At 33.9% G+C, this 144,179-nt stretch overlaps 5 protein-coding genes across 5 annotated transcripts in view; 3 read left to right on the plus strand and 2 right to left on the minus strand.

Moving 5' to 3' along the window:
* The first annotated feature begins 226 nt into the window (after positions 1-226).
* Positions 227-29,175, plus strand: LOC140445380 (dual oxidase maturation factor 1-like). Its single transcript, XM_072537360.1, has 7 exons — positions 227-447; positions 7,847-7,904; positions 12,070-12,306; positions 12,535-12,735; positions 17,575-17,739; positions 23,217-23,336; positions 28,799-29,175. Exons 1-7 carry the CDS (start codon positions 286-288, stop codon positions 29,056-29,058), a joined length of 1,203 nt encoding a protein of 400 aa, XP_072393461.1. The 5' UTR covers positions 227-285; the 3' UTR covers positions 29,059-29,175.
* Positions 29,176-36,421: 7,246 nt separating this feature from the next.
* On the plus strand, positions 36,422-51,852 carry LOC140446772 (uncharacterized). Its single transcript, XM_072539361.1, has 3 exons — positions 36,422-37,349; positions 45,451-45,658; positions 51,490-51,852. Exons 1-3 carry the CDS (start codon positions 36,521-36,523, stop codon positions 51,773-51,775), a joined length of 1,323 nt encoding a protein of 440 aa, XP_072395462.1. The 5' UTR covers positions 36,422-36,520; the 3' UTR covers positions 51,776-51,852.
* Positions 51,853-53,169: 1,317 nt separating this feature from the next.
* Positions 53,170-89,519, minus strand: LOC140446773 (uncharacterized). Its single transcript, XM_072539362.1, has 4 exons — positions 89,031-89,519; positions 63,617-63,989; positions 59,883-60,107; positions 53,170-53,571 (listed from the first exon to the last, which is right to left on the minus strand). The coding sequence occupies exons 1-4, from the start codon at positions 89,345-89,347 to the stop codon at positions 53,281-53,283; spliced, it is 1,206 nt and encodes a 401-aa protein (XP_072395463.1). The 5' UTR covers positions 89,348-89,519; the 3' UTR covers positions 53,170-53,280.
* Positions 89,520-97,927: 8,408 nt separating this feature from the next.
* Positions 97,928-120,092, plus strand: LOC140445381 (TBC1 domain family member 13). The gene is made up of 8 exons (XM_072537361.1): positions 97,928-98,201; positions 98,256-98,329; positions 98,386-98,511; positions 99,220-99,521; positions 107,847-108,045; positions 118,622-118,823; positions 119,529-119,651; positions 119,860-120,092. Exons 1-8 carry the CDS (start codon positions 98,185-98,187, stop codon positions 120,005-120,007), a joined length of 1,191 nt encoding a protein of 396 aa, XP_072393462.1. The 5' UTR covers positions 97,928-98,184; the 3' UTR covers positions 120,008-120,092.
* A 4,361-nt stretch (positions 120,093-124,453) lies between these two features.
* Dhps (Deoxyhypusine synthase) overlaps positions 124,454-144,179 on the minus strand; it is a 19,752-nt gene continuing 26 nt past the window's right edge. The window contains exons 1-4 of the mRNA XM_072539363.1: positions 143,677-144,179; positions 142,921-143,329; positions 129,041-129,144; positions 124,454-124,681 (exon numbers count right to left, since the gene is read on the minus strand). The exon at positions 143,677-144,179 is cut by the window's right edge and continues 26 nt beyond it. Coding sequence (XP_072395464.1) covers positions 124,469-124,681; positions 129,041-129,144; positions 142,921-143,329; positions 143,677-144,033 — 1,083 coding nt within the window. The 5' untranslated portion in view covers positions 144,034-144,179 and the 3' untranslated portion in view covers positions 124,454-124,468. The remainder of the gene's footprint in view (positions 124,682-129,040; positions 129,145-142,920; positions 143,330-143,676) is intronic.

Here is a 144,179-nt window from a genome sequence, read left to right on the forward strand (position 1 = left end):
AAAAATGTACAAAATGCAATTGGTTAGGCGAATGGATCTAGTAATCAGCAGTCATATTTCCAATAACATACACACAAAAAGTCTACCAATTGCTTTTCACAAAAAATCAAAAACTGGTAAATAGGTGTCAGTGTAATTCGAGAAAAACACAAACATCATTGGCTAGTTATTACATTTGGCAACAGCGCACAAATTCTGGCATTAAGAATATAATTATTATTTTATCTAGTAAATTATAACCCAGTGTTTGCTTGTTGTCTCAGTGGTTAGGTGTAATTTGTTAAAATGGGATTTTTTGAGTTTGGGAGAGACGAGAGATTTCCCACTCAATATGACGCAAAACGAACTGCCGTTACTGTGGATCTGGTAGACGCTGGACTCGCTACTGCCTGCATTATCTTAGGAATCTCGTTTTTCATTTCCTTACTGACAAGGAAGCTTAAAACAGTAAGTACAATGTTTTCAAATTAGTCTAATTTTAAATACATCCCAAAACAAATCATCAGCAAAGACATATTTTTTTATTACAATTTTACATGTAGATCATGTTATGGTACAGTCATCACAGATTTGACTTCTAAAAATCATACAAACAATTTGAATTTTACTGAGAATGTTCATTTTGGGACTTTAAAAAAGATGAAAGGAAATTTGCCACTCCCTGCTTCACCCTTAAATTCCCGTACGCCCTATAAAGAAGTGTTTCAAATAAGAAATGTAACTAAGAATGTTTAAAATGTTTATTAGCACCTTTTGTGTAGAATGAACCGTTCTCTCAGAAACAACGCTTGAAGCGACCGGCGATTGAAATGTCAGTTACCGGCGCGAAATCAATTTTTTAAATAAAATTTGTATCAACTCGGCGATAAAAATTCGATATCTTTTGATCAAAGTGTCCTATCGATAAAAATCAAAATGAGTTTTAAAGGTAAGAGTGCAGATTTAGTATGCAATTTTTTTATTTTGTCAAAAATGAAGTTTCTATAATTATATTAAATAAATAAACGTTTTGCGATTTTTGCCATTTTTTAGGATTCTCATGAGATCAATAAAATTTATTACTACCATTGACAATCTCTGTAGAACTTAAAAAATGTAACCATTGCAAACCTAGCGCAATGTTTATTCATTTAACAACTGACATTTATTTATTAACAACAACAACACAAAAGCTGACTTCATTTTCGACAAAAAGCTGCACTCTTCACCTTTAATACGCATTTTGATCTATGTCGATAGGACACTCTAATTAAAAGATTTCGGATTTTTACCGTCGAGTTAGTAAAAATTTTATTTAAATCATTTATTTTAGACGTGTAACACATTCAAAATCGCCGGTCGCTTCAAGCATTGGTTTCTGAAAGAACTGTGTGAGAGCAATCTACCGCAAAAGTGATAATAAACGTTTTTGTTCAAAATTATTTCAGTTACATTTCTTGTTAAAACACTTTTTGTATGCCGTACATTTTCCCCCCTGCAAGAGGGAACTTAGAGGGAAGCTGGGAGTAGGAGTGGAAAACTTTTTGCGTCTTTTTGGAGGCCCAAAACTGACATTCTCAGCAATAATCAGCTTGTTTTGTGGTAAAAATTGTGGTTATTTTAATATTCCACACAAAATTCATATCAATTATCTGAAACTAAAATATATAGAATCTATCATCTTGATTTCTTACAACAAAGAAATTGTAACACATTCATATTGTTTTCTTTCTGTTTTTCTTTTTTCCTAAATGGATTTGAATCACTGTTGCTGATATCTGATTTATATTCATAATGCACCATCGACATCCTAGCAATATGGAAAGTAAGTCTTATCTAAATATTGTAACATTGTGGTTATAATAAGTTATTTTGGTTACAATTAGTGACACACCTTGGTACGAGTTTCAGGATGAGAAACCGACAGGGCAACAGCAAAGATAAATGGGAAAATGTTTAATTATTCCTGTTTCTGTTTTTCTTTTCATTCTGCTTCAGTGTTTGGCAACTTTTTATATTATTCTTTCTTTCTTCTTCCTTATTTTTCTTAATAAGCAAAGTCTGTTGAATCATCCGGATCTTCTTAACAGTTACCCACCATTTTTTAAGGCTCCCAATGCTTCTTCGCCTTCTTGGAGATTTGTTTCGAGTTTTCTCTGTTTTCGCTGTTCTATTAATATGTTTATTCCATTTCATTTTTCCTATTATAAAGCTACCTATCTTGTTATAGACCAGAGAAATTAACAAATAAAAGTATTTTTTGTGACACTCTTTGATACAGGTATCGAACTAACCACTGCTTTTGATAAATTTGGGGCTCTCCATCTTTTAAGAGGTCTCTCTTGTGGTCTTTTACCTTCTGGTTTTCCATATCTTACTATTCGGGCAAGTTTCTCTCTTCCCATTCTGTCAATGTGTTGGTTCCATTCTCGTCTTCTTTGGCATCCCCATCTGACGATATTATGTACTTTACATGATATTACATGATTATGTCTCTCTCTGATTTGTGTATTGGGGGTTCTGTCTCTTAAAGTTTTACCTCCTATCGCCTCAGAGTAATAAAACAATCAGAATGCCCACTCTGCTTGTCGCGATAAGTACGCGCATCTCGTTCGCGCAGACAAAAATCAGCCATGTTTTAAACGGAACCAGTGTTGTTTAATGAAATTTTATCTGGTGGGCATTAAAAAGTTCAGTGGTAGAGTGTGTTAGGGTGTTCACTCTTTGGGATTAGTGTTATATATAATATAAATGTAAATATATTATTGATAATATATATAAATTATATATAAATATTATATATATATATATATATATATATATATATATACTCAGATTAAAAAAAAAACGCAACGGGAAGTGGCAGGAAGCGCAAAACTACCGCCTTAGATGATCGTTTTATATGGGTAAACGCTTTGCGGGATCGTCAGTTAATAGCGGTGCGAACAAGAAATCAACTTCAAGAGGTTCGAGGCAATAATGTACGTATATTTACAGTTCGTAGAAGATTACATGAATTTGGTTTGCAAAGTTGCAAATCTTCAACTGGACCAAATTACTTCCACGGCACAGAGTGGCTAAACTACAATTATCCAGGGAACATTTAAATTGTAAATTGGGACAATGGAGTAATGTTCTTTTTACGGATGAGTCGAGATACTGTCTTCACTCATCAGATGGGGGAGAACGAGTATGGCGTCGAACTGGAGAGAGATTTGTGGAGTGCGCTTTCAGTCCCCGCGTTAGTCATGAAAGGGGTTCAGTGATGGTATGGGCAGGAATATCCCGAGAGGCGCACACTGAATTGGAATTTATTGAGGGTTCGTTGACTGCACACCTGTATATTAAGGAAATTTTATCGAATCATGTAGTACCCTTTTCTCAATATATCGGCGATTATTTTCTATTAATGCAAGATATTGCGCGACCCCACTCCATGTGTGTCACGCAATATTTAGAGGAAGTTGGTATTAATAAAATGAACTGGCCAGCGTGTTCGCCAGATCTGAAGCCAAACAGCACGTTTGGGACATACTTGGTAGAAATATTAGAGGTCGCGAAGCCTCACTAGCCTCAATTAACGAACTTCGCTTGGCTCTAGAAGAGGGATGGCAAAACATCCAGCAAGATGATATTCGCAACCTCATAGACAGCATAAGCCGACGTGTACAGGCAGTTATAGAGGCTAGGGGAGGCAATACAAAGTGTTAAGTTATTTTTTGTTATTTGCGTACTTAGGTCAAATTACATTTTTTTATGTTTTGTTATTGTTATCACTGTTCATTAAAACCAAGATCATGTTGCTTTTAATTATTGTTTAAATACGGTGCTTCTGGGATGTCGATATGACATTCCTTCTATATCAGTCACCAAAGCCCCCATCGTCGTAATACAAATCAATACGAAAGATAATGGTAATAATAGGAAAAGTCGTAAATTGTGGGTGGCAAAGTCATTTCGCTCCTACAAATGAACCAATTCATATTTTTACATGAAACAAAAAACATAATACTTAGAAGACATGGTTGCAACCGAAAAATAAGGGTTTACGAAAATCCGCTAACGGAATTATTCTATAGGTTGTTTCAAAGTTAGGATAAAGAACCACCTTAACCCCTTATAAATTTCTGATTGTTTAAGTGTTTTAACTTTGTTACCAAATACAACTCTAGTTAAATAGGTTTGTTTGGTTGATAAATGTTGTTTAAGTGTTTTAACTTTGTTACCAAATACAAGTCTATTTTTACTTTGATCTGTTACACCGAAACCTTTGTTGCTCTTTGCACATTTGATACTTTTCAATTATTTTCTCAGCAAGTATCTTAGTCAATAATTTCAAACTGGTGTCAAGCAACGTAATAATTCGATAGTTAGATGGGTCATTTTCTCCCTTTTTTTTGTGTATAGGGATCATTATACTTGATTTCTATTCCTGTGGTATGCATTTAATTTCAAGAATCTTTTGGAATAGTTTCGTAATATTTCTTCCTATATTCTTTATCACTTCTTCTTTCGTTATTGTTACCAGCTCGTCTTCTGCTACTCCATCTTCTTCATATATTTCTCTATCTTCGTCCTTGTAAAGCTGTTCTATATATTTTCATCGTTCTCCTTGTATAGTGTTTATGTTGTTATACTCGTTAATAGCTTTTCCTTTCCTTCACCATCTTCCACCCGTTTCGTTGTGCACCGTATAAATCACGTTCCATTTCTTTTGTGAATTTAAATCAGTATCCCTCTTTAGATTTCTTATTTGCGATTTGACATTATTCCATGTGGTTATATAGTGCTGGTAATTTGTGGGTGTCTTTTTACTTTTATAGTGGATATACGCTTTTCGTTTTTCATAGGCTAAAGTTTTAATTTCGTTGGTGAACCATGGTTTGATCTTCCTGTCACCATTTGCATTAACCTTCCGTGTTCCCAAGCTTTCTTTAGCAGCGGTTATTATGTTCTTTTTTATTGATTCTACTACATTTTCTTCTAATTTTTCTTTCAATCGTCTTTGATATAGCCATCGGGCTGTTTTGTCTTCTAAGGTCTCGATATTTATTTTTTCCATATATTTTTTTTCTTCAGTGGTATTTTTATAAAGATTTTTTCTAAAACCATAATGTGGTCTGATCCTACGTTAGGTGATGTTAATGTTCTGATGTCTAATACCTGTTTAGGATGTAAAATGAAATCGTAGGCTTCCACGGCCAGAGTCAGAATTATAGTTTATTCGTCTTCCGGGTTTAGGATGTATTTGCTTGCTCGTTATTATATAATCTATAGTTGATTGCAATGCAATGCAATGCAAATGCAATGAACACCGCTTAATCAGTTTAATGAGTCACTTGCTGAAACTCTTCCTTAGGATATTACACTCAAGAATGTACAAGATACTAGAAGAACTTAGCGGGTCAGGTCAACACAATTCGGTTTTAAGGGAGGACTAGGAACAAGAGAGGCAATTTTATGTTTGAACACCTTAATACAAAACTGTTTAGATCAACGAAAAGATGTCTACCTCACCTTCATCGACTACGAGAAGGCATTTGACAATGTTAAACATGATATCATGATGGAACTACTACATAGGGCCAACATGGACCAGAAGGAGATCAGAATTATTCAGAATCTATACTGGAACCAAATGGCAAAGGTGAGGATTGATCAAGAGCAATATACGGATGAATTTGAAATCCGGAAAGGTGTCCGCCAAGGCTGCATACTCTCTCCGATGCTTTTTAATTTATATGTTGAAAATATATTTGCGGAAGCATTAGAAGACACGGAATTAGGCATTAAGGTGAACGGCATACCAATTAGCAACCTACGCTATGCGGACGACACAGTGATTATAACTGATAATTTGGAAGATCAGCAGTTATTACTTGATAGGGTGAATAGCATAGGTAAAAAATATGGCCTCAAAATCAACATTTTGAAAACGAAATATATGGTCATTAGCAGAAACCCTCCAGAAAACCCGATAATATGCATAGGTGACGATCGCATAAAACGCGTGAAAACTTTTAAATACCTTGGCACCACAATCAATGACCAATCGGATCCACAACAAGAGATAAAAACCCGAATACAAATGGCAAGACAAGCTTTTGTGAAATTCAGACCGCTCCTATGTAATCAAAACCTAAATTTCGAAATACGCTACAGAATGGTCAAGTGCTACATATGGTCAATCTTGCTTTATGGCATGGAAACGTGGACTTTGAAAAAAACATCTATCAACAAACTTGAAGCATTTGAAATGTGGTCATTGAGAAGAATGATGCGCATACCTTGGGTGGATAGAGTTCGAAACGATGACGTCCTTAAGAGAGCCGGCGTGGAAAGAGAACTCTTTGAATTAATTAAAAAACGCAAGATTGGTTACCTTGGGCACATATTGAGAGGAGCAAAATATGAAATACCACAGTTAATCCTACAAGGGAAGATCGAAGGTAGGAGAGGAGCCGGCCGCAAACAATTATCCTGGTTAAGGAATATTAAAGAATGGACAGGAATACACAATACAGGCGAGCTGTGTCACGCCGCCAAGAACAGAATTCTAGTAATGAGATAGTCGCCTACGCACTTTGGTGTATGGCATGTTAAGAAGAAGAAGTTGATTTATGTCCTTGGGTATTTGTAAACGTATATTTGTGTTGTGGTTTATGTGGAAAAAATGTGTTATTCATTCTCAAGGTGTTCTGGGCGCAGAAATAATTTAGTACTTCTCCATTTCGATTTATTGTCACTTCGTTGAAACGTTGTTTTATTCCTTCTGATACTTCGTTCTCTATTCTTGCATTTAAGTCGCCTAATATTATGACTCTTTCATGTATACTAATTGTATTCATCTGGTCTTGTAAAGTATTTTAGAAGGCTTCAGTTTCTTCTTTGGCTTCTTCTACTTATATGTATCTGGAGCATATCTTCTTCGTCTTCTAATGGCGCTACAACCCTTTGTGAGTCTTGGCCTGCTTAACAATGTTCTTCCATTCTGCCCTGTCGGATACTTTCCTTCGCCACTGCCTGATGTTCATAGTTTTAAGATTCCTCTCTACGTCGTCTATCCATCTTTTACGGGGCCTTCCTCTTATTCTGTTTCCTTGGAGCTTCCATCTCTGGACTACTTTTACAGCTCGATTATCTGGCATTCTTTCTAGGTGACCAAGCAAGTTTAGTCTTTGTGACTTTACAAATCTAACAATATCTGCGCTCTGCATTAGTTCATCCAGCTCGTGGTTCATTTTCATTCTCCGCGAAACATCGCTGCATTGGGTTAGTCCAAATATCTTCCTTAGTATTTTGCACTCAAATATTCTTAGTTGATTTTCATCAGTGGTTGAGATGGTCCACATTTCACATCCATATGTGACCACTGGTCTAATTACTGTTTTGTAGCATCTGGAGCATATACTAATATTAAATCATCACTTTCGTAAATATAACCATGATTGTCATCTAATTTAAAGGTTAAACCTATTTCAGTAGATAGTTTCAAGTACTTTTTAAAATGTTTCACTGATGATGGTCGTACTGGACCGAAAACGTTTTGGAATAATTGTAATCCTTTTGGATAAATTTTAGTTATTTTTTAATAAAATAATATACCGTTATACAGTAGAAGTTTTCACTTCTCCGTAAGTTTTTTTATACAATGGTATACAGCCAACTACTGTGATTTTCCCCTTTTACTTTTTAATTATCTAATAAACAAATCTGCTGTCGAATAGTGTTATTATTCTCAGTGCAGTAAAAAAGATTACAATATTTCTAATATAGCACTAATCTGTGTCCTGATAGTTATATTTCACCCTTATTTACATTAACTGTATATGTTTATTATAAAAAAAATACATTACGTATTTTACAGAATGTGGTTATTTTTACACGAGTCTACACAACTATCTTGATAGGAACCCTGCTACTAAGTAAGTATTGATTTAAATAAGAAATGATTTTTTCTTCTTTTTATATATTTTTTATCGAAAATGTAAGCCATCTATAATTTATATTTTTTGTGATAATGTCCATATCTTCTTCTTCAAGTGACATATCAGAATTATCCGACGTTGGCGATGACCATTGTGAAAACTTCTCGATCTTCTGCCATATCGAATAAGAGTCCTGTATGTGATATCTCGATCCATTCACGAATGTTTATTAACCAAGAAACCTGTTTTCTTCTTACACCTCTACGGCCTTCTATTTTGCCTTTAAGGATCAGCTGTATTATTTTTTTTATCCAGATTTAGCCATACGGCTGACACTCCCTCTAAGAGGAAAATTCACTCATCTGAGATACCTACGGTATCGAAAATATTGAGCTCTGGTGGGACTCTTTTTGAGTTATCGAGTCCTAGGTGACTTGATATGTCAGTGTATCTCCCAAATATTTTCGTACGCATCTGGACGTCGAAAGTAGCACAGCTTTCTGCATGGTCTTATACAGATGTTTATTTAGACGCAGCTTTTTTATGTTTTCTAGGAGGTCCTTCGGTCCTTCCAGTAGTAGAAAGAATAATAGGTATCGTCTGGGTACTTTTCATTCTCCATTGTCTCCTTATTTGTATTTCCAGATCTCTCTATTTTGCGATCTCTTCGCTGTATTTAACGCACAGATTATTGTTGTTAGGTATCGCCACATCGATTAGTGTTGTTTGTCTTGTTAGTTTATTAACTAATACCAGATCTGGTCTATTATGTGCTACTGTTTGGTCTGTGAGCACAGTGCGATCCCAGTGTAGCTTTTAGTTGTCATTCTCAAGCATACTCTCAGAAACGTATTGGTAATATGGGAGAAGGTTTGTTTGGAGAAGTTCCAGTTTAAAAGCTATCTCTTGATGAAGGATCTTCCCTACTGAGTCATGCCGTTCCTTATATTCAGATGAAGCAAATTCCTGGCAGCCCCCGGTAAGATGTTGTATGGTTTCTTGGGCTTGGCATCGATATCAGCATCTGTCTTTTTGGGCCTGAGGGTCTTTGACGATATATTTCAGCTAATTTTTGGTTGGTATAACCTGATCCTAAATGGCAAGTAATATTGTCGACATAGTTTTGACTGACTTCATTGGGATGTCGCCCGTGCAGAGGTTTACCCATTTAAGCGCGCAATTTTTCGTTCTTAGTAAGATGATTTATGCTCATTTCTGGTTCCCTCAGTTTGATCGGTGTTGTGTCATCTACTGCAAAAATCGCGCGATGTAGAGTAGATATCTTCGCCTGCATCTGAAAATAAGTTCTTAAATTGGTAATCTGTTTTTCTAATTACTCACTTATATCCAAAAGTCCTCGTCTTCCAAAATACCGCAGTAATGTCGTTCTTTCTACTACACTTCGAGGATGGTGTTTTTGTGCCTTTGTGAGGTGTGTTCGTATTTTTCGCGGAAGAGTTTCTATATCCGTTTTAGTCCAGTTAATAATGCCAAATAACGGGCACGGAATAGGCACGGAAAATGTGTAGGTAAATTTTTACTATTTATGTCACTTTTACTCATAGCCTTGATGTTTTGGCCATTTTGTATATCGAATCTTCCGGGCTGAACCTTTCTCTTAACTATATTTAGTACACGGCATTTTTCTAGTCCAAAGGGCATACTGATATCATTTGAGAAAGTTTCTACAGTTTTTAGCATCTGATCTAAGTGGTTTCCATTGTGGAAGCCATTAGTTTCAAATCCTCCATATACAACAGATCATTAAGCTTCGCCACTATAGTATTGTTGTTTTTAATGCTAAAACCTGAGTTAGTGGAGTTCAATAACTGAGATAGTGGGTTCATCGCTAGTCAGAACCACAATGGACTCATGGAGTCTCCTTGGAATAGGCCACGGTGAAATAGGCTTAATTGCGATATTTTCCGTTTCGATATTGTTTTCACCAGGTACTTAGAGGTGAATTTTAGTCTTCCAATCTGTCATTATATACCTTAAGAAGGCCACTATATTATCATCGACTTTATAAAATATATTTTTAATATATCTACAAGCCATTGATGTGGCATTGAGTCAAAGGCTTTCATGTAGTCAATAAAGGCAGTGAAAAGGTTCCTTTTGTTTGTGTATGCTTGGTTAGAAATGACTGAATCGATAATAGGTTGTTCTTTGCAGCCCATGGAACCCTTAGCGCATCTTTTCTGTTGAGATTCAAAAATATTGCTTAGAGCGTTTATTCTTATTACTACTATAATGTTATTTAACAGTCTAGGTAGCTTGTAGTTGAGTATGTCTGCTTGTGGTACCAATAAGTGGGATTGATTGCCACTACAAATAGAAAACTAAAGTATTCCAGATCGTCTCTCAGAAGGAGAAAAACTATGGAGTAATCAAGTAGTAATTTGCCTAGTACTGCTTCTTTACACTTAATGATACACAACACAATCGAGGTATGGCAGGAAATTCTTTCTTGATCTTAGTCGTGTTTTTGGTGGCTGGTGCGTGTATAGTAGATGCGCCTCATTAGTTTTCATCTTATTTCTTTCGATGTTGGTTGCAGTGGTACATCTGAATGAAACAAATATTGAAATTTATCTATTGGGGTTGGTCTTAAGCATCCCATAATCATTCTGCAGGTCTCGTTTAATGCTGAATCTACTTGTTTAGCGGGTGAAGTTTTTTGCCAGACCGGGCATACATATTCTTCGGTAGAGTAACATAAGGCCTTCTTAGCACCGTCTAGTTCGCATTTACTACCTTCTTCTTCTTATAGTGCCGTGCACCTATAGCGCGTTGGCGAATTATCTTAAGGCCAGACGTCTGTCTTTTGCGGCATGCAAAAAATCGCCAGTGTTATTTATGCCTGTCCAGTTCTTTATATTCCGTAGCCACAACATTTGTTTGCAACCTACTCCTGTCTTGCCTTCAATCTTTCCCTGGATGATTAGTTGAGGGATTGCGTATTTTGTTCCTCTCAGAATATGGCCGAGGTATCCAATTTTTCGTACCTTGATCAAATTGAGTAGTTCTCTCTCAGTATTTGCCTTTCTTAAGACTTCCTCGTTTCTCACCCTATCTGTCCATGGTATGCGGAGCATTCTTCGCAATGTCCACATTTCGAAGGCCTCCAACTTATTAATGGAAGGTACTCTTAACGTCCATGTTTCCATGCCGTATAACAATATGGACCATACATAGCATTTAACCATCCTATAGCGGAGATTGAAGGAAAGATTGCGGTTACATAGTAGCGGTTTAAATTTGATAAAAGCTTGTCTTGCTTGTTCGGTACGGCATTTTATTTCTTGTTGAGGATCCCATTGGTCATTCATCATCATTCCCAAGTATTTAAATGTTTTCACTTGATCGATTGGAGCATTATCTACTTGCAGTTGTATTTTTAAAAGTGCATTTTTTCTTATTGCCATGCATTTAGTTTTTCCAGCATTTATCTTCTAGCCGTATATTTTTCCTACGGTGTTTATTTTATTTAACATCAACTGCATATCATGTTTGTTGTCTGTTATTATCGCGGTGTCGTCGGCGTAACGAATGTTATTTATCGGGAACCCGTTTACCTTTATTCCACACTCAGAGCCTTCAAGTGCCTCTGCAAAAATGTTCTCCACGTAGAGATTGAAGAGCATAGAAGACAAAATACACCCCTGTCGCACCCCTCTTAAAATTTCAAATTCTTCTGTGTTGGTTGATTTGTTCAGTCTCACTTGTGCTTTTTGATTCCAATCGAGATTCTGGATAACTCTTATGTATTTCTCGTCAATGTTAGCGTTGTGTAGCATTTTTATCATTGCGTCATGTTTTACGGTGTCAACCGCTTTTTCATAATCGAGGAATGTTATGACTATATCCTTTCGTTGATCCATGTAGTTCCATGCAGTTGCATCCATCCATTTACTTCCATTAACATAAAACGTGCTTGTTATGTTATTAATATTAGTGCAACTGTGATACGCAAATAACTTAATAAAAAGTAGACTTAACAAATCTTCACTTCTATCATCCTTTTTTATAGGAATACCATCGGTTAGTTTAATAATACTCTTTCTGATTATATATTTTAGATTATTTATATAATATTATATATATTTGTATTGCCAAGAGATGAATTATAATATTAATTCGATCAAATGACATATTTTAGTAAACAATTTCGGCCAAGAATGGGAAGTAGGCCACATAAATTCGGTAATGGCTTATAAAGCAGGAAGCGTACAAGAAATCAACGGGTCGGTGTCATTAAAAATAGCGTTGAGAGGAATTAACGTTACTCTAAAAGCTACACCTGATCCGAATGGCCCCTTAAAAGATGAAACAATAGATTATAACGAAAGATTTGAATGGGTATGGGATCAAGGAAGATTTGGATTTGGACCATATGGTAAGACATTTTTTATATTATTGATCAACAATTTTTTTCTTATATCTTTGAGAGTTGTGATTTTTGAATTTGATTTTTATCAAATTTTGATTACGAGAAGTTTCTCGTAATTTTGTAATTGAAATTATTAAATAATATCTATTACTTTGTTGTGAGAGAGTATTCAATCTTTTAGTATCGTTTGTTTTTCTTTGTTTAGTAAATAACTTAAAATAATTTTGTTTTTAGCCGGTTTATTGCAAAGAGAGTTCAGAGAGGCTCAATACAGAGGAGCACCACTACCTATCATTTGGGTTGTGGATTATTTTGTAATCGATGGAGAAGGCCAGCGTTATGGACGATTTTATAGAACGGCAGGATGGTATACGCATATTTTGATGTGGACAACGTTTCCTTGTTGGGTCTTATCCACAATATTGTTCAGATCAGGTATGTATAGCTATGTTCGTATTCGAGAAAACAAGGAATATGGGTAATTTTTTTCTCACTTTATTAATATTTACAGAGAAATATTTAACAAATCCGTCATGTCAAATTCTGTTCGACTGCTTGTAATCTACTTTTGTGACACTCCCAAGAAATTAAATTCTAAGACGTGCAGTTAATATCGCCTTATAAGTTTATTGAGCCACACCCTTAATGTTTTTTTGCGTAGTATCCATTCCAGAATACGAACAAAATTAAAACAAAGTATAGGTAAAACACAGTTTGGTTTTAGATACGGTTTTGGAGCGCGATAGTCCTTCTTTGTAATGCAAGTCTTGGTTCAAAAATGCCTGGATCAACAAAAAGAAGTTTACACTTGCTTTGTCGACTATGAGAAAGCGTTCGGCACCATCAAACATGACAAACTTATAGGACTGTAACATCTTTCAGGACTTGACAGTAAGGACATCCAGATTAATAAACACCAGTATTTCAACCAAACAGCCCACATCAAGTTTGGGCATATGGTGAATTAAACATGACCATTTATAAAGGGGTTAGACAGGGTTGCATTCTTTTGCCACAGTTATTCAACCTATACTCGGGGCAAATATTTATAGAGGCATTGGAAGAGAAGCGCTGGTATCAACATTAATGGCGAACCAATAAGTAATCTTCTATATGCAGCTGCTACTGTTATACTGGCTGATAACATAAACATTTGGACTTCAGCTTTCAAGATCATTATACAATGATAAAACTATAACCAAACGCGCATCCTACGCAACTTATCCGTGAACAAACAAACATATAGCAAATCTGTGCACATTTAAGTATATTAGCGCATTCCGAGAAAGTAATAGATGACAATACACACCAAGAGTTAATGTAATTAATTAAATTTGGTTGTTGTGAACTTGTTTCCTTTCTACAACATAAGTAGAGAGCCAAACGTTGGAAGTGGCTACGTATGAAGACTTGGATTAAAGAATCCTTCGTCTAAACAATTTCTAAGTCAAATTGGTAATTAAAAAATGTTTGATGAGTTTAAAAGCACTTTATTTTATGTTGCACTATTACAAAAAATACTTTGTTACAAAACGTATTTAATTAAAATTAACTTTGTTCTTATTTTTCCACAATATAGGGGAGACCGGGGTTAGTTGTTACACGGGACAGGTTGTTACATTTAATTTTAATAAACTTAAAGAGATGGCAGCACCTTTAAATCGACGTAGCCAATGCGGTGCATACCTTACTACATCTTAACGAACTTTGGTTAGTGTGGTTTAAGGCTCTGACGTAGACCGACCATTTTTGTGTTTTTAGTAGCACTCAGTAGTTTTTCCGACATTGTTTAAATTTTTGCTGGTTCCATTTTTACAGGGTAAGGTAACTTATTGTTTGCACAGCATGTTTTATTGACTGTTAGCTTTATTATTGTCTATACGTACAAGATTAAATATTTGGGATTTATGAGTAATTACAATTTATTTTTAATATGGCGTCCTAGGGCAGGTTGTTACTATTTTCAAGGGAGAAGTTGTTACTGTAAAAACCTGCAACCATCTCAAGAAATGTGTGTGTAGGTTTATTAGTAACCTAGATTTTGTTGTAAATAAAATTGTAAATTTTTAATAGATCAAAATGGGAACCTACAAAAAAAATCTAAGCGTGGTGAAACGCCACAGAAAATCATTATTGCTGCAGCAAAAAAGGTGATAGAAAGTGAAAGACCTCTTTGACCAGTAGTGGATGAATACGGTATAAATTTTATGACTCTTCAGAGATACGTTAAAAAGATCCAGAAAATTGGGCTTGATAGTGAGTGTAGTAAAATCGTAAATTTTTTTCTATGAACACATGTATAGCACATGCCTCGTTAAAATTTGTTTTTTTTTTCAGATGCTAATACCATGCCAACAGGATATTTAAGAAAGAACACGGTAACATAAGAAGCTAATTCATTTTCTACAAGAAAATGAATTAGCTTCTTATGTTACAGAATGTTCAAAGATATATCATGGTCTTTCCCCAAAAGATCTTAAACAGCTTGCTTTTCAGTTTGCTTTAAAAAATAACGTAACTGTTCCTGATAACTGGACCAAATTTGAGACTGTATCTGCTGATTGGCTAACAAATTTTTTAAAACGCCACAATGAGTTATCCATCCTACCCCTCAGGCTATGAGCTTAGGGCGAGCCACAAGTTTTAATAGGCACAATGTAAATTTATTCTTTGACAAACTCTCCAATGTATTAAATAGGCACAATCTTGAAGCAAACGATATTTACAACTTAGATGAAACCTTGGTAACTACAATTCAAAAACCTGCAAAAGTAATAACATCAAAAGGTGTGAAGCAAGTGAGGGTGGTCACTTCGGGGGAACGAGGAACATTGGTGACAGTGTGTCTGGCAGTGAATGCCAGTGGAAACTCAGTGCCACCAATGTTTTTTTTTCAGCGGAAAAATTATCGATAACATTTTGCTTCCAGTGGACCACCAGGATGTATAGAAACGACCAATCCTTCTGGATGGATGACGAAAGTTGAATTCTTAGTTTATGTGAAACATTCTCATAAGAATATTAAATGTTCTAAGGAAAGTCCAGTATTATTAATACTGGACAACCACTATTCCCATTTTTTGGTTGAGATAATAGATTATTGCAAGGAAAATATCATTGTTCTCTTGACCTTGCCTTCCGCATTGCTCTCATCGATCACAACCTTAGGACAGATCGGTGTTTGGATCATTAAAAAAATTTACTAGCTGTCAGATGGATGGCTAGATGAAAACTCATCCAGGAAATACAATGACAATTTATAACATTCCATTAATTGTTGTAAATACTTTGCCGTTAGCTGTAACTCCAAAAAATATACAGTCTAGTTTTCGTGTAACTGCCATTTTCCCGTTTAATAGGGACGTTTTTACTGATGAAGATTTTCTGCCATCATCCATTACAGATAAACCTGAGCCGCAAGAAAATATACGAACACCGCCAAGTACGCCACCACAAGTTATTAACAAGGAACCAGACCAAGATCCACAACCCTCAACTTCTCGTGCTTTAGTTACAGGATTTATTAGTCCTAAAGATATTAGTCCTAAACCTAAAGCTCAACTCAGAAAAAATACTGCACAAAATAGGAAACGAAGACATACGGCTATTTTGAGGGACACGCCTGAAAAGAAATCATTATTACAGCAAGAGCAACTGAGAAACTTAAAAGCTAATAAAAAAGGAAAACAAAAAGTCAAAAAGATAATTGTTTCAATAGAAAGCGATGAAGAAAATGAAGAATGCTTCTGCATTATATGTTGTGATTCGTACACTAACTCAAAATCAAAAGAGAAATGGGTGCAATGTGTAGACTGTATGGGGTGAGCACATGAACTTTGCAGTGACAGTTCTCCAATGTTTGTATGCATCCATTGCCAGTCTTATTAGTCTAATAACTGATTTAAATAATTTTTTAAAATGTCGCACAATAGTTTATAGTTTAATAAAAAATAAATAAAAAAGTTTATTTAAAGTTTTTTCATTAAGAAAATTAAAATATTATTTGAAAAGTATGAAAGTTACTAGTGTAAAAATTTGCCTCTGCCATGTAACAACTTACCCAATTGTGGGGTAATTTGATACAATTTGCAAGACTAAACAAATATATATTTTTTTCCTAAAAGTGACAAGTTTCTTGTAAATCTAATATTTAAAATAATTATATCGAAATGAGTGCTTCTTACACCAATTTTTATGAGGTGTCTATTTTACATATTGAATGCACAAAAAAATAAAATGTAAAAATTGTAACAACTAACCCTGGTCTCCCCTATGAAGAGAATTCACATATAAATTGCGAAATAGTTGAGGTTACACTTTCTTGGCGAAAGAGTGCTCCTCGAGTTGAGATGCGATTATACAATGCCTTTTGGATCGTATTTTCCGTGACGAGTTGCTGTTATAAAATACTGAAATGCCGAGATGACTGTCCCACACGGAATATGAGAACAGAATGAAGAAATGTCGCTACAATCCAATAATTTATAAGAAAGCAAAACCTCCAAAATTGACATTTTATCGATTGTAACGTAAAACAAATAATAAGCTATTTTGGACATGTGCATCGAAGAAATGGTCTTGAAAAACTTACCATCCAGGAAAAAGTAGAAGGCAAAAGAAATAGAGGTAGATCTCCCACACGATACACGGACCATATTGTTGCTACCATTGGCGCTCCATTGTCAGAATGTGCTAGAACGGCAGAAGATAGAAAAACGTGGAGGAACATTGGGAAATTTAGCTAATAGCTTCATGATATCACGATACCTGCATCAGGTTAACGACTAAGAAGAGGAAGAAGAACGTATTTTCATAAAGTGGGTTATTTATAACTTCAGAAATTAGCCATTTTGGCATATATTTACGAAGCAAATACATAATATAAAACAATAAAACTGAAAGATTCATTACCCTTTAAATAATAGTTCCGAAAAACAATAAACCTTACTGACCCACTTCTTAGTTTGTCTACCTGATTTTCTAACGAATTTGCAAAGTGGATCAGATACTAGGAGGAAACATTTTTATGACCAGGTGCTTGTAAAACACTTGTTTTGGTTTTTAAATTGAGACGAGCAATATTGGTGGCAAACACGATATCGAACCGTGTTTTAAAACTTTAGGACTGGTGGTAGATTTCATTATCTTTCATAAAATTCTTCTGAGAGGTTGAATTAAATTTGTTCGTAATCATATTACTTTTAATTGAAATTTTCTGTGTTAACAATCCCTGTATTAATATTTATTTTATTTTAAAACATAATTTATTTTTAGTCATTCGATATGGAGCATATTTTCTTGGAATATGCGGTGGCTTGCAGTTGCTGGCAAACCTTGTTTATTTAGTTGTACGTAATCCTTTCCCGCTGACGATACCGTTTGAAGAAGAAACTTTAACTACTCATTTTGGATTTAATTATTGGTGTACCTTTGTTCTAGGTAAGTCCTAAGTGAATTCATAGTTTTTAATAAAGAATAACTTTATATTTGTAATATATTTAATACTAATACGGTATCTGTCAAAATAAGCACTGCTGGAAGCTAGATTGAGGAGAAATTGCTAACACAAAATTAATTAAATTAATGATTAACTAAATGTTAACCTGATTGTTATATTACCTACTTAACAAATATTTATTTTATATGATTAACCTGTTGTAACTGACTGAATAGCTAAAGCCTAAGAAAAAAAAACAAAGAATTGTTTTTATCCTAGTTAGTTTTTTTGTCAAATTTTCTATAATTTTAGGATGCTTCTTTTGTTGTTTTAAACTCAACAACAAAAGCCAGCAACTTGCTTACGCAGCTCCAGTTTCGCATTTTTTTACCAGAGTTCAGTCACCTTTCGCCTTCAAGGCTATACGATTTTTTTTACTTTGTTAAATGTCTAAAGTCTATTTTCGTGCCTAGTAAAGTTCCTTAGCATGGGCAGCATTCGGAAGATTACAAACAGTATTAACATCAAACGTACCAGTTAGGTACTTTAAAAGCAAAAACTTTCGATTAGTATGTGCTGCTGGTACTAACATATGGAACTAACACATGGGCTTTTAACAACAACATAGTCACAAAGTGACTAAGAGAGCTATGGAACGGAGAATGCTCAACATTAAGTTGGCCGATCGCAAGTCAAATGAAGACATAAGAAGACGAACCAAAGTTACAGATGGAATCCAAAAGATTGCATGTTAAAATGAAACTGGGCAGGACACATAGGAAGAATGAAAGACAACCGTTGAACGAAGCGAATTATTGAGTGGCTACCAAGAGCAAACAAGAGAAGTAGAGGCATACCTCAAACCAGATGAACTGATGACGTCAAGAGAATGGCTGGTCAACAAACAGAAATGAATGGATACACCTAAGGGAGGCTTACATCCGACGATTGATGGAGTAGCTGTTGATGATTATGATGACGATGATGAAAGTACCGTTTCGGTAAAAATAAATGCTGGTGACACCTTAGCTGACTTCCTTTGAAATATAGGTTCCTTAACAGGTTGCCTGTCATGCGCACCAATATGGTGCACAATACCATATCCATAAGCTTGTTTGGGAAAATCAATATATCGGTCCCGGGGGCCAGACCGTATTGTTTGTTAAATCGGCTTTTTATTTAAATATTTGATTATCGAAATATTATTTTGAGTCTTCTATAGTATGTTTTTGCAATATACAACAAAAATATAGTATATGCACCAACGTGGTACTCATGGCTTTACAGACCTGACTAATTTAATATTACCTTGTCCATCCCGATTCGGCACGAAGTTGATGCGACCGGCTCTTGGCAGTGTTGAACTATTTATAGGAATAGTAGCTCTTGTTAGTTGACTGACGATTCAGCAAGATGGATGACCGAGCAAGATAGTTGACTAACGGTTCAGCAACATGGATGACCGAGAAACAGAACGTGTGTTACGATTATACAGACAGATTCCTACGCCTTCTATAGGAAGTGAAAGCGAGTTTGATGATAGTAATTTAGACCCCAATTTTATAGCGAACAATGACGAGGCGTTGAGTAATATATTGAGTGATGTGTGACAGTACACTGCTCTTGCCAGGTAATTTTTATGAAATCATTATAAGTAGAATATTATATTAACTTTTTGAAGTTATACTTCTATACGCGAGTTCGACGTTAGAAATTTGTACGGGAGTGAATCGGTAGAATCATTACATATGTAAGATATTGGTAAGAGAGAGAGAAGATATATTTTCTCTCTCTTTCTCTTTTGAGAATAAAAATGTTCCTTTTGTAAATATATTTAATATTTATTAATATTATTATTATTTTTCCATTCTGTTCAGATTTGTCTTGAGCCTCGTTAGGCATGTTAAATTATAAATTAAAACTTGTAAATATATAAAGAAAGTTCAAATGTGTACTTATATACACAACAAACAACAATTAAATTTTGTATGACAGTTGTATCATGAAATTATTTTATTAATATTACTGTCATGGTAAATTAAATATATGCGTAAGTAAGTTATGTATATTGTCATTTTTAAATACTTATGAATATTGCATTTTAATTTGTATTGTATTATTATATTGAATTATGTTAGGCAGTGGTGCTCAGACTTATACTGCATGAGATCTACCACATAAACTGCAAGCGTCCGGAGATCGACTGCTATATCCTGTTTTTAAACCAGGAGGAGTAATTCGAATTTACCGCGCCGCAATGTTTGTTTGTAATTGGTCCAACCTCAGGCAAGTTTACTCCACTGTTATGAATTTTTGACACTAATGGCATTTCATAGGTTAATTAAGTTGTATCGGCGATTGTTTGTGCTTTCTTCGTTATTCTTTTAATTTTTAGATTTTTAGTCTGCTTTTATATAAAAACAGTTAGTTTTGGAACTCTTTAGCGACGTATTAGTATATTATAATATTTTTGGATTACCGTCGAAGGCCGATATGATCAACCAAAAAAGAAGATGTATTTGGTAACTTTCCTAGTGACTTTCTTGGGTGTGAATCTGTCTCTTTCGTTTACTCCTCCTGGTTTGAAAACAAAGCATAGTAAAAAAACCATTTTGAAAATAAAAAGCTTTATTGCACATTTCTAGTTGATAAAAAGTTGTAACTACAGAGAGTTGTAATTAAAGTCATGTTTTTCATATTAATTTTATTTGGATGTTGATGCATGGCACTGCATATCATCCACAAGTATTTCATATGATGGTACGTAATTACCGAGGGCCAAACGCAAGCATGAAGAGAGATATTCGTCATTTAGCCGATTACGATATTTTGATTTCACTATCTTCATTGGGGAAAATGAAGACTCATACAAGTATGTTGATCCAAAGAATGCTGTGAGCTGCAGAGCTACTTGTCTTAAAGACGGATATTTCTCAGACGGTATGAAAGACCAAAATTTCCTATCGGTCGTTCTGGATTTAAGGTGTGTATCGGAAATCATTTTCAGTACCTCATTTTGGACGAAAATGATCTCCATATTGAACGTAACGGATATTTCAGTGGCTATTTTTTCCACGTCTTGACTAGAAAATGGATTAGACATGAATATTACAATATCTGTCAGTTTTTTTAAAATCAGCGAAGCGTCTTTCAAACTCGCTATGAAATGCTTGTAGCTCCGTCTTGTAATAAACATAATTCAAATGAGCGGTTCCCCTTTTTTTTCAACGATGGAAAGTTGTTTAAATCCTTTCTGCTAATTTGCTTAATCAATAATTTTAATTTGTCGACAAAAAAATGTATTGCGCTCATATCGATAATTGTTTTATTTTTACCTTGTAGTTCAAAATTAAGAAGGTTCAAATGATTTGTTAAATCTGTTAGGAAAGCCAGATCACTGAGACATTTTTCGTTTTGAAGTAGATGGGTGTCGTCCCCTCGTTTTTCTAAAAAAGAAATTATTTCGGGAAGTAGCTCCTGGAACCCAATTGTCCATGGCTCAACCACCTCACATCTGTATGCAGAAGTAAATCAGTGTGTTCCGTGGAGTCGCTAGCTTCCAATTGCGGTTTAAAAAGACGACGTTGCAAGCTTCGTGCTCTGATTGAATTCACAATTTTTGTTGTCATCTTCATGATGTCGTCCATATTTAAAATTTTGGAACACAAAACTTGCTGGTGAATGATGCAATAAAATGAAAAAAACGATGGAAAGTCATGGTTAGCTCGACATAATACAACAAATCCATTGTTAACGCCAGTCATGGATGGTGCACCATCTGTTGTAATACACACGAGTTTGTAAATCGCTAGCTCGTATTGTTTCACAAAATTTATAAAAACGTTGTATATATCTTCTCCGCGAGTTTTTTCTTTCAGATGCAGCATTGTTAACAATTCTTCTTAAGCCAACATTTCTGAATGAAAATACACAACTGGGCGGTATCAGTCATATCGGTTGACTCGTCAATTGAACCTGTTGCACACATTTCTGCCATTTCTCTGATAATTTAAAAGCACCTGAAGACGATAGAATAAATAAAGTCCAAAACTTAATTGATATGATGACAACAAACTTCAATATGGCTCTCTATCCATCCCAGTCTGTATGTATTGATGAATCTATGATTGCTTTTTGGGGCAGACTTTCTTTCCGTCAATACATTTAGAATAAAAGGCATCGTTACGGAATAAAAATATTTAAACTTTGTTCTGAATCATATTATACGTTGCAATTTAAAAGCTGTGGAAAAGAAGCATTGGACGATATGCCAGTATCAGTGAAAGTGGTTATGTAGTTAATGCCTCCTTATTTAAATTTGGACTTCACGGGTGTACCACTCGCAAAAAGACTGCTTCAAAATTCTACTCATTTAGTTCTGACACCACGTGCTAACAGGAAACAAAAACCATCTGAAGTAGTAAAATAAAAGTTAAAGAAAAACGAAGTTGTTGCTCGTCAAAGCGACTGTGGTATTACAGTTCTTAAATGGAATGACAAAAAAGATGTTTTGTTATTAAGCACTAAACATATAAGTAGATCAAGTTACAGAAGTGCATACTCGAAGTGGCATAACATCTAAACCATGTACCATAGTAGAATATCATATCGGCAAATCTGCTATTGATTTATATGACCAGATGGCATCCCACCATCGAGCTTCAAGATGATTTGTAAAATGGTATCGAAACGTTGCATTCGAGATTATTCTAAATACAGCTGTAGTAAACGCAATGTATCTGTATAATTCAGTAACAACAAACAAAAAAAAAATGAAAATTATAGAATTTAAAGAAGATTTGGTGAAAAGTCTTGTAACAAAAAAGACAGAAGAAAGTTCTGAAAATGTAAATCGTTACATTTTACAGAAGACACACAAAAGAGGAAGATGCCAAAATTGCTATAAGGAAATCGGGAAATCGCGAAGAAAGAGGGACGAAAAGAAGGACAACAAACTTCTAAAAAAGTGTGGACACGAGTCCGATTTGTTGTAAATACCTTTGTACTGATTGTTTCTTTAAATTGCATTAATCCGTATTTTTGATGTGTTTTTATTTGATGAATAAACCATTTTTCTTTTCATTTAAAATAGTGTATTATTTTGAAACATCCTTGCCAAAAAATAATAGGCTATATTTCTAAAAATTGGTCTAGGAGGCCAACTGATTAAAATTTTCATATAATATACTAAGCTTGTGCATCTGTACAGATACATACAATGATTGACTACATCAGCATGTTGTGCTCCATATAGGTACATACTTTGCCGTTGGCAAATAGTGCTGTGTACCAATATGGTTCACAAATACATAATGTAGTACTAAATCAGCTTGGCAGCCAACCTGTTAAGAATAGTCCCAATATTATTTGTGTGGCTATTTAATGCATCACTGGGTCTTCATGTATTGTTAGCTTTAGAATGCTTGTTAATACTTTTAATTAAATGATGTTGTTCTCAACGATTCTTTTTTTATTTTAGGTTTAATTTGTGTTATTTTGGCAGGCGTAATAGTATATATGGATATGTATCATGATGAAGTAATATACAGTTTCTTTGGCGTTAATCCTCTTAACAGTTATGATGAAGTTGTGTACTTAAGTAAGTATAACGATTTAAATGAATGTATAACTTTCAATGATATATCAAATTTATCCTGTACTATATACTAATTACTGGAATGGTTTATCAGTTGAAATAATAATATTTATAAAAATGACGATTTAATGACGTTGTGATAGGACAGACAAGATGAACGTCCGGCATTTGATATACTTATCACTAGAGACCAGAATATATTCAGTTTTTTGCATATATCTGCATATTTTTATAAAAAAAAATGTATGATGCCAATATTTTCTTAATGTTTCGACCTTTTCCCGAAATTGTTCATTCAAATTCGCTAAGTAATAAAACCTGTTTCTTTGAATCATTTTGGGCGTACCTGCTATTGTAATAAAAAGTTTTAGAGAAACTATTAGACAATTAACAACCCTAATATACAAATAAAGTGAAACATACATAAACACTTTTAGTGGTGAAGCTTTTAGGAATAAGTAGCTGTAGAAATCTCCGAATTTTAAATTAGTCCCATTCATGGTGTTTACGTCAGTGTAAACCTGTGTATTGAGGCAAATTTTAAAAGTGCCTTTATAGTTTAATTTTACTACGTAAGCCGTGACTTCATTAATTTGTTTGTATTGCGATGTCCAAACTAAGTGCATTAATTCAGATATATCCTTAATTAAAGCTGGATGGAGGTAAATTATTTTGTCGAGCGTTTGGCTTTTTGTTTCAGATTTCTTCTAATAAAAAATGTTTAATCGATCAGCATGCAAAGACACATTCTCACCTTAAAAAGTGTGAAAAAACTTTTGAAATTCAATTCAAAAGGGCAATTGACAACGACGCAGTACTTAGTGACCCAAAAAACTGAGCAACAATTTTTTAACCAAGACTTTTGCGATGCATTATTATTCTCGGGAATTCCAATTTCAAAAGTGAAAAATGTCACTTTTACCTCATTTTGGCAGAACGCACTTACGCACTTTTAAGAATACAACTGCAAGTAGATAATGCTCCAATCGATCAAGTGAAAACATTTAAATACTTGGGAATGATGATGACTGACCAATGGGATCCTCAACAAGAAATAAAATGCCGTACCGAACAAGCAAGACAAGCTTTTATCAAATTTAAACTGCTACTATATAACCGCAATCTTTCCTTCAATCTCCGCTACAGGATAGTTAAATGCTATGTATGGTCCATATTGTTATACGGCATGTAAACATGGACGTTAAGAGTACCTTCCATTAATAAGTTGGAGGCCTTCGAAATGTGGACGTTGCGAAGAATGTTCTGCATACCATGGACAGATAGGGTGAGAAACGAGGAAGTCTTAAGAAAGGCAAATACTGAGAGAGAACTACTCAATTTGATCAAGGTACGAAAAATTGGATACCTCGGCCATATTCTGAGAGGAGAAAAATACGCAATCCCTCAACTAATCATCCAGGGAAGGATTGAAGGCAAGAGAGGAGTAGGTCGTAAACAAATGTCGTGGCTACAGAACATAAAGAACTGGACAGGCATAAATAACACTGGCGATCTTTTGCATGCCGCAAAAGACAGACGTCTGGCCTTAAGATAATTCGCCAACGCACTATAGGTGCACAGCACTATAAGAAGAAGAAGGCAAAAATATTGTAAATTAAACATTCCCGATGAAGGTACATGGACTACACTAGCAACTATGAAACTATGAACTTATTGACATGTAACAGGAGCTGTTAAAATGTTGTTGGCTGTTGACCAATATTATTTTGATTTTCTTATTAGTGAATTAGTAGATGATGTTACATGTGTTCATCGCCCTTCTTAATGTCTTGTACTGTAATCACCAGTCGGATTACGAATAAGTATTTAACATTTAGAAACTAATATTAGAGTGATTATATAAAATTTGTTGTATTTTTATTAAAGCTTATTTCACATTCGTCAATTTAATTTTTTTAAAAATAAGTAGACTCTGGAATTTATGCTTTACGAGCATTCCATGTATACTTCATTTAGTTGTCCATGTTTTTAAGTGATATTTTCAAGCGTTTGAAATCCTTTTCCTATTTAAAAAATAATTCAAAAAAAGTTTGCACTTTTCATTTTGAAAAATTGCCGCTTAATTCGGACCCCCTAGGAAATAATTCTAATTAGTAATAAAAATAAGTCAAATCGATGATACAGCGAAATAAAACAATCAAAGTTAGAAATATTATTTTAGTTGAATCAAATTCAACAAAATCAAAGAAATGAAAGAAAACATTTAACTAAACTTTTGAAAATTATTCGGCTACTGGCGAAAGTCACTGTCTATGTCTTTTTCAGCCCCTCCGCAGTCTGTGTGGACCCACAAACTGTGCATGATTCACATTACACACAATTCTCCTCTCGTGTCATTGGAAAATTTGCCGAGACAAAAGATGCATTCCACGTCATCATCATCAGGTTCTACAATTCTTGGAATTACTTCCAACACATTCGACTTTCCACTGGAAATGCTGGCGTCTTCTTCACTACTGCTAAATAGATGATCATCGTCTTTCTTGAAATCAAGTTTCCTTTTTACTAGTTGTTTTCCTTTTCCCGAAGAGATGCCCGGTGCGGAACCGCGACCACGTCTGTCCTTTTGACCTTAACCACGCCGAGCTTCTTTATCTTCTCTACATTTTTGAGTTTCAATTAGTTGTGCCTCGTGGGACAAAGATGTTATGTCAGATGACTGACAAGCTTTTCGCCCCCTAGTTGAGATCCCATTTTTTATTATCAGGACATATGTCGAATGGAATTGTTGCGTTCGAGGAGCTAATTTCGGTGATGCATGCCATAGTAGTGGAGTCAACCCTAAAGATGTTGACGATTAGCCTGCTTGTACTGCAGCAGATGTCGATGGCTCGCTTTATATCAACGGTTGTCTATCGTCGGTTTTATACAAAGAAGATTGATGGTATTTGGCATTTGGCATTTGTGGACCTGAGAAAGACACTTGGCATTTGTGGACCTGAGAAAGGCGTATGACTCTGTACCAAGGTCAGAACTATGGGAGGCAATGTACAAATTAGAAATACAGACGGAGCTCATAGAAGCTACAAAAGCTCTGTATAAAGAAAATAAAGTGTCCATTAAAATGGGAACAAGAATCATAGGAGACTTCACCACAACAAAAGGGCTCCTGCAGGGTTGTTCCACATCTCCAACCCTATTCAAAATATACTTAGAAAAAGCCTTGACTACATGGAAAAGAAAATGCGAAGGCATGGGAGTACCGGTACGGAACGAATACCTATATACGTTAAGCTTTGCAGACGATCAGGTAGTGATTGCACAAGACCAAGACGACCTCAGCTACATGATGAAGAAACTACAAGAAGAATATACCAAGGCTGGCCTAGATATTAACCTCGCGAAAACAGAGTACCTATCTACAAGTGAAGAAGACATAGAAGATCTACAGATTGATGACAACGTAACGTAAATGAAGACAAAAACGCAGATTTATAAAACATTAGTGCGAAGTATTATGACATATGGGGCTGAAAATTGGATCATAAACAAGAAAAACAGCAGTAAGATAGTAGCAACAGAGATGGAATGCCTGCGAAGATGCTGCAGAGTAACAAGAATGGATAGGAGAAGTAATGACGAAATAAAGCAAAGAACATCAATAGAAACAGACATACTAACATATATAGAACAAAAAAGATTAAAGTGGTATGGACATGTAAGAAGAACTAACGACAGCAAATGGATAAAGAGAATAACCGAATGGAGCCCCATAGGAAGGAGGAAAAGAGGACGACCCCGAAAATCCTGGAGGAACGAAGTAGACGACGCCATGAGTAAGAGAGGCCGAATCGATGGAGAATGGAACAACAGAGAGAGATGGAAACGGTTGAGCGAGGGAAGGCAGTGAATACTGTAGAATCCCTAAATATATATATATATATATATATATATATATATATATATATATATATATATATATATAGATTGATGATTTTGAAGAATGGTTTTTCCTTCGCCTCTTCAATATATTCTGCACCTGAGATATTTTGCCTCAGCCACAGCCTGACTTCTTCGCTGTAGTAGGTTTTCAAAAGACTCATGAACGTCCTATCCAAAGGCTGCAATTTGTGTGAACAATGGGGAGGCAGTCACACTATAGTAACATGGGTTGCTCTAGCTAGATCAATGACGTCAATGTTCTGTGTGTGACTAAACTGCACATCCAAAATGAGTAATGCTGGCTTTTGCTCTGTAATATGACACCAGTCTAAGACATGTTGAAACCATTGAGTGAAAGATTGAATTGTATCCAACCAGAAGAATGCATCGCAAATATCGTCCCCTGCGGGGCAGCTTTCTTCAATTGCTCACTCATGTTTTTGCACGGAAAAATTACTAGAGGAGGTACAACAGAATACAGCAGGCAATAGTTACAAGAGCTCCTCTTTCTCCTGAAGTCAAAGCACCTATTTGTTGTCCCCTTGATGCCAATTACTTTCGCAACTTTGCATTGTACCACAGTGATTCCGTTTTGTCCACATTATAAATTTTATCTGGGGTAAACTTTCCTTTATCGTAAACATCCTATAAAATGGAAGATTTACCAGACGGTTTCCTTTCTGGCAATTTAGCTTGATGACATTTTAAAAAAAGTCCTTCCTGCGATGTCATTTTTAAACGGATGTTCGATGCCGTTCTTTTCTGCTAACTGAACAACCATTCTCCTCAGGTCACTACAAGTAAGACCAAAAAACGAAGCCCCTATAGCAAGACAATAATTGATAAGCTCATTCTCAAGGCTATTGCTTAAAACTGTACGGCTATTATACCCCTTTTAAGATTCATTGCTTCCTCTGAAGCGCCGTGTTTCATGTTGGATAATCTCATTAGCGTAGTTTTTGGTACATTATAATGCTTACTTGCTTTTGTCTAACCCATCTTTTTACTGATAATAGTATCTATATTTTCTTTCATTTTTGTTGGACTCCTCCCCTTCTGCTTTGGCTTAGGCATTCTGAAACAGGAAACCAAAGGAATAAAAGAATACGTTATATGCTATGGAAACTGAAAAATTTCTACATTAAAAATGCGGGGTTCGATTTAGGAACAAGCATGGGTCCTATTTGAGCAACCATAGTATCAGATTTATAATTAAAATAACTTTTTCGATAAATGTCGAAATAAAATAACTTGGATATAAACATGATCTCCAATCCTTCCCATTAAATGTATATAGAGATTATCAATTACTTTTGAGTATTTTGTAAGTAACAATTTAAAAACTAGGTTTAGTGGCATTCTAAAGCAGAATGCAGCAAATTGGAGAATCAGGAAGGCTGAGGGTCCGCTTTGGTTGCTGGTCCTTTTTATTTACTTTCCTCTATATTTGAAAGAAGTTTCACAATGAAGCGTGCAAATTCCCGATGTTTTGTTATAGTCTTAATTTAAAATGAATGTCATATTTGTGAAAATTTCCTAAAAATAATGATGTTTGTTTACAGCTAAGGAAGAGCGACAACATTTGAGGCGACATCAAACGATTAAACAAAACAAATCTATGACGAAACACGGTGACATTCCATTGGTTGAAATGGAAGCTGCTCCACCAGTTGACGCTGACGATGATGATGAGGATGTTGAGTATATTCCTGTATATTTAAAAAGAAAGACTGTTGTATTGGCACCAAGTGTTAATCGTGGTAACAAACCAAACAGGCATAGGATGCCATTGCCTCCCCCTTCTACCAGTCATGCTTCATAGTTGGGATAAGATAAAAAAATTAATAAGAATAGAATATTTAACTCTTCACGCTTAAAATGTGCTTAAATTTGTTTCTTGTAGAATTCGTATATTAAATATATTCTTTTAGCTTGAAAAGTTTTTCTTTTTATTAAGAGTGATGATAGTTGAAGGAATAAGTATAACGTTAGTTTATATTTTAAAGTATCCTTAGTGAATCTAACTATCCATTTAAACTTATTTAATCTGATATACCAAAATATCTTGTTGCACTTACAGTTGAACCACAATACGGATAGACGTGAACATACTGTGCACACTAGCAGATTTCAAATTACAGCACCGAGCGCCGAGTTAATCGAGAACTGTTTAGCTGTTCATGTGAACAGTTTCACTGTAGAAGCGCTGTAGACCCATTTAATTTAAAAATGGGTCAAAAGTATACACTGAAGAAAAAAAATTTTAATATTCAAGCTCGTCAAATAATACACTCAGTGTTAAAAGTCACTCAAGAGAAGTAGCTGCTGATAAACTTATTATTGACTTTAAAAAAGTGCAATAGCGTGTGGCTAGTATAACAGGTAATTTGATAAATAATCTTATAAAAAAATAGTAAAGAATCTGATATTTTTGGGTTGCATTTTCAGGAGTTTCTCTGTGTAGCATCAAATATATTCCAAACAATGCCGCAAATTGAAACAGGAAATATAATGGGTTTTGTCACTCCTAATGAGAGGCGGAAAAATCTTTAAAAATAAAAGTTCAAATAGTTGAATTTGTATCAATCAGCTCGAGAATAAAAATATATTTTTTTAATAAATAGTATACTTCATCTAATTTACGTACCGTTGCACGTCATCCGCGTCATAGCCCGTGAGGTCACATGATACCAACACGAAATATTTAGGCGGTAGGTGTGTTCTTTTTTAGAATCACTTTGCCGAGTACACTGGCATTACAGCTAGTAGACATATTTTATTACATATGCGTAGAAATAATATTTAAAGATTTCTATTAATGTTAAGTTAAAGAAATACACAATAATATGTTTCATTTAATTTGAATAAATGCATTATAAATCGTTTTTATGAAGAACATTTGTTCGGAACACATTAACTGTAATCAAACGAAGGTGATATTTTGGCATAAATTGGTAACACTTATTTGACAGTTGCGGTGTTGACCAATCTTAATAAGTAATAAAAAAAGTGTTGTTTTTGTTTAAGTATTCCATTTTACATCTTTATACGACGCATACAAGCGGCTCAAATTGTTTTTAACAAGATTATTTTTCAACTCTTGTATGATATTTTAGTATAATGTTAAAAAATAATACTTTCGTTTATTTTGAGCAAATAAATTTAGTTATACTCATGATAATAATATAAAGGCATTATTATTGTTTTTCAGATTATCAGAATGGATTAATCTGTTTGTATAATCTGCAATAACATAGATGATAAGCAACTGTATGATATAAAAAAGCATCTTTGAATCTTTTAGTTGGTCTAGGAAGAAAAGAATCAAATATATATATATATATATATATATATATATATATATATATATATATATATATATATATATATATATATATATATATATATATATATATATATATCTGAAACGAAAGGCCATAGTACAATTCGTGAAACATTCCGTGTATGAATCAGTATCATTAGGATGTTATTTTAGGGATGCGTGATGGAAAAAGTCCGATTATTATAGATGGAATACTAAAACGATACGTTGACAAAAATAAACGTTTTATTCTAACACAAATTCCTGTTTACAAAAATCTCTTAATTCTATTTATTGACGTTGACACTGGTGTCACTGACAGGTGGTGCCAACACCTAGCTTAAAAAATGTACAATATAGAATTGTAATACCAACCCTTCTGCAATTCTATATTAGCGTAACTACAAAACTATTACAACTCTTCCTCCTCCTAAGTGCTTTCTCTGTTGAGGTTGGCGATCAATATGGTGAATGGTCTTAAGGCTTGATATGCCCGTTACATAAAAAAAGCGAATCGCTCCAGTGTGACAACTACAGAGGTAGAACCCTGTTAACAACTGCTTATAAAATACTAGCAAATATTCTCTACGAAAGTCTACAGAAAAATCAATAATTTACCAGATTTGTTCAATAAGGCCCCATAAATAGTCGTTAGTTCATTCATCATGGTTAATGTAAACCAATTTCGAGAAGATACTGATCATGGACTACAGATACCGACAGGGGAGGAAGAACACGAAAATGTAAGGCTTCCCAGGTCGTCAACCCACGAAATCCTTACCAATATTTAAACACTAATAGAGAAAAAGTGTGCACGTGGAACGTTTAAAAAATCTGTACTTGGAATGTTCGAAGTATGTTTGAAGGGGGAAAGATACACAACACCATTCAAGAAATGAAAAGACTAAATATCGACGTGATGGGAGTCAGTGAGATGAGATGGTCAAGCTCGGGACAGTGCTGTGTAGATGAGCATATAGTATATTATGCGAGAAACGATAAACCACATCACTGGAATGACGTAGCGTTGATTCTGAGCAAAAAGGTCGCTGAAGCTGTGATGAGCGTGCTATCTCTCTCTGATAGAGTCATTCTGATGAAGCTGCAAAGCAGACCCGTTAATATAAACATCATTCAAATTTACACATCAACATCAGAAAAGCCAGAAGTAGATATCGAGGAGTTCTACGCACTTGTACAAAAAGCACTGAAATATACCAAGAAGAACCAGATTTCAATGCCAAAGTTTGCAAAAGCAGAATAGAAGACATCATCGGACAACACGGCTTAGGCGATAAAAACGAAAGGGGCGACCGACTTATCCAATTTTGTCGGGAAGAAGGTTTTACCATTGCTGACACCTGGTTTAGACTTCCCCGAGACGACTTTATACGTTCAACTCACCTGCAGATACAGCCAACAATATTATCAGAAACCAGATAGACTTTATTCTCATTAACAAAAGATTCAAGAACAGCTTGACTTCGACGAAGACTTTTCCAGGAGCAGCCATCTCATCAGACCACAACCCATTAGTTGGCCAGATAGAACTCAAACTAAAGAACCTAATCAAAAGTAAACCTAAACAGAACCTGGATTATGACACTCTAAAAGACCCCGTAGTTCGTCAGAACGTAAAAGATGTAATGAGAGAAACACTAGAAACCGCTAAACAACAAGAACAGAGTGTAGAACAAAAATGGAGGTATCTCAAAGACGTCATGCTAAATGCGGAAAAAGAACATCTGGGAAAGAAAACAAGAGTAAAAAATAAAGAATGGATGACTGATGACATTCTACGGATGATGAACCAAAGAAGATTAATGAAAAACAGGGACGCGAAGAAATACCAAGAAATCAACCAAACAATTAAAAAAGAAATACGAAGAGCCAAGGAGACATGGATGCAAGAAAAATGTAAACTAATCGAAGAGCTCCAAGTAAAACACGATCATATAAATATCCACCGAAAGATTCGAGAAGCCACCGGTCAATACAAGAGGAGAAACACACACCTCCTTATAAACAAAGACGGGAACCTGGCGACGACAGTTAAGGAGAAGTTGGTGACCTGTAAAATGTACATCGAAGAACTTTTCTGGAACTACCGAGGTAACCTTGCAGAAATAAATTGCATGACAGGGCCGTCAATACTAGAAAGCGAGGTGAAAGTAGCTTTAAAACAGTCTAAGAATGGTAAGGCCACAGGTCCGGACGAAATACCCGTTGAACTTATTAAGGTGATGAGTGAAGTGAGCACAAAGGAGTTAACTGAACTGTTTAACGCCATATACGATTCAGGTAATATCCCAGAGGAATGGCTATTGTTAACATTTGTAACATTACCAAAAAAAATACGATCTGCGAAAACATGCGAAGATTTCGGAACTATCAGTCTTATGAGTCATGCACTTAAGATGTTTCTTAAAATCATACATGCCAATTTTGTACACGTGAAGCACTTTTCACCTTACAAATCCGACTTCATATATGCCGCAATGTCAGTTGTGATGTCTATATTTGTTTTATTGACTACGCCAAGGCATTTGACCGTTGTCAGCACCAGAAGATGTTCGCTGCCCTACAAAGGGTAGGATTGGATGAGAAGGATATTCGGATCATCATGGATTTATACTGGAACCAGCGTGCTCAAATCAAGATCGAAGATCAGCTGAACGACCAAGTGAAGATCATGCGAGGAGTAAGGCAAGGCTGTGTGCTCTCACCGACTCTTTTCAATATATACTCTGAGGAAATTTTTACTAAAGCCCTCACAAACCTAGAGATGGGAATCCGAGTGAACGGTGAATACATCAATAATATTCGCTACACCGATGACACTGTGTTACTAGCAACCCGCCTAAATGATCTACAAGCCTTATTAGACCGAGTCAGAACTGCGAGCGTAACATACGGACTAGACCTTAATATTAAGAAAATTCATGGTTGTCAGCCGTGCAAATTTAGATCCCGATGCACTAATGCCAGGTAGCGAAGAGATCCAGAGAGTCGACAGATTCACTTACCTCGGAACTACCCTCAACTCACAATGGGACTACGCTCAAGAGATTAGATCCAGAATTGAAATGGCACGGACTACATTTATCAAGTTGAGATCATTGCTGTGCTGCAGTGATCTCGGTTTAGAAACCAAGACGAGGTTAGTGAGGTGCTACATTCTTCCAGTATTACTATACACTGGAAGAATGTAGCACTTTTTCTTATATATATATATATATATATATATATATATATATATATATATATATAAGAAAAATATCGAATTCTTCAACTCGTTATACAGGGTAAAGTATTTGGCAGGAGAGGACCGGGACGCCGTCGTATCCCGTGGTTAAAAAACCTCCGACAATGGTTTGGGATGACCTCCGCGGAACTATTTCGCAGAGCAGTCAACAAAACTATGATAGCCTTGATGATCGCCAACATCCGGATGAGATAAAGCACTGAAGAAGAAGAAGAATTCAATAAGACAAATCCTCGAGAAAACATTAGAATTTAACTTTAAAACTCATCACCTATTCGTCCACTTCAAGGCCGCATACGACAGTGTCAAGAGTACAGCACTATACCAATCAATGGGTGAGTTTGGTATACCAGAAAAACTTATCCGGTTAACGAGAATGACAATGTCTAACTTAAAAGCCAGGGTACAGGGAGAAAATTCTCGATCTTTTGAGATAAAGCATGGACTCAGACAAGGGGATGCCCAGGTTTGCCTCCTATTTAACATTGCCTTGGGGAAGGCAGTCTGAGACACATGAATTCGAGACGGTGGTACTATTTACAATAGATCGTTACAAATCTTAGCATACTCTTATGACATTGACATAATAGGGCGTAGCAAGCGAGAAGTTAAGTACTTCCTAGAATTGGACACGGCGGCGAAACAGGTTGATCTAGTTATCAACGAAGACAAAACCAAGTATATGTTGGTTACTAAGGATCCTATAGCAAATGAGGAACGGGAAACAGCATTTGGAAGTCATATTTCTGAACGTGTTGACAGCTTCACATACCTTGGCTTGCTAGTGACTACTACCAATAAAACAAGCGAATAAATTAAAAGACGAATAAACCTTACAAATATGATATACTATGGACTCCAAAAACAATTCCATTCAAGAAATTATGAGGCCGGATCATAATACGAATGTCTGATAACATGATTGCTAAAAAGCTCACGCTAAGAACACCTATAGGAAGAAGAGTTAGATATAGGTAGAATAGGTGGTTAGATGGAGTTGAGACCGACTTAGGGATACTAGAGATCACAAGGTGGTAACACGTTGCCAGAAACCGAACAGAATGGCGACTAATCTTAAAGCAGGCCAGGATCCACAGAGGATTGTCGATCCACAGATGATGATGATGATGATGATAGGAGATGAGAAGATTTTCTCGCCTAAGCCATAGTGGAGGTTCATTAGCTTTACCGTAAAGACTTTCTGCCGGACTAGAAAAGAATGCTTTAAGACATAGGTGGATAGCCGTGTTGTGTAATGTATTTAGAGAATTTAGGGCTGATTTAGTTACAGACATATAGATGAAATATTCATAGTCGAGCTTGGAATGGATTAGTGATCTGTAAAGTTTTAGTAAGTAGTTTGATCATACTCAATGATAATGTGAAAGTGTTTCAATTATATTTAATCTTTTTAGGCAAACTTTTTTAGTTTCCTGAATGTGTTGTTTTCAGGTTAATCTTCAATCAAATTCAGCCCTAATATTTTGCAATTATCAACAACCGTTAATAAACTTATTTACTGTAATTTCAGAGTTAAAAGAAATAATTCTTCTGCTAAATTTACCAACTTTAGATTTAGAATGGAAGAGGGTAAGTCCTAGAAAAGCAACTTTGTTTTGTAGATCATTTACTAGTAGTTGCGTTAGATTTAGGTACCATGACAGTACATTATTAGGTCATTGGTATATAATACACATTCGATTGGTGGAACAATAATGTGACTTACTTGCTTATCGCAAGAATGAATAAGGATGTGCTTAAAACTGAATTTTGAGGAACTCCGTCATGTTGGATATGTGGAGAAGAAAGGAAGTTATTGCCAGAATGTAAATAGAATTTAATGAATCAACTTTTTTACTGAAAAAAAATGCAGCAGTCACATTTTTTAGATAAAATGCCTTTAAATCCCACTTTTTATATTTAAAAAATGAACTATTTTCGCATGTTTTTTGCTATCCCTTTGTTTCAAGAATTTGCAATTTTTTTGTTTGTCAATGTAACCTGTTACATGGAATCTTACTTTTTTCGAGCAATTAAAACTGTAAATTTTAATAAATAGCTAAAAATTTTACATAATGTTAAAAAAAAATTCTAATTCGAGTTTTTCCGTTTTGTTTTTGTATTTTCTGAAAATATTCGCTATAGTAATGTATATTTTTTACACGATTAGAAAGTAGAGTTTTCGACAAAAAAAAAGAGAAAAAATAAATATGTTAAAGCAAAAAGTAACACCGTGTCTGGGACATAAAAATGTAAGTTTTCATCAAATTTCGTAAAAAAACTGTTTGATTTTGTGGAAGCTAACATAAAATACTTAAAACTCGTTTATTTTAATTTTTCGCATAAATTTTGAGGATATTTAAAAAAAGTGAAAATACAAAAGGTATAAGTAGTTATTTTTATTCCTACCAATTTGCTATTTAACTTCTTCCGTCCACGTTCCACTTCCCGACCTCAGATCGCCCGTAAATTATTTTTTCTTTACATAGTTTTTGTTATATTTCCTTCGTCTTACAATGGGTTTCATACTGTTTTTTTATATTAAAATCAAAAATGATCGACCCTGGACTAAAACACCCACTGCATAACGTCACAATAACATGGCGTGTTAAGTATCCATAATCTGTCACTCATTAACTGTCATGCTTGTTTATATAAATTCCTCATTGCCCGAAAAATTTTAGCAATGTCTTTGACATGGAACAAGAACATTATTTAGTATCATCATTTCACCGATCCGCATCATACCCTCAAGCTTGGATGAACGAAAGGTTTGCAAACAAACAGCATGCTACCACGCAGACCAGTTCTGATATAAATTTTGAAAAAAGTGAAATTTCTCTCGATGAAGAAAATAAACAAACATACGAATCAGCCATAGATTTTATAAACAGATTTCATAAGGTTTTAAACAAAAAAATGGAAAATTTGTCTGCATGTGGTGATTTTACTTACAAAGAAAATAAATTTAAGTTCCCCGAAATACCAAACTACGCTTCTCTCATATTCTTAATTGATGGCACGATGGTTCATCGTCAAAATTATGAAAATCATAAAGATGAACAATATACAGACAAACCTCTTATTGAAACTGTACCAGAATCTACCTTGGATTTATTGAACCCAAGTTATTTTTCTGAGAATAATGTAATTTACGACAAAACGAAATTCAGAAACCTATTTCAGAACAAAAGTGCTTATGAGGTTAATCAAAATAATACATCTAATTGCAGTGTATCGAGTAAGTCGGAAGAGTTTTCAGAAGACCATCAGAAAGTTGATGCTGATAACAATCTTCAAACTCAAAGTGAATCTGATAATGTTTTAAATGAAGATAACTTTTTGGATGACAATGTAAAAGTGTTTGATAATCCCACAAAAAGAATGCCGTTGGTAAAGTCATCGTTTAATATTGTTAATATTACACCTTGTAATAATATAGTAAAGTATTCTCAAAATATGCACAGAAGTAAGAGCAAAGAAAAATGTCAAATAAAAAATGTATTAGCGCCAAATATGACTGAAGGTGATTATAATTATTTGTTATTAGAATGTACATATTATCATAAGCTTTTACTCTTTAAGCTCTTTAACTCCTCTTATATACCTAACATAGTATTTCGATCGTATTCTTTGTTTATTTTAGTATTTCCTCTTAGTATTGTTCTGATCTCTAGCATTTTTTGTTTTTAAGATGCATATAAGTATTTTTTCTTTTTACTTTGTTCAATCTTGATTGTAAGTTTTTCTCCACGGTTGTTATTTGAGTTTCGCGTGTTTTTACAAAAAGCCTTCTTTCTATAATAGCGCATATTTTTTAAAATCATTTAGATATTTAATACTACAATTTATTTATGATTTATTCTTAACTTTTGGCTCTATATGTGGATTTTGTAAGAATAAATTTCTTGTGGAATAGGTTTTCCTACGCCCAAATCTTAGCTAGCAATTACTAAGCTGCTGCTAAAATTACTAGCTCTACTTACCAGCGAGATCAGAGTACCAGAGATCAACCACTACTTACCCTTAAGTTCTTCCTCTTTGTAGATTTAAACCTACTTCCTATGTATAGTAAAGTGCTAAGACGTAAATCATATGAAGCCATTAATGAACTTAACATCTCTATCAAATGGACTGAACATATCCACAGTAGAAATACAAGGCGAATTGCAAATGCGAATGTGAATGCTGGAAAAGACTGTACGAGATGTCTAAGCATACAAAAAAGACTATTTTTAAAAATCAACACTATTCGTGGCATACGCTAATGATCTATACCTGATTGTTCACACCGACCGCAAACTTAAAGTAGCGTTTGCCTCCCTCTTAACTGCCTGAGAAATTATGAGTCTAAGAATAAAGGAAGAGAGCTAAATTTTCGTGAGTAGTTTTATTTTGACAAGACGTATAACTTTTACCCCTACAACAATTTACGTTTCTGGTAGCTAACAGGGCTTTACACAGTTGGCATAGTTGGAAAATACCAAGCCGGATATACTCCAGAAAAATCAACAATTGACCAGATTCATTCAATAAGACAGATCCTCGAGAAACATTAGAATTTAACATTGAAACCCATCACCTATTCGTCGACTTCAAGGCCGTATACAACAGTGTCAAGAAAACAGTACTATACCAATCAATGCGTGAGTTTGGTATACCAGAAAAACTTTTCCGATTAACGAGAATGACAATGTATGACTTAAAAGCCAGCGTTAGGTTACAGGGAGAAAATTCTCGATTCTTTGAGATAAAGGATGGACTCAGACAAGGAGATGCCCTGGCTTGCCTTCTATTTAAGATTGCCTTAAAAAAAGCAGTCCGAGACACACGAATTAGAGACGGCGGTACTATCTACAATAGATCGATATAAATCTTAGCATACGCTGATGACATTGACATGATAGAGCGTAGCAGGCGAGATGTTGAGCAATATTACCTATAATTGGAAACGGCGGTGAAACAGGTCGGTCTAGTCATCAACGAAGACAAAACCAAGTACATGTTGGTTACTAAGGTTCCTATAGCAAATGAGGAACGGGAAACAGCATTTGGAAGTCATATCTTTGAACGTGTTGACTGCTTTACATACCTTGGCTCGCTAGTGACTACTACCAATAAAAGAAGCGAAGAAATTAGAAGACGAATAAACCTTACAAATAGTGCATACTATGGATTCCAAAAACAATTCCACTCAAGAAATATCCAAAGAAAAACTAAAATTATTATATACAAAACACTGATGAGGCGGGTCCTCACATACGCGGCGGAAACATGGACTCTAACGAAAAAGCATAAAAGACTTCTGGGAATATTCGAGCGTAAGGTACTCCACAAAATATTTGGAACTATAAACGATCAAGGCCAGTCGCAAAAGATTTAATTTCTAATTATACCAACTCTTTAATGAACCAGATGTCGTAACGTTCATTAAAACACAGCGACTTAGATGGACCGGACACAAAATACGAATGATTGCTAAAAAGCTAACGACAGGAGCACCTATAGGAAGAAGAAGCAGAGGCCAGCCACGAATTAGGTGGTTAGATGGACTTAAGACCGACTTGCGGATACTAGAGATCAGAAAAACACGTTGCCAGAAATCAAACAAAATGGCGACTAATCTTTGAGCAGGCCAGGAACCACAGAGAATTGTCAAGCCAAAGATGATGATGAGGATAATGGTAACTAACAAGGGTAGCAGGTATGAAATATGTTAAATTGACTACACTCAAAAATTCATTACTAACGGGTTGTTTTTTGTTAATTTTCAAGAATCCAAATTAGCCGAAAAACGATTTGTCCAAAAAGATGCAAGGTTTTCTCAAAGAGAGAACATGTAGGTATCATTAACGAGGTCATAAAAAATAATTACTAACCACCGGAGTTTTTTCTGTTCGTTAGTTAATATTTATATAATTTAACACCCACATCCTGGTCCTACGTGCAAAAGTTGTAGTAAAAATATCTAATGTAAAAATAATTACTATTAAGTTGAATCTTCAGCTTCGTTTCGATGAGACGCCCAAACATTTCCTGTACGAAAATTGTCGATTGTGGTAGCTAACAGAGGTAGCAGGAATATAATATGTTGATTTGATAATTCTCAAAAATATATACTATCTGCGTATTTTTCTGTTAATTCTCAAGATAATTATCTAAATTAACCGAAAAAATATTTGTCCTTCAAAATGCAAGATTTTATCAAATAGTCTCCCTTTTCGGCATGTATCATTAAGTAGGTCATGAAAAATAATTACTAACCACCTGATTTTTTTCTACTGATCAGGTAATGTTTATTTAATTTAACACCCACATTGTCCTAAAAATTGCGTGGTAGGTTATCCTGGTCCTCCAAAGAAATACATCATCATCATTAATCTAGGTATGCTTCCACTGCTGGACATAGGTCTCCCTCAGCTCTTTCCATTTGTCTCTGTCTTGTGCAGCTTGCATCCAGTTACCGCTTCAGGTCGTCAGTCCATCTGGTTGGTGGGCGTCCTCTGCTCCGTAATGCTTCTTGTCTTGGTCTCCACTCAACAATACATTTTGTCCACCCATAATCAAGAAATACTACAACATTGTGTACTAGCAACAAATATAGACGCCCAGGCCTTTTCATCACATTTTTTTTTGTGCTCACATTAGAGTAGGTTACTAATATAAATAAATATAAACTACCTGTGAACACATAATTGAGATAAAAAAAATACTAAAGAAAGTATTTTAATTAAAAAAAAAAGAAATATAAAAATAAAGAAAAAATTGCCTCAATTTGAAAATAATTCTCCATAGGTACTCCATAACGACAGATGTACCTATGTAAAAGTAATACGCACTATTAATCGTTTAACGACAATACATATTATCTCGTGCTATACCTATAATATTTTATTTGTAGTAAATACATACTATTCAGTACATACATAGTTATTTTTACCTTTAAAATATTAAATAATCTATTCTATTGATTATACAGTACAATAATATTTTTGTCAATTAAAATATTTCGAAAAAATTGATTGCCTTCATTAATTAGAATAAAAATTGAAGATTCGTCTCAACTCTCTAAAATCGTTCTCAAACATTAAAACGTCAAATTATCAATACGAAAACCGAAACCTCAAATTTTTGTAGTTAAATATATAATTATCATTACAATAAATTGTGGAGAGTATACCTACTGGCCAATTTAATGTTTTCACTTCCTTTTTGCATTTTTTTTTGTTTTTTTTTTATTTATTAATACCTATGTATGTATGTGGGTGCATAAGGGCGTATATGTTCGCATATGTATATAATATACTTATATTTAATATTGTAGCAAACAGTATTTGTTATCTATCGTGGCTGAATGGATCAAGCAATCCAAAGCCAATAGAATAAATAATAAATTGTGGCTTAATTCCAACAGTTTCAGAACCTTTTGAAGAAATATGTTTCCACTTTATATTGTATTACAAATAGGAAAACGAAAATGACAATTATTGTAGACTAGCGCTACATACATGTTTTATAGTAGGACTATTGTTTTATTTGGATGAAAAATACACTAACCTAACACGTGATTCCTTTGTCCTACAGTTACTGATAAAAAAATGATCTTGTGGTATTGACAACTTTTGACACTAGGACCAGGATAACGTACCACGCAATTTATCGAACAATGTGGGTGTTAAATTATATAAATATTACCTAACCAACAGAAAAAAATGAGGTGGTTAGTAATTAATTTTCATGACCTCGTTAATGATAAATGTTGGAAAGGGGGAACTCTTTGACAAAACCTTGCATTTTGTAGGACAAATATTTTTTCGGCTAATCTAGATAATTATCTTGAGAATAAACAAGAAAAAAACTCACGAAAAATTAGCTTGTTAGTAATAAATGGTGAAAATAGACTTCGGATCCCGGACTATTTGTTTAATTTTTTTATTTTTGATACCCATGTGTTACAGACAAACCTGAGGAAGAAATTGAAGCATATTACGAACAACTACAAGATGTGTTAAAATTAAGAAAAAGTCGTGAAATTACAGTATTTATGGGCGACTAATGTCAAAATCGCCGAAAGAAGTTATGAGGAGTACATTGGGAAGTTCGCAATATATTAAAGAAACCAGAGGGGAGAGAGGCTATTGTAGTTTTATATAGAAGGACAAATGATAGTAAGCAACACCTTATTCAAGCTGCCAAAGAGAAGATTATACACATAGAAAGCACCAGGAGACAAAAAGGACAAAATAATCCGAAATCAAATTGATAACATTCTCGTCAGTAAGAAGTTAAGAAATGGGATAAAATTAGTAGAGACTTACCCAGTCAACGATGTTGCATTCGATCACAATCCTGTGGTAATGGACATAAAAATACGACTAAGAGGAAAATGGCGACAACATAATAATTATACCAAAGTTGATATTACAAAATTACAAGAACCATATACTGCTCAAATTATAACTCCAAGATATAAAAGAAGTAGAACACATAATAGCAGATCCACATATACAATGGTCAAAAATTAAAGATACAAACAATAAACACTCAAAACTAAACTTTAAATAGAAATGATCACCAGAAAAAAATGGATGACTCAGGAGATTTTGACTCTAATGGATGAACGTAAGAAACATAAATGCAAGAATGGTGTAGAATACAACAAAATTCAGAATGTCATTATAAACTAAATTAAGGAAGCAAAGAAAAGTTCATAAGAAAATTAAGGAATTCGTCGGTTTTGAATTTAAACAAGACACAAACATATTAGGTAATAAAAACGGTAGAATATTCATGAATTTAGAAGAACAACTTATATATTTGAATAATTACATATTTCAGCTCTTCAATGATAATGAATCAAGGAATTTCGTCTTAACACTTTTGGAAGATGAACCTCCAATAACACTTGATGAGATAAAACAAGCTATAAAAATAGAAAAAAGTGTCAACGCAGTAGGGCCAGATGAGATTTACTGTGAACGCACAGGAAAACTGGACGATAAATATATTTCTGGTTTGGTGAACCTATTAAATTGTGTATATAGAACTAAAATAATTCCAATTGAATGGAATTCCAATTCCACATTTCTCACCATTTTAAAGAAGTCCCGTCCTACCAACTGTGATGATTACATGCTTATGAGCCTAATGAGTCATACATTAAGGTGTTCCTACGAATTAAACATACCAGAATTTACAATAAATGTGAAAGTGAAACATCACATACACAGTTCGGATTCCACAATACTTTGGGAACCATAGAAGTGCTGTGTGCCTTTAATGTACTGGTATAGAGATGCACAGATGTCAACTAAGATATGTATGTCTGCTTCATTGACTATTCTAAGACCATTGACAATGCTAAGCACGAGAAGTTACTGGATATCTTGCAAAAACTAAACATTGATTATTGAGATGATCAAATGATATCAAGACTATACTGGGGTCAAACGGCAAGAATAAAACTCGAAGGCTCCCTGTCAGAGAAAATATGTATTTAGAAGGGCGTAAGACAGGGATGTATTCTCACCAATGTCATTTAATTTATCTTCTTCTTAATGTGCCTATCCGTGACGAATGTTGGCGAATATCATGGCAATCTTTATCTTATCTACAGTAGCGCAGAAAAGCTGCACAGATGTTATGTTGAACCAGGTTCTGAGGCTCTTTAAGCAGAATGTTCTTCTTCTTCGTGGACCTCGCTTTCCAAATATTTTTCCTTACAAAATGGCTTGTAGGAGGGCATATCTGGATTCATTTCGCATAATGTGTCCAAAGTATTATAACTTTCGAGATTTTATGATGATCAGTATCTCTCGTAATGAGGTTCGCCTCATTTGTGACTCAGTTAGTCCACATGATCTTAAGTATTCTTCTATATAGCCACATCGCAAATACTTTCAATCTTCTGCACATACCTTCGTTCAGGGTCCAAGCTTCAACACCATAAAAAACAGAGAAGACATAGCATCGCAGTATTTTTACTTTTATATCAAGAGAAAGGTTGTGGTTCTTGAAGGACTCCATCCGGTTAAAGATGGATCTAGCTTTTTCGATGTGCGCTTTTATCTTCTAGTTTTTGGTTCATTCTTCATTTATTATGATGTCGAGGTAGTTCTAATGCGTCATTCTCTCTACTGGGTTTGATTGACGTAGAGTTGACCTGTTATCTTTTTCTTGCTAATTATAATGAGCTTTGTTTTGTTTACATTTATATTGACTCCATATTGTTGACTGTAATACGTGATTTTGTTCATAAGGACTTGTAGGTCTTTTAGGTTATCCGCAAATACTATGGTGATTTAATCTATAATCTGAATGTAATATTTTCCGCGAAACCTTAGAGGATGCGTCAGCTAGAATAGCGATAAATATAGTTTTTGTTAACAACATGAGATATACTGACACAACAGCTATAATAGTCAAGAATTTGGAAGACCTTTAGAGTCTCTTTGATAAAATATATATAGGTAAGACGCACTGTAAGACAATTAGGTTTTAATAGACAGGTCATTGACCGGGTTTCGCGGTACAAATATGGTGCATCTATTATCAACGAGGCTAAGCAACATTCAGAAGAAATTGGTTTACGCATTATACAAGCACAAACTGCGTTCGTTAAAATGAAAAAACTGTTAACAGCATCGTATGTTTCTATGACTCTAAGAATTAGAAGGGTTAGGTGTTATATATTTTCCATATTCTACGATGTTGGAAGTTGGACACTAAATAAGGAACTCTTTAAAAGCTAGAGATCTTTGAAATGATGCTGTACAGGCGCGTTCTCAGAGTCTCCTGAACGGATAGAGTCACAAATCAGGCAGTACTGGAAAGACTAAATATTGAACCCAAAATTATATTTACTATAAAGAAGAGAGAACTTGAGTTTCTTGGCTACGTCTCTAGAGGCATAAGATATAAGTTCTTACAGCTTATTATGCAAGAAAAGATCGTTGGAAGAAGAAGCGTGGGACGCAGTTGATGTTGATCAGCCACCTACACAGAAGACACTGAATACAAGAAGAAGACCTATGTTAGACCTTGTTCTTGCGTCATAACTATGTGCCACACATCTCTTGCCATATTGTCATTCTACAGGAGTGATTTGTTGGCATGGTTGTCTCACGTGGAGGTGATGTGAACTGGCCACTGAGATCATACGATTTAACCCCGTAACACTCTGTCTTGTGAGGTGTTTGTAAGTTCCAGATCCCTGTGAATAAGTCACAAACCACAAAGGACCTCAAAGCCAACATAATCTATGCCAGCAAAGCCACAGTGAATATTTTAACAATCTTATTCGAAACATAATGCCATCGAGAGGCCTGTCAAATAAAAAAAAAGTTCGATTATATCTTACACAAACTTTGTTTTATTTAAGTTTATATATAGGAAGCGCTTAATTTTTATCCATTTATTTATTCTTATCCACTGTCTTGTATTTTCATTCTATAACAAGGGGAAAAATAAATAATGCATAAATATGCTCTACGATATACATATTGTAGTTTGCCATGAATTTCAAAACTGTCATTAATATCAGATGTAAATGAGGCATCCTAGTTAGTAAGAGATAAGCTTTAATTTAATTAATTGAATTAACACTGATTAGTTGATACATCTTTCAGATATAACATTGCTTCAAAACATAAAATCTACTACGACAAAAAAAGTTAAAAACATGTTTGACAGGATATCTGTGAAAAAATCATTTATTTGTCAGGAAAATCAAAATATCACTTATGAAGACAGTTCTGATACAGATAGTGTAATACTTGACGATGAACAATTTGAAAGGAGACATCAAACTGTCAAGTTTAAAAAATGTGTTGAAAGGTAAAGTATTTGTTAATCAAGTATTTCTTTTTTATTTTCTACACATGACCATACCGTCTGAGTCGTTCGCTTTTAAAATCCCAAATTATGGTATGTTTAACTTCCGTGAACTCACGCATCTTCTTATTTCGTATACCCTCTTTTCTTGATCTTTTCTTCTTCTTCATGTGCCATTTCCGCTACGGAGGTTGGCAATTATCATAGCTATTTTAATTTATAAGGCAGTAGCTCTAAATAGTTGTTTTGAGCTGCATCCAAACCATTCTCTCAGGTTCTTAAGCCATGAAATTCGTCTTCTTCTGATGCTTCTTCTGCCATCTATCTTTCCTTGCATTATGAGTCGCAGGATGCCATACTTCTTGCCCCGCATCACATGTCCAAGATACTGTAGCTTTCTTTCTTTAATTGTAAGTTCAACTTCCTTCTCTTTACCTATTCTTCTCAGTACTTTATTGTTCGTAACTCTATCTACCCAGGAAACCCTCATATTTCTTCTATAGGTCCACATTTCAAAGGCGTTATGTCGTCTCATTGTGTCTAGATTTAATTTACGTATATAGTACACTATATACGTAACATTTTGTTAGGCGTACTTTAAGAGCTAATGTTAAATCTTTGCCACATAGGACCTTTTTCATTTTCATAAAATTAGAACGTGCTTTTTTGATTCTGACTTTGATTTCTGCAGTGTAGTCATTATTTTCTGTTATAAGTGTTCCTAGATAAGTGTACTTTTTTACTCTTTCGATCTGCTGGTCCTCTACTATCAAGATTTAGTTAGTATTATGGTTGTTTTTACAAATTTTCATAAACTTCGTCTTTTTGATATTGAGCGAGAGTCCGTACTCCCTACTACACATTACTATTTTACTTATGAGTCTTTCCAGGTCTTGTAAACTATCGGCTATTATTACTGTATCATCTGCATATCTGATGTTGTTAACTAAGACTCCATTTACTCTTATGCCGACTCTTTCATCTTCCATAGTTTCTCGAATTACCTCTTCAGAATAAGCGTTAAATAATAGAGGTGATAGTATGCAGCCTTGCCTGACTCCTCTCTTTATTTCTATTTCTTCAGATGTCTCTTTTTCAATTCGTACTATTGCTCGCTGATTGTAATAAAGGTTTGTTATTAGCCTTAAATCTCTTTCTTCTTAATCTTTTAGAATGTCCATTTCTAATTTCTCTTAATTTTGTTATCCTTGCAAATAATTGGTCATGATCTTCTTCTTCTAGCTTCATGACCGTTATCGATCGTTAGATATCATGTTGGCTACCATATTCGCTATCGTGGCTTTATTGACAGCAGCTCTAAATAATGATGTAGTCGATTTTCCCTACCAGTGTCTTAGATTTTTCAGCTATTATGTTCTTCTTCTATCAGGACCACGTTTACCTTAGATATTTCAAAGAATATTCAGATGTAAAAGTTCATATTTTTCAAGGTATCTCATGATGTGACCGAAGTATTTCAACTTGAGTCTCTTTATTGTATTAACCAGTTGTATTTTTTGGTTCAGGCGTCTCATTTCTAACTCTGTCGACCCAGCTTAGTAGTTGTTGATGTGTATGATGATCACTCCCTCATCATACAAAATAAATAAAAATAAACCCCGTACAAGACAGTAACTTCAATCCCATTTTTCTTTCCAAATTTCTCCTTTTTTTTTCTTTTTTTTTTGTTGGTTTGTTTTTTTTTTTTTAAGAAAAAGGAATAAATGAATTCTTGTTTAAAAGGTCCGTCCCTGTTCCGCTTGATAATTTCCTTAATAATCGTAATCTGCACCATGCATTCCAAAGAAACACATGGACGAAAACAAGCCACATGTGAAAATTATGACGAGCTGATCCAAAACAATCGAAAAGATTAGTGTGGTTTGACCCTCGAAAGAGCTTAAACCAACGTTCTAATGAAGCCATCAGTTAAAATTAAATGAACTAATGTTCTTACAGTTTTACTTGTATTTTTTGTTTCGTTTCTCTCGTTTAGTTTTTAATCTTTAATGTTAAGTTATCGTAGAGTTTTTATAACATCTTTAAAAAACCCTACAAATTGTTTTTGTAAGTATGAACCCTGTTGGTTTGTTTACTTATATTCTAAAATCTTTTTTATTTGTAGTGAACTGATGATGCTTTTAAAAAGAAAAAGCGAAACGTATTCGAATAAAGCAATAAAGTAGTTGACGACTTTTATTTGCCAATTATTGACCGATAAAACCTCTGCTATTCAACCATTGAATATATTCCATATATATATATATATATATATATATATATATATATATATATATATATATATATATATATATATATATATATAAAGGAAATCTGTCCTTATCAAATCAATATATATAGAGTATGTAGCTCTTAATTTCAATCCATCTTCGTTTGAATTATGTGTCAAATAATATTGGTGTAATGGTAGCCGGTCTCAGCTTTTGTGGAAGAAGAGGTCTGAACTAAGTAGAGATTCTTCAGCACTCGGCAGTCGGCATGAGATAGACTGGGCGAGGAAGTCCTCAACCCCGACACGGCGCGTCTCATATGGCTGATAGGTGACGTCCTGTATATTATATAGGATAGGTATGAATAAGGTTCGCCAAATAAGCACCCGCGGATCAACTGAGGACATAGTATAGGGCAGCAGCTATGCCATTATTAACTTCAAGGCTAGAGAAGAATGACTTATTGAGACTAATGACTTATATGACAATCAGATATTGGTTTAATCGGTTATAATACTGCGATGTGTAAGGCAAGGAGAAACCAATACACTAAATATACTCAAGATATTATGCCTAGGGCAAGTTATGGAAAACAAAAGACCCCTAGTCCGTGGCAGACCTTAAATGGTCAAGGGGTGCTAATAATCTCCACGTTAAATGCTAGGAACCACCTGTAAGTGAAAAACAAAAATGACACATTGACAATTGGAACTTGGAATGCAAAATCTTTTTTTATGCCAGGAAAATCTCATAACATCGTGAGAGAATTGAAAAGAATAGGAGTCAACATTCTCGGAGTCAGTGGTTAGGTGGCCTGGATCTGGACAGACAAACATCGATAACCATGTGATATACTATGCTGGTAATAACGATCCTCATTATTATAACGTAGTGGCATTTATAGTGGACGAGAAAAGCAGTAAATGTGTAAAGAACTTTATACCTACATCTGATAGAGTAGGTATGCTACAAATTAATACCGCTCCTCGAAATATTAACTTTGTTCAAGTATATGCTTCTACAGGAGTAAAACCAGAAAGAGAAATACGAGAGTTCTACCAAGAGATCAAATAGCTAATTAAGATCGCAAAGAAAAATGCTGTAAACATTATTATGGGAGATTTTAATGCCAAAGTAGGTGAAGAAGAAGAAAATATAATGATCACAAAAAAGAAAATTATATGCATGGAAAGCACCTGGAGATAATCAAAACCACATAATAAGAAACCAGATTGATTATATATTAATAATTGACAAGCGTTATAGAAGTGAAATCAGGGCAGTTAAAATATATCTGGGGACGGATATCGGTTCCGACCACAATCCTTTTATCAGTAAAATCTCAATTAAACTGAAGAAAATCAAACGCAGAGAGAAGATAAAACCTAGCCTCGAAAAACTTAAAGATTTAGCAGTACAGGCAGGTATGGAGAAAATACTCAATGATACACTCAAAGAAAAATTCAGTGAAGCATTCGCGGTAGCAGAAGAATCAGTAGAAAGTATTTGGCACTCCTTCAAAACAACAATCACAACTATACCTGCAAACAGAACAACTACAAGACAACACAAGAAAAACAAAGAATACATAGATGACAGAAGAAATCCTAGAACTGATGGACATAAGAAGATCTTACAAATACCACAATGAAGTAAAATATAAATAAACCCGGAAAATCATCCGAAACAAAATCAGGAAAGCCAAAGAAGAATTGATGAACGGCGGATGTGAGGAACTGAGGGAATTACTAAAAAAACATGACTAATTCAATGCATACAAAAAGATTAAGGAAGTCACAAATATGAAAAAAAATTCCCTGCAACAACTTTAGTAGATGATAACAACCAAATAGCATCTAGACCAGAAAATGTAGGAGATATATGGGAAAATATATCAAAGATCAGTTTGATGATGAGAGAACAGAACCACAAATTAATATAGTAAAAGACACCAGTCCAGATGAGATATATGTAGAGATAATAAAACTTATCGATGAAGACAATCTGCAGGCCTTAATACTACTATTTAACAAAATATATACCACTGGAATCTTTCCAGAAGACTGACTTAGATCGACATTTATACCTATACCCAAGAAAAATAAAGCAAATAGATGCTCACAGTTCAGATTAATTAGCCTGATGAGCAATTTTCTGAAAATTTTACTCAACATTATCCATCAACGTATATACAAAGAATGCGAAATAAATCTGAGCGACGATCAATTTGGATTTCGTATGGAGATTGGTACGAGGGAGGCATTATTTGGCCTCCAGATATCACTACAAAAATTCCGAGATCAACGAACAGACGTGTTTCTCTGTTTTATCGACTACGAAAAAGCATTTGATCGAGTAAAACACACATAACCCATAGAAACCCTAACACAACATGGTATAGACCATAACACGGTGGCCCTTATTAAAAACCTATATTGGGATCAAATGGCGTCGCGCGTTGATTAAAATAGACAATCGTATGACAGCAGAAATGTCAATAAAAAGAGGAGTTCGACAGGGCTGTGTACTTTCTCCACTATTGTTTAATATATATTTCTAAAAGATCTTCCAAAATGCCCTGGAAAATATTGAAGAAGGAATAAAAATCAACGGAGAATATGTAAGGGTTTGCAACGACTTTTGAATGCCATAACCAGAGAGGGCTTGGTAGAGGGCAGCTTGGGGCTGAATATAAACACAAATAAATTAAAATTAATGGCCGTTACACGTGCACCAAATGCCGACATTAATGTTCGTATATACAACAAACAGATAGAACCCATACAAAAATTCCAGTATCTTGGTTGCTGGATAACAAACGATCTTGACTACGCAGTTGAAATACGTGCTTGTATAGAGTATGCTAGGTCCGCTTTTCAAAGAATGAAAAAATTCCTAACAAACTCTACCTTATCGTTGGATATCCGATACCAATTTGTAAAAATATTTATTTATTCCATATTGCTATACGGAGTGGAAACATGGACTCTCGGAATCACAAGTATGAGACGTGTAGAAGCCTTTGAGATGTGGGTTTTTCGAAGGATGCTGAAGATCTCTTGGACAGAGCACGTGACCAACAACGAGGTGCTGAGAAGAATGGAGACTGAGAGAGAACTCCTAAATATTGTAAAAACCAGAAAAACGAGTTATAGGACATATTTCCAGAAGAGAAAAATACAACTTCCTACGACTGATAATGAAAGGGAAAGTGGAAGGAAGAAGAGGTCCAGGAAGAAGAAAATGCTCCTGGCTGAAAAATGTAAGAGACTGGACAGGCATGGACACACATTCGATACTAAGAACAGCTCAAGATAGAGAGCAATTTGCTGTAGTTATACCCAACCTTCGGTAATGGAAAGGGCACCTTAAGAAGAAGAAGAATGGTGGTAAATCCAGCATTTCTTTAGAGCTCTCAAAACAACGAATAATTTTGCTATGCCAAATGCTTTCTTAAAATACCCAAAAATTAGCACCAGGTATCGATTGTACTTAATTCTTTTCTCTTCTTAACAGTTGTTCGTAATGTAATATAAGCTAAGAGCTGGTTATTATTTTAAAACTGTAATAATTGGACTACTATATCGAAAAATTTATTTTTAGAGTTCCAGAAATCAAAGAGCATGTTGAGAAGACACTTCCCTTTCAACTAAGTAGTAAGGAGCTGTCACAAGCAAATAAAAAGGCTTTAAGCGCTATTGGATTATTCACCAATGGAGGAGATATCAAACCAGATATAATTAATATTTTGGAATCACAGAAAACTTTGTGTGACGACATAAGAAACAAACGATTCAGGAGCAAACGTCAATTGGATTTTCAATTTCATTTAAAACCGAAAATTGATTTTGATGATTCTGTACATTCTCTATCTAGTGAAATATTTTAAGTTGCGCTTCTAGCAATAATGTCAATATTATAAAAAAATAAATATAATATACAACAACTTTACCAACTTTTAGATGTTTTGTCGTGACTAAGTATATAACTAAATCTAAACATTCTATAAGCGATACTTATATGAAATCTTTTTTTGTATATTTAAGAGTAATATTCTCAAGAGCTCTAAGAGTAAACATAAAAACTATAGGTCTTACTGGAAGCCCAATTTGAATTTAGACCAGACACTCAAGTGAAGACCAGGTATTCACGTTCACAGAATATATCGCAGCAGGCTTCAACAATAGGCAGTACACCGAAGCATCCTTCCTAGACATAAGCAAAGTATTCGACAGAGTTTGGCACAAAGGACTGATCTACAAAATGAAGAATTATGGATGATGACTACTTTCTTCGTACATCACAAACCAAAAATTCAGGATTTGCATTGGACAAGTCTTATCCGAAGTCCTAATTCCGGAGGCAGGAGTACCACGGGGAGCTTTTCTGTCTTCGCTGCTGTATAAGCATATATACAACCGATGCCCCAAGAATGGTGGCCTCGGCTGTATATATGTTAATAGTGGCCAAGCACAGAAACCAAAAAATTGCAACCAGAAACCTACAAACAGCACAAGACGCCCTATAAGAATGGTGCAGACCGTGAAAAATTGCAGGAACTCCGGAGCAGACCCAAGCATTGATGTTTAAGAAAAGACGCAGCGACCGCCCGAACAACTAGATATGTTCGACACTCCCATCGAATGTTTAAATGAAGCAAAGTACCTCGGAGTCGCCATGAATAAGGGACTTATGTTCACACCTCATGTTACAAGAACAGTACAGAAGGCAAAAATGGTACAATCCAATATCAACGAAGAAGAAAATTAACATTCAGAACAAAGACAAGGCTCATTAATAGCATCATACTGCCCATACGCATCTCTCTCATGGGGACAGGCTTTCAAGATCAACAAAAAGAAGATCCAAGCTGTCCATAACGGAGCACTACAAGAAGCAGTGAAGGTCCCTTGATACATAGCGGAATGATTTCTTTTCTCGATACCCAATAGATCCGAGTATTATACCAGATGGATGACAAAGCAAGAACAAAATTCGCCGAACTAGTGGACTGTCCCAACCAAATACTGCCAGAGATCATAAGGTATGATGTGATATCTTTCACCGATGAAAACACAGAAAACCCAAACAGCATGAGATGAGTACATTACTCATCTCCTGGTTTTTAAAAAATGTTTCACAATGTATATCTTGTCCCCACATGAAAAGCGTATACTTTGATTCATAATTTTAGGGGAACTAAGAAAATGTAAAAAATATTTTTATACAGAATATCATTTTATTTTATACAGTTGTTTAATATACACAATAAACATTGAAAACAACATAAATTATATATATTTATACATTTCAATCTTTTGACTTCACACAGTAATTATAATATATACAAGAGGCGTGATATTTACTCTTATAGTAATATTTAACAAACAAAAATCATTTACTGCTCCACTCCGAAAAACTACGCCTTGTCATTGAGGACATATCGTCAGGTGTCATTATATCTTTTCTCTTCATAACTCGCTTGAGAATGTCTGCTACACCCGTATTTAAGATAGCGTTTATGCAGCTGGTGCTGGATGATTGAATGGACGGTTTAATGATTTCTTTTTGCTGCTTGAGCAGATCCTGCGTTGTTACTATGTAAGATGCTGATCTCTCCCTTGCTACTTTCTTTAATTCTTCATTGGTAAATATCGAAGCGTTGTCTTCCCTTATAGAAGAATTCTGGAAAACATAAAAAACTTGTTAATGTAAAACTTAAGATTAAAGTTAACTTAACTTAAAAGTTAAGATTTTAACCTTCATAAAAGTAAAAGGCCTAACAGGTTTTTTCAGTCTATGAACAGTTGTCTTCTGAAAGAAAGAGACAGCAACAGGAAAATCGAAACAAACTAGTCCCTATCGTAAATGGAATAATTTTTCCGACAAACGAGGTATACCTTTAAGTGGTAAACCTTAAGTTTACGGATTTTAATAATTGGTAAAGTAAAGGAAGATAACTGACATTGCGCGTAATGAGCAGCTCTCGCTTTGCCTTGCTATATATTGATTTAAAAGATTTTAAGCAACATGAGGTTAAGGACATGTCAGAATATATTCTAACTTTTGACGTGACGGGATCCAGTCTTTCTCTCTCTCTCTCTCCCAATAACGCTACAGCCCAAGTTGGGTTCTGGCCTCCTTCAGCATCCTCCCCCTTTCCTTGGCTGTTCTCCTGCAGTTATCCATCCTGAATATCTCTTTAGCATCGGTTCTCACTTCGTCTATCTACCTCTTTTCTGGTCTTCCTACTAGCCGACGTCCCAGCATAGTTCCATTGATCGTTCTACTAGCTGTTCTATTATTATCCATTCTTATAAGGTGACCTGTCCAGCGCAATATTTGTATTTTTGCATAATTTGCTACAAAGGGTTCTTTGTAATATTATAACTAGTGGTAAAACCTCATTCTCCAAATACCATTGTTGCAGTAGGGTCCCAATATCGTTCTCAATATCTTCTTTTAAAAGTCATAATAAGGTTTATCGTTTTTTCTGTAATAATTTTTGTTTCTACGCCAAATGTTGCTATTATTCGGTCTTGCAAATCTCTGAAAAGCATTAATTTGAATGTTGTTATGTCGTTGCTCACGACGTTACAATTGGATGTAGCTATAAGTGGGTAATTGCACGGTGCCCAAGCCTGCATTCGTCAAGAATGTCCTCTTGCTCTTTATGTCTATTGCAGTGCACACTCTCTCAACCTTGTTATTGCTGACTTATGTTTACAAGCGGATGTACGAAATTGCATTAAGATTGTACAGTCTGTTGGTTTATACATTAGACATTCGGCTCAAAGCACTGTCGCTCCGAAAGAAAAAAATCTGGATCTGGAAGGAAATTTATTCAGCGACTGAGCATGCTCTCAAAGAAAGCATGCTCAGTCGCTGAAATAATTGCTGAAATAATAAAAATAATGATAAAGAAACATCGCAATAAGCCGTCCAAATTATTAACACACGTCGATCTTCGAATTTAGTTATGTGCGTAGTTATTATTTAAAAAGACATTAGCTATACATTATCGCGATCAAAACAACTACAGGCAATTAACACAGATCTCATAATAGCATTAATGCTTTACAATCTTTGAGACATAAAGTTGACTATGAGAAATATTACCGTATTACAAAATAAATTTATTCGTCCCATTTTTCGTACATACAATTCAACAATTGATTGGAAGGTTTACAAAACATCGTAAAGTAGTATTAGCACTATCTGGTGTGTTACCGTCAAATTTTGCGGCCGGTTGTGAAATTGAAGAGAAATACATTTTGTATGTATTCTCTTTCTATTTGTTTATACCTACTTACGTAAAACAACGATTGGAAATAGACTGAACGGCTTGGCTCTCATAAACATTCACTATGGAATACTGTATTCCACTCCCCACCTAACATCAACTTATAATACAAATTAATCGGGATACAGAACATTAATTATTATAAACAAAAAGAGAAATCAAACGATTTCTACCTATCGAAAACGAATTCAAATTTTTACCACTGTGCTTCCTAAAACTTGCGAAGCAAACAGCTGGATAAATTACTCGGCAAGGGAATCTAAAATTGCATTCCACATGCCGTTCATCCTGGTCAAAATGCGTAGTGAATTCAGTTTCTGGTACTCCAAACGAAGTAAGTAATAAAACAATGTGTGATTAATTATTATGTATATTGTTCTGAAGCTATTTTCTTGTGGCATGTTAAACTATTTAAATGGGAATAAGCCACAATTAAAGGTAAAAGTAAGTTTATTGACGTTTCAATTTCTACTTCGGAAATCTTTCTCAAAATCACTAATGTTTGTATTTTGAGAACGATTTCCGAAGTGGAAATTGAAACATCAATAAACTTACTTTAACCTTTAATTGTGGCTAATTTCCATTTAAATAGTAATTATTAATTATGTAATGCGTACCGATATATAACAACATAAGTGTACAGTACATGAAGTCAAAGATGCAATACGAACTCTAAAAAATCGAAAATCATGCGGACCACCAGTTATATCGAACGAATTATTAAAACATAGCATATTTTCTCTAAAGCCGGTTATTTAGGAAACATTAGCCCACAACCTTTCAACCCATATAGCCTTACTAGATTTGACAAAGGCATACGTTGGGGTACTTTTCAATGCTCTGGATAGCAATGGAAAAATAAGGAATAAACAAAAAAATATATAAAAGCAGTTCAACAGCTTTAAAAATTATGACGGTAAAAATTAAAACTGGTAACAAATTAACTAGAGGAATTCCTATTAGTAAGGGTTTAAAGCAAGACTGCTGCATAGCACCTACACTTTTTAAAATAAAAAGTGGAGAATGAAGTGCTGCAATATGGGCATACCAATCCAAGACGGGAGATTGTACACGATACACTTCGCTGACAACCAAGTCATTCTAGCTGACGATGAGAGTGATATAGACTATATGTTTAGAAAACTGAAAGAGTAGTACCTACACCAAGTGGGGCCTCAAAAGTAATGTACAAAAAACCGACTACTTAGTTGCAGGAAAAAAACTGGAAAGGCTACAAATTGAAATGGGAACGAAGCAGCGAGAAAAGAAGAAATATATTCCAGGATTGGCCAAGCAAGATCGGGCACTAGACAGTTACATAGACTGTCATAGACTATTGTGGAATAATAAAATAACAAAAAAAAAAGAATTTTTAAAACAATAATAAAAAGTATTGTGTTTCCCAAAACAAACACATGGAAAAATCTTCATTGGTGGATCATGTAAAAAAAGAATAGAAGAACTGCTTCATATGGGCAGGAACAATTTGAGAATAGTAACATGAATGTTAATCGCCCGTGCACCAGTAAGAGAATTCCTGACGACTCTGTGATAAGGAACTAAAAACTGTGAAATATGTATGGGCAAAAACTGTATGGGCAAAAAAGAGGAGGCCCTGGTATATTTAGGACACACCACGAAAAGACCTGTACAAACTTCTACAGGGTACAAAAATTCTAGACTGGGTGTAGGAAATGACAATGGGCATCAAACACAATAAGCTTTAGCTTCAGTGATAACGGACATCTTTTTAATCAGTCGGGACCAGGGAAAATAAGACTAAAAATAAAAATATACAGGCCCAACCTTCCAAATATTAAACCAATAAATATTTGGCGAATCATAAAGTTGGCTATTTCTTCTAAATTGTGACGAATCGTAAAATAAAAAGGAAGTACTTAAAAGCCTATCAGCTAGGAATAGGTTCCGCCTTGTTTACATGAACTTGTTAAAGATGTTACGATGTAGTCGGCATCTGGGTATCTTTCTGTATGCATGAAAGGGTGGATATTTTTTTCAAAAAGTCTGACCAATTTTTATAAACAATTTTTTTACAAATAAATTTTCAAATTTTAATATTTTAATTTACAACTAGGCTAATCGTAAAGTTCGGTTCAAAATACGTTAAAAATGACATTTTGACAATGCTATTTTGACAATTTACTATTAAAAAAATGGGAGAAACTCCCTTTTTCGTTGAGTTAAGCAATAAACAAATAGCTTTTCGCCATTGCAGAATTAACAAGTACAGGACGGATTAGTCCGTGTTGACAAAAGATGTCTGCAACTACATTAATCATTAAAGTCTTTAAACTCTAATGTAATGTAATGTAATCTAATGTAATGTAATGTAATGTAAAATGTTATCAAACTAAATAAAATTGTTTAGTAAAGTTTTATGCTTTATTCAACGTTGCTCTCATTCAAAGGGAAGTATAAGAAAGGCGTCAAAGAACCTATCTGTCATTTAATGCGAAAGAAATAGTTAATAATAATGTTTTTTAACTTTAACTGATAGGCATATGAATAGGATAAGTTTGATATTGCGGATAAACACATCATTCGCCGTAAAGTGTTTGCTATGTATAAAGAACAATAATTGGTGCCCACATTAGACAATTTTCATAATAAAGTCAATGCAGATGACACTGGAATTAAATAGGGTAGCATAAGTTTGTGGAAGTGTTTGCGGTGCATAGGATTTAGTTTTAAGTACCGTCCTCTGTTCCCAGTACCAGTAATGCATTGGTTAGTGATCAGTGTGGTAGTATCTGGTATCTACATATTGAATCAAATGGGGTACAAAAAAGCATCGCATACCTTCGAAGTTCCACAAACCTCGCTTAAAAGTTATGTGGTCAAATACAAGGCAAACTTACATCGTTCTACTTCTGTAGAAAAAAAGTTTGGTCGTTACAGAACTGTTTTCACCCCCCAAACAGGAGAGTAAATTGAAGGCTTATATTAAAGTTATGGAGGAACGATATGGGCTAAATCCTTGTGAGCTGAGAAGGTTAGCTTTTCACTTAGCAAAAAAACATCGTATTACATACAAACTAAATGTTACGAATGGAATAGGTGGTGTTGAATGACTGAAAGGCTTTTTAAACCACATAAAGGTATAAGCCTTAGTAAACCTGAAGCCATATCACCTGCACGAGCGCAGGGATTCAATAAAATTACTGTTGAAAAGTGTTTTGCTATTGACAAAGCTATTGACAAATATGAAATTCAACCCCAGCATATCTATAATGTCGACGAAACGGGGATGTCGACGGTTCCAAAAGGCCACTTTAAGATATTAGCTGCAACTGGAAAATGCCAGATAGGAGTTTTGACTTCCGCAGAGCGAGGGAAAATTATGATGACAGTCATATGGTTTAGTGTTGCTAGACTACATGTTTCCGATATTTATTTTTCCACGTAAGCGTATGAATGCTGAATTATTAGATGGAGCACTAACTGGATCTTGGGGATTTCATCCGTGAAAATGATATTGTATTACTATGCTTCTTCTCACATTGCACCCATCGTCTTCAGCCTTTAAACGTGGGTTTTGAGCAGCCTCTAAGCAAGTATTGTAATAACGAAGTAAATAAATCTTAAATTAGTGAGCTAATTTAAGATTGCAAGTTTATTTGGCCAGGCCTTTATAAGCGCAGATAGCATGACAACCGCCATAAATTCGTTTAGAGCTACTAGAATCTGGCCGAATCGACACATTTTTACAGATGCTGATTTTTCTCCAGCTGAAACGACTGATAATCAGCTGGATTTTTCAGTATCTGCAAAGCCCTCTAACCCCCAAACGGAACAGACTCCTCAGCATAAAACCAATGCAACAAATTCGTCAGAAATAGATTCTGAGGGTGCCAAAACAAATTGGTAAATAAATGCGGAATAAGTACAATTACGAGAAGAACAAACACCCGAAAAATATTGCTAAAAGTAACGATGAAAGGCCTGGTTGTTCATGGATGACTAACAGCGAAATACAATCATCTTCGAACGATATCATGCCCATACCAAAAGAAACTCGAGTAACAAGACGTGTCACGAAAAGAAGAGGAAAGACTGCTATAATCACCGAATCGCCTTACAAAAATGACCTTTTGGAGTGACAACAAAACAGAGAAAACTCTGCAAAAAAAAGAAAGGTCCCAAAAAACTAGTAATCAACTCTAAAATAAATTAAATTAAGGGTAAAAACATACAAAAAAACAAAAAAAAGTAGAAAGAGGAAGAAAAAGAAGAATCTGAGGAGGAGGATGTTCAATGCATTTATTGTGGCTCCTTTTGTTCGAAATCCGATGAAGGAAATTTTAAGTTTCTTTCCGTAAGAATCTTCCACAAAGTTTTTCAATAGTTAAAAAAAGGTTAAGGCATTGCCAGAGAAATAGGGATTCATTTATATATATATATATATATATATATATATATATATATATATATATATATATATATATATATATATATATATATATATATATATATATATATATATATATATATATATATATATATATATATATATATATATATATATATATATAATATATATATATATATATATATATTATATATATATATATATATATATATATATATATATATATATATATATATGTATTGCTAGCCTAAATTTGTATTAAAAAGTTTATTTTAGCAAAAATTCTGTTAATTGCGTACTCACCTGGCGTGATAGCGATTCTGAATAGAAAGAAGCTTCTAGGTTTGAATTCTCGCAGTCATGATCATTTCTCACAAGAGCAGTTTGAAATATCTCCGTAAGTTTCTTAGAATATTTTATTGCTTCGTGCGCCTCTTCAAGGGTTAAAATTACATATTCTCCTGACGGTTTTTCTCCAAGTTCTCTCTGCGTACTAATACTACTTTTGGCGTCGGATATATCATCCATCTAGAATAAAAAGAAATATACAAGTAATTTAAAGCTTTAAAATATGTATACTATATGACCTATTTGGATGTTAAGTTTCTCATGAAAACAAGAAAATAACTTTTATAATTCTAAAAGAAGTGAAAAGAGGCAGATCCATAATCAGTTTTAACTTTTCTGGCGCTTGTCAATCATAGCAGTTGATAGTTCTGTGTTGGTGAAGGCGTCAGAAAATTCTGTGTTTAGTGGCGGTTGTTGATGTAGTCTGCTTAATTCTTTTTTTGTATATCATGACATGTATGCTGTTGATCTCGCGGATATCAAAAAAGAGACTTTATTCTGCAGTTAACTAGTTAGACACCATGCTTATCTGTTTGATTTTTTAAAATTTAAAATCTCAGCTGTTTCCATCAATCTGTTCCCTGGTCGTATTATGTAGTTTTTTTAGAAGCTCCTCATCGACATCATTCTTTACATAGTCGTTATATGCACTGAGTGGCAAAAAAGTGGCCACCCTATAAATTTCCGAAAATAAAAATTCATTGTAAGTTTTATGCACTGTATTGACGTTTATGTTGTTGTTTTCTGTAGTCCCTGTTTATCTTCTAAGTTAAAAACATTTAGTTAAACAATAATTTAGCTTTTCAAACGTGGATTTCGACTAAGTAAATTATTAAGATATGGTGTTATCTACAGTAGATGTTGCTACAACATTGCTACAAGATGGAAGAAGTCAAGCTTATGTATCCGAAACTATAAGTATTCCGAGAACTACAGTACCGTAAGCTTTCCATCGCTTTATTGAAACTGGTACATACTCACGTCGACCCAAATCCGGTTGTAGAAGAGTTTCCTCGCAAAGAGATGATCGTTTTATTGTAATATAACTTTTAAGAAAACGTCATTCCACTGAAATTGCTGCAAGAAACCGTTTGCAGGAGGTTCGAGATGTGTATGTAAGTGAGATAATGATTAGAAGACGCCTCAATGAAAGAGAACTAATGACAAGAAGGCCGGCTATTGTTCCCGAATTACAACCCAGACACTGTACGAATCGATTAATATTTGCTCGACAACATCAACACTGGTATATACAGGATTGGAGCATAATTCTCTTTACTGATGAATCGCGGTTCCGTTTAAAGTCTGGCGATGGCCGAGAGAGGGTTTGGAGATGAAGAAATGAAAGATAAGCCCAAGCTTGTATGTCCCAGAGAAGAAAGTTTGGCAGTGGTGGTGTCATGGTTTGGGCTGGGATCTCATTTAAAGCTCAAACTGAACTTATTTTCATCTATGGCCCCCTGAATGCTCACTGGTATATAGAGGATATTTTGGCAGAGGCAGTTGTTTCATTTGGTACATTTATTGGAGACAATTTTGTCTTTATGCATGATAATGCACGGCCGCATACTGCAAGAATGGTGACAAAAACTTCATCGTAGGGTTAGAAGTTAACCAGGCCAGCCAGAAAGTCTTGCAGAATTTCAAAACATGCTTCATGAAGAATATGAACGTATTCCTCAAGTTTTTATTCAAAATTTGTTTCTTTCCGTTCCAAATCGTATGCAAACGGGTATTGATGTTTTAGGACATAATACCCGATATTAAACAATTTTGTTTAAGTTCACTCGTAAGTTTTATTGTTTGTAATTAGTTTCGATATTACACTATTCTCTTTTGTAGCCTTCTAATTAAATCAATTATGCTAATCTATCCACTATAATTGGGATCAATTTATTAGTGTGTCAAGGTCTTATGATAAGGTGGTCCAGCTTGCTTTCCAAAAATCTTTAGAGTTCGGTGTAAAATGCACCAAAAGCGATAAGTGCATATTTTCTCTGCAACAGTCTGTCTTAGTTTACAATATGACATGTTTCAGTCTTGTTGGATTTCGTCAAGTAGCGGTAGAACTGGAAACAAACTCGAAGGAATTTTCCGTGTAAATAAGAAGTAATCCATGCTATGGAGCGTCATCTACTTTGGAAGGCCAAAAATAGACACTACTGCGTGTATCTTAACACTACAGCGATCGCTAGAACATTTGAAAAATACCTTTACCTCCAGAAGCAAATTCTTGTAATTTGTTTTATAGAGGATAGCGTAAATGCACCAAAAGACAACACCAAACGTTTCGTTAGAAAAGCTGAGAGTAACCTATCAGAGAAAAAGAGAAACAAAGGAATCGAGATACCTTCTATTGTAATTGGAACTAAACTATTCGAAATTTTTGATAAGGCATCAAACTTAAGACTTAAATTACATTCTTCTTTCTTAAGTTTTACATTTAATGTGAGGAAAGGGTAAGGGCATTCTATGACATATATCATGCTATTAAGGATATGTCATTATCATCATTCTCAGCATATTCTACCGATTATGATGTAGCCTCCCTTATATATTCATTCAATCAATAACCTTGGTTTTCTGTCTGATCCATTCTATTCTTTTTCGAACTCTCTTTGTTATACCTAGCATGCATCGCTCCATTGACCTTTGAGTGACTTTGAGTTTCGATATTATCTCTTTCTTTAGTGTCCAAGTTTCGCAGCCGTATGTCATGATTGGTAGTATACACTGATCGAATTCTTTTTTCTTCAGGTAGATTGGCATCTTCGATTTGAATATAACTGCATTTCTACCAAAAGATGTCCAAGCTAGTTTCATTCTTCTGTTGATTTCTGGAAGTAAGGAGCCAGATTTATGTATTAATTGTCCCAGGTATACATACTCATCTACTGTTTCAAGTGCAGTGTTGTTTATTATTACATCTTGGACATCCACTATCTCGTTGTACATGGTTTTTATATTCTTTAGCTCTACTCATTAGTTCTCGAAGTGTATAAATATGATCTGTGGTACTGAATCTACTTCTGAAGCCAGCTTATTCTCTCAGCTATGTAACATCTAATGCGTTTGTTAATCTGTTGTTGATAATCTGTATGAATATCTTGTATACGATTGGTAGTAGACTTATAGGTCTGTAGTTTTTGATATCCTCTTTACTACATACCTTTCTTATGAATGAGAATTATGTTTGCTGTATTCCAGTGGTCTGGTATGCATCTCGATCTTAGGAAGTTCGTAAATATGCCTGCTAAGATTTTTCAGGTTTTATTGCCAGCGTATTTAAGCAGCTCCACTGTTATACCATCAATTTCAGCTGCTTTACCGCTTTTCATTTTTGCAATTGTCGATTCTACTTCTTATGAAAGGACTTCTGATACATCTTCTTGGTTACTGATTACTTCTTTAAGTGTGTCAGAGGCTTTGTATAGTTCGCTGTAGAATTTAGTTACGAGTTGTATTATTTCATTTCTGTCTGTAATTCTGGTGTTTTCGTTTGTTAGAGCAACGATTTGGTTCTTCCTATTTATACATATGGATATGTATATATTGCAAATAAAGTAAAGTGATACGTAGTGGTATAGCTGTCTAGGGTATGTATTTAAAAATGTAAATACTAATTAAGTAATAAAAAAAATAATATAAAAATAATAATAAATAATATGACATATAAAATGAAATCTTACTATTTTTTCGTCAGCACTTAGGTAAGCGCTAGACATATACCGGCTCCTAGCACTATTATAATTTAGCCAAAAGTTATTCCATTCTCCCACTTTATTATCAACTTCGTTGACTTCGGTTGGTTTTACTTCAGTCGTGGCAGCAGTATCAATAAATTCATTACTGACGCTTTCTATCCATGAAAGATAACTAGAAGCTGGACTTTGTACGGGTTTCTCTTCATCATTTTTGTTATTTATGCAATTCTTAATGGGATTCTCATGCTCCGAAGAAAACGATTCCAAAGAAGAACTACATCTGCTGGCGGTACTTAATGTGCATGTGGGAGAAAATGACCTTTTCGTTTTGTGTTCGGAGATAGATTCTAAGCTTCTCCTGAAAATGAAAAATGGACTTATTTTATCAAAGGTACATCAGTAATCAGATAATATATTTAGAGTAATTTTGCATTCAGTATTAATCAAGGTTAAATGGAATTTGCAGCAAAACTGTCATTTTTAAAATTAAAAGCATAGAGTCATGTAACAAAAGTTATCAAAATCTGATTCCAAACCACATTAACCAACATCAATATTTAGAAAACAATATGACTATAACCACTGTATATGAAACTGGTCTTTGATTCGTTTTTTGGTGGATACTGTTAATTACAGTTGAGACTGGAGGGATGGATTAAAGTGTGGAAAGAATAATAGTATGAATCGTTTGAAGATGGACTTGAACATTGATTTAAATTTCTTGTTTAATTATCCGGGTAATAATAGTGATCAAGCAGAAGTGATGGATCATTCAGAGAACATCAATCAGAAAAAAACCTAATAGCCAGTCGGGGGAATCAGGGGGAGGGTTGGAGAATCACATTTGATAGAGAGTATTTTGATGTCTTAGATTTGGAACATGAAATAGCTATTAGTAATGAGACTAGATGAAATAATGCAACTGGCAAAAAAAGGCGAGATAACGATGATTATGGGTAACTTTAACGCCAAAATTGGTCGTGGTGCCGAAGGAGACAACATAGAAGCACACGGTCTAGGTACCAAAAACAATAGGCGAAATAGACTGGTACAATTCTGTATAGACAACCTGTTAAAAAGCCAATACCTTCTTCAAACAACTTCCTAGAAGACTATACACTTGGAAATCACCTGCAGACAGAAAAGATAAAATTGTTAGAAATCAAATTGACATCATTTTGCTTGATAACAACTTTAAGAAGTACATACAATCTACTAAAACATATCCTGGAGCTGACATTCATAGCGATCACAATCCAGTTATAATGGATTTTAGACTAAAAAGGTTTCTTAAAGTTAAAAGGAAAAAGTGTCAAGAAAAATAGAGATCTCACAACTAAAGAACCCTGAAAAGAAAAATTAAATAAGTATTAAGGTTGAGAAAGAAATCGAAATGCTAGAGAACTTGGTACAGACAGAGGTTGAAGTAACACGAACTGCTCTAAAAACGAAATTTAACAAAGATACAAGAAGACGACAACGAGTTCACGAAAAATAACAGAAAACAAGAATGGATAACGCAAGATATCATGGACCTGATGGACGTAAACACAAAACAAACCCGAATACAAACAAGTCAATAAAATCATTAAAAAAAGTGCAGAGAAGCTAAACAAAACTGGATGTCAACCAAATGCCTAGAAATTGAGCAACTTCAGGAAAGATACGACACTTTTAATGTCCATAAAGAAGTGAAAGAAATGACAGGTAGACACATAAAGAGACAAGAAACAATATTAAGAAATAATAATAACGAGATAATTATAGGTACAGAAGACAAACTAACTAGAGAAATGGAAAGAATACATTGAGATACTTTTTGACGATCGTATACCTTGTTCTCCACCATCCACGGATCATCGAATAAATGAAAAAGGTTCAAAAATAACAAAAGAAGAAGTTATTTATGTAGTAAAACCTTAGAAGAATGGAAAAGCCACCGGTCCAAACAATATCAATGTCGAAATACTTAAATTAATTGCAGACAACGAAGGTAAAAGCCTCGACTTAATAACAGCACTATTCAATAAAATATATGGCACAGCTAAAATAATGTATACACAAATTTACAAGAAGTGTGAGTTTCAGATTAGTGACACTCAATTCGGATTTCGAAATGGATTGGGAACACGAGAAGCTGTTTTTGCCTTAAATATGTTAACACAACCATGCAGAGACATGAATGTAGATGTATATGCATGTTTTATTGATTATCGACCAGCATTTGACTGCGTTAACCATCAAAAGATTATCGAAATTCTGAGAACAACTGGAATTGACGAACAAGACTTGCGAATTATCTCAGAGCTATATTGGCACCAAACGGCAACAATTGAAATAGAGCACACAACATCCGAAGATAAACGAATACGACGATTAGTGCGACAAGGTTGCGTCTTATCACCACTATTATTTAATCTGTATTCATAATCTATATTCAAAAAAGCATTAGACGAGGATCAAGGTGGAATCAAGATTAACGGAACCAGCACAGATGACATCAGGTAGGTTGATTATAACTTCCTAAAACGCACAAGAACGACAAAATATAATAAATACGGTAGTTCGTCATAGCGAAATGTTCGGTTTACATCTAAATGTTTCCAAAACTAAAACTCTAGTATTTTCAAAGTTAACAACAAACATTTGTACGCCACGGGGATGTACATTTGTACGCCAAGGGGCAAATAACAGAACAGGTAACTTCCATAAAATATTTGGAAGCAAATATCAACAGCCAGTGTAACTCTAAAAAGAAATCCTATCAAGAATCGAACAAGCGAGGAAAACACCCATGCACATGAAAACATTTTTTACAAGATCAGACCTTAGTCTAGAGCTTAGAATTCGAATGATCAGATGTTACGTTTTCTCTGTTTTGCTGTATGGCTGTGAAAGTTGAACAATGGACTCTGAAACAGAAAAAAGAATAGATGCCTCTGAATTCTATGGATACAAAAAGTTACCAGTAAGATAGTCGCAACAGAGATGGAATGCCTTCGAAGATGCTGCAGAGTAACAAGAATGGATAGAAGAAGTAATGACGAAATAAAGCAAAGAACATCAATACAAACAAACATACTAACATATATAGAACAAAAAAGACTAAAATGGTATGGACATGTAAGAAGAACTAGCGACAGCAGATGGATAAAAAAAATAACAGAATGGAGCTCCATAGGAAGAAGGAAAAGAGGACGATCCCGAAGATCCTGGAGGAACGAAGTAGCCGACGCCATGAGTAAGAGAGGCCTAAACGATGGAGAATGGCACAACAGAGAGAGATGGAAACGGTTGAGCGAGGGAAGGCAGTGAATACTGTAGAATCCCTGAATATTTATACAAAAAGTTACCAACAGTGAGGTACTTGAGTAAACAAAAAGAATTACACAGCATAATCAAAGAGAGAAAAATACAAAACTTGGGTCATGTGTTGAAAGGTGAAAGATATGAATTACTCCAAATCATATTGGAAGGTAAAATGCAGGGCAAAAAATCAGTTAGAAGACGCCAGAACTCGTAGCTGAAAGACCTGAGGAGATGGTTTGACCGCTCATTCACAGAAATCTTTCGTGCAGCAGTATCCAAAGCTACAATTGCCATTTGGATCGCCAACCTTCGAAAGGAGACGGCGCAATAAGAAGAAGAATGAGACTTGGAATACAATGAAAATACTTATGTACAATAAAACACTGAAAACTTTGTTTTCAAAACTTCCACAAAATTTATTTTAAATTCTTATCACTACAGCTGTTTCTGCTGATTGCCTTTCTCAAGTGATGGCATGGGTTTACAGATAAACAGATAAACAGAAAAACAGATCACTTGAGAAAGGCAATCAGTCGAAATAGCTGTAGTGATAAGAATTTAAAATAAATTTTGTGGAAGTTTTGAAAACAAAGTTTTCAGTGTTTTTTTGTTACATAAAATGAATTTCCATCAAGTAACGGTCGAATCCATCAATTACTTATGTACAACATAGCAGGTTTAAAATCAAAACATAATCAATTTGTAAAATATGTAAGTAACTTTGAAATATTTATATTATAGGGTGGTTGTGTGGTATTAATGATAAGCTACAACGTAGGTTGAGGGAAGTGAATGGTCAAATAATTAGGTGATGAAAAACTAGACATTATTCCAATGGATCTGAGGCCTGGAGAGTACTGAAAGGAGTGTTTTGAAAACGTTGAAAGGGTTTTAGTAGAAAATTTAGATCACAACGTTGAAAATAATTTTTTTTACGTGATTTTAACGCACGGTTTGGGGAGGAGGGTATTCTAGCTGATGAGCTTGATAAGTATGAGGTATACAAAAGGACAAGACTGAGTGAAAGAAGAGTTTCTTAAGATAAGTTGATTAATCGTCATGGAAAAAAGGTAATTGGGCTATGTGACGATTTAATTTGGTTATTTTGAATAGCAGAACAAAAAGCGATATAGAGGGAGAGTATACATATTTGGAACCGTTGGCCAGTTCTGTCATAGATTTTGCGTATGTTTCAAGACCGATGTTAAATTTAGTAAATATTTTTTTAGGTATAGGTTGTGAATATCATTCTGACCATATGCCTCTAATAGTGGAGTTAAACTTGAACTGCTTCTTAAAATTACTTGGACCCAACTCGTTCGGAAAAATATAAAGAATAAATGTCTTGTGAAATTATTAGGGTAAATGAGTGGACTGATCAAGTGGAGATAACTTTAGAGTTACTACAGGAATGTATAAAAAAAGTCAGCACACAAGGGAGAATGTAAGCTTTTTAAGGCAAAGAATGAGTGGAAACAAAACCAACAATGGTTTGATGGTGAGTGCACAAGAAAAAGGAAGCAAGCAATGGACGTTAAACAAAAGTAGAAGCACCTTTGTGACTTGAAATAGAAAGAATTTTATAAGAATGCTGTTCAGTTTAAGAAATACAAAAAATTCAAAAGAATTTTGGAAGGCTGTTGGGCTGTGTAAGTTTAGAAGTGTGGTGGCCATTGGGGAAACATTTTAATACGGAAAATCGGCGGATTCTGTGTTGTATGCAGAACCATTTATTCTCAATGAACATTTAGACCGGCCGTTTAGTATGGAAGAACTTCAAATAGCATTGGATTGTTTAAAACCAAGTAAATCACCAGGAGTTGATAGAATTGCTACTGAGTTCTATAAGTTTCTTGCGTAATTGACTTTAACCAGACTTCTCTCGTGGATACCAAATAATATAATTTTAAATAAGTTCCAAGCGGGATATATAACCGGCTATTCAACTATAGACAACCTTTTTAATCTTACGAGTATAGTAAAAATAGTACTAAAGTGCTCAGACTAAAGGCAGTCTGGTCAAAGGAAGGTCTATCTGAATGGTTTGACTGTAATGTAGGTGTAAGACAGGGATGTCGTTTAAGTCCATTACTGTTTGCGTTTTTCTTGAATGACCTACATGGAGCGTTGGGAGGTGGTTTGGAAATAAACGTTTTGATTAAAATACTTTTATTACATGTTGATGATTTAATGTTGATGGCATTCAATCCGAAGGTACTACAGCGGATAATTATTGAACTGGGAAAATACTGCAGGATGTGGAATATAAAAATAAATTTAGATAAATCCAAAATACTTTTATTCAAAAGACGAGGTGGTGTGATCAGGGAATCTTAGAAACTGAATGATTAAGTCTTATAGCATTTTTATTTTCTTTTGTATGTATTAAAAATCACCCTGTATGTATTAAAACACCGTAGAATATTCTCAATGTATTTCTATTTCATATCGTATATGTTAAAACACCGAAATATTGTTTCAATCCTTTTTGCGTCGCCGAGATTTATAAAAAACACATTGTAAAGTTTGTTTATATAAGACAGATGGGTATTTCTTCGGTATTCATTTGATCGACATGCCGCTTTAGGATATTTTGCGCGTCAAATAAACAGAAATATTCCCGTTTATAATCTTTGTTTACACCGAGTTCGGTGAATGATTTTTAAAGATTATCACTCTCGGTAAAGCCGTATATGTTAAAACACCGAAATATTGTTTCAATCCTTTTGGCGTCGCCGAGATTTATAAAAAACACATTTTAAAGTTTGTTTATATAAGACAGATGGGTATTTCTTCGGTATTCCTTTGATCGACATGCCGCTTTAGGATATTTTGCGCGTCAAATAAACAGAAATATTTCTGTTTATAATCTTTGTTTATACCGAGTTGAGCGAATGATTTTGAAAGATCATCACTCTCGGTAAAGTCGCTGTTAAAGGCGTTTAGTTTTATTGGAGTCCGAGTTTTTGTTCAAATTCGTAATGGTTTTTCGTTTTTCGTCTTTTGTCATGGAAAAATATGCAGTATAGTAGCAGTGTGGAGTTTAAGTGCAGTTATTGAAGTTGGATTTGAAATTTTGACGGGGAAAGGAGCTCGGCTTGTAATCTTCAGAAAACCGGCAGATTTTGTTTGTGGAAAGTTATATGTATTGTAATATGTCTTAAATAGAAGATTTGTAAGGTGTTACAACGATATAAGAGGTCCACATGTTTTCGAGGAGTATTTGAAAAGCCGGGCTTTGAAGATTGCAGCTAATTAACCCGATGCCCGATGATCGAGTGCTCAGACCATCGTCTATTTGTTGTCCTTGGTCATTCCAGCCCATTTTGCAGCTTATGAGACACATTTGTGTTATATTGCAGTGTTTAAAAAACCAGTTCCAGCCCCAAAACTTTTATAGGAGATATATTCAGTGAAATCAGGTACTCTTTTTGTTAATTTTTTTTTAAGTAAAAATAGACATTTTTCATCAATAATTGCTTTTATGACAAGTTAAAAAAAAATTGTAATAAGTAAAATTATAAATATTAGGGAGTGGCTAACTGTCATATTAAATATTCTTATAAAGTTTTAATATTTAATCTTGACATATGACATTGGCATTATTTTCTTCGGATATTTAGTACACATCTAAGCATAAATTTTGATTTTTTTTTGTTTTGTATTGTTCTGAAGCTATTTTTTTGTGGCATTTTAAATTAAATACTATTTAAATGGGAATAAGCCACAATTAAAGGTTAAAATACGTTTATTGACGTTTCAATTTCCACTTCGGAAATCGTTCTCAAAATACAAACATTAGTAAATTCAAATTTTGTTTTTTTTTTTTTGTTACTTAGTGAAAAATTCTTCTAATAATTTAATTTTATCTGACTCATCTATATTGACAATTCAGACATACATTATACATTTTAAAGTAGACGACTTTAAAATGATATTGCCAATCTGGGACGACTTTACTTATAAGATAGTTCATTCGATTACATGAAATCAACTTTAACTTGAGAATATCCGTCAGAAAAGATCATAACATGTAATTCGTCTTCTTCTTCTTCTTCTTCGTTTGTTTTTGGGTTTCGATTATATAATCATTTACCCAGTACATGTAAGGTTATGCTCGTCTTGCTCTAGGCAATGCACAACCAGGGATAAATTTCTACTTCTGTTTACTTTACTGCTAATTGACAACTAGGTGATACTGAAAGATCAGCTTTTTCATTTGTTTATCTTCTTCATTTAAGGTTACTTTTTACTGCTAATTGACAACTGGGTGATACTGAAAGATGAGCTTTTCCATTTATTTATTTTCTTCATTTAAGGTTACTGTTTACTGCTAATTGACAACTGGGTGATACTGAAAGATCAGCTTTTCCATTATTTGTTTATCTTCTTCATTTAAGGTTACTGTTTACTGCTAATTGACAACTGGGTGATACTGAAAGATTAGCTTTTCCATTTGTTTATCTTCTTCATTTAAGGTTAGATTAGACTTTTCTCGTTTGGGGGTAGCTTCCAAACATTGTCACATTAGGTATATGGGTAATGCTACCTTCGGTTAGGATTAAGGAGTTTAAGGACGTACATTTTTGTATGTTAGGATATTTCCAGTATTTTCTAGATTTATTTTGTTATTTTGAAAAGTATAAAAAAAAAAAAAAAAATTTTTATAGATCGATTTGAAAAAATTTGATGAATTTAATAATTATTTTTATAACTTTCTCAGAGGGTTTATATAGAATACTATGTAAAGATATTGGACTCTCCATTCCTGCTTTTATTAGTTCTAAATACAGATCCATATTTTTGTGTTTGTTTATGGGACATTCAAAGAAGATATGGATCACTGTTCCAATGGTTCCGCATTCACATATCGGTGTTTCCGTTTTACCTATTTTGTAGAGATAGCAAGGAGTTTTGCAATGTCCACTACGTAAACGATTAATATTTGTTATGGTATTTCTGCCCATATACCCACATTTGGCATACCATGGTTTTATGGGGAAATCACACTGCAATCTGCAATAGTTTGGATCTTTATGTTTAATTTGGGAATGCCATTCATTGTAGAACCGTGTTAAAATGTCTTTTTTTGTAACGCAAAAGATATCTGTACTAACATTTTTTATATTATATGGTACTCTTAATTCTCTCCCAATATTCGCCAGCCTATCAGCTACCTCATTACCTTTAATCCCCTGATGTCCAGGTACCCATTCTATTCCTATCGAGAATCCCATATTATTAGCTTCTACCAATAGTTTTTTGGTCATTATGGTTACGTAATCCATTTGATCCCATTTGAGACTGGAAATTTTGGATAAAGCACTTTTTGAATCCGCAAAGATAACTGCTTTCATGATCCCCTTCTCAATGCACACAGAGATAGCTTTATATATAGCTATCATTTCAGTTGTACAGATTTGTGTGTAATTATGGAGCCTTGATGAAAATTTGTAATTAATCTGTGGTATATAAATTCCAAATCCAGATTGGTTTGTTTGTGGGTCGATAGATCCATCTGTATATACATAGGTATGATTACTATATATTCCACCATATTTTGCTAAAAACATTTCATTAGATTCAATTTCATATTTTTCATATTCTAGGCTATTAATTGTAATAGGATACAAAAGAATTTTTCTTTCTACTTCATATATGGGATTAATTTTGTATCGGATTATATTTTTTGATTTTTTGAGTATGTCCGTATATGCTAATGAGTAGTCTGGTATAGCTTTATTCTTCCAAAATTGGTTATTTGCGTTTATAGCTTCATTTAACTTATTTAAACTTCTTATTACTATGTTATTTTTTTCAGACATTTGTTTCAATATATACTTATGAGCCAATATTTCCCTTCTAACTTTTAATGTGGATACTGAACATTCCGCTTGTAATATTAAAATTGGTGTAGAACGTAGACAACCTGTTATAATCCTTAAGGCCACATTTTGTACTTGTTCCAACTTCATCATCAGACTTTTACTGCAAGGATTTAAAAGATTGGCTGCATAATCTAAATGAGATCTTACTATCCCTTTGTATAAGCTTAAAAGAATGTTTGGGTCAGATCCCCATTTTGTACCACAAATTGCTCTCATAACATTAATTCCTTTGTTTGCTTTAGCTATCATATCATTTATTTGAATTGTCATATTCAAGTTACACTGTAGATGGAACCCCAGATACTTTATTTCATTTTTCCATGGGATTTCCATGTTTTGGTACATAAGGTGGGGGAAGTTATAAGCTTGAGCTCTTTTTCTAAATATTATTGCTTTTGATTTATGTGCTGAGATTTTAAAGTTGTGTGTTTCAAACCACTCCTGTAATTTTTGTAAGTAAGTATTTAAGCAATTAATTGATTTATATATATCTGACCCTTGTACCAGAATTACAAAATCATCTGCATATTGGAAGCACTCCATTTCAGGTTTGATTAAATCATGTAAAGACTTAGAGTACAAATTAAACAATATTGGACTGAGAGGAGACCCTTGTGGCAATCCAGTTGATGCTTGGATTGGGCCTAGTATATTGTTTGATTTATCTTTAATATAAATATTTCTATTGAGCAAGAATTGCATAATTAGGTTTGTATAGGTTGTTGGAATACCATACTTTATTAGATATTTATATAGCAAAAACGTATTGACAGTATCATATGCCCTACTAATATCCAAAAAAATTGCGATTGTATTTAAATTTTTACTAAATCCTGTTCTAATATAATTTATTGTTAAAGCTAAATTATCGTTACACCCTTTATTTCTTCTAAATCCTAACTGTTTTGGATTCAATATACAATTTTTTTCAATTATTTGTTCAATTCTTAATTTAATTATATTTTGGAGTATTTTGCCCACACATGACTCTAGGGCAATATTTCTATAGTTGTCTGCACATAATGGATCTTTATAGGGTTTTAAGAAAGGAATAACAAGAGTGTTTTTCCATTCTTGTGGAAATCCAGCTTTTCTGTTCATTATTTGATTAAATATTATTGACAGTGATTCTAATGCTACCTGAGGAAGTCTGCCAATCATACTATATGTTATTAGATCTAAGCCAGTAGCCTTATCCTTTTTTTTAATGACACTTATTATTTCCTCTCTGGAAATGTCCTCCACATTGTCATTGGATTGGATAACAGTAAATTCTGGATCTGTTATATCAATTCCCAATTTATTTAATATATCCAAAGCTATGTGTTTGCTGGGAAGTTTGGCAGGAATTATTGCATTTTGATATGTGGAGAACTGTTTAACAGTTCGCCATATTTCTGCTAGAGGAGTGTCCCTGTTTAGTCCATTACAAAAGCATCTAAAACTATTTCTTTTTTTATTTTTAAATATTTTTTTACTATAGGCAAAGATTTTTTTGATTTCTATATAATTATCTGTACTTGCATCTTCTTTGTATTTTTTGATTTTTTCTTTCCTCATTTTAATTAAATTTGAGCATTCCGTGTCCCACCATGGAGGACTTTTCTTTTTTCCTGTGTGCTTTTTTGTTTCCAAAAAGGGTATTTCTTCATCACTCACCTTCTCCATAATTTGCGTAAAGGTGCTATATTCTTTACACCCACTTTTCATTAGTTCTTCTATTTTTGAACAGTATTTTTCCCAATTGGCATTTTTAATGTTTCTTTTGTAACTTTTTTGGATAGATGTATGTTGAATTTGTGTCTGGATTTTACACATCGTTGGGAAATGATCACTACCACCCGAGTCCTCTAACACATCCCATTGACATCTGTTCACTATTTCCGAGGAGATTAGTGTTAGATCTACTGCTGAAGCATTCTGACCTGGGAGTGTAATCCGTGTGGATCTTCCATCATTGCAACAAACTAGATCCAAATCCTCTAGAGAGTCAGCAATTATTCTTCCATTAGCATTAGTAGTTACCTGACTTCCCCAAAGTGCATTATGTGCATTCAGATCACCCATTATAATTTTATTGCCTCTGATTTTTTCTATTCGCCCAACCCATCTATTTAAATCTATTTTTGCCACAGGATGAATATAAATATTAATTATTGTTATGTCCCAATCAATTATTTTAACTGCTAAAATTTGAATTTTACTATTATTATTGTTATAAGTATATACTACTTTATGATCCAAACTATTATCAACAGCAGTAGCAATACCACCATAACCATCTAATCTATCCAATCGATGTATTTTATACCCTCTTAAATAAAAATGATGATTTATTTTTAACCATGTTTCATTTAATAATATTACCTTAGGGTTAAAATCGTGTATAAAAATCTTTAAACTATTATAATTACTGTTTAAACTTTTTATGTTCCATTGTAGGATGTATGGATTCTTGGGATCCATCTAGATCTAATAATTTTCTATTTGTTGAAGTTTCATGTATAATTAGCTTGTTCAAGTAGGTGATTAGGTCTTCCTTATGTCTCCAATTCAGTTTTTTTAGTATTTCATTCAATATTTTTTCCGTTTCCCTCTCTAGTTGTTCTGTACGTGAACATCCAGGGATAGGAATTTTAGAACTAACAGAGAAGGTTCCCTCTTCAAATCTGCCATTTGGAGATATTAAATTCTGATTGTGAAGCTCTCTGTCATAAGTTTTATTTGACTCGTTAATTTTTCTTTTATTTTTGTTCCCGCTATTTTCTGTTTTTTTGCTAAACCACTGTTCTGGGTTACTTCGAATATTTTCTATCCATCGCTCATTAATTGGAATTCTGTCAGGTATATTAACCTGATTTGATAGAGGTGGAAATTCGTCCTGGCTTACTCTAAATGTATTTTCTTTTGATAACTTTTTATTGGAGACATATGGATACCTTTCACTTGCCTCAAAATAAGAGAGATTATCTAATGACATAACAGCTTTAATATTCTCTTGTCTGACATATTCAGGACACTCTTTAAAAGTACTTACATGAAAATTACTACTACAATGGAGACATTTCATCATACATTCACCTTCATGTGCTTTATCAGCACAATTTTTACATTTTTTATCCCCTCTGCATTGATTTTTTGTATGGCCAAAACGAAAACAATGATAGCATTGAACCACCGGAATCATATATGGCTTTACCCTAAAGGGAATCCCATATATAGAAACCTCTTTTGGAATTTGTTTTCCTGAAAAGGTAAAAGCAACTGTCTTTGTATTTATGTATTTGTCTGAATCATATTTTGATTTTCTTTTAAAACGTCTTACCTCCAAAATTTTAATATTTACTGAGGATGTACCCGAAAAACTAATTAATTCAACATCAGAAATACTTGCATCAACATTATTTACTACACCCCTACAAGTTACTTTATTAGCAGGAATAAAGAGTTCATATCCATCATTTTTAATCTCTATATTTGAAACAAATTTATTAGCACATTCCCATTTCTTAAAAATAACGCTAATTCGGTTTTTACCCTTTTTATTAATTTTTTGTATATTCTCAATTTTCTTATCATGTATATATTTTGCTAGCTTTAAAAAACTATAATTTCCGACGTTATTGTTTTTTGATTCCATATAGACCTCAAATGGGCCAGTGTCGGTATACTGATAAGAATACTGTTTTTTGTCTTTTTTACTCTCATGTTGATTAGTGGTCTCCGAATTATCATTATTTCCTACAAATGTTTTGGCTAAATTTATATTACATTCTATATCTGAATCATCTCTCTTACTTATTACCATCTCCACACTAGGAGGACCAACCCCCCCTGTGCTATCCCCCATGATTAAACCTCTTTAAATCTGTTTTTTTTCCAATTGATTTTAAACAATAAAAATTATTTATATACAACTAAAAATTAAATTAAAGTTTATAAAGATAGGAACAGAACTATTATAATACAACCTCTCTCCACAAAAGCCAATCACGGAAACCGAAGATAGCCTCAACCCTCAACCTCAAATGAGTTTGACAGAACCTCTCTCCTACTTTCGATGGACAAAATCGACAAATTGTTAAGATTTTCTTCAAAAACCGTGCTTCAAGTTTGACAGTTTTCTAGTTTTTCTGTAATTCGTCTTTAAAAAGACAAATACATGCCATGATGACAGTAAAACTCTCCTGTTAGTGATTCCATAGTACATTATTTAAAAACATTTGTTAACATCTGTTTTATTAAAAAATGATTATCCTTTATCGTTTATAAATAAGGAATTTTCAACAATTGATCGAATAGAACAAAACAACTTAGAACGAGATCCTACAGCATATGCAAGGAATAATACGAGGTAAATAACAATACCATACATAAAAGGATTATCGGAAAAGCTTAAAAGGATAGGAAATAAATTCAACATTTCAACAACATTCAAAACAACAAACACGTTGAGATCTATTTTGTCCAAAACCAAACCTAACAATGAACAAGAAAGGACAAAGAATTGCATTTATAAAATACCTTGTGAATGCGATCAGTTTTATTTAGGTGAAACATCAAGACCATTAAATGTTAGAATAAGTGAACATCAATACTATATTAAAAATAGAGAATTTGATAGATCTCAAATATGTAAACACGCATGGGATAATGAACATAGGGTTCAATGGAATGATTCAAATATAGTCCTAAAAGAAACGGATGGTAAAAAGAGAAAAATCAAAGAAGCGGCTCTAATTATGCTAAATGAGACCAATTGTGTCGCGAATTCCTCGGCAGAATGTAGTAGGATCTAGTTACCCATATTGAAAGAGGAAGTTATTAAAAGGAAAATACCAGTATTGGTAAGTCAGTAACATATAGAGAATACATCATTTATGTTTTTTAAATAACAAACATATAAAATCGGAATTTGGTGTTTATTGAAGGTAAACTAAATGCACGATCAAATACTTACCATGTCGGGATAGTATTATGAGGTTTTTTCCTGGTTTTTCCCTCATAATTTACTATGGAATCACTAACAGGAGAATTTTACTGTCATCATGGCATGTATTTGTCTTTTTAAAGACGAATTACATGTTATGATCTTTTCTGACGGATATTCTCAAGTTAAAGTTGATTTCATGTAATCGAATGAACTATCTTATAAATAAAGTCGTCCCAGGAACACAACTCAACAATATTGGCAATATCATTCTAAAGTCGTCTACTTTAAAATGTATAAGGTATGTCTGAATTGTCAATATAGATGAGTCAGATAAGATTAAATTACTAGAAGAATTTTTCACTAAGTAACAAAAAAAAAACAGTTTAATTTACTAATGTTTGTATTTTGAGAACGATTTCCGAAGTGGAAATTGAAACGTCAATAAACGTATTTTAACCTTTAATTGTGGCTTATTCCCATTTAAATAGTATTTAATTTTTGTTTTGTATTTAAAAAGGTTAACCTCTATGCATAGTTCTATTTAAAAAGATATTTTTCATTTGTAATAATTTATATCCGCTACAAAATGTTGCACAACAATAATTTAAATTCTTATAGTGTCCCTATCTTATAGTGTCCCAACGTCTAGAGTTTTTTGTAAACCGATGGCACCATTGTAAGCTGTTTTTGTTATTTTGTTATTATTGTTTATATTTGTAACTGTTTATGGTGAGATAATAATGAATTTGTAATGTTTCTCCCTGAACCAAGAGTATTATTTCCTTTAAAAAGATGTTAACCCTTTTGATGTATTTTTTAGGAAAGAAAAGCCTATATTTCCATCCAGCAGGAAGATTCTTGTAAGCGGCGTCCATTTTAAATAGCTTAGGAACTTCTTGTGTTGTATTGTCCACGAAATCCATGTAAGTACCCTTTTGATTCACTTTTCGTAGTTACTCTATTCCAGTCCCCTTATTCACTTACCTACGCCCAGCTCTCCAATCAAACCAAGAGTAGCCGTTAGCGAACGTTTCGGTTTGTTTTGCTTACCCTATCTCGAGCCCAGTAATTTCTGTCCCCAATTTTCAACCCCCTAAAGTAATACCCTATGTGGGAGGCAATAATAACCGCTACAGTCTTAGAGGTACTGAATAACTATAATTACTTGGGAATCATGGTAACACCCAAGTTGTCGATTAAAACTCATCTAAAGAAGCGCTAGAGTTTGGCAAAAATTATTGAGTACGATGAGGTGGAAATAATCAGAAGATTTTATATAAAAAAATATTTCATTGTTCCAGATATTGTCCTAACTTTATGTTAGATTTAGAGACAGGTATTACTAGAATCGGTCTATATACAATGAATTTACATAAAAATATATTGAAAAAATTCTAAGATACTCAAATGATAGGTTGCCAAAATTTCTTTTAAAAGAAATGGTGAAAGCAACGTGTGACTGGTGGAAAGATTGGATGAGCATGGGAGAAAAATTTGGTATTGAGGCTAGATGTGAATGGGAGAGATAGCTAGTCTAGAGTGATTGAGAGTATGAGAGAAAAAAAGGAGGAAATACAGTGTCAAACTGAGAATAGGGCACTCGAATCAAATTTTTGTGGACATTACAAAGAACTGCGAGAAGAAGGAGTAAACATACGTTATCTATTGAAAATGGAAAATTTTGGGGACATTCGATGGCTGTTCAAATTAAAATGTGGAGTTCTATATTTGAATAATCATTATGGTGGAAATGATGAAAGAAGGTTTTGCTCAATGTGTAACACGAAGGAAAGCGAAGATGTGATAAATTGTTTTTAAAAATGTTCGGTGTTAAGACAGATTAGGTTAAAGTGTTTGGGTATAAATGAACTTAGTAGAGTGGAAGTATGATGAGATAGAGACGGGCTGCAGGTTATTGTATAGAGGCATGGCCGTATAGGTATGAGATAGTGAACCTATTTAATTATTAAATCGATTAGCATGGTTAGTTCGATGAGATGAAAATATTAAAATTAGCATTAATAATTATTTTGCTTATAGCTATTTATCTTTTTATTTGTTTTGTGCTTGAATCGTGTTATCCTGTGGGAGTTTCTTATTATATCCAGATTTAGCCATACGGCTCACACTCCCTCTAAGGGGACAATTCACTAAATGTCTTATCCCAGATTTAGCCATACAGCTCACACTCCCTCTAAGGGGAAAATTTACTCATTCCAGATACCTACGGTATCTAAAGGATTGAGCTCTGGTGGGACTCTTTCCGTGTTATCAAGCCCTAGGTGACTTGGTATGCTGGAGTATCTCCCAAAAATTTTCGTACACATCTGGACGTCGCGAGGAGTACAGCTTTCTGCATTTCCTTATAAAGATGTTTATTTAGACCCAGCTGTTTTATGTTCGCTAGGAGATTTTTGGGAATAACACCAGTAGTAGAGAGAATAATAGGTACTGTCTGGGTACTTTCCATTCTCCATTGTCTCCTGATTTTTATTTCTAGATCTCTATATTCTTCTTCGCAATTCTTATTATTATTATTGTTATTATTAGTATCCAGATTTAAGCCAAACAGCTTTCACTTCCTCTAAGGGACAAATTCACACATTTCAAATGCATGTTATACCTTACTGTCATACATTGTTAATATTCTTTAGTCTAGTGCGAAGTGTTACGCGGTAGGATATACACATTTAGTTTATTACTATAACATTTATATGAATATTTATTTAATTTATTATTTTTTAATTTTAATGACCTTGTTAGACAGACAGTATATGCCTTAGTGTAATTTTTTGTACATTAGAGAATAAGATTTGTTTGCCAACCCTTCTGATGGCATCTGCCAAGGAGAACAAATGGCACTAAGAGTGTGATTTTTTGTATTTTTTTAATAAGAACTAAAAAGGCATTATTGATTATTTGATTGATTGATTGTTTAAAGAAAAATATGGACCAATTTTAATATTTAATTTTGTGTACTGGTCCTATTACTTATTTGTTTATTAAAAACTACAAAATAAATATTGTTAATAAAAACCTATTATTAAATAGATTTTGTATAAGGTTAACTACATTAAAGTTTTGTTAAATTTTTGTTTTAAAAATGGTCCACGTGAGGAATTTAGAGCAATCATCTTGAAGGAGTTATTCAAGATTTTGCTCGGTGTATTCACTGCTGTACAAGATACTGCTATATGTTTCCAAAAGCAGGACAGAAAGTTAATTTTCCAAATAAATCGTTGCCAGCTTCAAGAAAGTAAGTAATTATATCAAACACGAGTTAAATTTAATTGCAAAAGATCTGCGTGAAGATTAACTTTCAAAAGGTATAAAAGTAATACATATAGTGGCCATGTGCCTATCACAGAAAACTCTCTAAATCTTAAAAATGGCATGTAACGACGAGATAGACTTCAATATATGCAATGTTAATTAGTGTTTAAAATGTATACCTATGCAAAAATTCAGATTATACTAATTGAAAGATTGAAAGGTCAGAAAGCAGCAGACAGAGTGGTTTAAACCTTGTCACGCTCAGATCTTTAACTGACTTTTTTTAGATGTATTTACAGAATGTTCTGAAAATTTAAGGAATTAGTAAAGGCTATGCTAGAAACTATTCTAGAGTCCCAATCTACGAACAAACGTTGCCAGGATCAAAATAGTCCAAGAAGACATCGGCTACTGACGAACCCGATGCCTCCACAAACTCCACATTCACATCATCTTCAACAATGATAAGACAGTTATTGCAATAGAATTATACTTGAGACGGATGATTCAACAAAATCTGAATGTTTAAGAGTGTTTGGAAAAATATCAGTTTTCTACCTCTACTAAACAGATTAGCTAGTCAAATTTTAAATGTACCTGCTAGGTCTGCTACTTCAGAGAGGAGATTGCGGAAGAGTAACGTACCAGTGACGTATGCATAAATACAGTTCCACAGGCAAGAAATCACCTAGTAGATTTAAAGGAAAACGCTCCGATATAAGTTGATTTTTATGTTTACATTTGCATTAAATTTGGATTAAACTTAATTTATGCATTTTGTATAATATCACTTATAACTCACTCGTGAATCACGTGGGAATCACAGGACTCAATTTAGAAACTCACGTGCGAGAATAGGCGTGAGTAAAATTAACTAATCGTGAGCGGACGTGAACGGGAATTGAAAACTACTCATGCGCCCATGAATAGGTAAATAAGCCTTGTATATTCCACTACATCAATAATTAAATGTTTTAATATGTACTATCCTGGGAAGTATCTGTATTATCGTTTAAGTTAGATTGGTTAATTGATTGTGCAGTTAATTGTTTGAGTATTTTCCTTCTTATTTTTGTAATTATGCATTTGATACTACTTTTAATCTACGTCAACATTTTAAAAGTCCGTGTATATCTGTAATATATTCTCGACTGAATCTGTCAGATTGTAATCACGAGAAAGCTGATAAATTATTCAGTGTTTAGTACAAACCATGGTACAATGAATACAGAAGGTATAATATTGCGCATGACATTTGACAGCTGGCCCAGGAGTGTGACGTAGTCAAGACCGCTCGAACCACCTCGAACCCATTATTACAGCTTAACGTACAAACACTTTACTAGCTATTTTGAAATTACGGTCAAAAAATGATCAATTTTTTTTTAAATGTTTTGTTTTGGTTATAATTGAATAAAAAATATATTTTCAGTAGCATAAAACCTTTACTTTTCCTAGGGATTCAGGCGAAATATTTATTTTTGATTTCATACATATACTAATAATATAAGCTTTTTTCTGTATGCAAATCCTTTGAAATTTAAAAATTTTCTACAGAGGAAATACTGTGAATAGGTAAATAGTAGTAGATTTGCGTATTCTGTTTCACTGTCACTCATTTCCCAGCAGTTTTACTGAAATAAAAACAAAATAGATTACAATAAAGAAAAATCTGTTTTACAATTCAATATGTAATTTTAGATGAGTTATAATGAAATTTAGTAAAATAAAAAATATACACATTACTATAACCTACCGATTATTATATGCAAAATTTACTAATATAATAATATAAAAATAAGGCACAAATAAGTTCAAACGCAAAACACAATAAATATCGACTTCAGACGACTTTACACCGGCAAGACAGAAGGCTTGTATAAAAACAAAAGTTCGACGATAATATCGGTTATCTGCAAATTGCAAGTTATGAGATAATAAATATATTTTAAAGTAACTCAATACTGATTGAGTCATCTATTTTATAATCGAAAAATAATTTAGATATATGCTTACATATGTCTCTTTATACAAATATATACACGTGGCAAGTGAATATTCCACATCTTTATGAACCATCGCTGTTAAAAATAGGTGCTTTTGGAAACATTTGGATAACCTGAGTGATGTGCATAGTTATGCAACTAGAAAAACTCCATTATATTATCTTTCATTTTATAGATTAACGAAGACCCAGAATTCATATGAATATATCAGTTTAAAGCTTTTTAACATGTTACTGCAAAATTGATGTTATTTTTTTTAGACAGCAACCTTAAATGGTTCTTTCATATCGATTTGTTAAGTAAGAAACTAGCCTCAGCCTGCTATGCAATTTGCAATAAGAACTGTTTCGGAAGAAATCAATTTAGCATCTTCCAGAATAAGATATTTTTCTTTGTTAAATCATGTTATCATTATTAAAATATATAATGTTATCATTATTATAAACAATACCAAGATAATTTTATGTTTGAATATTACAAAAGATGTCATTTAAAATGTTGTGCAATATTGTGTGACCTCACTACACTACAATATTCGATGGCCAGCTAGCTCATCCAATCTAAATAAAGTTGACTTTATCATTATTTATTTTGATTTTGTGTTTTGTTCAGTAGGTATATACGTACAAATTTTGTGTACCTTCATTACCAGTTTTTTGTATCTTTTTAAACATCTGAAATATCGAACTCTGGAGTATAAGTTAATTAATCTGCACCTACGTGTAATAAAAGATAATTAAAACTTGTTTTATAATGGATATCTATGTTAACAAAATAACTGTACCAAAAATCAATAAATTTAAATTAACTTCAAAATTTTATTTATGATTAAAATATTATAATAACATAATTTTATCATCTCTTTATAATTACTATAATTAAATTAGCCAAATTATATAAAAAACTTAAAATTAAAAGTCTTTCCTATACTACATTCAAATGTTGCGGGAATAAGCGTTCTTGACTACGTCATGCGCGAAAGCGAACCGATTTTGGAACATTATGTATCATACCTTGTGTATTCATTGTATAATATACCATGAGTACAAACCCTGTTGCTCCAATTAGTTTCTTCGCTGGTTCAAAAAACGACACAATGGAAACTGCCTCCTAATTTTTTTTTGTAAATTTCGATTGTTTTTGCTTTTGTAAAATTTGTAAAAACAAAATATGCTCAAAAAAAATATAAATATTAAATTTGTCTTTATACGATTATTATAAAAATATATTTAATTATTTAGAGAATATAACTTAATTTAGCTTTGCGGGGCAGCGGGACTTCCCGAGGTATATGGGACGGGGCAGAGAAAATAGTTGCGGGACGGGACAGATTGAAAAGTGCGCGACAGCACAAGAGCCCGTCCACTTCCCGCTGTCGCGCGTGAAACCCTATCCATGCGGATTTTCCTCAGCCCATAAGTGATTGTTACGGAAATTTCGTATACAATGTCGTCCATTGTATAGGAAAAAACGTCATTTTAAAAATTTTGGATTACAACTGATCCATCCTCCACCTCTAATTTAAAGGAGCCCCTGGTGTTTATTCCTTCTTTTCTTGAGATTTCCATGTACTTGGATTTATTATTACCAACTTTCTCTTCCACTTTAGGGCTTTCCCAAATCAGTCTTTTTTCTATACTTGCCAGTCCTTCAGTTCTTTTCCATTTCTTGCAATGAGAACCACATCATCAGCGTACGCTAAGTATTGCATTGCTTAGCATAAAGTTTAATAATGAAAAAACGTTAATTTGATATTTCGTATTTAAGATTAGATAAATGTTGTAGCTGAATAAAATATCTGGTAATTGAATATATTAGAGAAATGCAAAATACACGTTAAGCTGTTTTATTTTTTGCATAAAAACAGCTCGGCACCTCACATGAAAAATAGACAAGAGAGATTTTATATCACAAATTAAACGAGAAATTCGAAAATAATTTTTAATTTAAAATATCTCAGTGGCCTACCATTTTTTCTTAATTTATACCGTTATCCGTACGCGCACCAATGATAAATATAAAATATTCTTAATTGTATGTCCAAAAATTCGCAATAACTACCTCTTAAAACTCACCTTTTTCATTTTTCATTTGTAGGTATATATCAAATGGATTGAGAACAATAAATAAATCGCTAGTTTGTAAAAAAAAATAAATATATAACTTGAATGTGATGGCCATCAACCTGCAAACGAGGTAGACTTGTGTAAAGCGGCTCCGATATTTACCTTGAAAATTCAGATAATATCGAGTTGTTTTGCCACAAAGTGTTGTGTCTTAAAAGCTATTAATTGTGGGGTAATACCGAAATTAATCGCTAGTAAACAATTTACAAACAAGTTCAGTTTTTATAAGTTTAATCGTCATTCGAGGGGTAGAAGAGGTGAGTATTTGCAGTGCGAGACAGTGTTGATAAAAAGAGTAATTAGTAATAGGTAATTGATAATTTTAACAAAACAGTACATAGGTGTACACTGAGTTCTGACAACAGGTTACATCTCATCTAGAACAAGGTAGGTGATTTATTGTCCAAATCAATTATTCGAATAACAAACTGCCATGGCTTCGAAGAAAAATCTAACGCTATACGAAAGTGAAGAATCATCCACTGAAGATTGTTAAAGAGAAAGGTGGACAAATAAGGACGAAGGTGGGGATCCTTTTACGAAAAGTAAGAAAGTATCTAGATCTTCAATTAAGAAGGGGTGTGAAAACCAAGAATTAAAAAAAAAATGATGAAGGATCTCATGCTCGAAAAGTCCAAAAAAAATTTCAAGAAGACATTTGTAATTTAAAAGAGAAAATTTAGAGCTAAAGCGCAAAGTAAACTTTTTAGAGAACAAGATTGAGAAAATGGATAATCAAATCAGAAAGCAGAATGTTTTAATCAAAGGGCTCGAACTTAAGGAAGATGAAGAAATTGAAGATGCTACAAAATTCATAGAAAATAAGCTAAATGTGAAAATAAAAATAAATGACATTCAGAAAATTAAGTTCATAAACATAAAACCACCCATAGTGAAGCCAAAATATAAAAGGAGTTGAGGAATTTAACGAGAAAGGAAAGGGGAAAAGGAAGAGACGCACAGGTCGGATACAAAATACTATGCGTAAATAACGAATGGTGTAAATGGAACCCGGCTATCAAAGAGTTAGAATCAACGATAAAAAACTAAAAAACGAATGACAAAAAAGTACAACGACAAGGAAAATCTAATGACGAAAAAGGAACGAAATAGCATTTTGATTAGACAATTGAATGTTAGAGGAACGTTTGAAACAGGCACATTGAAAAACTTGGCCGATACCCTAGAGAAGTACGATATAGACATTGCAGCTATCCAAGAAACCAAACAAAAGGGAATTTTCTGCTCAGAGATTAAGAACTACATATTCTTCACTAGTGGAGACAATGAAAGACTATTTTGGGGTAGGGTTTTATGTTAAAAATAAAATTGAAACTAGTGGTGAACTTTGAGCCAATAACAGATTATATCAGTTAAGAATGAGGGGAAAGTACAGAAAAACAACATTTATAAATGTATGTGCCCAAGCAGAAGATAAGGAGGAGGATATTAAAAACTATTTTTATGAACAACTCGAAAAACTGTTGCACGAAATACCCTCGTATGATATGCAAATAATTGTAGGAGATTTTCACGCAAAAGTTATTAGGGAGGATGCTTACAGACAAATAAACATGGCATAAAGAGCAAACACAGAGACAGCAATCTAAATGGCAGAAGATTAATTAAGTTTGCTTTTGAAAATAATATGCGTATTTTGAGCACATATTTTGACCATAAGGAAATTTACAAAGGTACTTGGATATCACCAGATGGTCAAACAATTAATAAGATAGATCATTATACTAATAAAAGGAGAAATAATAGTGTTACGATAAATATCATGGCCTATAAAACAGTAAATATATTATGACTAATTCTTTTCTGTTCTAGTTGTTTCGGCGCTCAGTTGAAAGACCTGTTTACCTGAATTATGATGAGTCACCCACGATTCGAAATTTCCAGGCAGGCCGAATAAAAACCAGTATGAGCGACTTTCTCGGGTATTCGATGGGGATCGCCGCATTCTCGAATAACAGGATTTTATATTTAAAGAAGGAATTCTGTTGTAAAGGACAGTTAGTTTTTGAAGATCGCGCCGCGTTTTAAAATGTAACGCACGTATTATAATAAATGTAGATAAATTATATAATTATTGGTGTAAAATGAATTAGTAATAAAAACTTTAATAAATTTGTAAGTGTTATAAATAGAACCTTTAATAATAAATAAAAATAATAAATTAGAGTAATAAAAACAGTACAATAGACATAATAAAGTGTTTACAAAATAATAAAGCACCTGGTGAAAATGGCATCATAGCAAAGTTCCTAAAGGAAAGTGGCCTAAGCTTACAGGAAGAAATCACAGACTTGATAAGTGAAGTACCTATGGACCAAAGAGCAAATACCAGAACAATGGAGAAGAGCCCTGCTATGCCCAATTCGCAAAAAAATAAATATTACGGAATGTAAAAACTACAGGGGTATAGCATAACAAGACACAACGTATAAAGTTCTAGCTATATCGATCAGAAATAAAATTAATGCCAACATTGAAGAAAACCTGAGTGAATGTCAAGTTGGTTTTAGAGCAAATAGATTTGTAATAGAAAAAATTTTTACAATTAAACAGATCTTGGCTACTTTATATAAATTCAATCTGTGACTAAACATATTATTTATTGATTTTCGACAAGCATATGACACAATAAACAGACTTAAATTAATCGTCACATTAAAATATTTTGACTTTTTGGATAAAATAATACGATTAGCTTCTGAATGAAACCAAAAGTAAAGTTATGATAGAAGGTCATGTCTCCTCCTGACATCTTTAATATCACTAGAGGTTTACGACAAGATGACCTTCTGTCTACTGTATTTTTTAAACTAATACTGCAAATAATTCTAAGGGAAAGACATATACACACTAAAGGCTCAATCTACCACCACAAAAATCAATGCGTAGCATATGAGGACGACCTTGCCCTAATAACAAGAAGACCAACAGAACTAAAAACGTTTTTTAAAAGACTCAAAGAACAGCCAGGGAGTATGGGCTTGAAGTAAATGAAGAGAAAAGATGGGAGGAAATAATGAACATTTAGGACAGTTTTGGAAATTATCTGCCGCAGACACGGAATATAACTTTAAAATAGTTGGACAGTTCGATTATTTGGGAGTAATGTTAACTAATAGAAATGAAGAGACTCCAGAAATCGAAAAAAAGAATGGCTAAAGGTAGTAAAAGTGCTGGAACTCTAAATAAGATGCTGATCAAAGAAAATATCGAGAGGAGCAAAAAGAAGACTATATACAACGGTTATTCGACCAACGGCGCTTTATGCTAGCGAGACCATAGCCGAAGTATATAGGTATAGGTAAATATACTCAGAAGAATATATGGAGGTATAAAAGATGAAGATATCTGGAGAAGAAAAAATAATGAAAAAATGCAAATATATGGACAACAAAAAATTTCAAACATTGCGAAAATTCAAAGACTAAGATGGCTCGGACACATAGCTAGAATGCAGGAAGGAAGAGTCCTCAAAGCGTTAATAAATACTGAAGCTGGCACAAAAAGGAAAAGAGGAAGATCACGAAGAAAATGGATGCAATCGATAGAAGAAGACTTGGGATTGTTAGGAGTACAAAACTGGAGAAACCTTGCACAAGATAGAACGAAATGGAAGAAAACCATTGAAGCCTTAGGCCTCTAGGTCCTGTTTAAGCTGATGTTTATATATATACAACTTGAACGTACAAAAACAATAAGAATATCTAAATAATATTAATTGTATATGTAGAGTATTTTTTAAGAAAATGACGCATTAAATTAATCATATTTTTACACGTTTATATCTTTTGATTTAATACTTCGATCAAAAATATTATCTGATTTTTTATAAAATATACTCACCTAAAAGTACTATCTAAAGATCTTCTGTACCGAGAGTTTACACTTTGATCAGGACTTGTCTTATCTTTAGACGAAAACACACTATCATCACCTTCAGAAAAACTACTACAACCTATATCCTTGTCTTTTTTCTGTAGAAAGTTAGTACCAGCAGCCCGTTTAACAGTACCACTCCTTGCCAAACTGGGTGCAAGATTTCCACACAACGTGAAGTCAGTCATATTATCTGCATGTTCTTCGTAAAAAGGCAACTGATTGCTGGAACTCCCCGACGATTCAGACTGTGAGTTTGATTTCACGCTCTCATCCATCGACATGGCCTTTGTAATATTTTTTTCGGTGACGTCACGTTCAATTATTTGAAAAGACCCTACTTTTTGGCACGGGGCAAGTGCGTAAGGGTTAGGAGCTCTATTTATATTGGAATTATAACAGAATCATCCCTTGTAAAACGATCACGGTTGAGAGGTTATGTATCCATGCCAACGATTATCTAATGAATGTTAACGATTCGATGGACCCATACATAAGTGAGTTAAATCAATATGTGACATAGGATTTTAACTTTTCGTATTAAGTTTTTTTTTGTGATCGTATTAATTGCGTCAAAAGGATATAATCGATCTTTTGTTAATTAAATGCGAACTAATTAATACAGTGTGTAAAGATTTTTATGAAATTATGTACTTTTATGATAAATGCAATTTTAGGCAGTAAAAATTATATTTCACTAAATGTATCCATCTCAGCTTCGTCGTAATATTGGACATGAACATCCACTAATTTCTTCAAATTCTTTCAAATTCTTATTATTATGTTTCTTGCTGTATTAATGCATTCGGGCTTGTGAGGTGAGGCCGGGGGGGGGGGGGGGTTAGTTTTTGATCGCCTGCCTGTGCCTATATTTATATTGTCTTTCTCGTAATCTTTTTTCCTACGGTATCTACTGTACATTATATTATTCCACCTTTAATTTTCTAATTTTCATATCTGATGTTGTGTTTTGCTATTTTTAGTGCTTTTTCTGTTCTCATCTCTCAACTTTAATTTTTTTTTATTCGACTTATTTGCTTTTTATCATTTAGTTGTATATTTACCGTTAGACTTTCCATAGCTCTTTATGTGTTCTCTTTTCTATTACAGTGACGTAGCCAGAACAGGTGTCCGGACACCTCCCGAAATAATATCAAATATTGATGATTTTTAAATTTAATAAATACGTAAAAAATATCATCGTGAGTGGAATTATAATCGATTTCAACAATTCTCTAATAAATTCAAACGCATTTTTACGTTGTTCTTGTATAATTATGCCTCCAAAGCGACAAGCAATTGGCCGATGTACACCTCAAGCACGGAAGAAAAGAACATTACGAGGCTTAGAATCAGATGAGCAACGAGCATTAAGGCTCAATCATCTGAACAACGAGAAGTGAGGTTGGAAACCAATACGTAGTCAGGCCCGTTCGTCTGAAGCCACTAAACCACGGGAAAAAAGGCTGCAAAATGTTCGAATAAGCACCGCGCGATCAAGACGAACACTTCACTCTGATTTAAATGTTCTTGCATTCCAGCATACCAGTACACTTGGTAAAATTGGTGAAAGCGACCCTCTCAAGAGCCGAGTGTAAAGTTAGAGTGCAGAACGGAGTTTCCAGAACGTTCCAGTGTCAGATAGGACTTAGACAAAGAGACAGCCTATCATGCTTTCTATTCAATATTGCACTAGAGAAAGCGATAAGAGAATCTGGAGTAACAACCAGAGGAACTATTCTTAATCGAAGCGTACAATTACTAGCGTATGCCGATGACATCGACATTATTGCAAGAAGAAAGGCGGACGTGGCCGAATCATTCAAGGCGCTTGAGCAGCAACAAAAAGAATGGGACTAGAGGTTAACACTAGTTAGACGAAGTATATGAAAGTATCAAATTATATACAAGCAGTACAACCCGAAGATCTAACGATCGGAACATATTATACTTTCGAAGGAGTAAGAGAGTTTATATACCTAGGCTCAAAAATTAATCAGAATAATGCAGTAAGTGCAGAAATTAACAGACAGATATATCTGGCAAATAGAGCCTATTATGGATTAAAAAAATTTTTAACAACAAGCCTAGTTACAAAAAGAACGAAACTAGTGATATACAGAACTCTCATCAAGCCCATCCTCACCTACGCGTCGGAAACATAGACGATGACAAAGAGCTATGAAGAACGTTTAAGATGCTTTGAACGTAAAATTCTTCGGAATATCTATGGAGGAGTACAGGAGGACGGATTATGGCGTAGACGCTATAATTTCGAACTTTACTGCATGTATGACAAACCTGATATTATTAGGTCCATCAAAATAAACCGGCTGCGGTGGTTAGGTCACATAGAGAGAATGAATGAGATGGAGCCGCCAAAACATATTTATAACCAAAGAATAGATGGAGCGAGAAGGAGAGGCAGGCCCAGAGCACGATTTAAGGATCAGGTGGAAGAAGACTTGAAAATGTTGGGAGTACGAAACTGGAAAGCCAAGGCAAAGAATAAGAGAGAATGGAGACTTTTCCTTGAGCAGGCCAAGACTCACCAAGGGTTGGAGCCAATGATGATGATGATGCATTCCATTATGACAGTAATAATGATTACAGTCTCCATCCAAATGTCGTCATTAAGTAAAATTTGCGTGTATTGTAGCGCCCTCAAATTTAATAACGAAACGCAAGAAATGCGCTGTGTCAGTGGAAAAGTTAAATTGACAGAATTGGAAAAGTCCTGTCAGTGGTACAGGTAGGACTTTTCTTCTTTCACTCATTTTGGCAACCATATGATCACAAAATAATATTGAACTGGCCATTGCATCATCTGGAATTGAGACAACTCTTTTGGATGGTGATCGAACAGCGCATTTTGCATTGCAACTACCGTTAAATTTGCAAAACACTAAGGCACCAATATGCAACATCAGCAAAAACTCTGGAATGAAAAAAGTACTCCAAAAGTGTCAAATTATTATATGGGATGAATGTATAACGTCTCGCAAAAAAGCATTGGGAGCGCTTCTTCGTACACTGTAAGATTTAAGAGGAAACGCACAGATCTTCAGTGACGCACTTATTTTATTGTTTGGTGATTTTCGGCAAACGGCATTTTCGGATAAATCATCAGTTTTATGGCGTTATTAAACAATGGCGTTATTTAAAGAAATTGACTTTGAAACCAACATGCGTGTACCTATGCAATGGGATGTATCCGCTGAAAAGTTTGCAAAACAATTAATGGATATTGGAAATGGTCGAATGCAAATTGATAAATCTACGCAATGTATCCCCTTGCCAGCAAACTCCTGTAAGATTACAGAAAGCATATACGAAGTGGTGTAAAAATTTTTCTCAAATATTGCACAGAACTATAAAAATCATCAGTGACTCAGTACGCATGTTATATTAACGGCCAAAAACATCGATGTCAACGATCTTAAACTGAAAATTGGCGTACCCATCATTCTTGTTTGAAACATAAATTCACCACGACTTTGATACGGAACGAGACTTTCGGTCAAGAAATTGATGAACAATCTTATCGAGGTAACAATTTTGATTGGAAAATTCAAAGGTGAAAGCGTAATGTTGCCACGTATCCCAATGATCCCGACAGAAGTGCCGTTCGAATTCAAACGTTTACAGTTCCCAGTAAAACTAGCTTTCGCAATGACTATCAACAAAGCACAAGGACAATCGTTGGAAGTGTTATTAAATTTCGAGAATCCACGTTTCTCACACGGGCAGCTCTGTGTGAGCTGCCCGTGTGAGCAACTTTCTGATATATTTGTATTTGTTTACACACCAAAAGGAAAAACAAGAAATATTATGAATCCCACAGCATTTCAATAAATATCGAATTGAAACGAAACGCTGCAATGTCACAATTTTTTCGAAATCAACAAAATCAATAAAATGACTCCAAATGAATTGAATATTTGTGTAGGTAATGTCTTCTTCAAATTTATTTTAGTTGGTGGCGTAGCAACGCGTGCAGGGTACAGCTAGTAATATATATTTGTACAATGCAGACAAATAACCCAAAATACTCTATTACATAATACATACAGTTAATTAACTTAATCAGAAACTTTATTTATTTTGGAAAATTACCATTTAATTGAATTCTGTAACAGTTATTACTTCTACCTTTTATTTATTTGTTTATTTAAAACAACAAGTTATGACAAAGGATATCTATAATAGAGACCATTATATTTTGCGGCGAGAATGAACTTCCTTTAAGAGACGATAATGACGGTGGACCGTCTTCAAAAATCTGAAAAAAGAGATGGAAAGCTTAGAGCTTTATTAATTTTTTAGAGCAAACTCTGGTGATAATAATTTAAGAGAACATATTAAGAATCACGAAATACTTCACACCAAAGAGAGCGGCGACAACACAAACAAAAATCAGAGTAGAAGGACTAAATACGGAATTCGCGGAATACTTATACGGAAAAAGAATGTCAGAGAAGATTGCGAGGAATAAAATAATAAAAAACAGTAAAATCGAGGTAAGCTTGGAAAATAACATAATTGACGCAGCAACAGAATCACTTGGAGAAAGGAAAGTATCAAACAAAAAAAAAACCCATACCGATACCGAACGACCTCCTAAAGTACAGAGGACCAGATCTGACCAAACAACCACTAAAACTAATCTAAAAAATAATAGAACACAACAGAATTCCTCAAAAGTGGAGATCAAGTATCCTAATACCTCTCTTCAAAAATGGAGACAAATCAGACACAGAAAATTACAGAGGAATTAATTTATTAAATACAACACTAAAACTAACAACCAAAGTGATAATAAATAAACTGAATGAAATTATAACACTAGCAGAAGAACAACAATGTTTTATGTCGGGAAGATCATGCATCGACGCTATATTTATGATGAGGCAAGTGCAAGAGAAAAATTATAAAATATAACAAACCGGCATATTTATGTTTCGTGGACCTTAAGAAGGCATTTGACCGAGTCAAATTAAAGGACGTGATCCACTTATTGTACGCAAGAGGACCTTTAGGAATAATCAATACGATAGAAAATATCTACCAAAACAACAAAATAAAATTAAAAGTAGAAAAAGAACTAACTGACCCTATTGAAGCTAGCAATGAGATAAGACAGGGAGATTCCCTGAGTTATCACCTCACCCTCTAACCTTATTATGGATAAAATAATAAAAAAAATAAAAAAGGATATCTACCAAATGGGAACAAAACAACTTAAAATAATCTGCTATGCAGACGACGTAATATTACTTTCTCAGAGTAAAGATAATTTACGACGTATGCTGCACCAATTTAATATAGGTAACTGCCAGAAAATTTAGCATGTTTTTTTGTGGCATAGACTTTCGTCATTCAGCTAGTCTCGAAAGGTTATAATATATTCCTTAAGAAAGTATATACACACATAAGTACAGATTATTTCTCTCAGACAAATGCACAGCGATATCCCTAAAACGAAATAGACGAATAATTAATAGAAGAACACGTCGAAGGAAAATACAAGGACACTCGCTTCTCGTCTAGGGGTCCGTCAAGACATTTATTTTAACAGGCAAACAATACTGGACCACGGATAAGGTATTGTTACATATAGGATAAACAAAGGGTACAAGTCTAACCCTATACACGCTTATGAAAGTTTTCATGAACGAGTACCAGATTTATAAAGCTATGCATGTGTCTGACAAAAATTCTATAATTAAATTATATATTGTTACAGAACCTATGGCTAACAAGGACTGTATATTATATGGAGCGTATGTATTGCATTTAGTTAATTTTGTATACAGGGAGTTTGAATGCTGAATAAATTTTCTATAAATATTTTCTATAAATTACACAATAAATTATTCTGTAATGCCATGCATAAAGACGGGGAAAGTTTTTTCTCCCAATATTTGTTTTTAAGTTCTGACTCGTTAAGTTGACGGACGCTTGAAAATAACTGGGAGTTAGTTAATAGAATTTTAAGAAGGCTTTTTCACTTAAAAAGTTTCTTCTATTTTCCAAGGGTAGCTCAGCGGCTTCAACATATAAGGGTTGTATAGGGGTTGATCTCATAGCACCCAAACATACCCTCATAATAGAATTTTGAAACGTGTCGATTTTTCTTAAAAGGTTCTTGGAGGCGGAACCATAAAGAGTAGCACCGTAATCTAGAATAGATTACAACCAACCCCACCACGTTTTAGTTGTCACTCTGAGGAAATTGCTGACTTTGTTACATCTATCAAGCATATACTCTATGTGTTGTCTCCAAGTTAACTTCTTATCCAAAATAAGGCCTAGATATTTGACATGATTTTGAAGCTTAAAACATTGATCGTTCAGAATGATATTTTCATTTGTAGGAATGTTATGTCTTGTGAAGATAAATACTACTTACTGATTTTTCTATAGATATTACTAATTGGGACCATTCTCTAAGAACCATGAAAAAAGGGATTCACATACTTTGCTAAGGCTTTGCATACAGGTTTCATATTTTTTGTTTTCTGTATAGATGCAGAAATCGTCGGCAAACTGTACGATTTTGAATGAACTGTTATTTATTTGGATGTTATGTATGTCAGAGCTATATATATTGAATAAGATTGGAGATAAAACTGAGCCTTGTGGTATACCTTGATAATTATATCGCGGTCCAATTAGCTTGTTATTATGATCTCTTACATAGATGATCCTCTTTGTGTAAAATCCAATTATTGTATCCACGAATGCGATTGGCATATGAAATAAATTAACCATTTTGTTTCTTAAAGTTGACCAGCAAACTGATTCGTATGCTCCCTTAATATCCAAGAATAGTCCTGTTAAATAGTTGTTTCTGGTTAAAAAATTTCATAAAAAGTCAAAACATTTAAACTGGATTGGTGGTTACAAAAAAATAATTTGCTACCAGAAAATGAGTTTGGATATAAAAAGAAGCTTTGGAACACTAGATTTAAATCGAGGTATCATATTCTAGCTACGGAAAGCTGGAAACAAAAGTGAAAGATCAAGCGAATAGAGCAAACAGAGCCACAGGTGGATTGAATAAAAGAATATGGAGAAATAAAAATATTGGGAAAGAAATAAAAGGCAGAATTTACAAAACAGTCATCAGACCAAGAATGACATAAGCGGCAGAAACACGACCTGACACAGAGAAGACAAAAAGGATGTTAAAAACAGCAGAGATGAAAACACTTGGTGGTAAGACACTATGGAACAGTGCTAGAAGTACAGATATACGACGTAAATGCAAGGTGGAGAACATTAAGGACTTGGTAAGAAATAGAAGAGTAGAATAAAATGATCATATAAGCCGAATGAGAACAAATAGAATAGTAACGACGGCAAGGGACGGTTCCCCAATAGGAAGACGATCAGTAGGAAGACCACGAAAACGATGGAATGACAATTTACTGGAGGCACATTGAAAAACAGACAGAGTAGTTCAAAGAAAAAGAAGAAGAAGTAATTTTAAATTGTAGTAAAAATGCTTTATATTTTAATCTTGAAATAGAAAATGATATAATGCAAATAATTTCAACTAAAAGCCCATGTTGCTATAAAATCAGAATGTTGATTCTATTGCTAAAGCCGCAATACCTCTTCAACTGAAATGTTATCAGATGAAAAAATTTGGAAATCGTTTGAAAACTTGTTAGCAAACTTTTGTCGACCACTCAACAACACAATACGTTTCTATACAACCACAAACCACATAATTCCAAATTGCAGATGGTTTAAGAAATTAAAACTGCCCGTAAATATAAAACAACCTTATTAAGTTTGAGATTTAGTCACGCTTCTTATCCTACTCATCTTGCAAAAATCAAAATCTACAATTCAGACTAATGTGAAATATGTCAAGAACAAGATCTTAACCAATTTTTTTTAAGTATTCCAATGATTAAATTTATAGATAATGCAAACGTGTGTTTGTAATCAATCTTAACTAATCTCGTTAATCTTTGTTTTAACCGAATTGTTATTTAGTTACCTTCTTTCGTAATGGGCCTGATGGGCCCCTGGACGAGAAGCGAGTATTCCTGTCGTTCCTATTATTTTCTATTTTTGTTTGATTCAATTATTATGATTTCTATGAGGTTTTTCGACTCAAATAGATTTGAGTCGAAAAGTACTTTTTGCGCGTTTATTACTATTATTCAAGAAAAAGTTGTTAAAAGATAAAAGAAGCAGTCTTTTTCAATCTTGGACGACGAGACAATGGACATATTCCCAGTTGAGCAATTATCATTGTGAATTAAATATATTGATTTTACTGGAAATAAAAGTACCTACAAAAATATTTTGCAGTATTTATTCCTATGTATGAGTAAACTGGCGAAAACATTGCAAAATCCATTTTAGAATATACTACTACGAAACTTGGATTGGATATGAATGATTGTGTGAGATAAGGATATGATGGTGCCTCTAACATGAGTGGCAATTATAAAGGTAACCAAACCAAAATACATGACAACTTGTACCCTTTTGTAATTTACGTTTATTGCCTTATTATTTATTATTTTTAATTATTCTTTAGTAATCCTACGGAATATTGACGTCGATTATTCAAACAATGTTTTAGACATAACTGCAAAAAAGTAGAAAAATCAAGTTATAACCAAAGAATATAGACGCATATGCGCCTATATTCTTTGTATATTCAGTTGGTCGGAACATTGTCAGATAATTTAACAATTTTAAATATGGTTTTAATCCATCTACTAACTCAGTACTTATTATACTGGGTCATTATCTATTTGTACTGCTGGTTATCTAACTAGTAGGAAAAATAAAATTTTACGCTTATTGAGAACGTAATTATACCTAATTTTACTAATAACAATTTAGCTTAAAAAACAATTATATTGTTATTTACCTGTAGTTGATAGTTAAAACATTCTTTATCGAGTAACAATGCTATAACAGTGAATTTTATATAAAAATATGTGGCTTGGATATGATATGTGACGTGTTCAGATTAATTTTAAAGAAGAAGTTTATGGTTTTGTTTGTTAAATTTGATTAAAAGTTATCAAATTGATAGTCCGCCCAATGAAAATAGAAAGGACTTTCTACCCCAAGAAGTGTCAAAATTATGGCATATAAAGCAAGGTAAATAATTTGTACCGGCGAAAGTATGCAATTATAAAATTACTTTACTTTTAGATTAAAAGAATTCGATGATATTCTTCAACAAAATGTGATAGATATAGAAGCATTAAAGACACTATCATTCCATGGTATGTTCTCTGAGTGATCCCGTTTTATATAAATTATTTACCTCAATATGTTCCAGGTATACCTGACGATCAAGGAAAAAGACCCTTGTGTTGGAAACTGCTGTTAAACTATTTGCCACCAGAACAAAGCAACTGGGAATCATGTCTTCAAGAAAAAAGAGATCTCTACAAGCAATTCATAAGTACTGAAATATTTATATCTACTTATTTCTGAATTATTATTTAGACCTTTACAATTTCTGACAAAGTTTATCAAAATAGTGAGCAAATTGAAAGAATTGTCAATATAAACCAGAGTTTGAATTTCTTTTGGGTGTCTTCTATTTGTCTTCTTTTGGCCAGCCTCAATATGAAAGCTTCCAAAAGATAAGGATAGATTTACTTCTTTCATTGTTTGGTTCTTCAAAGGAATAAAATAATTAGTTACTTTGATGATGGGCCATATTGCCCAAATATATTACTTTCTTCTGCATATAATTTAAAATAATGAAGATTATACTTTTTAAAATATTTTTAAATAGTATATCTTACTTTTTGATTTACAGGAGAATTAGGACTTTACAATATCTTGTTCTTCTTCTTCTCATAGCACTACAACCCTGGGTGGGTTTTGGCTGACTTTACAATATGTGTGGAGATATTTGAAGATTGTAACAAAAACACACAATTACTTATAGATTTAGAATATGTCACATTTAATATCTCTTTTCTCAATCTGTATATTAAATAAATATACAGATCTGTTTTTGTAAAATCCACACCATCACATTGAACCTTTTTTGGCATTGAATTTTATGGGCTTCAATTTATTATTACTAATATTAATTCATGTTTTGATCTATTTGAATTGCTAAATCGTTGTTTTTCTATTTTTTAATTCTTTGTTACAGAGGAAATGATAGTCATGCCAGGAGGAAAAGAAATAAATGGGGATGTAACCTTAGGAGACCACCCATTGAACATAAATCCTGATAGCGAATGGCAAACATTTTTTAAAGACAATGAAGTGTTGCTCCAAATAGATAAAGATGTTAGAAGACTGTGCCCTGATATATCATTCTTTCAACAGCCAACTGAATATCCTTGTAAAGAAATAGTCAATATGAATGATGTCAAAAGACTGCATACAAGAGTACAAAGAAGTGTTCTCAAATGTGCCAATGTTGAAAGAAAAGGCCTAGGAATTACAAAGGTATTACAAATTTATGAGGAGGTGAGGTTCAAAACATAATGAAAGGTCATTTCTTTAAGTTATAAAGGACTCATGCTAATAATATCGGCAGGACTTACTTAAAAATTATTCAAAAATTTTAGATAACTTTTTACAAATTGTAATAATCTCTGTGGTCCATAGTCTTTACACTTCCTTAATTGAATCATTTTGAATTGCATTCAAACCTGGTCACTGACAAACTTTTCAAAACACTTGAGTTTGTGGGCAGTTGACCTAACAAGTTCAGATTAATTATATTGATGAATATCCTGAAAATTCAACAAAATCTTAACTTAGTTTTGCATTATTCAAATCATGAATGTGTTGCTTGTGTGAGTCCATTTCAAAAGGTAAAAGAAATAATAAGTTAGACTTACTCACAATCAATTTAATTTAACTAATCGGACGACTGGTTTCGCTTTCTATAATATGCAAAGCATCTTCAGGTCACGATACAAAGTTAAAATGCTGAAAATAATAATCCCATATTAGGGTGTTGTCTAATAAAGATAAAACAAAGGTAGGTGATATAAATTATATAAATTACAGTAATTATGCCAATATTACATGTCTGTGGTTTTATAAATGAATAAAATGTTTAAGCAGACAAGGTAAGACCCACAAATTGGTAAAATAGTCTATTAAACTGTAATGAATTAATAAATACACAAATAAATAAAACATGACTTACATGCCGGTACTCTATTAATTGATGGTTGAAAGAACATGGTTCAAACTATCTTGTATTGTTGATTGGAGAACTCAGGTCAACTATTGTAATTGTTTAACAGTAAACGGGGAAGTTCTTGAGGAGACAGATTTTATCCAATGAAGTAGAGATAGGTGAAATGTAATTGTTTGTTTGATAAAAGTAATGTTCTATACCATTAAGTTCTTTAAAGTTATTTATATTTATTCTGGAGATATATTTATGAAATGTGTTATTTATTGAGATTTTTATGTTTTGTTTTGGAAGGTGACAGTTGTAAGACAATGAATATGAATGGATATACAAATTGTGTGGGTGTGCAATTATAACAGCGTGTAGTTATCAAATTTCTTTGATAAAGTTGTTGCAATATGTGGCAAATTGTTGTAAAGTCCAAAAAATTAATGTTAAAATCAAATTAAGACACTTTTATATGCACAGAAACACACAGAAAACACTTGAAAAACGGGGGACGAAACAGACATTTAATTTAAAAGGGGGAGGATTTTAAAAGAACTACATTTCTTACTTGGACATAAAAAACTCATTGTCTCCAAATAAGAAATGTAGTTCTTTTAAAATCCTCCCCCTTTTAAATTAAATGTCTGTTTCGTCCCCCGTTTTTTAAGTGTTTTCTGTGTGTTTCTGTGTATATAAAAGTGTCTTAATTTGATTTTAACATTAATTTTTTGGACTTTACAACAATTTGCCACATATTGCAACAACTTTATCAAAGAAATTTGATAACTACAAGCTGTTATAATTGCACACCCACACAATTTGTATATCCATTCTTATTCATTGTCTTACAACTGTCACCTTCCAAAACAAAACATAAAAATCTCAATAAATAACACATTTCATAAATATATCTCCAGAATAAATATAAATAACTTTAAAGAACTTAATGGTATAGAACATTACTTTCATCAAACAAACAATTACATTTCACCTATCTCTACTTCATTGGATAAAATCTGTCTCCTCAAGAACTTCCCCGTTTACTGTTAAACAATTACAATAGTTGACCTGAGTTCTCCAATCAACAATACAAGATAGTTTGAACCATGTTCTTTCAACCATCAATTAATAGGGTACCGGCATGTAAGTAATGTTTTATTTATTTGTTTATTTATTAATTCATTACAGTTTAATAGACTATTTTACCAATTTGTGGGTCTTACCTTGTCTGCTTAAACATTTTATTCATTTATAAAACAACAGACATGTAATATTGGCATAATTACTGTAATTTATATAATTTATATCACCTACCTTTGTTTTATCTTTATTAGACAACACCCTAATATGGGATTATTATTTTCAGCATTTTAACTTTGTATCGTGACCTGAAGATGCTTTGCATATTATAGAAAGCGAAACCGGTCGTCCGATTAGTTAAATTAAATTGATTGTGAGTAAGTCTAACTTATTATTTCTTTTACCTTCTTAACTTAGTTATTTATATTTACAGTACTAGTGACATTTTGATGAGCTGAAATGTCCTCATCTTATGCTTCTCTTAAGAGTGTTCTACACTATCACACTATTAGACTTTTTATCTTATATCATATGTGTTACAAATGATAACATCACTATGTTATAATTTGTAACACAGTGATCAGATACATTGTATAAAACTCAATCTTACAATATTCTAAAATGGGCTAATCTCTTCTAATTTGAAATGGACAAAGAGTACTAAGTTCGAATATCACATTATTTTATGGTTCTGTTCCATGAAAATATAAATGTCACTTATAAAAATGCTAAATATACAATTACACACCCTGAGCAAAGGCTATGTGGGTCAAATTAGAAAAAAATATATAATACAAACACTAATATAATTACTTTGACGCATCAAAAATTTTGAATAGGAAGATGAGGTTTAACTTTGCAAACAATTTAGATCATATCATTATTGATATTTATTTAACAGAGAGACAACTATCTTATTTATACAAAAAAGAAGAAAAAATGTGATGTCAGTGTGAGGGGGTTATAAAATGGTTCTCATAAATTAGATTTTTTAATTTTTATTTAAAGGCATTGATGTTCATTGCCTTCACTATGTCCAGGATAAGGTTGTAGTACTTTATTCCTTCTACCACAATGCTTCATTATCCTGCAGCTGTGTTTATTGCTGAAGCTCTAAAGTAGAATCTATTTCTTACATTATAGGTGAACTGGATGATTGGTAGTTGTTTTCATATTAGAGTGAAATTTCTACATTTGACACTGGTGTAGGAACATACAAACTTGGTATACATATATTGATTGAATCTCCATAATCTTATTGGGTAGATATATTTCTTTAGTTGGAAAAAGTCTTGGTAGTCTAAAGATTTTTTATAGCTGTATTTTGAAGCACGCAAAGAGCATGAAGATGGTTATATTGTGTGGCTTTTCTCCAAATTAGAGTTATATCGGTGACATGGCTATGTATTAAACTGTAATATATATTTTCCTACATTTAATTTCTACATAATTTGCTGCTCTTTCAAGAACCCCTATTGCAGGTGAGATTTTTTTTGCATAAATGTTATATGTGAGACTCGCAAGTAAGTCTGTGGTCAATGTAAGTCACAGATATTAATACATTCCACTTTTTGTAAGGGCCTTGATTCAAGTATTATCGTTAATTGTTGCTACTCTTTTCTCCTTGTTATCACCATATAACTTGATTTATCTGTATTAACACTCTCGTCGCCAATGATATTTTAAATTTTTTCATCATGCGCCAAAACTATATTATTTTATTAACATGAAACGCTGTAAGTGTACATTAATGTTACACATTTGTCAATACAAAGTGCACATTAATGTTACACTAGGCGGCGAGAGTGTTAAGGGTAAGTTTATAATGATATAACCATCCCTTCACCATCTGTAAGTCAAATTCAAGATCATTTTTTGTCTCGTTCGGGCTTTTGCTCAAGTATGCAATGCAGGTATCATCAGCATACATTTGTAGTGTACCTCTTAATTGCAAAGTTGAAATTGAATTAACATAAATAAGAAATAAAGTTGGTCCAACTATCGACCCTTGAGGAACTCCACACTCAATATTGAGCAATTGATTATTCACCCTGTTAACAAATGTAAGTTGTGTTCTTCCTGATAGGTAATCATTAAACCATTTTAACACCATGCCTCTTATCCCTTAAGTTTCCATTATAGACAATAACAGGGTGTGATCAACTGTATTAAAGGCTTTATTCAAATCAAGCGATACAAATATACAAGATTGGACTTTATCAACTTTATCAATAATATTTGTTATAAGATCAGCTGTTGCTGTTGTTGTGCTGCTACCCTGTCTAAATATTAGCCTTTATATAAGAAATTTTCATTGTCTAAATGGTACATGATTCTATTATTTACACATGTTTACAGAATCTTAACTAAGGCTGGTAAAAGTGAAATAAGTCGATAAGTACTGGACAATGAGGAGTCACCTTCTTTATATACTGGAACAACTTTTGCCATTTTTAGGGCACTGGGAACACTTCCTGTAGTGAATGTTAAATTTACTGGAGTACTTAAAATAGTTGATATCTCACTCTTGAACTCTTTAATAGTATCTACTGATAACTTGCCTAGTCCACATGCAGTTTTGGTCTTCAGTTTATTATATCTTTAATTTCCTCCTTTGTTGTAAAGCTCCAAGAAAATATGTTGTTTATTAATGGTGGTCCTGGTGGAACATATCCAGAGCGTTGAATGGCCTGAGCAAGTTCTGAACCAACTGTAGCAAAGTAGTTATTGAGCTTGTTAGAAATGATGTTAGGATCATCAATATCTAAATTGTCTGTTATAAGTTTGGAAATAGTTGTTGATTTTTTTTTTGTTAGCTTCTTATTTTGTATTATGGTGTTTAGTATACTCCAAATTTTTTTTGGATCATTTTCAGCAGCTTTTATCTCCATTTGACAAGATTCTCTTTTTATCTGTTCAATCTTTTTTGTTTGTTGTGTCTTATTATTCTGTTATTCGAGGGATATTTTAGAAATCAAGTACAAATTGGCAACATTGCTTAGCGAATGATGCAATAATAATGCAAATTGCCTCCACTGCAATTGGACACTTGAAGAGTCAGCACATTGTTTGATTGTATAGTCCAAGCGGATTTTTTAGAATTTATTTAATATAAGCGAGAAATTTATGAAGACATTTCAAAAATTAAAGTTAAATATTGACACAAAGAGTTAGATATTTCAGCATGTGTTCACTACGAGATATCTCATAAAAATTTAAATAATTTAAAACTAATCATCTGCTGGCTTTGGTCATGTCTTTTGGTGACAGATTTGAGTAATGTCTCGCTACACGTCTATGTGGCTTCTTCTGGAGCGGGGTAGACTGTTGATCGCAATAATCAAGTACTTAATTGACCAAGAGGCAGAAACTAACAGACGTTAGAGATTCATGCACAGTAACTCAATTACTCAACGTATCTAGAAGTACAACATGAATTCTCTGAACCCACTCTGCAATGGCCCTTATATAGCTGTTCATTCGTTTGGATCACCGGCTCTTATTGCGTTCGTTCGGATGATGGGGATTGCTGATGTCGCTCCTTACATCTATTTTTGAGTTTTGCCAAGGTAGCCCTCTTCTCTATTTATATTCTCGGAATGCCTTCGGGTTTCTACCGTTTCACAAATTTTTCTGGAATAAAAGTGGATATTTTTGTAAAGAACAGATATTTTTCAAACAATATGGAAAACTAGATCTTATGCACTTTTGACCCTCTTGGTTTCGAGTTTTCACGGTTCGGCCATTGTCACTGACATATTTATATGTGGCTACAAGAGCAAGGAACGAAATATACACCACAAGAAGAAAAGAAGCGGCGTTGGACAGCTAGCAGAAATTGGTAAACTTTTCTGGGTGATTAACCATTATCATGTTTTCCTAAGTGTAAACTTTAATTTTTTTTTTTAATTGTATTCACATCATTTTTTATGCACAATTTGTCGACTTTCGCAACCAAAAAACATCACAATGTTATTCTAATAATATCTTGGTTAACCACGTCACTTCCTGTTTCCTTAATAGCAAATGTCTAATGTTGGCAGATGACTTGAAATTTTGGAAAGTTATAGACAGTTTAAAAGATCAAGCCTTGCTACAAGATGACTTAGGCAGACTACAAAATTGGTGCAATCAGAACAAACTCCACTTAAATGTAAACAAATGTTGTTTTATAAGTTTTTCTTGTAAAGTCAATAGAATTGGAACAAGCTATACTATTAATAATCAGCCACTGAATTATGGTTCTTGTATTTGGGATTTCTGTGACCACATAAACTCTATTTCAATAAAGGCATCTAAACTTCTTGGTTTCGTTACTAGGAATTGCAAGTATTTCTCCATTAATTCAACAAGATTAGTGTATTGTTGCTTAGTTAGAACTATTTTGGAATACTGTTCATTTATTTGGACTCCCTATTTTCAGAACAGTATTGATACCATAAAAAGAGTCCAGCATAAATTTTTGAGATATTGTGCTTACCACGTCCACACTTCTATTGAAAATCATGATTATTTCCGTGTCGAACAACAATTATCTTTACTCTCACTCAAGAACCGTCGTGACATGTTAGGAGCTATATTTATATATAAGATGATACATGGATTTATTGATTGTCCAAACCTGTTAAGGCAGATTATCTTTAATGTTCCCCATTAAGCTCTATGGTACCACAATGTTTTCAATATTCCCTTTCACAGAACAATCTACGGTATTCACAACCCATTGGATAGATACATGGGGCTATTAAATGATCGCGATTTTGATATTTTCAATATAACTTTAACTCAGTTAAAAAGATCTATTGCTTTGTGATATATATTGAGATTGTTGAATTTTGTTCTTGTTCTTGTTATACTTTGTTTTTTTTAGTATGTAAGATTTTTAGTCTCGTTTTTTTTTTAAACTTTTTAATATTGATTTTATATTATAAGTAATATCAAGTTTTGAATCCTAACTGTGATATTGTATATTGTAATTAAAACTGTTAATGGGGTTATCCCGTGTATTAAATAAATAAAAACAACAGTTATTGTTATTAAAAGTTGTTTTGAACCTTACCTCCAAAGGTGTATTTTGACAAGTGTTTTCTGCATTTTAATAACAATCTCTCATACAGCCTGTACATTCACCATGGATATGTTTTAGTAGCAGGTAAAGAAATAAACTTTAACTGTAAGCATGAAAATAATCGATTTGTAAGGCATGTTTAAATATCTTTACGACAATTTGCATAGTATGCATCTTACATTTGCTTTTTTGATAATGTAGAAGTATTAAAAATATTTTGTCGCGCTTTATTGCTGAATTATTGCAGTGTAATGTTTTAATCTTGCATCTACACAGCAGTATATGTGCAAATATTTTTATGTTCATAACCAGTCAATAAATGGTGGCTGCAAAGTTATAATGTGTTATCATACTACTCAATTGGTCAACCTGAGAGCAAAAGAACGAAGCTTATAAAGCAACTCCCCAAAAAACTTAACTCTCTAGATCGGCAATGTTGTCACATTAATTTTAATTCTCTAAAGTATGCAATATTCTTCTGTGAAGCTATTGTTGAAATCTCAGGAATTAACAAAGAAAATGTCTGTCAGATTTTGCATGAATCGCTATCTGCTGAAGGCAGAAAGTTTGCGCATAATTTATCCCAAAACTTTTTAATTTAGAGGAAAAGGGAAACGAGAAGGATTTGACCACTCCGCCGTAGGCAACGTACCTCGCCCTCCGTTCCTTTTTGTTTTCTATCTTATTTCTTTGAGGTACTCAAGAAGCAGACTTGCAGCACTGAAAACGTCGTATAGAGCGTTGTAGCCATCGTCAAGGAGAGTGCATTGAACGGGATAAACTTTGTAATGTAATTTTGTTGTAGTCCGATAATTTAATTGACATGTCCTAAATAAAGTTACCAATTATTATAGTCATTTGTAGAATATTACACGGCAGTTCTTATCACATTTTGTTCAGCTTTATGAGATATCTTAAAAAGCAATCACCGGTAAAGAGCCGGTAAACATTTCGAAGAGACACTTGAACAGTTAAAATTTAAATTTTTTTTCCTATTTCTTTGCTTTTATTCTGGTGTTCTGTGTAAGATGACTTATTTCAATGAATGTTCTTTATTTGTACTTTATTATAAGCCGGCACTTATATCCAGTTCGGCACTAAAGCACTATTCAACGCTTATTTCGATAGCACGTATTTTCGATTGAAAGTTAAAACGGATATCATCAAACAGTTTTTTTCACAACCTACAAGTACCCTATAGAATTCATATCCTTTCGTATCTTATAACCATAAATTTACCACGCAGGCCTACACGCCCTTTAAAAACGTGCGTATTTGAAATAAACGACAGTAAAGGTGAGTCTTACTTTGTAAATTCTCAGACTTTTTGTAAGAATTATAACAGTAAGGAGCAAGTATCTAGATCTGAATGCTGCTTGTTCAATTACTTAGCGAACTTAAAATGACATGCCTAAAAACCAAAAGTAACACATAGTGATTACCTTTATTATAATATAGTAAATACAGTTAATGTCATGCTTTTCAGATCGCGCTATTATCTAAAAAAGCTAATGAAGACTACGCTCCCATGACAGAAGGCAAAGAGGCTCACTGGGAAGTTGTAGAAAGGATATTATTTTTATACGCCAAACTAAACCCCGGCCAAGGTTATGTTCAAGGAATGAACGAAATTGTAGGACCGATATATTTTTCATTTGCTTTGGACAGCGACATATCATTTAGAGGTTTGTTAAAATCTTTATACAATTTAATCCATTTTTTATTTAACGAAAAATGCCGCGGTAATTAGAGATTATTAGTGACTATTTAAAACTGATACAATATTCATAGATTTAAAACAATTCGTCAGCTTTTCTGCAGGGTAGATTTCAGCTAGCACTGGAACGAGTTTTTAGGAAAAACATAACAAATCGTCGTTGATGATATTTTTGAGAGTCCAATAATAAATGGATGGTGCTTAAGACAGTGTGGCATAGTTTGCACCACGAGGTTCAATTTCAAAATAGGTAGAAAGTGTTAGCATGGCGCCGTAGACTCTAGTCTGCATTTGAAAAAAATATTAAAAAAGACAGTGACAATATTCACACCATAAGAGATAACGAGTTAGCAGATATTGATGATAGTCATTCCAGGAGGAGATGGAAGAGAGATGACAGAAATTCTTATCTCTCTACTATTATTCAAGCCAAGGAATTTTGTGATACTATAACTATCAGATATTAAAAGAAGGTTTTTGTTAACAGGACATTTGGAAATAGCAAAATTATGTTCGATGGAAAATTTTGAAACATACAGCTCAAATTTTCCAACATTGGTATTGGAATCAGCAATTGGCAATTGTCCCATTTTAAACAATAACAAATTAAAGACTGAATTGGAAATTTTAGAAGATCCGATTTTAAAGAACTTTCCGGAGCATTCTACTTACTTAAATTTTTAATTGAAAGTAATTTGCAGGCAGATTTTTCTGAAATAATTTTAAGCCTTCAAGTACTTGTTACAATGCCAATGACAATCGCAGAAACAGAACGATGTTTCTCTATATTGAAACGTATCAAATCTTTCCTTAGAAGTACTATATGCCGGGATTGACTAACTGCACTCGCAATGTTGTCAATTTAAAAAAAATGGTACATGAAATTCGAAATTTTAATGAATTGGATATTGAAGAATTTATCTCAGACTTGACTTTCAATACAAAACTTGCATGTAAAATTTAAAAAACTAAATTATAATTTTAAGTAAATAAAATACATTATTTATTGTAATTTCTTAATAAGGTCCTTTGATTTTTACAGTTTGACAACACACAAAGTTTTACCTACTGAAATAGGGCTCAAACAGAGGCCTACAGTGTTATATTTTATATCTTATATAATATTATGTGTGCACCCCCAATACTTTACACCACGCGCTGGTCCTGCATACGATACTAAGATACCAACAAAATGAGAATGGTAATGCTCGATTTCCTGATGCACACAAAATTATACGTCATCTTAGGCGTTTTAATTAGTAATCTTTTATAACATCCGCTTGATAGCCACAGCTTCTTAGTATCAGCTTTTTACGGGATTTCCCAATATTGTACACATGCAAAGGGCTAGCAGACCAGCATTGGAATATGGAACGGTTTGATAAATAATTAAAACGGTTCTGTTAGTAAAATAGATGTAATTGCATTAAATGTCAATATTCCTTTTTAATTTTTTGGGTATTAAATAATTTAAAATTATTTTATATTTTTTTACTAAAAAGTTTTTGTGGGTAAAATCGCTTTACTTATTTAATATTTATATTATCACAGCATTACATCATCATTGCACTAATTACTTAGTAAACAAAAAATATTTACAAAACCCCAATAATCATATCGTTCCGTAAAAAGTAGATTAAAGATAATATTTTTCGAAATATGACGATATCATGCATCATTTAGTTTCTCATTATTTTTATTAAGTAAATAAATGGGGCCAAATTAAATGCTCTTAATGCCCATTAGCTGTAATTGTGATTACTGAACTAAAATATATTTATTAATAATAAATAAAATTTATTTTTCTAATAGAAGTATAAAACTCTGGGCATCCTATATTGTAGAACAGTGCCTTAAGAGCACTTACAACAATTATAAATTATTTGTATGATATGCCAAAAAACATTTTACGTGGAGTCCTTTGCCGCATTTGGAACGTCTGGTGGTGGTTTTTTCTGGAGCAATGTGCCCAGCGTGTTTATTTATTTTGTGCTATTACCAAATGATCAAACCTTATATCTAAACCTTCTGTAGATGACTTATTACCTCTCGAATGTGTCCTAGTTTTTTTGTTTTGTAAAACGCCGTCTACACTCTCTATCGTTCTTCAGACGAAGTGTCGAAGTGAAGTTAATCGAAGCGAGGTTACTCCCTACATACTCGTGAAGTCGAGTAATGTAAAGTCCTTTTACCCTATGACGGCGGATGTGCAATTAAGATATGGTCAGTGGGACGTTAATATTTAATTCCGATCGCTTGAAAAGTAAAAATATTTAATTTCCTGTATTTTATGTTCAGTAATAATATTGGATTTTACTGTATCAAAGGCAAATAAAATGAATATAATATGTATATACAGGTTAAAAGAAGTGGGACGGAATATTTCTAATACTCGAAATTATTTGTCGACATCAAATGTTCATCATGTCTCTATAAGTCTCTATTTTGCATAGAGTGAAAATTATACGAATGGTTTTGCATGCAGTAAAATTGGTAAATACTTGCCAAGTTGCTGGTATGTCCAAATTTGAATAAAATACTTCCAAGACTTTACTTTCTGCAGACACTGTAAATATAACCTTGAAACAAATTGGCACTAAATCGCTTCCAAGTTCTCAGTAAAACAAAAGGTTTAAACACGTGTAGTCCAGTACTTAATACCAAAGCTATTGAGAGTATGCAGTGTCCAGTAATTAGACCGAAGCTAATTTATCGTTTAACTAAAACACACCACAAAGTCCGAATTGAATTCCCGAAACACTTTTTTGTTATTTCTTTTTAGCAAACGATTTGTCCTATTCACTGTCTGATATTTAGCTATCAGAGTCGTCACTATCTGAATTGTCTATCCGAATAACTAGAGGTCGGACCTCATCTATAACTCGCTCGGTTTGAAAAGACTGAACGATTATGTCTTCCGTATGTCTAATACAATTTTGCCATTGTTCTGCCTTTATTTGTTCTAGCGATTATTTCCATAAACTAAGAACACTAGCGTCATCTGTTGTTTTGGATGCAAGTTTATCATAAAAATTTTTGGCTATACCCCAAACTAACTCAATTGCATTATAGTGGCAATGGTAGGGCGGAAGTCAAAGAACTTCATGGCCATATTTAAGAGCCATTTGGTCAGTAACAAATTTCTTTTGAATTTTGTGCTCTCCACACCTTTGAAGTAAATCGACTTATATGTCACCGTGATAAATTTTCTTTTCTGTCAACCACAACTTTATTTCTTCTTTTGTACAGCTGTTTAAAGGAAATCTCTCTTCTACTCTTAAGTGGTAGAGTGCATTATCCAACACTATTATGAATGGTCGCTCCAATTTTTTTAACAAATTTTCTTCAAACCTACTTCAAAAATATTTGCATACATATTTCCATGGTAATCACCTGTATTCTTTGTGGACGAAAAAATTAAACCAGCGTCAGGAATAAAACTCTCATCATTTCCAGCATGAAGTATAATGTATCGTTTACAATTACCGGAACGACTAGAAGAATAACATTTCGTGGTGCCCTCTTGCCAGGATGATTTTGACATATTTCCTATTTCAGTTGCTATCATCAAGTCCTCGTAGACACTTTGTCTCAGGACCAGCAACTTTATGTAGAGTCGTACGTTGCCATGTTATCAAATCCACTAGTAACTTTAAGATCTTAATATATAAGATCGAATAATCTAGACTTAATTTTAACCTACAACTTTTAACGGGTTTTTACCCGGATATTTAGTGGCTTTAAACATGTATACCTAGACACTGATGATGGAATATGGATTCCGAAAACGTTTTGTCTTTACGATATAGCCCGATTGGGTTTTTTAATTATATACCTTTTATAAAGGATTTTAATAAATTTTTTGTGATACATGGTATACAGCCAGCTACAGGAATTTAGTTTCCTTGTGGATATTTCCTTTAGCGAAAATGCAAGTTTCATCTAAAAATACAACTTGCCTCGGACTATCAGACGTTTTATTGTTCATGTATTTTCTTAAAAAATGCCACCGTTTTGAAACAACATTAGAGAGTTCACACAATACTTGCCTATCATTTGTCTTTTTATATCGAAAACCTAAATGTTTCAGCACTCTCCACAAACTTGTTAATCTAATATCACACAGTTCCTTGTCTTTTATTTTTTGTAACACAGCACTAACTGTTACATGTTCTTTGGCTTTATACATATTATATATAATATTTTTAATTGCAAGTTTAATTGACTGGTGCAAGTCTAAAGTTTTTGGATGTCGACGATTTCTCTTGCTTACATTATTTATTTCATCCTCACTCATGTTATTAATTCTTCGGAATGTCCTCTCTGAGATACCGCAAGCATCGCATGTGCATTTCTGAACTGCCATAACAGATGACAATTGACCCATATTATTTTTTTCCAAATTGAAATAACTTTCGACTTTCAGAACTAAACGTCGTTCTTCTGAAACACTCTACGTTTCGACTGTATTTTATTTTCTTCCAAATTACTCATTTTACTTTAAAGTACCGCTTCACTACGGTACTATAAAAAAATAGGTACTTATATACAACTACTACACCCTAAAAAGGACGAGGATTGTACAACAGACGAAACAATCGAACACAAATTATTTAAGAGCCAATGCTAAAAAGCATAAACACTGCATTGATTGTGATTGCAAAAACCGCTCGCATGTTTTAAACAAGATTTTTGCTGATTATTTATTTTGCTAAATTAATAAATAACACCAATACAACCCACGACCAACAATTAATGTTTAACGATAAACAGAAGTATAATATGATGACAAGTTTGAATTTGATCTACTTTGTCGATAACAGTGTCGTTAACAGAAAGATATTTTTAAATAGCATGAATCATTTTTCAATTATTGTGTGGATTTAAGAAATACATTACTAAACAAATTTTTAAAGTGTGTATAAAGGAGATTACAATTATTATGACACATGGTACTCCTTATTTTTCAAATAATATGTTCTTGTAAAGGCATAACTTTGATTATTGGGTAAACCTACATTATACGATACGTCAGAAGAAATTAAAAAATTAACATGTAATAAATTCACTGTTTAAATAAATATTCCGTACTCGTACTATTGCAATCAAATATTAAAACCAATAAACGATAACGTGTTGAGCAGTGCTGTTTGAAACAACAGTATCTAATAAAAAGTTATTAGCGTTTAATTGCAAAGCGGTCTTCTTAGGTGGAAAATACTTTAGTGTGAATCTTCCTATTCGAACTTCGGTCCCTTTGACACGGACGCGAAAAACCGACACATATCGGAAGTAGAACGAGGCGAAGCGAAGTCGCATGAAGTACCTGTCTACACTCTCGTACTCGCTGAACTTCGATCAACTTCACGAGTAGTATAGTGGCCGCTTTATAATCGCGTGGGGGCTACTCATCGTCTGAATTTTAATTGATCAAGGTGTGCAGCTGCCAGGTATTTTGCACAGTTAAATCAATACAGTATGCCATCACCGAAAAGTACCATGTCTTAGCCCTTACTGAAATTATATAAAAGTTTATATTTTGGAATGCAATTTTGAGATGATCAAACAATGGCCTGTGAAAGTGAGATAAAATATAGGTATTCAAAGTTATTTCTTGATATAGCTTCAGAAACCAATATGAAACTTCTCTTCACCATTCTTCAATGGTAACTTCAACATTCTCCACCTTGGAACTGGTACATATCCACTTAGTCATAATACTCCAATGAATGCTTTTATATCGCGTTTTTCCATTTTCAGATGATTATTATTTTGTCCTACATATTGATTTGGTCCAGACTATTAGGTCCAATATCATCAAAAAATAAAGATAAAATATTTAGAGGGTTTTGCAGCAGCATTTGTCCTTCCGCACTAACAAAACCTCCATTATCATCAACCAAATCTTCGGTTTCCCATTTATAAATCTTGTTTATGTTTACTGTTTTTCCTATCTTTGATGGTCTTTCATATTCTACGACTAACCTGATATCTTTATCATCTTCTATATTAAAGAATTCTGTATTTTGCTTGTATTTTATTTACGAAAATGTATTTCGGCAGGTGATCTAAGCTGTTAGGCAGGTAGGTTATTAGAGATAGTGCAAGCACTCCTGACCACGGCGCAGTAGACGAAATTTGGTATAGTCCCCACTTCCATGCGAAACGCACTGTACTAGGCACTGTATAATTCCACTTACAATATAACCTTTCTGCCTTTACGTGAATTTTGACTCCGCATTCACGCAGCTCCATGGTCAGGAGTGTTTGCACTATCTATAATATTAGTCGTGCCATCAATCACCAGAATCTTCATTAGCTTGATAATCCGTGGAACTTTCTGGCGGAAAAATATTTAATGACTCAACGTTCTCTTTCAATTGTTCCTCCTCATCCAGCATAGCCAGTGTATAATTTAGAGAGATACCCCTGAAAGTGTGTAAATATAAATCACATATATGCTAAATTATTGATACATTTTGTATTATTACATAACATGTAATTTACTGCAAAACAATTTATAGATATAGTACTCTTATGTGTCCTATATATAGGACACTCGATAAAAGAGGTTCGAAAATGTATCACAAATTATTTCTAAATTACTTTTGATCATATTTGCTAAATATACTTATTTTTGCGTTAAATTGCAGATCTCAAAATATTATTTAAAAAATTTTAAAAACAAAAATTTTGCATATCTTACGAAGCTGACACCATACTCAGCCATTACTACCTTACATCTCTGAAATTTTTCATGACTTCTACAAAAGTTTGCCTTGCGAAAGTGATGTACGTGACGTATATCCTGATTCTGTCGAAGATGAAGATGAATTGGAAGCAAATTAGTAATTTGTAATAAGAACTTTTATCTTTTTTTGCGAACCTTTAGTATTAAGTAGGGGAGAGTCACCCAAGTTGGGACAGTTTTTTTTTTATAACAAATACTTGAAAATCTATAGATATTAAAAAAAAGTTGAGGTAATAAAATGAAACTTTGTTCTAATTATTAACACATTTTAGATATAAACTAAATAAAAAATATGCTTCGTTTTTTGTTTTTTAAAAAAAAGTGTGAATGTCCCATTATGAGAAACCGGAATCCTAAGATGGTCCGTTGGGTTTCTCAAAAAGGGACATTACTCTATACAACTTCCACAAATAAAATAGAGATCATCCATTACTCCACAAGACTCATGAGCCCTATTTTGCAGTTGTACCAGTCTTCACTACTCTCTGCGTACTTCTTTCCACATACAATGCAGTTTGAATCATCTTTAGTTGAAGTGACGACTGTGATATTGCTAATATTTGCATTTCGAGCGCTGTGGTCCATAACTACAGTTCGTTTCACAGATTTAACCTTGTTAGTAGATTGTGGATTGCAACGTCTCTAATTCATTTTTATACGGCGATTCTGTGAGTATCGTGGATTTCAGAGAATGTCTAGAAGAAGTCTTACCTTTCTTTTTCTGTGCCTTTGGTAGCGGACTAATATCAGTCACTTTTACCTTGGATGTCGGAAATTGGATAGGAATGATTTGCCTTCTCTGTATCGGTCTGTTATCTTCGGAATCGCCATCTTTAGGTGGCCTTAAAACAGACTGTTTTGAGGTTGAAGGAATCGGATTATCATACATTTCAACTTGATTTACGCCTTCGGTATGAGCCATCATTACGGGTAATTTATTGACCTCTGATGTAGTATCATTGTCCACTGATTGTTGCGTCGTTTTAGAGGGAGCGAATTCGCAGTCTTGAAATACGTCTTCGTTAAAAGGCCAAATTCCGGTTACTCGGAATCCATTTGTCGCTATCTGTACAGATGACTTTGAGAATGCTTCTGCAACAGCCCCTGAGATTTGATATATTCCAAATGTACGACCACAATGATTTTTTAGCCATCTAGTAAGGTACAAATCATAATAACTCATAAATGATTTAAAATACAAAACATCTAGGGGTTGCATTTTATGCGTACAGTGTGGTGGCAGGCATAATAAAATAATACCATTCTCGCGACAGAAGTTTATAACGTCTAAACTTTTTGTATGTGAACAATGGCCGTCCAAAATAATAAGAATTTTGCACTCCTTCGAAGGTCTGGTTTGTTGTGCAAAATATTTTATGAATTTAAAAAAAACATCACGATCCATCCATCCTTTGTCCTGTGGAAATGCCGGACTACCGTTAGGTGCATTGTCCATCAGCTCTGGTTTTATTTTCTTTCTGGGAAATATAAAAGCAGGCGCAAGAAAATTGCCACTTGCACTCATAGCAGCTACTATAGTGACATTAACTCCTCTTTCGGCACTTGTTAAACCTCCCACTTGCTTTTTACCCCTCTGAGCAAGAACTTTAGATAATTTTTGGACGGTGGTCACTCCGGTCTCATCAATATTCCAGATTCTATCTGGAGTGAGGTGATGTTTATTATAAATACTTTCCAGGTTGTTGAAAAAACTTTGGACTGCATTCTTGTTGAATCCTGTAGCTCTAGCGTATGAGGTTGCTTCTGGTTTTCTCAGAGAAATATTTCTATGTCGACTCAAAAACCCATAAACCCACTTTTTAGAGGCCATTCGAGCATATTTATTAAAATTGTTAGCAATATTATTGGCTTGGGCAAAGTCAAATGCCAGACAACGAAGTTCTTTATAAGTGATTCCAAAAAATCGCTTTTCCATTTCAAGAATATGATCTTAAATTTCGTGTTCCTGTTCAACTGAGAATATTTGCCTAAACCGACCAAGATATTTGTCATTTTCGGTCACGATTTAATTTTTGTTTGTAACTCGTCTTTGAAGAGTACTTTTAGGAATATTATATCTGTCAGCAGCTTCTCGAAGCGATAGTTCGTTATTCCGAACTTTTTGTACAGCTAGAATCATATTTTGAACGGACCAGTTTCCACGATCAGTTTTTCTTTTGTAATAGGAATTTGGATTTCTATTTGGCATCTGTAAAAGAAAAATATATCAGTGCCACTTACGAGATATAGAATTCACTGAATAAAACATTTTTTAATGACACATTATCTTTACTTAGCTATAATCAAGGTTAGAATATTATGACCTCCTTGGGTATAATCTAATTACTGAACCCCTACTTATAAATGTTTTTAGAATGAATTACCGTTATATGTAAGAATTTATGAGTAATTAATGATTTAATTAGTTAAAAGTAGGCAGGTATAAGAAGAATATCTGTAGCCATATTTTAGTTCCTAAGATGGGACGTCCCGACTTAGGAAGTTTAACTTTGTCCCATCTTAAGAGATTTGCACCCATTTTGTAAAAATCTTAACCGATATTAAACAAAAGCTTTAGTGGCAAATAGTTTACAGTGAAATGCAATGACTATAAACTCTGTTATTGACTAATAACGTTAAGTTTCACAGATACTTACCATTAACGCTATATTCACTATAATGTTGTACGTAACTAAATTTAAAAAAATAAGTAAACATTAACAACTTGTTCTGACGAACGCTACCGGTATGCTAGCCTCGTGTCGTTTACGTGACAATATGACTGAATGGCGAGCTTTCATTCTTCCATTGCAGGTGTTGCCACTTGTTACAGATTTTCTAGAATTGCTAGTGTCCCTACTTGGGAACCGTCCCGTCTTAGGTAACTCTCCCCTATATAGCTAGGATATATGTTTTTGTGGTAGTGCAGGTTAATATAAATAAAATTAGTTTTATATAAATAAAATTGGTTTGTATTTTTGTAACAGTAGAGTAACACTCACGTCTACGGTCTTTTCTATTTTGGTTAATAAATCGATAAGTAGATTTATTTTATTGCGTCAATGGACATAAGTGTATTTATTTTCGAAAGTCATTGTTACATCAAATAAATAAAGTTGGTAATTGGAGGTGAAAATTTCGGCAATTAACATCTTCTTCCTACTTTATAAATAGGCAAAATGCCTGTTTTACTTCGGTTTTTAGCCTCAATTGACGTTGTCTGACCATCTTTTCCTCGGTCGTCCCAATGTTCTTCTTCCATTTGGCGATTTGTCTCTTGCTATTCGTACTATTCTATTTTCTGTCATTCTTTCGATGTGTTGATTCCATTCCACTTTTCTTCTTTTGGTCTACGCGTTTATTTCCTCTATACCACATCTCGCTCGTATTTCCTCACTTCTTACTCTGTCTCTTAGAGTTTGGATTGTTATTTTTCGCAAGACTTTCATTTCTGTTGTTTCCAGTAGTCTTTGTGTTTTCGCAATTAACATAATTTGTTAAACTCAAGTTTGAAAATTATCGCTACCTTAATCTCCATTTTTCTCAAAACTTTAATTTCTTGGCTTATAACCTTTTGCACAAACACTAACGATATGTTATAGAGTAGTGGTCCGTGTTAGAAATGTACAAACAGTAAAATCTAGGCTGGTGCGTACTGTTGCCGTTTCTGTCGTCGTTGTACTGTCTCCTATGGTCATTACAGCTGACATTAAATATCTTTATACATTTAATCCTTATAAACAATGTATTTTGATTTATTGTACCCACTTTTACACATACTCTTGTGTTGCAGAACACGCTGAAGCGGACTGTTTCTTCTGTTTTACCAATTTAATGTCTGAAATTAGAGACTTTTTTATAAAAAGTTTAGATGAATCTGATAAAGGTATCAATGGGATGATGAATAGACTATTAAATCAATTAAAGACTAGCGACCTAGATGTATGGCTCAAATTCCAGCAATTAGACTTAAAACCTCAATATTATAGCTTCAGGTAAGTACATACAAGTATTCAAAGTGGCAAATGGAACAAAAGCTAAAGAAAAAGTAGACCAGGAAAACGAATGTCTTGACTGCTAAATGATTAGGTACAAAAATTAAAGATTAGGAAAAAATATTTTTGGATATAGGATCTTTATAAACCTAGTTTGCATGTATTTATTATTCATTGTTTAATATTTTTATGCTACATTTTGTCCCAATTGCTTTATTATTTATTCTTTTAGCATATTGTGCATTCATCAACAATCTATATCTTATCATGGATATTTAATCATTATTCGATTTCTTTACTAATTTTCTTCTTTTCCAAAGCATGTTCGGCCACTGCTGGGCATAGATCTCTTTGATTTTTTTCCACTGTCTACTGTTAGCAATTCTCATCTATTGCTTGTCCACGATATGTTTGATTACTAATTTTATTGGTTTGTAATTAATAACCTTTTCGCACTTTCTTTTTTGAATGACAAGTCTTCGAGTATTCTATTTTCTTTTGCTCATATGAGTATATATATATATATATATATATATATATATATATATATATATATATATATATATATATATATATATCGGTTATTGTCATTCAGTCAGAAATGCAATATATAATCAGAAGTGTATCTTCAGTAAATCTGCATAAATTATAAATATTTGGCGACAATTTTTTTTCTTGTTAATGATTTCCGTTAATTATTTTTAGGTGGATCACACTATTGCTCTCTCAAGAATTTCCTCTGCCTGATGTACTTAGGATATGGGATTCATTATTCTCAGATAAAAAAAGATTTAATTTTTTAATCTTTGTCTGCTGTGCAATGATCGTGTAAGTTCTAACAAACTGGCTATATACATTAAAAAATAAGCTCAAAAACAGATTGGCCTATGATTGCCGCAAATATAAATCCCACCTATTTGTTTTTGAGTTTACCAAAACCTACATCTAGCTGATGAGAACCAAATAGTTCGAAATTGGAACATTGACTAATTGAACAGTTTTTTTTTTGTATTAAATACTAAATATTTATTTTTAGCATTCTGAGGAATCAATTATTAGAAGGCGATTTTCCGTCCAACCTGAAATTACTCCAAAACTTTCCACCTATGGACGTACAAATTATTCTATCAAGAGCTGTTGAATTATCGCAACAAAGATACTTTAAACTCAATACTCCACATTAAAAAGATATTACTCGTTTATCTAATCTCATTTTTTATATAAGTTTTCTATTAATTATAGAATTATAAATAAATTTATTCATATACACACTTTCTTTTATTATATTTCTGTATTCAAATCATCCTCATAAAAAAATTCAGGCGGGGTCCAATAAGAGTGTCGAAATGTAATTAAATTATTATCTGGCCAAAAGGTGGATCGAAATTAAAATAATTAATTCCTTTAGTTTATTGATAGCTTACCAAATAAAGGAAGAACGTGCCTACAGAGTGGTGATAAGACATATCCATCACTCTATACCCACAACAGAAATAACAAAGGAACTAAAAAAAGCCGGCCATAAAGTTCTCAATATAACTAACATTCGACACAGGCAAACAAAGGAACCCATAGACCTTGAACCCAGCTGTAACAACAAAGACATATTCAACCTTAAATTCTTATGCCACATCAAAATAGCAGTCGAGGCACCAAATAAAAGAAACTCAATCATCCAATGCATGCGATGTCAAGCATACGGCCATAGTAAAACATATTGCACTAAACCGTATTACTGCGTCAAATGTGGAGGACAACATGATACAAAAGATTGTAAAAAACCTAGAAACACTCCAGCTAAGTGTGCACTATGCAAACAAGATCATCCTGCTGATTATAAGGGCTTGTTGTCTACAGGGAACTAGTAGAAAACAGACATATGCAGAAAAGAGGAAACCAACAGCCTCAAAGAACAACAGTCCACATCTATATACTGAAACAAATCAGCTAAACACCACTCTACAAAATCATTAAAGAACATATGCAAACGTGACAGCACATCAAACCAACCACGATTCAGAACCTAAAACTAATACAGAACAACTATTAACATTCCTGAACGAGTTCAAAAACATGTTCTCGCAACTCATGAGTCAAAATAGTATATTAAACTTACTGACAAGTCATAAACCAAAGAAATTCTTAAACATACGTAGAGTTGCCACATGGAACGCTAATTGCCTGCAAACCATAAGCAGAAAGTAATTGCTTCCTTAAACTTGAATAAAATTGATGTTCTGCTTATTTCAGAAACCCACTTTACCGATCTAACTACGTTCAATATTCCACTCTATACCACATACAGCACACCTCATCCCGATGGTACAGCTGATGGTGGCTCGGCGGTAATCATTCGCAGCGGCATATCACATCATGTATTGCCGAAATATGCAACAGAAAAATACAAGCAACAATCGTTCAAGTAAATTCAACTCCATGACACTGTGACGTCCTCTCGTGGGAGTCACTATCCGGGTAGCTTTTAGACAGTCAGAGACAGAGTTCAAAATAAAAATAAAACTTTATTGTCTTCCTTAAATTAAATTGACAAAAATCTTACGTACATATTTACAATTTGGTTTAATCTTCTCAGTACCTGGCCTATTTATTCAAATTAAGTTTGACCTTGTCATGTGGAACTAGTCTTATCGGCAAGTGAGTGTGTATTTGAAATTTTACGGTAACGTTGTATCGATTTAATAACAGCGGACGATAGGTACAAAGAAAGGAAAGGAACTCAACACGTCCCTTGGGTGATTCGGGTTAATAGGACACTCCTCGACAGTCTCAACACGACTGCTTCAGAGTACGGGTAGTGAAAAGCTCAACACGCTTTTCGGATAGCGGCGGTATGGGAGACGGAACAACTTGTGAACTCAACACGTCCACAAGCCTGGGTAGGGAAGAAGAGAACCTTCAGTCAACACCTGTCGATTCTCTCTCTATGGGGAAATGTGGCGGTTTATATAGCGGAGCTTTGCCCTTTCTACTGTCGATACACTCCTACTTCATGGGTTGGTTCGCGCGCACGCTGGTTTAACGGTGATGGCTTTGACTCATCGTTACAACACTTTAACATATCTGCAATGTATAGCCCACCTGGTCACGCAATCTCCACAGATGAATACAAAGCCTTCTTCAAATTCTTCTTCTTCAAGTGCCATCTCCGCGGCGGAGGTCGGCAATCATCATTCGGAGCACTTGGCAGCAAATTCGTATCCGGAGGAGACTGTAATGCGAAACACACACACACTGAGGCTAAAGACTCACAACAAAAGGTCGTAATCTTCTAAAAGCAACCAACGACAGCAACTATGATTGCCACACCAACGGAATCCCTACGTACTGGCCGAGTGACCCCAGAAAACTTCCAGATCTACTGGACTACTACATAAGCAAAGGAGTGTCCAGAAACAACTGTCTAATAGAATCCAACTGATTTCTCATCGGATGATACCCCGGTTATTATGAGCCTGAGTACCACAGTTATAAACAACCCACGACTCACGTCAAAAAACACCAACTGGGCAGATTTTCAATCCTACCTACAGGAAAACACCAATCATAATCTGCAGATCAAATCTACACGTGACATAGATACAGCAGCTCAATACTTCACCATACTTGTGCAAAAAGCGGCATGGCAATCTACGCCACGAATTGAACGCAAACCAAGACATACCACAAATATTCTGCACATTCGCCAACTCATTGCTGAAAAACGTCGTGCAAGGAGAACCTTTCAGGAGAAACAACATAGATCTTCATATATTCAATAGACTACGTAGGCAACTTGGAGTAGCCAACAAACCGCAAACAACGAAACCTTCGAACATTACATTACAAACCTTACAACAAATGACCAGACGTTATGGAGGGCGACTAAGAAACCATACACAACTATCCATCCCATCCGTATACCAAATGGCGAATGGGCCTGTTCCATAAAAGAAAAAGCAAACCCTGATGAAGAAGTGGAAGAACTAATTAGCCCAGCATGTCAAATGTCCCTCCCAATTAAAAGTTTTACTCAAGAAGTCAATAAAGAAATGAACAAACTCGACTCACGAAAGGCTCCAGGTTATGATTTAATCTCGGCACAAGTACTACAACTTCCTCGCAAAATCATTACTTTGCTAACAGTTATATTTAACCGCATTCTAAGCATATATTATCATACTTTCCAAAAATATGAAAATTTGCTGAAGTCATTATGATCCTCAAGCCAGGAAAAGAGCCCAATGAAGTAACATCTTATCGACCCATTAGCCTACTCCCAACCGTAAGAAAAGTTTTTGAAAGATTGCTGCTACAAAGGATATACGCAGATCACGAATTCCTAACATTACTTCCAAAACATCAGTTTGGTTTTCGGGAAAATCACTCCGCTACCCAACAAGTCCATCGAATGATAAATGAAATATCAAAGTTTTGAAGAAAAGAAATACTGCAACGCTGTATTTCTAAACATCTCACAAGCGTTTGACAAAGTCTGGCACCGAGGTCTGCTTTACAAAGTAAAAATAGCACTATCCAGTAACTATTTCCTCCTACTTAAATCCTACATACCAAATAGATATTTCTCTGTAAAATTCAAAGACCAACAATCCAAACTCTGTTCCATAAACTCCGGAGTCCCGCAGGGTAGTGTTCTAGGGCCGCTGCTTTTCTCACTTTACACAGCCGATATACCAGAGACTAATAATACTACAATCGCTTCCTTTGCTGACGACGTAGCAATACTAGCTGTAAATGAAGATCCCATACAAGCCTCACAAAACCTGCAACATCATCTGAACATACTCAATGATTGGTATACGAAATGGAGAACAAAAGTAAATAAAATAAAATCAACTCAAATAACATTTACCAACCGTCCCAACATATGCCCACCTGTAAGAATGGAAAATGTAAGAATACCAACAGTAACAGACGCTAGATACCTTGACCCCCATCTTGACCAACGTCTCACTTGGAAGAAACATATCCAGACCAAAAGAAGGCAGCTTGACTTAAAATTCCGGCAAATGTATTGGCTCCTTGGACGTAAATCAAAACTTAACATCCAAGACAAAATTCTTCTATACAAAGCCATACTCAAACCTATCTGCTTCTACGGACTACACCTATGGGGCTGTGCAAAGCCAACGTCGCTGAATATTATCCAAAGATTCCAGTCTAAAGTGCTAAGATCGATAGTGGATGCACCATGGTACGTAAGTACTTCACTTCAAACACTTCACTACGACTTAAAGATTCCTTTTATCAGAGAAGAAATCCATCGAGCCACGGATTCACAAAATGAACGTACCATTACCATGAAAATGAGCTAGTAAGGGAACTATTCAACAATGGTCCAGCCACAAGAAGACTAGATAGAACCTGGCCCCAAAACCTACTTCAAAACTAAACCAAAATAGAATAAGGTGAGACATCATTGGATGTCTCTCCTTCACGCCCAAAACCTGTAACACATTTGCTTAATACTCTGTAATGATGTAGATTGTAAATAAACATAATTATAAAAAAAAGTTTATTGATATTCGCTTCCCTCTTCGCTTCTCTCCTGTATCACCATTTTGAAGAAAATAAAGTATATATAGGGGATACAAAAATAAAAAATGTTTTTAAAAAGAAGCATTTATTTAGTGGCTTGTACTTGGCCCAAAACATTCTTTTGCAAATGTCTGTGCAACTAATAAAGGAAAAACCAAGGTTGCATCTGCATAAACCTTAACTGGATTTGCATCTTTTCTAATTTTCCCCCAAGACTTAGCTTCATCAGGTCTAGCTCCTGCATCACTACCATCAAATTCTGAAGAAGTGTTAACAAATACTGAGTAATCTGCTCCATTTCTCTGAAATAATATTTACAATAATTAATTATTCTTAAGTCTTTACACAATGAGTCCTTTTACAAAAAAATGTTTTCAACAAAATTACCAATTTTTTATATGAAAAAAGAGCACTAGAATATATCGAAATTGCAAGACAATTAATTAATTGAGGACCCTAGAAGTAAAGGGGTATAAGTGACAAAAAGAAATTTTGAGTAAATGCCGTTCAAAATTGAGCCTTCATTGTAATTGCCCTGATTTTTTTAGCTAGTTTTTATTCTCCGGTTTAGTAACTGTAGGCATTATTATTATTATTGGTAACAAAAAATCATAATTTTATTGACTTGGCTCATTTTGGAGCTATTTTTATGTTGCTAAGTAGCACTTGTACTCTTTTACTTCTAAGAAATGCAACTGTTGTAAAAACAACCTATTTATAATATTGTAATTGAAGCGTTAGGACGAATAACGGTCTATGTTACAAGATGACGTTTTCGAGAAAAGGTGAGTTTGAAAATGTTGCTTATTTCTTGAACATTTGTGACGAAAATGTAACATAGACCGTTATTCCACAAATAAAAGTAAAAAATCATTTTTGAAATAATTTTATTAACATAAATTATTACATTTATATTTATTATTATAACGTAATAGAAAATTAAATTATGTTATAATAATTATTGTAGATATAATTCCATAAGTAGGAATTTTTGAAATAAACGAAAAAACAGAAAACTATTATGAAAAACAAACATAAATTAGTATTCAGGTAGCGATCTATAAAAGTCGGCAAATTTACTATCCATATATGGAATCATTTTTATTAAATCTTTTTTTTTTATTTTGTTTAATTGGTAGTAGTGCATTGTACGCTGATTGTAAATCTTCAGGCTTTGTTGTAGCTTCCCATCTTAAATGACTCCCAGGGTTTTACGACGTTATGACTGGCTCGACCATAAATAGTGTAGGGATCATCAAGGTCATATTTCATCCAGAGGTACTTTGTCACTTGTAATTTTGAAGAACTTTTTTTTTGGCAGGTGTTTTTCAATAGAGGTTAGGTCTTTAAAGTCATTTTGGCTCATTTCTATGACATCAAAAGGTCCTATCACTTTAGCGTCAGCAATAACGTATTTCCAATCTGGGGTACATGCACCTTTCTTTGCTTTCTTGATTAATGTAAAGTCTCTATCACAAGGCAAAAAAGTGTGACCCGAGGAGAGAAACTTTTGGTTAATCTCAATAAAGTATCCATTTTTTGCAAGATAACAGTAGGTGTTTAATATTCTCCAGTTGTTATTTTGCCCTACCCAACGATCGGACCAAACGATTAACTTGCGCTCTTCTCCATCTATTAACTTCTTATAGTTCATTGTAACATACTTGATTATGCAAGATGCTATTTCTGTACAGTCTCTTCCTGCGATGCATTCGTACCACAAGTTCATTACCGCTTTGCTAGTTCCCATATTATGTATAGGAAAGTTGTAGCACCTAAGTTGCCTTTGGTAGAAGATATCTGAGTGGGGTACTGACGGGCAAAATAGAACCTGCTGCATATCAACACAAAGGACGACAGTAGATGAGTTATTTGCTTTAGATTTAACTATGTCTGCTTTAAGTTCTTGATATCCCAAAGAGGCTTTAGTTTGATGTAAGTCACTTTCCAGCTGTATTTTCTTCCTATCATCCTATGATTTTGCAGAACTTAGTTGTATCAAGAATTCATCGCATATTTTACATGTATCTGATCTAGGAGCGCCAAAACGTAAATTTATTTGCTTCAAAAACTATCATAAAACGTTTTACTGACATCTATATTGGGATTTTCAGTTTGGAAACATCGATATATTTTTGACAAATTTAGATCAGGACTTAAGTATTCTTTCTGTGTTTTACCTCAAAAATAGTGGGACTCTTGCCTTGCAAATTTGTTGATATATTCTATAACCAAATTCCTACTCTCGCGTAGAATCGCCTTTGGTCTATTATGATGCTTACCTCTCTGATCTATGGAATATGAACACCGAGTTTAAGTTTGTTTTGTATCGTTTGAATTCGTCTATGGGTGATTTTGAAAACGTCGAGTAACATAGTTTTGCATACTTTCTTGTTATCAATGAAGTATACGAAAGAACATAACTTTAACGAAGTGCCATCTGTTTTTCCACATTTTCTTCTTTTTGGTTCCTCCATTCTAATACATTTTGTTAAAAACGCTGACTGCTCATCGTACGAATGTGAAAAACGGAATGATTTGGTTCGGTACAGTCGAAGCACGCTTGACGTTGATGTCACATAGACCGTTGTTCCAACTTAAAAACTTTATTTTCACTCTCTCCATATTAGTATACTCGCCTCAACTGTTGGTATGTTAACAAACTATAATATTTAGTGGAATCTACATATTTCATAGACCGTTATTCAAACCTAAACTCGATTTTTGATAATTTGTAACATAGACCGTTATTCGTCCGAACGCTTCAATTGTAATATAGTTATTTTATCAACTTGTGCGCTCAGCTCGTCAGCTCTCGTGTTAATGTGTTTGCGACCCTCTCCCTCATAATCTCTCTCCACCTCGCGTTATATAACTTAGGACAGTGTGAATTTGCCTCTCGGCAAGTAAATACGGGGTGTGTTATCCCTAAATGACACACAGTTTGGTTTCCGTAACGGGTTTGGAACGAGAGAGGCACTGTTTGGAATGAACGTACTTGCTCAAAGATGTCGAGATATATCTGTAGACATATACTGTTGTTTTATTGACTTCCGAAAGGCATTTGATCGTGTTAAGTACTCTATATTGACAGAAACTCTAAAAGACATTGGCTTGGACGGCAGAGATGTTCGAATAATTGCAAATTTATATCGGAATCAAACACCATCAGTCTTAGTAGATGGTGTAGAATCACAGGCTCTTAATATTAAAAGAGGAGTACGGCAGGGATGCCTCTTATTTACCCCTGCTTTTCAACGTTTACTCCAAAAGAATTTTCAGAAAAGCACTTTCTGAAAAACAAGAAGGAATACTTGTGAACGGTGAAGTCATCAATAATTTGCGATATGCAGACGATACAGTACTTCTAGCTTCTAGTCAAGAAGATCTGCAAACACTGCTTGATAGTGTGGTTGAGAGTTGTAGGGAGGCAGGTCTGGATCTGAACATACGGAAAACCAAAATACTCGTAATAAGTAAACAACAGCATATAAAACCGTCTATATAATGTAAATAATACCAAACTTGAGCAAGTTGATAAAATTGGCACTGAGGATCCGCCTACTTCGCTGCTACGTGTTCTCGGTCCTACTTTATGGTGTCGATTCCTGAACTGTGAATAAAATCGATCTAAATCGCCTTGAGGCTTTCGAAATGTGGTGCTATAGAAGAATTTTTAAAATTTCCTGGGTGGAGAAGATTCGAAACTCCACAATACTAGAACGTCTCAGCAAGACTACTGAGATCATAAAAAGCATAAAGCAGAGAAAGCTGGAGTATTTCGGACATGTAATGAGAGGTCCCAAATATAGGTTGCTACAAAATATCAGTCAAGGAAAAATAGCAGGCAAACACAGTCCAGGATGAAGAAGAACCTCATGGTTGAAGAACTTGCGAGATTGGTATAGTGTTGATACAAGCATGCTATTTAGGGAGGCAGTGAATAAAATTAAGATAGCTATGATGGTAACCAACGTTCTGAAAGGACAGGGTACATGAAGAAGAAGAAGAAGTTGAATAAAGGCTAAGTAATTTGCCACTAGAAAGCAGCACATGATAGACTTATCGCTTAGATCTCTTTAACTCCAAATGGAATGAAAGATTTCCAGTTCAGCGATGCAGTTTTCTCAATATTTACAAAAATGTCACTTATAACTCTTTACTTCTAGGGTCCTCAATTTAACAATCTAAGTTCTATTAATAAAGTTGGTTTTGTCGCTATGAAAGGCACCTTAGCGTGAAAAGTATCCATATATTATGTAATCTCTTGTGGGTTCTAAATATTCACTTTAAGATGGTTAGGGCCCTGAATGTAACGAATGAAAATATGGTTGTTTGTCAATCTACTGATTCTTGTGATACTGTTGTTTACATTATATTTTTAATTTAAGTCTAGCCAAAGTACTATTTTGATAACAAATACAATAGGTCAATACATCATTAACAAATTCAAGTAGTCAAGTACATTATCGTGGCTGAATTGATCAAGTTATCCAAAGCCATTAATTAAATAAAAAAAGTTGGTTTTGATACTGTCAAAATTATGTCAGAAATTAACAAAAGACATTTATTAACTATGCAACATAAATTAATTTTAGAGGATCAATTTAGATTATGCTTTAAATTATCACATAAAACTAGATAAATATTTAAACACATACCATTAAATTTGCATTGCAAATGTGATGTTTAATTAGGCCACCTCCTAAAATGATCATTCCTGTATGCACAGATTTCATTGCCATTAGATTTAGTCTTCTTAAATCTGGAAAATAAAATTAAGAAAGAATAACAAAAAATAATTAGCACAAGATGCTGCATCCAAACTCACATCAATACCATAAATCTCATCACCCAGTTTCTTTTGTTAGTAATTATATAGTAAATAACAAGACAACCAGGGCAACTACATAGACAAACACCATTAAATTTGGTATATTATACCCAGGCCCGCCGAGAGGGAGGTACATTTTACCGGGGCCCGATGTCGACCAGACCAAAGATGTAATTTTTCCCGTTTTTTTTTGCTCTGCACTTTATGTGCATAACGCGTTTAATTAATACTCGGCTATATTTTATATTACCTTTATCTCTATTTTGAAATACGTTTGATCGTTTTAATGCCGTTGCGACATTGTGTGTTGTTGTTTTGGTTACGGGGTCAGCACGCAGTATACTGCTTTCATATAACCAATGTTGCTTTGAACAGGTTGGCCGCTCGCGATATAAAAATCGGGCCTGGCGCCTACGTCATTTTGTTATTTTAAAGGTAATTGTTTACTGTAAATTTTATATCAAAATTTAGAACTTTGATTAATTTTTTTAGAAATTCAGTTTATCCATAAAAATGTCTTATCATCATAAATAAATAAATAAAAAAGAAAAAAGCATAGCCATTGGAAGACAAACCTTAGAAAATATGGTATTTGTCACTTCATATTATTCTAAAAATGAAAAAAATAATTAACCGAAGCCTGATGCACAAACTGAAGTACGAGCCCTAACAACTATAAGTTAGAACAAGTAGTTATTTTGTATATATAATGCCAATTTACCGAAATTCTATTTTTTTTTTAATTGTAAGTATGAAATTAACACCATTTTTTTATGAAGTATGGAATTATTTTGCGGCTTAATTATATATTTTATATTGATTACTAAGGAATACAATAACATACCAGCAAACGAATTGAAAAGATACCTGACGGAACTGTTTAAAGCAAAGGAAAATAATAATCAACACAATAACGTACCTGTAGGGGATGTAAGTTAAATCTTATTGGAATTTCACGTAATACAAAAAAAAAACAAATCACTAAAACTAAACTGTATTGAAGTTATAAAAAAAAAGGCACATGTAAAATATTTCGTAACTATAAATTAAAAACTAGCGTCCTTATTGTAAGGATGTTGTGATGAGAGTGTTATCTGTCTGCAACCACCTGCAGCCCCTCTCTCGGGGTGTAAACCAGATGTCGGGTAAAATTCCAACTAAAAGTATATTTTACAGGGTTGCTCGAAAGTTTTAACATTTAAGCCGCCTCCCTTGAACGCCTGCAGGGGTTCAACAAGTAATCGAGTTGCGTTAAAAGTTTGTTTCACTGAAGCTTAAGTCACTGATCTGTGGGTAGGACGCACACCTTTGTCACTGGTCGCTTGAAACAACCTCTATTATTTTTAATTGTCACTGCACGAACTATTCCGTCACTACCCGCATGTAAATGAGTCACTCTACCCAGGCACCATCTTAAGGGTTCAGTCCCATCTTCCTTCACCGTCACTAGACTTCCAATTCTAAGAAGACTGTTGAAATGTTTTTTCCACTTAACTCGCTGCTGGAGGGATGAAATGTATTCCTTGGACCACCTAGTCCAATAACCTTGGATCATTTTTTGAAGCCTTTGGAATCTGCTAAGGCTGTTTTCCTTGACATCTAAGAAATTCCGTTCAGGTATTGCGGTCAATGTTGATCCAATTAAAAAGTGTGCAGGAGTAAGAGGAAGTAAGTCGGAAAGGTCGTTAGACATTGGTGAGAGTGGTCGTGAGTTTAGGCAAGCTTCAATTTGACATAAAACAGTGGAAAATTCTTCATATGAAAGAATTGTATTGCCAATGACACGCTTTAGGTGAAATTTGACAGATTTTACTCCCGCCTCCCAAACTCCTCCAAAGTGAGGTGATCGTGGCGGAATAAACTGCCAATTGATACCTTCGGTAGTTAAACTGTCCCTAATAGTTGAACTAGAGGTGTCAAAAAATTTGACAAGCTCATTTTTTGCGCCAACGAAGGTACTACCATTGTCCGAAAGGATGGAAGCGCATTTTCCGCGTCGAGAAATAAAGCGTTTTAGCGTTGCTAGAAAACTTTCCGTGGTCAAGCTGCTCACGACTTCTAAATGTATGGCCTTAGTTGCTAAACAGATAAATAGAGCTATGTAACCCTTGATAGTTTTATAATTTCGGGTGTGTCGATCCTTTAGCAAAAAAGGTCCTGCATAGTCAAGTCCACAGTTGTAGAATGGCCTAGAGGGAACAAGACGTGACGAGGGTAAATTACCCATAAGATAGGTTTCTAATTTAGGAGCCACCCTACAACAGATAATACAATCGCGAACGATTTTGCGAACCACTTGACGTCCATTAATGGGCCAAAATTTTTCACGAATGGAAGCTAATAGTAGTTGAGGACCGCAATGATTTAAGGTAAGATGCTCATTTCGTATAAGAATAGTAGTAAAGTGGTGTTTAGAATCAAGCACAATGGGATGTTTTTTATCGTAACAAAAATCAGAATTATGCAGTCTTCCACCAACGCGGAGTATGTTATCCTTATCGATAAACGGATTGAGGGTAAGTAGTTTACTTTTAGAGTCAACGTTACCATGTCTCTTAAGGTGTGTCAAGTCGTCATAAAATGTTTCATTTTGTACTAGTCGAATTATATATTTTAAAGCATTATCTATTTCATCACAAGAAAGGTTGTCGAAGTTCCTTCGTTTAGGAGAAAATTTACAATTATTTATAAAGCGTAATACATAAGCGATAATGCGCTGTAGTTTTACAAATGAGGATATTTTAGTGATGATGTCCAATTTCATGTGAACTCTTGCGATAAGGGCTGATGCTGGTCGAAGCTCAGGGAGTTGACAAGGTTTGAATGTTCTATTAGGCCAATGAGTTTCTGGTTTAGCTAGCCATGATGGGCCATGAAACCAAATTTCGGAATTGATAAGTGATGTAGGAGAAATTCCCCTTGATAGAAGATCTGCGGGATTCTCAAGTGTATTCACGTAACGCCATGTTTGAGATTCGGTCAAAGTTTGAATTGGAGAAACTCTATTTGCCACAAACGTCTTTAATAAACTCGGAGAAGTCTTTATCCATTCTAGAACAATAGTGGAGTCGCACCAGTAAGTGATTTCTTCGAAATATAATTGCATGTGTTGTTTTACCTTGTCTATCAACTCAGCTAGCAAGTAAGCTCCACAAAGTTCTAGGCGCGGTACCGTGAGGATGTGTTTTAAAGGAGCTACTCTGGTTTTGGAGCAAAGAAGATGACAACGAAAATTTTCGAAGTTTTCAGATGAACAAATATAAATGCAAGCACCATATGCAGCGGTGGATGCATCTGAAAAACCGTGTAGTTGAATTGACCTGTAATTTCTACAAATTACATGCCTAGGAATTTGTAACTGATTAAGTTTAACCAGTTGAGTCTGATATGTAACCCATTTCGTAAAGATATCCATGGGAACGACTTCGTCCCAGGAAATTTTTAATTTCCACAAATCTTGGAGAATAATTTTAGCTGTTATAGTTACAGCCGAAAGCAAACCTAGTGGATCAAATATTTTTGATATAGTGGAAAGAATAAGTCTCTTTGTAACTTTACACTTGTGCTCTATAGGTTGAACATTGAAATGAAAAGTGTCAGATTTTGGACTCCACAATAAGCCCAAAGTTTTAATAGTATCGTCAGCTCCAATTTCCAAGGAAACATTATTTTGATTGTCAAAGTTTAAAATGGGAGCGTTTGACTTCCATTTTCTTAATTGGAAACCATGACGAGACAATAATTCGGAAGTAAGTGATTGAATGCGTTTGATATCTTCTATTGTAGAACCACCTGTGTGAAGATCGTCGACATAAAAGTCCCGTAAAATTATAGAAGATATGTCAGGAAAATCGGTTGCATACATATGTGCCACTTCTTGAAGACATCTCGTGGCAAGAAAACTAGCAGAAGCAGTACCGTAAGTTACGGTGTTTAAAGTATAAGTTTCGAGAGAGTTTGTATGATCAGATCGCCATAAGATCTTTTGTAAGGAGCGTTCTTCCTCCTTTATCAGTATTTGTCGATACATCTTTTCTATATCGGCTGTTAGTACAAAACTATGTTTACGAAAACGTGAGATGATAGTGAAAAGATCATCTTGCAAATTAGGTCCAACCATAAGAATGTCATTCAGGGAAACACCTGAATCTGTATTAGCAGAACCGTCAAAAACAACACGAATTTTATTGCCTTTATAGACACAATGATGAGGAAGAAAGAACTCAGATCCTATGGTTTCAAAGGGTGAAACGGACATATGGTTTAAGGATAAATATTCATCGATAAATCGAGTGTAATCATCTTTTAATTCAAAGTTCGCATTAAGCTTCTTTTCGAGAGAATAAAATCTTTTTGTTGCTGTAGTCTTAGAGTCGCCTAGATTGTCGACGGAAGATTTCAAGGGAAGTGATACTACAAACCTACCAGAAGAATCAAGAGAGGTCGTTTTTAAGAAGTGATCTTCACAAGAAAGTTCTTCGTTAGACAATAATTTTGTTTTTGGGCATTCTTCAATTTCCCAAAATTTTTGAAGTTGGTCTTCAATGCTTAAATTGTTTATGGTCGACATATGGCATGTAGTTCTGGCTGCAAGGGTATTGGTTGGAAATAATGGACCTGAGATAATCCATCCAAGTTTAGTTTTTTGAAGAATCGGTTGTCCAGGTGATAATTTAATTTGACCAATACAAATTAAATTCCAGAAGATGTCTGCACCGATAAGAATATCAATAGGAGATGAAATATTGAAGTCTGGATCGGCCAGAGTAATATTAGAAGGGATATTAAGCGTTTTCTTATCAAATGTGACAGAAGGTAAATTTCCTGCAATTTCCGGAAGTACTAAGCAAGAAATTACTTGAGAAAAGTTTAGGGTTTTTTAATTTAAATTTTACTGATGTTCTATAGCTTACAATAGAATTTGTTTGGTTTATACCAGAAATAGAAAAATGTGTTTTGTTTGTAGGCAACCTTAGAAGATTTAATAGGCGCTGGGAAATGAAATTACTTTCCGAGCCGTTATCTAGAAGCGCACGAGCCTCGTATTCGTTACCTGAGATGTCAAAGACTCTTATTTTTACAGTTGACAGCAAAGTAGTAGAGTTGTGCTCAAACGAAATGTTACGTGCTGTCAGTGCATTAGAGCCTTCTGATGTACCTGAACTTGAGCAAGGTAAACTGCTGCTGGTTTGATTACTGGCTTCAATAAGCTTTTGTGAGTTACCTTGAAAGTGTAAAAGTGTGTGGTGTATTTTCCCACATTTACGACACCCGGAAGATTTGCATTCCTTAGTGAAATGACCACTACGCAAACAATTTAAGTCGTAAGCGTTTTGCTTCATTATGTCTTAATGACGTTTCTAATTTGAGAAATTCAGGACAAGTGTAAATTAGATGTTTTTGTTTGCATAAAGAACAGTTAGAAGAATTATTAGTTGACAAAAAATTTTTGGACTTGGGATTGCCTGTAGATGGGAATTTGGGACGAGATTTTTCTTCTTGATGATTAATAGATTCTAAGACTCTACATTTGCCTTTTAGAAATTCAGTTAAGTTACTCAGAGTGGGTAATGTGATCTTATCGTCTTTAATTGACAGTTCCCATTCTTTGTGTGTGGCATTGTCTAGTTTTGTGGTGATTAGATATATGATAAGGGCATCCCAAGATGTTGTGTCTAAGTCTAAGGACTCAAGAGAGCGTAAATGTCTTTGGAAACCATCAAGTAAAGTGCGTAGATCATGATGTGAATTTTTTGAAACATGTGGTAAATTAAATAATTTTTTAATATGATTATTAACAAGAAGAGATTTGTTTTCGAATCTGTCTTTTAGTAATTCCCATGCAGTTTCATATGTTGCCTCAGAAATGTCCAGGTTACGTATTGTTTCTGCGGCAATACCTTGTAAGGATAACCTTAGATAATGGAATTTCTGAATGTTGGAAAGTTCCGTGTTGGTATGTATGATAGAATTAAATGTATCTCTAAAGAACAACCAATTATCATAATCACCCTCAAAGGAGGGCAAGTTGATAGCGGGTAACCTAATGTTAATAGACCTTTGTGAACTGTTTTCGGACGAAATTGTCGAATTTGAAGCTTGAGCAGCCTGATCACGGGGTTTTGAAAGATTGGTGTCAATAAAGTCTCGCACAGCGCTAGTAATATGAAAAAACGACTTTTCGAAAGACGACCTTTCTATACCATGGATAGTATCTGCGTTGGCAGTATAGTCCTCATCAGAGGCCTCAATAAGTGATTGAGCGTTGTCAAAATCATCAAAAAGTTTCTCAATTCTATCAAGTCTAAGTTGTAAATCTCTAAAGTTAATTTGTTCTAAAGGTTTGTTTTTGATAGAATTAAAATGTGAACTAAAACGAGTTACAGAACCTTTGATTGAGGAGCGTTTAATTTTTGCTGTAGCGATGTCAGCCATATTGACAATATAATTTTATATGATAAATTCACAAAAATAAAAATATATGTATGTATAAGCAAAAAAATTGAAAGCAAATTATGTAATGTTATGTGTATAAAAGTTTTGCGAGTGAATAAAAAACGTTAAGATAATATTTCAACTTTGTAATAATTTATAAATGAAAATGAATAAATTGAAATAAATTTAAGGACGCTAAGTACTATATTCGTGTATTAATGTATAAATGAAAATATTGAAATCTCTAAATGTGGTATAAATAACAGTAAAATACGTGATTTTAAAGATAAATATTTTCCACTGAATTAAATCAAATACAAAATGTACCCTTTTACGACCATAGGATTAAAATGGGTAATAGGAAACTATTTATGCACTAACCTTGACTTTGGCGATACCTGCCTTCTTCCGATGCTGTGTGGATGGGACGATGAAAATTCGTCGAAAAAATACAGCTTCGAATGGAATGTATTTTGATAACTGGTTAATCCGGCTCGAACAAAGGACCATTAATGTAGGGGATGTAAGTTAAATCTTATTGGAATTTCACGTAATAGAAAAAAAAACAAATCACTAAAACTAAACTGTATTGAAGTTATAAAAAAAAAGGCACATGTAAAATATTTCGTAACTATAAATTAAAAACTAGCGTCCTTATTGTAAGGATGTTGTGATGAGAGTGTTATCTGTCTGCAACCACCTGCAGCCCCTCTCTCGGGGTGTAAACCAGATGTCGGGTAAAATTCCAACTAAAAGTATATTTTACAGGGTTGCTCGAAAGTTTTAACAGTACCTGAATTAACCCTTTAAGCGGCACTTGTAGGATATCCTACCAACGTCTAATAAGGTCTATATCTCATAAGTAAAGCATTAAATTACGTCCGTATTGCGTCTGGGTGCATAAGAACATTTCCCGAAACAGAAATGGGTATTACACACCGAATGTTTCCGAAGTTATTTGCACCGAATGGCTTCTGTTGTATACGCCGGTATAGCAGTGTTACCCATGGTACAATGAATACCATGAGTGTTATAAGTTCATTGTACCATGAGTGTTACCAGTGCCTGTTTACGGTATCGACGATAAGCAGTTTTTGTGCATATCTTGAAAATTAACGGTTTTTGTGTGAATGCGTAATCCTCAATTAGATTTATAAAAGGTAAGAATTATAATTAAATATTATTACCGCGTTATCCTATTGAAGTAAATGATTTTCGTTTATCGTTTCCTAACAATTATGTACCTTCGTTGCCCCAAGCGTATACAGACTTCCAGTATGTAGATGATATGGGTCCAACCGTGCAGGTAAAAACTTATTTTACTCGATTTATTTTCAAATAATAATTGTTGTATTATTGCAGGTTCGTTCGGAAAGACCGATAGACTTCTTGAATTTGCTATTGTATATTGAAACTGCAGTTGATTGTAGATCAATCTAATTTGTATGCCAGTCAGAGAGGAGTACTTCTGAACATTACAGTGGCGGAGCTGGGGGTGTTGATAATTATGGATTTTAACTCTTTGTCGGCTATCCCTAAATATTGGTCAAAAGACCCAAATTACAACAACTCCCGTATTTGCAACATTTTCCCTCTAAAAAGGTTTTTGCGAATTTTAAGGTTCATTCATTTGAACGACAATGAGAGAATGCTGCCACGTGGTGATCCAGGCTATGATAGGCTGTACAAAATCCGCCCATTAATCACACGGCTCAATGAAATCTATGGCAAAAGCTTTATTCCAAGCAGAAATGTCGCGATTGATGAAAGCATGGTAGCGTTCAAGGGACGAACAACACTGAAGCAGTACATGCCAATGAAATCTGTCAAAAGTGGATTTTAAAGTTTGGGCAATGGCATGTGCTGAAATAGGATATTTGTTGAAGTTTGACGTTTACCAAGGTAAAACAGCGATAAATCCGGAGCATACATTAGGGGAAAGGGTTGTGATTGAATTATCAGAGGCGCTGCAGAATAGAGGCTTCTGTTTATACTTTGATCATTTCTTTACGACAATTCCACTAATGAAAAACTATTAGACAGAGGTCTGTTTGGATGCGGGACAATGAGGCAGAACAGAAAGCACTTCCCGAAAGGCCAACTTCTCGAAGATAAAAAGGTAGCGATGAGCCAGTCTGATTTTGCAATGTGTGGCGACGTATCTGTCGTGAAATGGAAAGACAGAGGTAGTAAACCTGTTACAGTATGTAGCAACTTTCACAATGGTGGCGATAAAGGACACGTTCTTCGAACCAATACAAAAGGTATCAAAGAGAATGTTGTTTCCCCGATGTCTATAGTTGACTATAACAAAAATATGAGTGAAATATGGCTATAAGAGTCGTAGGTGGTGGATGAAGCTCTTTTATTATATGATTGAAACAAGTGTCGTCAACTCCTACATCTATGCGTTGGGAATGAAGAAAGAGAGAAAAAAGCCCCTTAGTCATTTTCAATTTCGGAGCAAGTTGGCTGACGAACTGATAGAAGAGTTTTCTGCCAGGAAAAAATGGGTTGTCCACTGTTAGTGACAGCAACGGACAACATAGGTCATTTGGCGACTAAAACTACCTCACGGCGTTGCGCTCAGTGCAGCAAAGAGGGAAAGCAGAAAAGAACTTCCGTCAAATGTTCAAAATGTGAAGTGGCTTTGTGTATTGAATGCTTTATACCATACCATCAGTAACTGTAAATTTCTAAAAATAAACCATTTCTTCCGGATATATATTATATATTATTTGTGGTGGTAAACCTGTAATACCAGTGAATTTTAAGAATTTTTTTTGTTGCAAACAAACACTGGTAATACGGTTTACCACTGTTTTTGACAGATTGACATATAGAACTAATTCAAAATGACCTTCAGGATACCTATTTAGTTCATTTTAACTAAAATACCATATTTAACTTTCATTTTGTCTCTCCAAAAAAGTTGCCTGTTACAGGGTTAAGACACGAAATAGAAATAAGTTTTCAGGAAGTAGAAATATCCAGAATTTCACTCAAAAATAGAAAGTCACCAGGACCAGACGGAATAACCAACGAGCTTCTAAAACACGGAGGAGAAAGTATAACCCTAGAGATGACAAAACTTATAAAAAACCTAATATTGCACTGCAAGATACCAGACGCATGGAGAAACAGCATAATGGTACCAATGTTCAAGAAATTTGATAAAGAAGACCCCAACAATTATAGAGGTATAAATCTACTGAACACCGCACTTAAGCTTACCACAAAAGTCCTAACCAACAAAATCAATAAACTAACAACTTTATCAGATGGACAACAAGGTTTCAGATCCGGAAGATCCTGCGTAGACGCCGTATTTGTACTAAGACAAATCACAGAAAAGGCCATTGAGTACAATAAACCAGCATATCTATGTTTTACTGTATAAAAGAAACATACCAATCAATATTATACAAGCCATCGAAAACATCTACTTCCATAATTGAATACAGGCAAAGATAAATGGAACACTAATACAGTGTTTACCAGTACAAAGCGGAGTCAGACAGGGTGACTCGTTAAGCCCACTTCTCTTTAATATAATAATGGATGAAATAATACAAGCAGTATGTAAAGGTCATGGCCACAGAATGTGGAACAAAGAAATCCAAATATTATGTTATGCAGACAACGCCGCATTAATCGCCGAGACAGAAGACGAGCTCCAAAGATTAACACACATCTTCAATACAACAGCCAAGAAATACAATATGATAATATCAGCAGAAAAAACCAAATGTACGACAACATCTAAATACCCATACGATGTAAAATTGAAATTGATGGGAAAATAATAAAGCAGGAAGCAAGGTTAAGATACCTGGGAATAGATTTAACTAGTTACGGAGATGTTAGACAAGACACAAAAACATCTATAAAGCAGGAATTAGACCTATATTAATTAACATACACGGCGGAGACAAGACCTGACACATCTAAAACGAGACAACCACTAGAAACAACAGAGATGAAAATACTCAGGGAAAAGTCTGTTCGATAGGGAAAGAAGCGAAAACATAAGAAGAGCATGCAATATAGAAGAGATAAATGGATGGGTGACAAAACGGAAACAGGAGTGAAACAGGTGATAAGTCACCAAATGAACGAAGAAGTATTGGCAGACCAAGATAAAGATGGTGCGACAATTTAAACAATTTAGGAGGCTAATATTGAAGAAGAAACAGACTTTAAAGCCTACATACAAGAAGGAAGAAGAAGAAGATGATATTGATTACTATTTAATTAATTGTTTGACAATCGAAAACTTCTGACAACTAAATATTGGAACATTTTTTGCTTTTCCTCACGTTTCTTAAATTTTATCAGCCTGACACAAAGAAGGCATTGAAATCAAACATACGGTTAGGTAGTGCGTTGTCAATAACAATTGTCACGCGTCATTTGAGTATGAATAAAGACATGTTATTACAAGTAAAATATAATAATGGAATGTGGAAACCCTACTGATTCATAAGTTCGAGAAATTATTATTCATTAGTACTATAAAGGGAAAACAATGCGTGAAAGTTCCAATAAATTGATTGTAGCAACAATTACTGTGTTTAATGTAATTAAGAAATATGGTGAAACTGCTAGTATTGATGCTTAGGCCGTATAAAAGCTGTTTCTCAAAGGAGTGTAAAGCATTTAATTAGCATACATAAGTCGAAGAGAAGAAATACACTACGAGAAGTAACTGCTAGAAGAAATAGAGAAACTGGGATGAATGGTGTCAGAGAATCCTGTCGCAAATATATCCACAAAAGCGGTCTTAGGTTTTATAAGGTATGTGTGATAGGTTCTTCTTTGCGATATAAATTTTCTATTTTTTTATTAATTCAAGTAGGCCAAAAAGGATAGGATAAGAAAAACCATTGCTGGCGGAATCGTTACATTTGGTCTAAATCAAAACTTTCGTAGACCAAACATAACTGGGACAAAGTTATGTATAGCTACGAAACCAAAGTTGATGTCTGTGCATTCCATAAGGATTTTCTTAAAAGGGTGTCTCAGTGGGGTTGTATGTCGGCCAAAGGGTTGGGAACTTTACATTTTATTGAGACCATAGTAAATGCACTAAATGCAGCAAAATATCAAGATATCCCTGAATATTTGTTTCTACTTATCTGATCTTAATCCAATAGAGATACTTTGGCACAAAATGAAACAACACGTAAGAAATAACCCTTAGCATACTTTATCTCAACTACTAGCTAAATTACAAGAAATATGGGAAAGTTTCACCCCTGAATTCTATGAAGACCTAGTTGATACAATCCCTAATAGAGTTCCATCTGTTTTTCAAGCTAAGGACGACATTACGCCTTATTAATTTTTATTTTAATTTGTTAAAATCCTCTTGTTTCAATATTTAGTTGTCAGCATTTTTTGGCTAGCAAACAATTAATTAAATAGTAATCAACATAAAATATATAATTAAACTGTAAAAGTAATTCCATACATCATAAAAAATGTTGTTGAATAGTTACAATTAAAAAAAAAATAAAATAAAAGAATTTCAGTAAATTGGTATTTTATTAGCAAAATAACTGCTTGTTCCAACATATAGTTCTTAGAGCTCTTAAATAGACAAGACAACACAGGGCCACCTGAAGTAGAAGGAGCTAAATTGTATGTAAATTTACCTATCAATAGTATTGACCATCAAAATTAAAATTAAGGACATGAAAATAATCCCAGTGTATTCCCAAATGACATGCATAGAAATTCATTTCTTCAAATCAGTTACATGATATTGGATCTATGAAAGAAAGTCTCAGTACTGGAATCTACAAAAGGTTTTGCAATGAGGAGTCCAAAGATTATTTTACCAGATACTACTACATTAGATCCCAGATATAAAACATTTTTTTTTCAAGTAATACCATAATTGATGCTATTAAAACAAAGTTATGAGAAAAATCACAGAAATTAATAAAATCTATATCGATGAGTCTGAGCGACAAGTCAATGATAGAAATAGTGTGGTTATTATTAGCGATGAATGAGGATGAAGTATATTTAACTGCTAGGCAAAAAAAATCAAGGACACATGACAAAAAGAACCATTCTCTTACAAATTCACCTTTCACACTGTGGAAGTGCTACAATGACTTTATATCACTTTTTACATCTATATCCTCTCTGAGTGGTTGAAAGCCAACATACTCTATGAACTTGAAGTTTACTCTAAAATGCCAATTTATTGATACAAAATCATACCCAATTGAGTGGGGGAGCAGAGACTCTGTTCTTCTTCTCATTGCGCCGTCTCCTTTCGAAGGTTGGCGATCCAAATGGCAATTGTAGTTTTGGAAACTGCTGCACGAAAGATCTCTGCGGATGAGCCGTCAAACCATCTCCTCAGGTCTTTCAGCCACGAGTTCTGGCATCTTCCTACTGATCTTTTGCCCTGTACTTTTTCTTCCAGTATAACTTGAAGTAATTCATATCTTTCGCCTCTCAACACATGACCCAAGTATTGCATTTTCCTCTCTTTGATTATTCTTAGTAATTCAGTTTGTTTACACATGCGACGAAGTACCTCAACATTAGTAACTCTTTGTACCCATGGAATCCTCAACATTCGTCTGTATATATACATCTCAAAGGCATCTATTCTTTTTTCTGTTTCAGAGTCCATTGTCCAACTTTCACAGCCATACAGTAAGACAGAAAAAACGTAACATCTGATCATTCGGATTCTAAGCTGTAGACTAAGGTCTGATCTTGTAAAAAATGTTTTCATGCTCATTGAGAGAGACTCTGTTACTTATCTTTAATTTTTATTTTTAGAAAATGTATTCATTGTTCAACATAATACTAATGCCTGACAATATGATTGCTAAAAAGCTAACAACAGGAACACCTATAGGAAGAAGAAGCAGAGGCTGACCTGAAGGATCATGGGAAACAATGAAGAATTGAAAAAGAAGTGACAAAATCAGAAGAGGATGCAAGGTGGAAAAGATAGGCAAGTAGATACTGAATAGGAAGAGAGAATAGAACAGTCATAGTAGAATGAAAGACAATAGGGTAGTCTACATAACAAGAAACAAATCCCTGTTGGGTAGAAGAAGTGTAGGTTGACCACAAAACAGATTGGAGTGACAATATATCAAAGGCATATTCCAAGAAAACAGAAACACACCGAATTGTCTAATAAGAAGATAGCAGAAGAAGGAAAAAACCATACTTATGAAATTATTAGCACAATACACTGAAATAAAAAGGGAAATATAAGATCTGCTTTATAGTTACCTGCAATAATATCCACTACAAGCCCAGGGTTTTTAAAAGAATGCATAAACATCATATCACCAAGACTACCATCAGTCAATGCAGGGCAAAACACAGGAATCTTATTCTTGGCTGCCCAATAATAAACACTATCTTCATGATTAATTTCTTTTCCTAGCCTTTCTATAATTTTACTGGGAGTCCACAAAACACCATCCTTCTGTTCTTTCAATAATTCATCTAAAATTGGCAAAATCCAATTTTCAAAACTGCAATAATTGTCATTTGGCACTAATAAGTTCCCAATCCTGTTAATACCACATTCTCTTAGAGTTTTACCATCTAAATGGAATTCACCTACAAAAGTAGGAGCAAGACACTTAATGAGATCTTCTTCAACACCACCAGCAGTGGTCACTATGCAGTCTACCTAAAATAGCATAACCTAAAGTCTGTTAAAGTATTATTTAACTAAATTGAGGAATATCATTGAATATACAATTGCTGTAACTAGCAAAGTCTTTGTACCCATAATAATGTGAACAGTTAAGGTTAAAAATCTCACAGTATTATCAAAGAATATAGACGCTTCTATAGCGTCTATATTCTTTGGTATTATATACCATCCAAATATTAAAAAAAAACAGTACTTAGCTAGTAAACAATTGAAAATAAACCACAATGTATCCAATTGTATACAAAAGTAACAAAAACAGGGTAAGTTTTGTTCACAACTGTGATGTTACCAACGCAACAATGGAAATGAATTATTCTTACCATTTTATGCTTAACTAAGAACTTTATAGTTTCTCTTAATCCACTAGATATTAAATTAGAAGTATATCCTAAAAATATTGTACAACTATTTTTAACAACTGTAAACTCATCATCGTTATCGACAAATTTTTCTTCGGGAATTGGCTGCTTTCTGCATTCCAACATTTTATTAACTTCTTCAACGGCTAAACCAAAATTTGTAGCTTGAAATCCACTTTTTAGGTAACTTTGTAGAAGTTTATCATAATGTAATCCTTCATTCCAATTATATCCAGACACTCTATCATTCAAAAAGGAAAGATTTGTTGTCTTTTTTAAAACAGCTTCATTCAGTTCTAACATTAAAGAATTTGCCATTTTTCTTTTAAATTAATCTACTTATTTAAAAACAACTAAACTAATTTATTGGCACTGCAAAAGTGAGGTTACCGTATGTTACTGTTGTGTTATTCTTCTTTTCTTCCACTTTAGAAATTGTTGTCTAGATTTTTGCTAATAGTGCA

The sequence above is a fragment of the Diabrotica undecimpunctata genome, chromosome 7 (genome assembly GCF_040954645.1).
Source record: "Diabrotica undecimpunctata isolate CICGRU chromosome 7, icDiaUnde3, whole genome shotgun sequence".
Taxonomy (NCBI): Eukaryota; Metazoa; Arthropoda; class Insecta; order Coleoptera; family Chrysomelidae; genus Diabrotica; species Diabrotica undecimpunctata.

Coding starts and splice junctions, on each gene's coding strand:
- LOC140446772 (XM_072539361.1), top strand. CDS start 36,521: ATGGAACAAGAACATTATTTAGTATCATCATTTCACCGATCCGCATCA. Junction 37,350..45,450: donor AGCGCCAAATATGACTGAAG/GTGATTATAATT, acceptor TACATCTTTCAG/ATATAACATTGCTTCAAAAC. Junction 45,659..51,489: donor TTTAAAAAATGTGTTGAAAG/GTAAAGTATTTG, acceptor ATTTATTTTTAG/AGTTCCAGAAATCAAAGAGC.
- LOC140445381 (XM_072537361.1), top strand. Junction 98,512..99,219: donor TCTCTACAAGCAATTCATAA/GTACTGAAATAT, acceptor TCTTTGTTACAG/AGGAAATGATAGTCATGCCA. Junction 99,522..107,846: donor AAGGCCTAGGAATTACAAAG/GTATTACAAATT, acceptor CATGCTTTTCAG/ATCGCGCTATTATCTAAAAA.
- LOC140446773 (XM_072539362.1), bottom strand. CDS start 89,347: ATGTCGATGGATGAGAGCGTGAAATCAAACTCACAGTCTGAATCGTCG. Junction 63,990..89,030: donor TCTTTAGATAGTACTTTTAG/GTGAGTATATTT, acceptor TTTCATTTTCAG/GAGAAGCTTAGAATCTATCT. Junction 53,572..59,882: donor CAGAATCGCTATCACGCCAG/GTGAGTACGCAA, acceptor TATGTTTTCCAG/AATTCTTCTATAAGGGAAGA.
- LOC140445380 (XM_072537360.1), top strand. CDS start 286: ATGGGATTTTTTGAGTTTGGGAGAGACGAGAGATTTCCCACTCAATAT. Junction 7,905..12,069: donor GATAGGAACCCTGCTACTAA/GTAAGTATTGAT, acceptor GACATATTTTAG/TAAACAATTTCGGCCAAGAA. Junction 17,740..23,216: donor TTGGTGTACCTTTGTTCTAG/GTAAGTCCTAAG, acceptor TTTTTATTTTAG/GTTTAATTTGTGTTATTTTG.